We start from the raw sequence: 144,179 nt of genomic DNA on the forward strand, positions 1-144,179 counted from the left end.
TCACATTTAAGGCTGATGTTACAAATGTGTTTATTTAATTATGAAGAGCTATTGTACGTCTTTCTCTGTATATTGGATGTTTCGTATCCCACTAAGGCCTATTCTGCTTTAATAGTTGATCATGTAAGATATTAACTGATCAAATGTAGATTTAAAATGACACAAAATATTTTAACGATTAGATCTGATAATTATCTGATCGGGGACTGGCAATAATGTAAATGCTAGTTGTTTTGAGAGATGCATATGAATAAAGTAGTGTGGCATAGTTGTCAAAGAGCTGATTTAAAAACTATTTAATTATAAATTCATTATGTAAATCATAATACATATTGGGTTTTTAAAGGCCATTTAACCCATATGACTCTGTTTGTATCTATTTAAAGCATTAAACAGTTCTGCTAAATCCCTGTCAATGTTTGTGTAAATTATTTATAATATACAATGTGATGGTTTTTCATACTAAACCACTAGGTGGCAGACTTTTTTAATATTTCAATTCTTTTCTTTCAGTTTTTTTCTGTCTGAAACAGTTAGAAGTTTGCTACCTTCACATTTTATACTCCACAGTCAAAAGTTTTAATTGATTATAGCTTTTTTTAGGAATATGTTTGGAGACCCTATTTGATTTGGATTCTTTACGTCTTAATCCCTATATTTCAAATTCAACCAGCATGGTTATTGTAATGGGTAAGTCTTTCCTTTTAAACCTCCACCCCAGTAAATTAAGTTTTGTATTTAAGTATGTAAAGTTGCTACATAATGCTACAATAGCTGTCCTTGCAAGTTTATTCAGTTATTTTGACCCTGCAAGTTTACTTATTTTATTGTTATATTCTTTTAATATTATGAATGAATGTTTAAAATGACTGACAACACTTTTGCAAAGTAAAGAACAAGGAGGTGCGTTAGGAACTTGTTAACAACAGCACTTCAAAATTTACATTTGAGGTAGGACTGTGTAATTTTGTTGCTGAACAAAACAGGAAAGTCTCCAAGCAATGTTAACCACAGACCTTATTTCACTCACAAATGGGAAACTTATTTGAAAACCTTGTTGATGACTCAAAAGATCATTCTCTCAGTCAGGTTGTATGACTCAAAATCAAACAGCTCTGTAATAAACGTTTATAGAAATGAATTAGAAGCTCACTTTCTTATAATGGTTGCTTTCATCTGTCAACAAAGGGATTTTGCTTCTTACCACAACTGTCTGCCATTTGATATGACTGCAGCTCCTTAAAAAATGGAGTGGTCTTACAAGACATGTTTATCCTTTTGAGACATCCCTCTTCTGTGGAATGCACTGGGGTCATGACAGGATTTTATCTGCGACAGTCAGCAACCGGACTGATTTAGGAAAGAAATAAGTATCTTCTTTTAAGGAAATAACAATGTTCAGAAACTTTCAAAACATTAATTATAATATTCGTCTTGAATTGTTGTTGACTTACAGTATTTTAAAAATATACTAATTACCATCACAAACATTATAATCTTGGAAACAGGAAAATTGTTTGTGCAAAACAAGCTTGTATACAGACATAAATATATTGTATAAATACAGTGAGGTATAATAAAAAACACTTATATTTTGTCAAATAATCGAGTAATGTAAAAAGCAAACTTCAGTTCAGTTACATTTATGCATACAGGATGCATTGGAAGATATTTTTGAAATGCACAACAGACTTCAATAAGCAGAAGTTCATGCCATTTTCCACCTTTGAAAATGTTGCATTATTGGGGCATTAATTTCCTTTTCTGTGAAGTTTATGATGACTGGAATGCTCACATCAGAGTTTAGCAAACAGTTCACCCTGAAGAGAAAACAACCTTTCCTTTGGTGTTTTATTTTTTCAAGATAAGTCTAAGTTTAAGGCAGCGTTGATCTATCCAAATCTAAACTTTGGCCAGTATTTGACAACCTGTCGATTCCTCTTTCCAGCGTTGATGGTGCTTTTTGGTATCGAAGGCTTTGATGGTTGTGGGGGTGGTTGTTTTTCCTTTTCCTTGTCCGCTATTGTAAACCCGTGCTCAGATTTCTCATACAGGTTCATCCTGGGCAGAAAATGTGTGGACACGTGCTGTGACTTCACTCTAGGACTGGACCCCATTTTTGCTTTTCCTCGCTTGTTTAGTGCCACAAACCACTCTCTACCAGTTCGGTGGTTCTTGTGGATCACTGAGGCGTATGTGTTGTAGCTGTTCTCCTGAAACCGCTCCCTGAACTTGCAGTCATCTGTGAAGCTCTCCTGGGGGAATCAGAAATGGAAAAGAGGATTGAATTGATAGACAATCAGATCAGTTGATCAATGTTTGTTAATCATGGGTGAATTTGCCTTCTGACAAATCATCATAGATGCCTTGATCTTTGTGTCAGATAATGTACAGCTAGGCAGTATTGACCTTTCCTGTGTTTTTTTTTACTGTAGCTTTCTATTTACATAATAACTTTTAGAGATTACATCAACAGTTAACATATAAGTTTCACCTCCATTAAAAAGGTTCACCTCCAGTCACCTTAATCCAGTGCTTCTCAATTATTTTCTGTCACGCCCCCCCTAGGAAGAAGTAAACATTTTTGCGCCCCCCCCCAACTCTCCGCCGCGACTGTAAATAGTATAATTTGTCTATAAAATGACACATCTGCAAAGCATTGTATCCTTATTAACATTAAAGAAAACACAAAAAAAGAAATATCAATCAACTTACAACAAAGAATAACTTTATTAACATTGTTTTTTAGTCTGTAACAGAAAAGACTTAAAATGCATCAATTTGCCCGAAATAAAAAAAAATCAAACCTTATTTACAGTATATTTTTTGACCATTTGATACTGAAAAATTAAATTAAATATAATCAATAAATAATAATAAAAAACTCAAGCGGATTATCAGCGTGTTTGGGGTGTAATGTCTTTAAGTGACGGTGCAAAAAAATCACTTCCTGAAAAAGTATTTTCCCCGGGGTCTCGCGCCCCCCCCCGGTGTCGCTTCGAGCCCCCCCCGGGGGTCCCGCCCCACTATTTGAGAAGCACTGCCTTAATCCATATACATCTGAATTAGTTTTTAGGGCCTAAAAAACTGCATGTGAACTATGGTTGCATAACAGTTCTATGTAAATTTAACAAGGTGGCTGAAGCCTTTACTGTATATTGTAAATTATACAACAGTTCTTTCTGGTTCTCGAATCTGATTGGCTAAGAGTTATACGATATTGTACTGATAACGGCACAGTCGGGCTGCACGATTTGGGTAATTTTTCACATTGCGGTTATTGATGCTAATATTGCGATGTGCGATTATACTAAATGGTATCATGAGTCAACTTGAGGGGTTTTAAGGAAAATCCACACACAGTTTAGCTAAAATGTGTATTTGTAAAACTAGAAATGTTTTCATATTGCCACGTGATGTAGCAACTGCTCAGTGTCAGTAATCCTAAATCCAAAATACCGCCATACAACAGTTTTTTTTAACTACCAGATCACTGTCAACCTCCTCTGCATCCATCTTCGCTCTGGTATAAGTGATGACGCACACCACACACGTGCATGCCACACGTGCACTGCCTTTTTTGTTCGTTTTCCTTTCTTTTTTTAAACAGCAAGGAAAATTATCAAACTGTTATCAGAAAGTTTGTGTTAACAAGTCCACACATTTATTTATTTAATATAATTGCAACATTTTGCTGTCATATAATCGCACAGGCTGACATCGCGATTGCGATTCCGATGCGATTAATTGTGCAGCACTACGGCACAGTAACCGCTTCACCTTTCGTATCATTCCGCCACCTAGTGAATGGAGGTCCTAAACAGGCTCCTCTCTGAATGGAAAAACACAGACGCCCTGTTTTTAAACACTCTCCGTGTGTCTCATTAGTTCACTAGCTCATAAATCAGTCTGTGAATCCCCAATCGGAAGTTATTATTCCGTCAAAGATCAGCGCTCTTGGATGTTACATTAAACTTAATGGGATTAATGTCTTGTCACATCGTGTGGACAATTAACACTTGGAAAGAGGAATGTAACTTAAACACTCATTTTTTTCTGGAGCTATATCTCTTATCAGAACGCGAAAACACAGAGCACAGTAGCTTTTAAATGTGGACATTGATCATTTATTTAATCGCGACGTGACTATTAAAACATGTTATGAGATATCGCCACTGGTATATTTATAAGCAGCATGCAAAAAATCTCTCTGACACTTATAAAAAACATTATAGAAGTATAGTTTTATTAACTTTTACCTCGCGCCAAAACAATAACAACACAAAAGACACTAAATATGAATAAGAAAACAAGTAATAGTTTGATCATGACACCAAATACTGCTGATTTGATCTAATTTTTGATCATCAGGCCAACATGAGAGCCAGGGAATCCCTGTCAGAGATGTAGCCCAGAGAGGGCGGTGGTCAGCGGGGCGAGTGAACACTGACGTCCGCTAATGCTTTGGTTCTCATACGTACCGAATCTCACTAAGCAAACGTTCAAACAGGCGCTATCTTTACTAATCGACTGTAGATTTAAATATAATACATATATATTCTCGACTGAACTAATCTTAAAACTACACTTTGTGACCAAGAAATTGTAATATTTAAAAACGGCGAATCCGTCCATTGAGTTAATATGAGATTCAAAGCAGCCGAAAGTGTTACCTGTCATTCTGGCCGCTCTCAAATCCGTGGCAGAAGAAGTAGTTCTCAAACAAAGAGGCTTTTAAAAATACTCCGTTGTTGTTTTCTAGTTTTCGTTTTTCAAACGTGTGCCGTCGAACTGTTGTATAAAAGCACTATCGCTCTCGGAGTCGTGTGATATAGCTCTATATCATCACAACTTTGATTGCCTCCGGCACTCGGCCTCGTGCCTCTGCCCTTATCACAGCCGTGATGATATAGAGCTATATCACACTCCTACTCGAGCGATATTGCTTAATCATTTCGTGTTGTTGATCGGAGGTGACGGGTCTTCAATGCGCAAATATGAAAGCTCAGAAACATACCAGTATCTTTACAATGGGTAAGTCAGTCGAGTGTTTCTACATGGAATTTACCAAGACTTCGTGTTTTTAACTTTTCAGGGGTTGGTTTAAAACATCACAACTACATGTCCCCCTGGTGTGAGTTTTTTTAAACAGCAATTTTTAATGGACTTGTTTATGGCGACTTGATGAGCTTCTTGCGGTCCGACACAGTCAGCAGATATCTTTCTCATTTAACACCTTGTAAGTTATTTAAACAAACCATAATAAACATATTAAACTACTACATGTATTGAGTATTGTTTTCAGTTTATGAAAATATTATTACATTTCTTCTTACACAGGTGGAGACATGAGTTTATGAAATTATTTGCTTACTTTTTACAGTTTTTGCTTTTTCATCACAAAATCACAACATCACAAAAGTACCCACAAACACATTAAGAACTATTATAAACATCAACTAAGCAGATTTTGTCATATATATTCTGTACTGTAATTGCATTTTTGTAATAATATATAGTAGCAGAATAAATAAATCAGCTAAATCAGCATATTTTAATCAGCATAATATTAGTTGTTTTTGAACAATTATTGTATTTATTGTTTACTGGCCGTTTCTATGAAAGGTTTTACTGGATGGATTTGTAAATACAGATCATGAGTGCATGTGCGCCACATACACATTCAGTTCTTCTGCATGGATTATGGTTAAAACAAATGTTTTGTAGAGATTTACTGCATTTGTATTAGCTATTATGGCAACCCCCAACTGCACAAATTATGTCTGTCTTCCTGGATTTCATAATAAATATTTAACAGCCAGTCAAAATGGCACACTTGTGTCCTTCGCAATAGATTACTATTAGCTTTAGTGGCTCACCGAAAGTCATAAACAAGAAAGCTCAAAGATGGCGGCGTCCACATTTACGTCAAAAACAGTTGGATAAAGACAATAATGGCTCATTTTAAGGTAATAAAAGCAATACAGTTCATTATGTAAAGTCTTTATACACCACTGATAATAGTTATGTATATTATATTGCATTTTTGTCAAGACATCCAAGTCCCACATTGCACATTTAAATCAAAGTTTAAGACACAGAATTACTATAACATTCCATTTCTAAGAAACATGGTCCTTACAACAATTATATGTGAGCATCATTCATATAATATTTCCGTTTCAAACTTAAACTATCGGGCACCCGCTGTACAATTAGAATGCCACATTAGCAGCTGCTGGAGAGGGAACACTTTGTGGCTTCATTGAGTTACCGTGTAGCCCTCATAAAAAGAGCGAATGAATAGTAGCACGTAGATTACAGACACCGAGACACACAAAGAAGGAAGCATTGAAGGGGTTACAGAATAATTGCAAGTCTTACTTTTATCTCCCACCTCAAAGTCATCAAAAACCATCTATATAAATCAAAGACTGTAATGACTGACAGAAGCAGAGCTTGCTTTTGTGGGGGCTGAAAACTCATTACATTATAAAATAACTTTATCCGTCCAGTCCACAGGAAGGAAAGCAGTACAAATGCTTGTGTGTTTGCCATCTTACCATGCAAACACTTCCACTTGAAAGGTGTTTCACAAACGTAGCCAAATCCATTTGATCCTTCTGGTAAATGTTATCATACATCTGACCAAAGCTCAAGCAGTTAACAGTCACGTTAATTTGATCGCATTAAAATTTGTCTGCAGGCATGAGGCACACCTGAATAAGGCTACTTTAATTGTCTATTTATTGTTGCAGATTTTTGCATAAAGCAAATAATTCTGACATGGGCTATGATTTCTAATACATAATTTCTAATACTGTGCTTGCAATAAACAGGCTGTTTGATGTTCCAATGGACACTATCTATCATTACTCTCTGTAGGTTACAATAATACAAAGACTATAACACAAGCTCTACAACCTGTGACCTCTCATTCTAAAAATACATTTGGTGGGAAAATATCATCAACGTAAAGCGGCCAGTCCCAATTAAGAGGTCTTGCATAATTCCCAAACACTGAAATAATAAAAACTGTTCTGGTTTGCTGAAGAGTGCAGCAAAGCAGAAAATGGTGCCATAACAGTATTTTCTAAACATGCCACTCACAATTTGATCCACCATAACTTCACAGGGACACGCTGCCCTATGTTTCCCTAAAAACATCTGAATGTTTGTTTAAGTTGGATGTGTGGGTTTTGGTTTCTGGAAGTGGCCCTGATGCCCTCAGTTTTATGGCAGTCAGATGATTTTAAGATGATTTTTGGTTGTTTTAATCTATGAGATGAATAGATGAAAGAGGGCACCCCATATGTCTGCCATATTGTAATGAAGTTGCACAGCTGCCTTTGTCTGCTCTCTGATAGATTTCTTATTATCCACAAGGTTAAAAATATACCTACATCGTCTCATTAAATCACCACAAGTGTTTTTGCAACATATAATTTAAATAATTCAGTAAATACATGTTGCATTTGATCTCATTTATAAGTTAACTGTTGCAGAATTAACAATTGTTTCCTTTACCTTTAAAATGCACAATTTACCATATATCAAATGAAGCAAATGTCTCTATTTCTTTAGCAATCCACATTTTACGATGCAAGACAAATATGCTTCTTATTCTCTTTGGGTTTCTCACCCTCTCCTCACTGTTTTCTCAATACATTCGGTGACTCCTTAAGCTTTGAAAAGATTATACTAGTAATGGCTAGCTGGGTATGTCATGCAACATAACGTGCATCTGTCTTTCTTGCCATTATCGCAACAATAAATTAAACGCAATAAAAACATCTAAATATTAAATATGACAGACAGTGCAACAAAATCAGACACTAAGTCATCTGATACTCCTTTGTTAGGCCGACTTGTCTATGATGGACTTAGCTGACAGACCTATTAAATAATCCTGTGCAACTGTAGCTGGTCCAAGGAAATGAAACCCAATTTAGCTCTGATGGAGCCACTGCAGCTGCTTTAAAGGGGCCATGGCATGAAAATCAGACTTTTTCCATGTTTAAGTGCTATGATTGGGTCCCCAGTGCTTCTATTAACCTAGAAAATGTGAAAAACATCAACACAATAACTTAGTTTTGGTAAACCATTCTCTACAAGCACATGAAAAAATAGGTTGTTGACATTTTTCTCTCCTTGTGATGTCATAAGGAGCTCTTATTAGAATAATACCACCCCTTAATCTGCACTATCCAAATCACAGCACTGCCATTTAGTGCAGAGAAAAAGAGAGAGAGAGAGAAAATAATTAAATTTCAATAGCAAAAAACCACCATCACTGTGATCAGTGTTTGCACTTCATCCGCTTATTTGCATTATAAAGGACACACCCAAAAGGGCACATTTTTGCTCACACCTGCAAAGTGGCGATTTTAACATGCTAAAAAAATTATCTATATGGTATTTTGAGCTAAAACTTCACATATATGTGCTCTGGGGACACCAAAGATTTATTTGACATCTTAAAAAGGTCTTGTGCCATGGCCCCTTTAATTACATATGATGTCTGCAGCAGTTTGGAGCTTTTTCTTTGTTATCCATCCATTAAGATTTTCTAGAATGTTACTTTTAACGTGCAGTAGAGTCTACAAAATGTTCTTTTGAAATAATGGAGTGCGAACGTGTTTTTTTGGCAAACTTAACTGAAGTAAGTGAGTGATTAGGTATGACTAGTAGAAATAATGTACCCTTGTCATTCTATATTAAAACTTTTACTCTGTGTGCATAAACATTAATGACATCAGTGTAAAGTATGGACAATGCTTAAAGGACAAGTTTGGTATTTTAAACTTAAAGCCATGTTTTCAGATTGTTTATGATGAAATAGAACGGTTTTGACTTAAATTTGGACATATGATGCTGGCCCGAGAATTTTCGGGTGTTTGTTGTTTCTCCCACCTCTATAATGGCTCTATAGGTGCACTGGAACAATCCTTCCTAAAATGCATTAAACTTTCGTTTACAAAGTGGTCAGGGGTATTCACTGATATGCTCACACAAACATCGCTGCAAAAGATGCTTTCATACAGGTGTTTTAGCATTCGTTGTAAACTTGTGGACCTATTTTTCCAAACACCTCACACCTGTACATTCTTCCGCTGAGAGCTTAATTAATAGACACTCCAGCCCAGTTGGTGGCAATATTCCACCTTTGCCAATTGCAAGAATACAAACAATGTTCCCGGCGTAATACCGTACCTCACAGCACATCTAATCCAAGTCAATGGAGTTGGACAAAAACTACGATAAAACTTGTTGGAAAGCATCTTTTGCAGCGATTTTTGTGTGAGCATATCAGTGAACACCCCCTGAACACTCGGTGAGTTTCACGTCTTTGTAAACGAAAGTTCAATGCACTCCGAAGGATTGCTCCAGTGCACCCACTCGGCCACTGCAGAGGTGGGAGGCGAAACAACAAACACCCAAAAACCCTCGGGCCAGCATCATACGCCGAAACCTCAGTCAAAACCGTTCTAATTCATTATAAACGATCTGAAAACAGGGCTTTAAGTGTAAAATACCGAACTTGTCCTTTAAAGGTGGATGTGAATTTTGTGTATCACTAAACAGAACTGCAAAAATTATAATTGTTTATATAACCCCTCAATCTTCCATTGTTCAGATAAACCGATTGCCCTGCACCAAACATAACATTGGTTTATTCAATGTTGGTGTCAGAATGCTCACACAAACAATATTTTACAGGGCTGCAGAGCTAAGGTGTTTATTTGAAAGAATCTACAAATGGCATAATTAATGCAGTTTTAAACGTAGGTTTGGGAGGAGCCTAAACATTCAGGACTGTCAATCATCAGTAAGAGCGTATATAATGGCGCTTTTCCATTGCATAGTACCCCAAGGTTTGGGGCGATCGGCTTACTCTTGGGGGCTTTTCCATTGGGTACAGTACGTAGTACCAATACATTTTTTTTCACCTCACCTCACCCCACCTCAGTTGGGGTTAAAAAGCGAGCTGAGCTGATACTAAGACATGATGTGAAAACACTGTAGATCACTGATTGGTCTGAGAGAATCGTGACGAATGTCATGCTAAACGCAAGATTAGCTTTACCTTTGTGCTTGCGCAAACATGTTGTCATCTGTGCTTTGTTGTAAGTTCCCAAACTCCTTTTTAGCAGTGAAAAACATCCACAGGCTGAGAATCAGGAACACCATATCAGTGTTTTCCAGATCTGCGGTTTGTGGCAGCAAATTTATGGGATTTTTGCAATGTAAATGAGGCTCAGCAGAGCGCGTCACGGGTGTTTGTACAGAAACTGTCATGTGAGACAGAGGTAGTGATAAACGCAATGTGCAAACATCTATTTGTGGTGGCCAATTTTGATTTTGTGGCGGACTCAATGGACTGAGAAATAATATGGGAACATATAGCATTTTAACGACACTCTCACTTGTATAATGTCACAGCAGTAGGCAGCGCAAATATAATGACACACCTATAATCCCTCCCACCCTGAAGTGTTAAACTTGATTGAAAAGCTAACCAAGCCAAAGTGAAATGAGCTGACCTGACCTGACCTGCGGGGTACTATGCAATGGAAAAGCGCTATAAGGCAGCCTCCATGCCTCTGCGCCCAGCTGCAATTCTTTCGGCATCCCTCCTTCTCCCTGTCTCCATCTTCACTGCTCTCTTTCGTCCTCTGTGCAGTTCTGTTTTGCGGGGAGGTTAAACTTGGGGCTCGAGCCCCCTGGCCTCAGGTTCGCTTTCTCTGAAGGTTCAGAGCTCCCTTCGAGAACAGCAAGCCAAGTTTGTTTACCATTAATTATTGTGACTGAATGGGCAGGCAAACTAGTGAAAAGTACGTTAGGTTTAACACTGAAATCTATAAGCATGTTCAACGGTATAACTGTTCAGTGGGTTTTGGGTTTTCTATTAATAAGCGAACAGTGTCTTCTAGACCAATTCTATATTTTGTTAAATTATCAGGACAGGCAGTCCTATATCATTACTTGCAAAACTTCTATGAGAGTGTAAACAATTGTCATTCACAATTCCACAGTTTGTGTAAACAAACAAATAAAATTAACTAAAACAACTACAACTATAACTTTTAGCGGCATCCAGTGGTGAGACTGTGACTTGCAACTAATCAGTCCACAGCTCATCCTTCTCTTTCCAAGCACATAGAGTACAGTAGCGCCACAGGACAAACATGTAATTGTCTGAGATAATAACTTTGTGGCAAAATGCGCTCTATAGAATTCTATAGAAATGGCGACTTCCATGTAAGGGAACCCGCGGCCTATGACTGATTCTAAGGTAATAAAAGCAATAAAGTTCATTTTGGTAGCCTCTTATGGAACGGCTGAAATTCCACAAGGGGGCGTATTTGTTCCTCAGACATTGCACAATAAACGTAATTCGGTCAGAAACGGCAAGATTGTGAGATGAACAAATCGTTTTGGATTAAAAGGCTTGGATATTCCATTTCCTTGGACTTTTGGGGATTTATGAACAATTTGTTTTGGACAATTTCACCGAAGCGGATAAAGGGAAGATTTTGAAGGTAAGTAAATGTCCTAAATCGGTAACTAACAACTGGATTACAGTTTTATGATTTGTGTGTGCACTTAATGGAATCCCTTAAGTCTAAGCTTTACAACGATGTGCCGCATGACCGTATATTTTGAAGATTTAATGCTTCAAAGTTACAATGACGTAATGCAGCCTCACGTGCAAGAGTGGGGGTGTACCGTGTACACCACAGTGTTCCTTATCAGGTTAAAGAGCACCTATTTCATTGCTAAAAAACAATGTTATTTTGTGTATTTGGTATAATACAATGTGTTCGCGTGATTTATGGTTAAAAAAAGCACATTATTTTCCATATACCGTACATTTTTGTAACTCCAGATTTCACTCTCTTCCTGAAACGCACAGATTTGAAAAGCTCTGTGATTGGCCAGCTCCTGATTGGCCAGCTAATCTGTACGTTGTGATTGGCCTGAATACCTCTGACGTAAGCTGGAAACATGACACTCCTTACCATGTTTGAAAGACTCGGTTGCTAACAGGTGTCAACTTACAGACCGTAAGTCTGAAGCGGGAGGAATAATGTCGGTCTTGTCAACATCACCAATTCCAGGAAGTAAACTGTTGCCTACAATCCGTGTGTTTGTTGTAGTCCATAAAAAACCTCGCGTGATCGTTAACTTTGGGGTATGTACCTTTTGCATATTGTTAACATGTTCTAATACACACTTACACACCAAAGAAAATGTAAAAACGTGAAACGGAAAATAGGTGCTCTTTAAGTAGTTTTAGACACCTCTGATAATATAGTTTATGTATATTATATTGCATTTCTGTCAAAATATTCTTCTAAAACTTATAAACCTATTATAAAGTGTAACCAAATTCCCATTCATGCTTTTAGGTTGACACTGCAAGATTCCTGCTATTTGCATGCGAGCTGCCCAATTTTGTTATCGATTCCCTTCTCTTTCTTGCAAGATTATCAACTTCCCCAGACTCGTTTTAATCTGCTCTTCCCATTAACACATGCTAATAAGCTTTGCCTTTTATCAGGCAGTCCAGACCTCTGCAAAGCCAGATTGCTCTGTATAACCGCAGCGTGGTTCACTGCTGTGTGCTGTTCTTCTTTGTAGTGAGAATTTGCAGAAGGGTTTAAAACCTCAGTTAGCCAAGATCACCTTCAAAAGTGTGAATGTGGAGTTTAGCCACATTTGAGTTGGTTAGTAGGTGTGGTTACTGGCTTTTGTAGAGTTTTACTTTATGTTGAAATAGTGCTGGATCAGACTTACGGTTGCGTGAAGCTTCCCCCTCTTGTTCATGGCTAAAAATCGATCGCTGAAAACTCCTCTTATTCCTATGACCCCTTGAGACACGGCAAACAGCTCCAGCACACCTACAGATACAAAATGAGTTAAGGCTGATGACCTTATGTTGAAAAAGTCAAAGGTTTTTTTACAGTTTTGAATTATTCATCTTTTTGTTTAGACAGAATAGTGCTGGGCAAAGATTAATCGCGATTAATCGCATACATAATAAAAGTGATTTTTTTTGCATAAGATATGAGTGTGTGCTGTGTGCAATTATTATGTCTGTATAAATACACACACATTCATGTATGGATTTAAGAAAAATTTACATGTGGATATATATTTATTTATTTGATATATTCTATATGATATATAAATAATAAAAAATATATATAAATTCAAAATATATATATAAATTAAACATTTCAGTAATGAATATATGTATGTGTGTGTGGTTAAATATACAAAATAATTACACACAGTAAACACACATATATTATGCAAAAAAAATCACTTTTATTTTGTATGCGATTAATCGCGATTAATCCTTGCCCAGCACTAAATTAAACAATTGTACATAGAGCTGCACGATTATGAAATTTGGCTGACGGTTAATTGTCTAAGAAATTGTGACGGTTATTACGATTAATTGCCTGTTTTAGGGCTTTGACTTTTAATTCTCATACATTTTTTTGTTTGTTCATACATTTTCACACATTGTTGTGATTATTTAAATTAAATCTTTTGCAAGGTTTATCTGGCAGGAAATATTATAACACATATTTAAAAGTAAACTGATACGGTCTTGTACAGGCACTGCAGCTCCCCCTTGTGTTTTTAGAGAGATGTGCAATCATTGCGGTGATCGGAAATCATCGTCAAACAACTGCGATGAGACGATTATTTAATCATTGTGACAGCCCTAATTGTACATAACAAAACATAAAGCACAAATAAGTAAAACTATTATTAAAACCTAAACATACATACATTTAGTCCACATTTCCTCTTGTTAATCTTGCAGGTTTTAGGTATTCTTCATTTACAGTAAGTGCATAGATCTGACTTTATAGATCCCACAAATGGGCTCTTCACTGCTTCTTCACTTCAATTTATTTGTTTGTACAGTATCGTAAATGAAACCGGTACATTTTTTAAAGTTGCTTCACAAGAGTTAACTTTGCTCTGTACAAGTGTTGTCTGCTAATATACACTCTGACATGGAGGTAACACTTCTTTGTCAGTGTTTATATAGCAAATTGGATTGGTTAGTATACGAGATAACTCAGTTTTTTAAATGTTTGTTTTTATCGTGTTTTATTGTGCTACTTAGCTGTATTTTTTAAGGCTTAAATCTAAACAAACCAAATGCAGTTTGACTGATATTAATTGAAATGCAAAATTAAAAAATGTAAAAAAAACTGAGTTATCTTGTTTTGGAACTTTTCATATTCTTAGAGATATTTTTCATGTGAATGTTTGTTACAAATTCTATCTGGCATACAGACTTAACACCCACTTCCCAATTTGCAACTCATATGAATCCTTTATACTTTAATCTAAGTTTCAGCATAATCAGTTTTACAGTAGATCCTTTAAATAGAACTATAGTACTACGGAATGTACACTGAGCGATTCAACCATTAGCAGAAATCTAGTGCATGGCATGTTAATGATGGCACTCACTCCAGCTTCCAAACCACTAGCATTCTGATCTTAGCCGTTGCACCTGTTCATCCATACCTGTAAATAAACAAATAGCGCCAAACAATAGACCTCAACCACTTAAACCTCTCTTGATGTATTATGTTTCTCATGTAAGCAAACAAAAGTTATTTAAACATATTGTTTGATCCTTTAAATAATTGAAGGTAACTTTATAAAAACAGCCAAATGTTGTAAATATTAGCACAATGTCATTCACATTAGGTATTAATAGTGATATCTAAAATTATAATTTATATAGGTCTGCTCCAGCCATTAAACTCTACAATTGTGTTAGCAGCGCAAAGGGTATTAGTTCGATTTCCACACAATATGATAAAATGCATAACTTCAATGCACTGTAAGTCGCTTTGGATCAAAGCACCTGCCAAATGCATGTAAATATAAGCATATTGGTCATGCATGCAGAGAAAATGGCATAAATCAGTCACTGAGTTACTAAACGCACAACATATCCAGATGTTAATAAAGATTTGTAAATGATAACTCACTTAATCGATTGGGTTCGTGACTCCCGTTAACTCTCCCATCGGAGTGAATCTGAAGATGGAAGCCTATCCCAACTCTACAATACAGTCTCCCAGTCCTGCGCCCTGACACGCGCCCTTCTCCGACAAGTTGGTGCTCCACAGAAACGTGTTGAGATCCCGTGAGCACTGCAGAGCAAAGCAACACACAGAAGAGCAGAAGCAGGAGAGGGACGCTCATTCTTTCCCAAAACCTGCGCGCGCGCGCTAGGCCACTCTCAGCATTTTGCTCCTCTTCCAGCGCTCTGTGAGGTAACTCGCGGTTACACCATCGGTGGACATTACCCTCGGCTGCAGGAGCTGGAGCAGATCTGCTGCTGGCATAGAGATATTTATAACACAAATGATCTCACTGCCTGACGCGTGCCTGAGTTCTGAAGTACGCGCGCTCTCTCATCCTGAATTTATATCGGACGTAACATTCAACGCGACCTGTGATCTATATAGAGATACATTTTCACATCGCGCGCCTTTGAGCACGAGTGCGCTTTAATACAGTGATATGCCTATATGTAGACTGGTTCTGCATACGAGGGGAGGTGTATATAGGATGGGGTGAGTGGGCAAATTACTTAGGACTAAATAGAAAAAGATTGTCCTCTTTGTTCAAGATTGCTTTCTGGACCTCAAGTTCCGACGATTTAGTTGTAGTAATTTTTTTGCTTTTCCTCGCAACTTTCATGACACCTGTAACGAGGAGAGTCAGATACATTATGTCTAAATTCATAGGTTTTTTAACAATATCTTTGCATTTTAAAGTCCTTATTTTGTACTCAATACTTAAGTGTTGTTTTACTTAGCAATGCCAAGAGGTTTAATTTGTGCACATGTAAATGACAACAACGAATAAATATCACTGTAGGCTGATGGTGCATTTCATTAGGGCACGTAATAGCCTCTCAATTTGTATTGGCCCTCTAATAAACAATTGTGTTGTCAATGGCAGTTGTTTAAGCCCGCTGTGTTACCCGCTGAGCTCTGAATGAGTGAAAAGCTACAGATATTTTTTATGTAAAGCAAGGAACTGGAGCAATTTTACTGTTCCTATTAAAATGCCTAAAACATTTCTATCTGCAGAGAATACTGTGGTTGGTGTTTGTACACTGAAAAAAATTATTCATTCAATTTACAATTTTTTTTAAGGTAAGTGGTTGCAATCAATTTATTTAAGCTACATTTAAAGTAAAAAATAAATAAATGTAGCTTAAATAAATTGATTGCAACCACTTACCTTAAAAAATTTAGTAAATTGAATTAATCATTTTTTTCAGTGTAAGCATAATTCAGCAATAATAATGTTCATAATTATAATAATAATAATTATCTTGTTGACTTGTTACAGTCATTTATGCACACAAGCGGTATATGATCCTTAAAAAAACACAATAAGACAATCCTCTAGAGCTGCCTCTATGAAGTTCAAAAATGCTAATTTTTCGTACCCAGCTAAAATAATTTTTCATTGTGTCACACCACCCACAATTTGATATGTTTCCAAAGTGTCCCCATGTTAAATGCAAACACAAACTTGTTGAGAGACTTTTGCCTTTGCCGTTACAAGCAAATATTTTGTTAGAGAACTTTATCCACTTTATATGTTTTGTCCGGCTTGATCTGAAAATAATCAGACATTGTCTGCAGCATACAGTACATTATTTTAAACATGAGTTATTAAATGCTACCTGTTTTACATTTTTTTAAATCCCATTTGTAAGTATTACTCCATAATATGATATTATGACTTCACCTATGTTTGATTTTAAAACTGTCTTTTACTACTAATTGCTATAGGGATTATTAATTAATTATTAAATAATTAGTTTTAGAATATAAATTATATATGTAATATATCATTTATTATGCCAAATTGTCTGGCAATGCCATAGGTGTACGCCTGCATGTCTCTTCTTGTGCCTTTACAAAAAGAAATACTTTGCAGTCTGAATTTGATGTGTTCTTTTAAAGTGGTTTTAAGGTATACACTTCCAGAAAAAAACTTTTATGTCACTTGGGTGGTCCCCTTAAAAGTTATTTTTTGGAACTTTATGGGTATGCAACACATTGAAATGTTGTATCTTTTGGGGTCGTACAAAACTGAACTTCATAAATGTACGTGTGTTCCCTCGGTGTCAAACTCATGATTGCTATAGTGCCATGAACCAGTAGAACTAAGAGAACGAGATGAGATGAGATTTTTTTACTTTTCAAAAAATCCTCAATGATAAAATATATGAATAGGAAGCTGAAATCACATAATTTTTAAAATGTTTTAACTAATGTAATTATTTTGGTAATTGATAATGAAGAAATTTTATATTTTTTGGTAATAAAATCCAAGTGAACACTGCCTGCTGGGCTATGTAATAAAAAACAGCATTATCTATTCTATTATAACAAATGCCTGCAGAGGGCGCTAGCGGACTCACAGTTGTTATCTTTACTTTCATTTTAGATTGAGAGAACACACTTACTTTTAGCCAAACAACGTATAAATTCATTTAAATCTTTAATATTTCTCCAGTTCTTCACAGTATAAATGATACAGCTACTGTCATTCTTGAGCAAGAACATGCAGACATTAAAGGTCCCGTTCTTTCTGTGTTTTTGAAGCTTTGATTGTGTTTACAGTGTGCAATATAACATGTGTTCATGTTTCATGTGTAAAAAACGCGATACTTATCTGTATAGCGCTGTTTTCACTCTCCTGAAATGGGCTGATGTTTTCCTTGTTTTATGAAGTCCCTCCTTCAGAAATACGTATCGAGTTCTGATTGTGTAGTTTGCAGATTTTTTTTTTTAAGTTTAGTTTTGCGTGCTCACGTGAAACTTTCAGTAAAAACTATTGCGTGCGCGCGTAAAAGCGAAAGTTTCACGTGCGCACGCGAAAGTTTCATGTGTGCACGCCAAACTAAACTTTATTTAATTTTTGCTCCATGTCCCCTTAGGGCAGTGCTTCTCAATTATTTTCTGTCAGGCCCCCCCTAGGAAGAAGTGAACATTTTGCGCCCCCCCAACTCTCTGCCGTGACTGTAAATAGTATAATTTGTCTATAAAATTGCACATCTGCAAAACATTGTATCTTTATTAACATTAAAGAAAACACAAAAAAAAAAAAATCAATCAACTTACAACAAAGAATAACTTTATTAACATTGTTTTTTAGTCTGTAACAGAAAAGACTTAAAAATGCATCAATTTGCCTGAAATAAAAAAATCAATCCTTATTTAAAGTATAATATTTTTTGACCATTTGATACTGAAAAATTAAATTAAATATAATCAATAAATAATAATAAAAAACTCAAGCGGCTTATCAACGTGATTGGGGTGTAATGTCTCTAAGTGACGGTGCAAAAAAAATCACTTCCTGAAAAAGTATTTTCCCCGGGGTCTCGCGCGCCCCCCCGGTGTCGCTTCGAGCCCCCCCTGGGGGTCCCGCCCCACTATTTGAGAAGCACTGCCTTAGATTTACAAGACATTTCAACTTACTATTATTTATCTTGACTAGAGATGAGTTGTTATAAAATATAGTTGAAATATGTCAACTTCGTTTTATAAGTTGTATCAACTCATCTCTTGTAAAGATAAATAATAGTACGGTGAAATGACTTCTGAGTAATTCTGAGTTGATTATACAAAAAAATTAGAAAAGATTTTTTTACAGTGTAGGAACATACAGGGCAGGGGCATAGCAAGCATTTTAAAAATGAGAGGACAGATGATGTCTCAGGTGAAGGTATAATCAAATTTAAATAATTACTTTGCAAGACTTGGGACATCTGCATTCTAAATTCTATTACTTTTAACCCAATGCTGGGTAAATATTGGACAAAACCTATGCTGGGTTGTTTCAACGCAATGCTGGGTTGTTTCAACTCATGGTTGGGTTAACAACAACCCCGCATAGGTTTATTTTTTTAACCCAACATTTGTTCTGTCTAATATTTACCCAGAATTGGGTTAAACATAACCCAGCAGAATTTAAAGTGTGGACATCTATACTTTGTTTTTTAGTCATTTCTTAGCGAGTTCCATTGTCTTTTGTCACGTCATGTCATTCGCGTCCAGTGTAGATGCTGTGTAAGGTCAAATCATAACATAGAAATTCGAACGTGACATAGCACATACTTAGTGTGTGTTTGAAAGAAGGACGTAATTGCTTTTTCTGGGGTGCATTTAACAGGTCCCCAAAAGGGCAAAGAGGAATCCAGAATGAAAGAAATTGCGAGAGCAACATGAGATTTGAAGCTCATAGCAAACTCATTTCCATCCCTTTTACTTAAGGTTTAATGTCCAGATAACAACTGCCAGTGCCAAAACAAATGATTTTTCCCTCAGAAAGCAAGAGCTGCATGAAACTACAAAGTTGTTAAAAGCCAGGATCGTTGATGAATCAATCAGGGTCATCAGTGTTTATGCATCTGGGTATTACCTCACAGTTATACTGGAGCTTCCAACACAAATGAATTGCCTTTACAATTTGGGAGGTAAACAGATCTGTACTGTTTACATTGAAGTGATCAATCCATGTTGTGCAGCAAGTGAAACAAAGAAGAAACTACTTCACAGACCTCCCTGTCTGGATCATTTATCTAGTGATTAAGACTGTAATGTTTTCAGGACACATTCCTTTAAAATTAAAATGTCTGGAGGCTTACTTCACAAAAGTAACTTAAGATGCTGTAAGAACTTGAGGTGTCTGGTAAAAATCTAAACATATGACAGTGTTCCCAGGGGTGTAGCAGTCATGGGGGAAGAGGGGGGATTCTGTCCCCTGCACTTTTTTGACACAGCGCCAACATTTCTACCTGTGTTCTCTGGTTTGTTAGTTAGATTTGAGTGAACCAACATTTAGCCAATAACAAGTGAGTGTTAATCATTACTTATGTACGTTTTCAGGTAGTGCCACAAAAACAACAGTGTCTGGATAGTGTTAAAGGGATAGTTCCCCAAAAATGAAAATTATGTCATCATTTATTTCTTATTGGAGTGGAGATGAGTGGTACCCAGTGGGGTCTTCTGCTGTTCTGCCTCAAAGTTGTCCGTGTTGTGGCTTCACAAATGCTTTGCTGCATACCTCGGTTGTAATGAGTGGTTATTTCAGTCAAAATTGCTCTTCTATCAGCTTGATTCTCCTCTGACCTCTAGCATCAACAAGGCATTTTGGCCCAGGACTGCTGCATACTGAAAGTTTTTTCCTTTTTACACCATTCTTTGTAAACCCTAGAAATGGTTGTGCGTGAAAATCACAGTAACTGAGCAGATTGTGAAATACTCAGACCGGCCCATCTGGCACCAACAACCATGCCACGCTCAAAATTGCTTTTCTTTCCCATTCTGACATTCAGTTTGGAGCTCAGGAGATTGTCTTGACCAGGACCACACCCCTAAATGCATTGAAGCAACTGCCATGTGATTGGTTGATTAGATAATTGCATTAATGAGAAATTGAACAGGTTTTCCCAATAATCCTTTAGGTGAGTGTATGCTGTGTGTTTACCATAATTTCTTAATTATCTTCTTTTGTGTTCATCAGAAAAAATAAATTCATACAGGTTTAAAACAACACGAGGATCAGTAAATGATGACATCATTTCCATTTTTTGGGTGAACTATCCCTATAAGACTATCTGACTTACAGCTGCTCAATTATTTTATCGATTTTGGTTGAACTGTCTCTTTCTTAAGAGGTGATGCTTCTTAAGCTATTTGTATATAAAAGTATTGAATGTATTAAAAGTAAAATATTATATAAATTGCATGATTTGTTGTATAGTAGGGAGTACATGGGTGATTCTCACGAAAACTTGGTTTTAAAAATGTCAAGCATGAAAATGTAAAAATTGCTTAAATTTACTTTTTTTCCCACCAGACATTGAAAAACAAAGTCTGGAGTAAAGGGGAACATTAATTTAAAAACTTTTACTTATCATTTAACACTTTTTGTAACATAATTTAAAAAATTAGTCCTAAAAAATCTAATTACCGCAACAGTCAGAAAACATCAACACTGACATATTTTCAAAATGACATGACAAACCTGAAAGAACATAATTTGGAGATTCTGCACATGCATTTAAAATCAAAGTATTATGCTTCTATTAATTAAATTAACATTTAATAAGCATCTGTTGCGGTAATGATAATCAAAATGTCGTGTAAGCATTCTGAAAAGACAATTTTTCAAATTAACTGTAAAAAAATTATCTTACCTGGTAGCCATCTTGAAGTAACTGGTCCATGTGCTTGGTCACTCAAAATCAAACTTTATTAAAATTCTGTATGTGTGCTTAAACTGTTCTCAAAAAGTGTTGATGAGGATGAGAACATCAGGCATGGACACATCATTTTCCTAATTTTTCTTCATTATTATTATACATGAATATTCAGTAAATATTTTTTCTGTCATCTAAAGTAGTCTAGCAAAACATCCATTTATTTTTTTTCTTAATATTTTTGTGTTAATTTGATTAAATTACAACATAACGCATGTTCAAACACAGCCGGACACATTGCGGTAATGAGAATTTCAGCAGAAAATTAGATAAAATTTACAATTAAAAAATTCTTATGTTGAAATCACACATTGTGCAAGGTAGAACACAGTATTGTGTTAATTCTGATGTTTTTTAATGTTACTATATTACACATTTTAAAGCTAAAATCATTAGTGCCGTGGTGTTTCAATGGTTTCGTGAGAATCACCCACATAGGGGGAGCAGTAAAGACAATCAGCTGTTAAAGAACCGGGTAAATGTACCCCCTTGGCCAAATATTAACATTGATGTATAGGTCCGCTTTAAAACAACTTTTTTTTAATTCCAGTTTTTTCCCAGGATTTCTTAAACACAAGCACTTTGCAGACCACTCTGGGAATCACTTATATTTATTTTTGAAACGCAGTATGGCAAGAGGATTTTAATTTGCTTGAGGGGTGTATGTGCTATGACCCCAGAAACGCTTCTTAACATTAGTCCTTGCAAACGTGCCCACAGTCATCCAAACATTCCACCACAGCAAGGCAGAACAGGAAAGTAGTTTTTTGAGCTTTTTTTAAGGCAGAGATACATTTTTAAGCTGTGCTCAAGGGTCAAAGATTCTCACCCTGTTCCCTTCTCCCATTTCTAAAAGCTGGAGCAAAGTGGCCACGCATTTTAAACAAGCCCTCAGTTCAAACAGGCATTTAATCTGTGCATCGATCTAAACATTTGCTTTGGACAAAGTAGTTCACCATTCATGTGTGAGAAAGTCAGTGTGTTTTTGCAAACTGTCTGAGGCCATTTGGTGAGGAACAAAGAAGCACCTGTTCGCTTGTTACAGACAGAGCTGTCTGTCAATGAGCACTGCAACCAATGACAAGACACTGCCAATGGAGAGAGATCGGTACCTACTGACAGATTTGGCATGGGTATAAACAAACAAGGGGATCTACTTTCTCCTCATTAGATAGTTCGAGGTTACCAATGAACACTTGAAAGGTGTCAATAAGTGCAGTCTCAGAAAAAAGTACAAAAGCTTTCACCGGGGTGGTACCCTTTTAAAAAGTCCACTGTTGTACTGAAAGAATGTCTGTATATAAGGTACATGTACCTAAATATACACATTAGGAGGTTTTTTAAAGGGTACTGCTCCAGTGTATCATTACATGATGTGTTATCTGTTGGTGCAGCACTTCACTGGAGGATTAACTGGATCATCCAATGGGCTTTTCTAAGCTATTAAAGCTCTTCATGGGGCCTCTTTCGTATTTCTTGTACATATAGTTATGTAGAGTGGGCAATTGTGAAACTGTTGTAATTTGATGTCTGTTATAGTTTGATTTTTGTATTATGTCAATAAATGTAATGAAATTGTGTCATCTAAATCGTCAGAATATCTTCATTTGATCAGTTTGATTTGATATAACTTACAAAAATAAAATCATCAATCAAGCTTACAGAGAAGGTTATAATGCATGTATCAAAGTACTATGGGACCAAAAAAGATGCAACAAGATTAAGGGGCGTTTTCCCAGACAGGGTTTAGATATATGTTAAGGTTTGTCAGTACAAGGTGTTTTAAAAATAAGGCACTCAAACACACATCTTAGTCTGGGACTAGGATAAACCCTGTCCGGGAAACCGCCCCATTGAGTTTAATATAACCCTACTTAAGAGTGTTTCAGGTTTTTGTTAGTCTATGTTTAATATATTTGTGACCCTTTGTGACTGAGGTGCCCTTGAGCACGGCATGTTTTTCAAGATCCGATTGCTCCCCAGGCGCTGGAGTGTTAGCTGCCCACTGCTCCGTGTGTGTCTGTGTGTGTTCATGAATTGTAGTGCATGTGTTTACTACTCACTGGGATAGGTTAAAAACAGAGGTCACATTTCGAGTTTTGTAGTACTTGACAATCATGTCACTTTCACTTACAGTCTCATAATATAATATAGTTATGAGATTAGGAGCATCAAAGTTTGATTTCAATAATTGATTTTGCTTTAATTTCAGTCTTTGACATGGCGTTACTCAATATTAAAGATATCAGATAAAACATATCAACAAGTAAAATAAAATAAGTAAAACAAAAATGTTTTGAATAGACTATATCAAAAAGTAACCCTCCAGATTGTTTTTTCTGTTGTGGTAGCCCTTGCCCACAAAAAGGTTGGAAACCCGTGGCAAAGAGCATTGCCAACTTATTAATACGTCCCCCCACTTTTAATTTATTACGTTATTTTCACAAAATGTTTTTTGCATTTTGAAGGATGATTTTATAGTATGTAAAAGTAGATCACAAAAATGTTCAGCTTTTACAGGCAGGGTGCACTTATGTATACGATATTCAGGGCTGGAAATGGGGAGAACACGGGGGGACGGAGTCTGGGGGGTGAATTTCAAGGGGGAATGTAGTTTAAGAATAAAAACAATAATGGAATTGAAAAGGAATTATAATTAAAAAACCTAATGTCATTTAAATTACTCCCCATGATGATTTTTTAAATTGCAACTATTTTTTTTATAATACATCATCAAGTTTGTCTCTATGACGTTTATATCTGTTTCATTTTAGATTTTTCCTCTTATTTCACTAAATATAAAAATTTTCACCCTTTTCCTCAAATTTTCACAGTATTTGACTTAATTTTTTAAAACATATAATAGGAAACATAAAAATTGTAATGTCTTGTTATTTTAAACCCGTCTAAGAAGTCATCTAACATCCCCCCTCCCAGTTAGAGTCCCCTAGTGAGTTTCTGCCATTTCCAGCCCTGACTGACTATACATTTTGTGTACTTTGCTTTAGGGTATAAAATCCCCAGATATGTTTCTGCTAATAAATCTGGACATACAATATTTGTTTAAATGGTTTCATATGTTTATTTACCAGACTGATCTCATGGAAAGTCGTGTTATAGTCACCCAAAATTTGATTAATTTATTTGTGTCCATGGCACGAAATTATGCTTTTTTCGTGCCTTGAGCACGAATGTCTTTTTCGTCTCACTCGCACAAATTTCTATAAATAGTTTTTCGTGTCCGTTGCACGACTTTCTTTTTCGTGTCATTTTATAAATTGTTTTCTCATTGTTTTTGTCCTATTTTCTTACCATTGTCGATTGGGGTTGGAGTTAAAATCACTTTCTGTTACATTTTGAGACATCCTAACCCAAATCCCAACTCCAGGCGAGGTTTTAAAAGCGGAAGAAAAACATGTAAAAACCAATACATAAAAGTAGATTCTAACCCATTCCCCAAATCTAACCCCAACCCAAAGCGACAATGATTTAAATTAGGAAAGAAAGATAAAACAATACATAAAATGACACGAAAAGAAAGTTGTGCCACGGACACGAAAAACTCTTTATAGAAATTCATACGAGTGACACAAAAAAGACATTCGTGCTTAAGGCATGAGAGAAGCTGAATTTCATGCCATGGAAACAAATAAATTAATCAATTTTTTTGTGACTATAACACGACTTTACGTGAGATCATGTTGCAATTTACCTATTAAAGGTGCAGTGTGTAAGTGGTGAGGTGCTGATGAATGGCTCAGTCCACTGCTAACCCCTCGTTTTTTTAATCACATAGAGAAGCTACGGCAGCCGCCACTGGACAAACATGTCATCTGAGACAACTTAGTAAAAAAAGTGTGTCCATTAAGGGTTTATGTAGAAACATGGCGGCACAAAATAGTCACTTTCATGTAAGGGGACCCTCGATATATGTAGATAAAAACGTCTCATTCTAAGGTAATAAACACATATTAAGGTCTTTATACACCACTGATAATATAGTTTTGTATATTATTTTGCATTTCTGTCAAGAGATCCTTCTAAAAATTACACACTGCACCTTTAAATAGCTTTATTTACATTTTTGATAAAGCTTGGATGGGGATGTGATGATGGCATAACATTTTTCTACATAAATGAATTTGAATAGCACAATAAATGTATTTATAACTATTTTTTAAAAGGTGTCTGCTGCAAATCTGTGTCACTGTTACCACCCAGCCTGGTCTGACAAGAATTCGTACATATTCGTACTCAAGTTGGCTAATTTGGTGATGGTGAAGATTTAGTTAATTTTAAAAATGATTACCAGTTATTATTATTCTGCATTGTTATTAGAGGGAATGATACAATTTTTCAACTTTTTTCTAAAACTATGCAACTGAAACATTTACCCCCCCATCGTTAAGATGGTCTCTCCTTGACCGCCTTCTGAAAAACTTTCTGAAACAACATTCCTGTTCCAATACATTATCCCCATCCACATCTGCTTCTCTCTGCGATCTATACATCTTCGTTTGTATGCCAGGCTTTTTGCTTCACCCTCCATTCCTCCAGGTCAGAGTTGAGGCTACGGAAATTGCTTGGCTCTCTGATGTAGGCCCATATCCCTCACTGTGGAACAGAGAAATGCATCTTTTGAAGTGTTCTCATCCTCCCCCCGATTTCTGGACTTTATTCCTATCTAGTAAAACCAACAAACAGTCACCATTCCCCTCCACACCAATCAGGGGGGAGTTTCCTGTACACTTCCCCTGGCATAAATCCACCTTTAGCCCTACCTGACTGCTTTGGCTCAGAGGCGATGCAGTAATCAGAGCCGGACATTCGAAATGCCTGTGCAGCGTTGAAAGATTAGTTAGGTGTAGTTTTACAGTGGATTTCCGAAGGTCTATATTTTACCTTCAGGGCAAAATGCTTAAAGTGGCTTGTGTCTGCAAATAAATGAAAGATGCATCCATATGCGCCGTGAAAAATGAAACATCGGTGTCAGTCCTGAAAAAATATGTTGTCGCTTTTAGTAAAGCTTGTTGTTTTTAATCACATGCATGTCATGGCCCTGCATGACCCAACTGTGATAATGTGAAGGTGCTGTTGCCTATATTAACAGTCATGCACGTGGTGCAGTTGCATTATTTATGTTTGATTGCGGTTTAGCCTGTAGCATTGGTAAAGTGAATGACAGCTGTGTCTGACATTGTTAGTGACTGAGCTACTGACACCTGCGTGCTCAGGTAACTATAATTGTGGAGTGTGAATCAGAGGTTTGCTTGTTTAAATGCTTTCTAAAGTGAGTATGGTTTCATATACATGAAATATGTTAACCAGAAACTAATTTTTATGACAAAATGCATTACTTAAAACAAACATGAGAAAATATAAAAAATTAAAACACATTCTGTACTCGAATGTTTTCTAAGTTATACAAACCAAGGACACAGAGCTCTGATATCCCGAGATAGCTCAAATCTATTAATTTTAAGCGGTTTCTCTTTGGTTGAAGATTTAGTGTTTGATATATGAAGGGCAGAACTTTGAAGAGGAGTGACAGGTGCAGTCTAAATACTTGCCTGCTCTGAGATCTGTCTATTACTCACAGCAATGCACAGAATCTGCAACGCAGATCCATACAAGACAGGTACAAACAGTTGAGGAATATAGAGAGCATTGTAAGTGCAAAAGCATGCATATAAAGCGGATATGTTCGTCTTTGAAGTGAACACTAAGTGTAAATTTGTACATGTCAGCGCAGAGGAAGATTGAATGTGTAATGCTTTAAAATAACTCGAGCAAGCTGTTGTTTGGTGCTTCTTGTTTAAATATTACTTATATATGTACAAACCTAATGCACAGAAACAAAACAAAATAAAGAGAGGCTGTTTTTGGTTTTTGGTTTTAAAAAAATTAAAATGTAATTACAAATAAAAATCAGCAGTTATAAATCATGCATTTGGCTTTCTCATTCTTCTCAGATCTCGTATATCACTGCATCCTTAATGTGAATAATCTATAAATACAGTTACTGATCTATGTGTCTCACGCAGACCTATTTTGATTCAAGGGCCCCACTGACAAGATGTTACAGAACAACAGAAAGATGAAGGGAAGAGACAGATGCAGGAAAGAGAGGTTCACCATGGGACGCAATCACGCATAAAGTATGAGAAGCGGGCCAGCTAGGTTAGCCAAGGGTGACCGCATTGGCCATGTGTGAGAAGGGTATAAACTAAGCCTGACCTGGGGTGCTGAGTGATACAGTGACAAATGAAACTGGAGCTTATGAAGGCACAGATCGCTTCAACCACAAACATGAGTCAGGCAATAAATATCTTTACTAAGTATAAGTGACTATCATCATCGCCCAGTCCATTACCTCATGTTTTGGATACAATTATTTCATTGTATGCTTAGGAAAGGTAACATTTCAAATGTAATGTGTTTACACTGCATGCTTTCAGATTAAATGATATGATAACCTACTAGTGTGTGTTTATTTTGTAAATATTTTAGCCCTCTCCATTTTTGATGAATTTCTTTTTCTTTTATTTCTTTTTGTCTTTCTCGTTTTTTTAAGTACCCATTAATGTTAATAAACTGCCGGATTAAAGTTTGGTCGCTTTAATCCCTCTATCGACCGTTAGGTGGTGCACTAAGGCCCTGCTATTGCGGGAAAGCACAATCCACTATTAAAAATCCCGATTGGGTTGACATTTTTATTATAAAAGCTTGGTGTCACTGTTGAGCTATTTTTGTCCTGCTTCCACACAGCTTTTTGGTTTCAAGAGACATTGTAAGTTCTGATAATAATTTATAGTTGGTAAAACATATGATTGAAATGTAAAAACAAAGCATAATGTGTTGTTTCATTGTCTACTGTTGTTGTTAAACAGCCACCGCAAATCACGGCTGACTGTGACGTTTAAATTCAAAGCGCTTAAGGTTTTAATTCTTATGTTTTATTGTTGTAGGCTACATGTGACCCTATAAATAGGCTATGTAATAAATGTCGAAATCCGGGTTATATCATTTTAATTAAGAGAAGGCGTTTGTGGTTTTTGTCTGAGACAGTAAACCTTTGTAACATTACAGCAGCTAGGCGGTTTAGTATTTTTTTCCGTATTTATCTTTTCAAGGCTAATAATAAAAAGATGGACTCAAATAACATTTGATTTCCTGAAGCATTTCGTTTACTGGATGTTTATAACAAAGCGTAGGCTTAAAACAAACACACCAAAAAGTATCCAATCGTATTGTGACACTAAAAATAAAGAGTGCGCATCTTGGGGTGAATTTAATCTTTAGGCATGCCGTTTTTAAATTAAACACGTTTCTTGGCATTTCGCTATTTTACATTAATCGAGAATATATTAGTGGAAATGTCGTTTGTTTTTAATTAATTATTATTAGCTATAATCATAATTTTATTATGATGATTATTTCCTTACAAAAATCTAATATATATTACGATAAATATTTTAAGTATTAAACCAGACAGAAACGCGAAAGATTTTAGTGATCGACCAAGGTTACAAGGTCAATGAATTTTGAATTTAATATTTTAGGATACCGTCGCTTAAACACGTTTTATATGATGTCTAATACAATTGCCAATTAAAATGAACTGTTTGCATGTCAAAGGCAATTTCTTTGTGAATTAAAATTGCGTGTGTGAGACGTAGGAACTGAATCAATGAGACGCAAAATGATAAAAGATTACTTGTTTACATTATGATCTGCAATGAAAACCACCCACAAATCTAAATATATAGCGTCTTTGCTTTCTTTTTAAAGGTCATATGACTCGTAATCTCCGCTATTTGCTTTATTATTTCAAATTAATTTATATTCAGACAGAGTTAAGCACACAGTCAGATGAAAATAAAGCTATTTTATTGTCAAAGCATTCAACATGATTAGATAAACTATCAAATAGTAAATTTCAGCAAAAGGAAGAAACACTGATCTATTCTTCACAGACACAAAATATTACACTTTGTATTCAAACAAAACAAGTATTTACATGGTTTCAAATAGAATGCATTTTAAACCAGTAGCTATAATTTACATGCACTCTTAAATACACATCATATTCCCAGTTTTCAATATCCTCATATGCATATAGAGATAACGTCATTGAATAACTCTCAAAGAAATGAATCTGCATCTTGATTTATGTACATTATACATTAATATGTACAGAGTTCAAAGTACACTTACATTAATATTGTCCCTTTTTCAAATAATAAGTGCTTCATATAATAAATAGATTTTAGGTTTTTACAATAAGTCAAAATGTATCTTCATACACAAAAACATGACATTTGAAGAAATCAAACAACAACGTCTTTTTAAATCGAGAACAAATTACTCTTCCAGATTAACCGTATTCCCTTTTGATACAAAATTGGAAATTCTCCTTCACCAAGATAAAAAGAAAGTAGGAAAAACTGAAAAAAAATTAATCCTTAAAAACTTAGTTGTGAGAGGTCATGTGCCGGGAAAGGTGGTGCCGCTCCCGGAAAGATTCATTACAGATTGGACACTTTAACTTTTCTTCTCTCCTTCTTTTAACCAGCGGTTCCATTGAATATTCCTTTTTGTGGTGCGAGCGCATATGGTAGACTAGGTCAGAGGTCATGCGGAAGGAGGCATTGCACTTGGCACACCAGTTCTGGGCAGGTAGACAAAGAGAAGTGAACGAAGGGGGCAGTAGCGTAAGAGCAGAGGGCATCTGCAGCTGGATGGGGCCTGAGGCCTTGGGCCAGAAAGCTGTGGCATAAAGGAAAGGGTTCTGTTTTGCCATCCCACCCGGCACAGGGCAGTTGCTGCCTAGTTCTGAGCCCTGGAGCTTTGCGGCGAGGTGGTCCGCCTGGTAAAGTCTACTGGAAGAGACAGTGTCACCCACTGCAGGATGGCAGTCTACTGCCGGCAGAAGCTTGGGTGCCATGACAAGAGGTGATAGCTGTGAGAAGGTGCGAGACGGCTGGCTAAAGGCACTCTTTCTCACCGATCCACCATCGCCCTGCTGGGGCACCGAAGTGAAAGCACTGCCAATTGATGAGGTCTCCATTCTGGACTGCGGGGGCTGAGTCTCGCTGAGAACCTGTCTGATGTTTAGGTGCTTTTCAGTCGGGTTGCTGCTGGGCCGACCAACCTCCTTGTTCTCAGAGTTGCTGGAGTTTTTGCCACTGTGCTTTAAGCTCTGAGGTGACTTTTTGACCTCTGTAAACGCGCTTCTCTTGGTTTCTGTTGTCTCCGTAACAGAAGGAGAGTAAGCCCGCCTGCTCTCTTCCAGACCGTACACACCACGGTACTGCTGTGCCGAGTTGGCCAACTCCTCTTTGGACTTGAGAGGCCGGGATAATCCACAATTCCTGCTGTCCTCCATGTCAGAGAACTTGCGCTTTCCAGAGTTCTCGCTCAGGATTTCAGCCTCTTTGTCGCTTGGTGGACTGGTTCTATTATTCTCTAAATCCCTGGCAAGATTATGGAAGTCTGTGGATGGTTTTCCGTCCTGCGGATTGGAAAAGCCATCAGATCGGCCCAGCTTGGGACTGGACCTGGCAGGAGGTAGACTAGCCTGGTCACTTGTATCTCTGGCCTCCTCTTCTGGGCTTCCCATGCTTTGTAGCCTCTTAGTGCAGCGGAACCTTAGATGAGCCAGAAAGGGAAACTCAAACTGAAAACGCTGGCTACAGTCTGGACACAAAAAGGGTGAAGTTCCTGCAACAGAGAATAAAGAAAAAGAAAAATATCAAGAAAGGTGTCAACAAACTGAAACATAATAATGATTATGTGATGAAAATTTGATGGTGACATTTAAAAAATGTCTTAAATCTAGTCTAATTTAATTAACACATCTGTCAGACACAACTAATTTAATTACATTATTTTACAATTTATTTTATTTTAATTTAATAATTATGCAACTAACATTGTTATGCAACCACTCTTTTTGAAATGGCACAAATGTTTACCTTTATTTTTGACATGGTTTCTCCCTGTACTTAGGAGCAGCAGCTCGATAAGATCCTTGCCGTACCACACCAGGAGCTCTTCATCTTTCTCTATTCTCCTCAGTGACCTGTAGAAAAGCTGGCCGTTCTTCACATAGGCCTCTAAATTCTGTTCATCTCTGTCTCTCGCAGACTGCACCAATCTCAGCCACATAAGTCCTTCTGAGGAACTGTTGGCAGCAGAAGTGTCCACCTGTACCCAAAACCAGTAAATCGGTCAGAAAGTCAACTCCGGTCTCCTTCTAACATTCAGCTGGAACATTACAGTCCAAACACCTGTGAGCAATTCATTACTGTATACAATAAAATATTGCCATTAAATTGCCAAGAAGAAAATCTGTCTAGTTCTGCATTTTAACGGGCTTTCAGCTACAGAAAACATACACACAAACAAATTGATCATACCCGGAATATGTAAGGCGCCGTTCGCTTGTCTGTGGACTTCAGTGCAATAAATGCGATGCTGTCATACAGTGAAGTGTGACTCAGAACACATGGGCCAAAAATGGCATTTTCTGGAATGTCGCAGGTTGTGTAGACGCTGGTAAAAATATCCGTTAAACACTGCTGCATTGCCTTTGCGTCGCCATCCCAGGCCAGTCTCTGGGAACTGCATTCCTCCATCATTTGCTGCAAAACAATACGAGCAAATTAATATTGGTGAATAGAGACGGCATCTTCTGTAACATGAATTGTCAACAAAAACTAAATTTGAAGATGAATAAAAATAGTCTACTACAATTAAATAACAAAACTAAACTAAACTAATCATAGACTAAGCCTCGCTACAATATTTATAATCAATTATAGTTCATATAATATTGAAATGTAACATGCTGTAATACAGTGCTATTTAGATTATATTTTAAATTATACAATAAAATGTCCGGTTTCAGTAATTCCGTAAAAAAATATTTTTTTATAAAGAAATAAGAGGTATGTAAGAAATCTATAAAATATAAATATTTATCATACCGATTAACAAGCTTAATACACATTCGTATTTTTATATTTTTGTCCTCTTAGCAATTTTGAAAAGATTTTAAATATTTTGACCTGGATGAAAATCTTTTTAGAGGAGTTTTCAGTCTATTTATAATTGTACACCATAACGAATTGATTTTTAAAGCACTGTCAGAGTCACTGATTTCATGTTAGCTAACCTTTAGCTTCATTATACAAGAAGGAACGTATGTCTAGTCATTAGCATAATCCAGCACTTTCCTTCTGAGACTTTAATTAAGGCAGCACGCGGAGTTAATTATTTTTCTTCTCCAAACCCCTAATGCACATTTACAAATGAAGCGAATCTTCCTTATTTTGTTACGCGTCAATTGCAGTTTACTTGTGCAACTTGTTAAACACAACATAGGATTTTAGCAGTGTGCCACAAATGTGTGAAAATTGAAAATTTCTGATTTGCCAACTATTAGATAACTTTCAAGCAGTGTTTGTCTGTTTTTATAAGAAGTTTTATTGTCACTTTAACAGTGGTCGCGTGCTGTTAGTGTTTCCAATGAATTCTCATCTTTTACGATTAAATCATGAAATTACAACATGTTTTCAATACAACGACAGAAATAGGGGTAGATGTTGTACGCATATTTGTAAATCTTGAGGATGAATACTATAAGAATTATTATGTTGTACTTCTATTTTTTTAAATCGCTCTCTTTTTTTTACACATTTTCAGCTGACTGATGCTACGTGGGTCAACAACGTAGGTCACCTGTTTCCTTCCCATTTATGTCAAACATATTTTTTAAAGTTTAAGAAAAATATAACAAATGCCTAACAACAAACATAACACAACCTAACCCATAAACATGCAAAAAAACAGGGAAAAGTAAGCGCAGCGTTTAAGCGTAAAATTGATTTGTGAAGAAGATGCTGGTTTATACGACCCGTCTGTCTCCCGTTCGTATTGTCGGAACACAAATGCTAAAGTTCCTTTCATCCACAAAAAAGCCTTAGTGTGAATTTTGCCCTTCTTTTCACGATCCTGTCCTTTTGTAATTGTGAGGTCGCACTCTTACTCCACAGAATCACACAAAGGATCCAATGAATATGCATTTCAGCTAAATACTATAATAGAGCCACGAATATATGCGCATTTCTAAAATAGAGGAGACGAAGTCATTGACCTCCCGTTTCAGGCTGAAATTTATTGCTCTTTGTTACCAACGGGTTTGCTGTCACTTCAACTTTATGGCAGTGTAATAACGTTTGAACCAGTTTCCCCGATTCAATGACCAAACGTAGGCTATAGCATAGTAAGTCAGTGCGCTCCCTTCTCCATCTGCCAGGATTTTAACAGAGCTCAAAGGATGCTGCTTGGGCGCAGCATAGTCCCGCGAATTAATAGCCTCCGGTTGTTTATATTGCAAAATTGACCTTACTCACCATGGTGCTAAGGTAAAATAATCCACAAGGCTTCGAAATTGCTGTCAATATATCTTCAAGTCCGTGATCAGTGCCTTGCGTGGTGTCCGTGCAGTCAGTACATTTCCCCGTCTTTTGAAAGTGACAGTGTTGCCGACCGTCTTACGATTCGCGAGCGTGGAGAGGCGTGCAGATGGGGCCGATACACTGACTGAGTGGCACCCAGATACACACTTTTTGTTTGCTGCACATAATCTGCCCAATGAGGCGTGACACGCTTCGTCTCCTCCCTTTAACTCTTCGGTCGCCGACAGTTAGTGGATGCGATGTGCTTACAGAGTGCATTGTCAGAAACATTGTAAAATGGACTGCATTACTAAAAGATTCGCAGATTGCAATAATATTTAGTTAACATATTTTTCTATTTTTGACGATGTGTTTTTATGATTATTTATGCATTTTTATAATTAACATTTAGTTGCACAATAATAATAATAATAATAATAATAATAATAATAATAATAGTTATCATTATTATTATTATACTATTATTATTATTGTTATTATTATTATTATTATTATTGGCCATTTGTTGTGTTCTTTGAAGGTGTGTTCAATTGTTCCTTTTTGTTTTTTTACACGTGGCCTGTTGATTTCATGAACATTCCTATAGTAAAAAGCCAACAAAAGTTTCTTTAACCCGCGTGTTACTCTACTTTATATTAAATGTCTTTGTCAAAGGCTTCCAATAAATCAACGACTATGAAGATTTGAAAATAAAGGCAACATGTCACTTCTTTCAACGTGATTTGGTTCTAAATTGTGATTTTTTATGATTATCCTCATTACTTTTCACAGTTCTCGTTTGTCTAACGACAATTAGCAATTTCCTCTATTGACACTTATGTGCATCTGGGGCGCTCTTATGGTTTTCGGCTGCCTGAGAGACGGCTCGTGAGCTCTACAGGCTTGAAGCTTGCACACCTGCTGTGCCGCGTGCTCAACCTGACCTCAACACGACTGGATCATGATGTCTGTATTAACATCTGAGTGAGTAGCCTACAAACAAGTGCACACAGTTGATTTTAGCTTTACTTTACATGGCGGTATACTGAGAAATGTTAAATGTTGATGAGATCCGCAAAACTTATACATTTCTCTGGAAACGGAATTCAACGGCATGACCGTGATCTTGAGAATGAATACACTTAATCGTCATTGTTGTTTATAGACATTTTGCTTGATTTAGCTCATTCTTGTCTTTCTTTTGCTTTATTAACTACACTTATAGTTAGCTTTAAAGCAAAAATGTTAAATGCTCTCAAATTTTTTTTACTGCTGTGGATAAAAGCGTCTGCTAAATGAATAAATATAATTAAAATGTAAATGCAATGTACTCTCATCAGAATCGTATCCACTTTTATCTAAAAAAACTATTCTGCCCGATGATCTTAATCCAGAATTTTCAGAAGAATTCGCTAAATAAACAAAACATTAAAAAAGATTTTGGAAAAGATTGAGTTTCATTGATCAGATTTATTAATAAAACATCTTAACAAGTAAGCCAGTCTTGTGGCAATGAATTAATGACATGCACTGTAGAATAAAGAAAAAATCTTTAAATAAATTTGTGTCTTATAGTTATATGAGCACAAGTGGGCGACTGTGCTTGCCAGCAGGCTACAGAGGTAAAATCATGACATCATTTCAGTAATATCAGCATACACTCTTTAAAAAAGGCTTCAAGGTGCTTTGTCAGGGTGAATATTTTCATAAAGAACCGTTAACATCCGCAAGAATCTTCTTGATGCAAAATGTTTTTTTTCACAGTTCTATACAATAAAAGTAAGAAAAGATATGTCTAAGAAACTTTGACTGAGAAGTTGGGAGCCAAAAATGGTTCTTCTATGGTATTTCCATATAGAACCCTGTTTATACCTTCAATATTGTTTTTTAAGAGTGTGCTTTGTTTTTTTACAAAATAATTTATTTCATTTTTTGATAATCAATAGGCTAACAAAGTTTTACCAAATAATATATCTAAAATAATTAAGTGCACATGGACACTAATACGCAGCTGGAGGTGATGTATTTTAGACCTCACAGTTATGAGTAAGACTTTAAATCATGTCAATACAATACATTTTTTCCTTTCATTGAAAAGGCATCTGAGAGGTTCCAGGTCATTATTTTTACATCAACAAGTATTATCTTTCAAGTAGTAAATGTAACAGTTCATAACACACAATTTACAGTTGAATGATTTTTTCATATGATTTTGTCATTTACTAAAATTAATAAATTAAACATGGTTACACTATTATTTTCTAATCTAAAGATCTTCATGGTGGATTACAAACTAGTAACTCTGTTTTGCAGTTTATCAAGTGGAACTAACTCGGGTTGATATGGTAAATTCTTTATGCTTGGCACAAAATGCAGTTTTGTCTCAATATATTTATTTTTGCCTCAGCACATTTATTCATAATCACAGTCTCTGTTGTAAATAGTTTAACAAAGGTTCTTTCAAACATATAAAATACTACATATAATTTACATTTCAAATTATATGACTTTTCCCACCCTGTCCTAGAGTTAATGCATAATTGTTTTTATTTAAGGCCTTTGACATATAAAGATTTACACACTCTTAACCATAAATCTCTTTTTGCCCAGAACACTTGCCCAGTCAAGCATGATGAAGACGATTTTCCTATACAGTGTTCTGAAAGCTTGCTCAATCAGTAGCCATCTGCTTAGCTCATGAATTGCAGGTTCATGGTGGCTGGCAGAGGCTCCGCTGTGGACAGAATCAATCTCCCCTAATCCTTTATTGTCTTAAGTCACATAGCCAGAACTACATTAAGGGAAAATCTGCTTTCTCCATGTGTAAGGATTTTTTTCTATGGGATACACCGACTAATTGTTATACTTCAATGTAAGTTGCCAGTGCAACATAACTAAGATGTTTTTTTATGCAAAAACTCCCAGAAGCCCCAGTTAATATAGTAAAATTCTATATTTTGTATTTAAGGACATTTATTTAAATTTGGATGTTAAGAAAAAAATCCTGTCTTTAAGAAGAAAAATGAAGGATTGTGTCTACCATCTTAAGCGATTTAAACCAACTCTATAATGGACAATTAGACATGCTGTGTGCTGACTTAGAATGATACGATTTATTCCGAGCAAAGAAAAGAAGAAACATCAAACAGATGTCCCGTTAGTCAGGGCACAATTAAAATTACTAGTGTGTTGCACTGATTTTCTTATATAGGAATAAGGATGACAATGTATTGCATGCTGCCATTATACTGTAGCAATGGGGATCAGCCCTGGGTGGGTGTAGGAGCAAGACTCATATTAATCAATGTTTTGATTAATGTTTACATCTGTGGCATTGTCATATTGGAAGGAGGACACAGATTTATATAATATAAAACCCCAAAGTTCATTACCAACTGTTTCTTCAGGATTGAGGAAATAATACTTCAAACTTTATCCAGTTACTGTAAGTTATTTCGTAAAGATACTTGTTTTACTGCTGATATAAGCATTGCAGTGATCATACTGACGACTTAACATGGTCTTTCCAATGGAGGGCAGAAGAGGAAAAGAAAGGAGTCTAAGCCTTGTAAGAAAGAGCAGTCCTAAGTGAGTGTTTAGAGCAGATGAAAATGGACTTTGTACTCTATTTCTCTGGAATGTACACACACACATACTGTGAGGATGATACTAAAGATGCACCAAAATTAATTTTTTTCTGCCCATTATGCAGACTAGTATGTGCCGATATACCAACGTTTGGTGCATTAACTTCATAAATAAATTCTGAAGATAAATTTTTCTGAATGTTAATATTCATATAATGACCATTAATACTGAACATTAAACAGGTTGACATTAAAGTAGTGATGTTTTTTTTTTTTTTTTACATTTTGCAGAGCTCAAATTCATGTAAGTGGTTGCAATCAATTTATTTAAGCTACATTTAAACAAAAAGTTTTTTGTTTTGTTTAAATGTAGCTTAAATAAATCGATTGCGAACACTTACCTTAAAAAAATTGAGTAAATTGAATGAATCATTTTTTCAGTGCATTTTCTTGTTCTCTTTTGATTGAAAATATATTTTGACTATGACTACACTGTAAAAAATATTTGCTGCTTTATATCTTGTAATATTAACATACTATTATTTATTTTGACTAGAGATGAGTTGTTTAACTTATAAAATATAGATGTAAAAAGTAAACTTCATTTTATATGTTGTAGCAACTCATATGTTGTCAAAATAAACAATAATAAGTTGACATGACTTGTAAATCTGAATTGATTCAACAAAAAATTTAAGGCAGCAAAGATTTTTTTACAGTGTATCAGCTGTATTGTGAAAATTTGCTTTTATCTATTGCTATGAATTATTGGCCACTATATCTGTGCATCTCTAGAAGATATAAATAAATAAATATATACTTTGCTGCCTTATATTTTTTTTGTTGAATCAACTCGGATTTACAAGTCATTTCAACTTACTATTATTTATCTTGACTAGAGATGAGTTGTTATAACTACAAGTAAGTTGTTATAACTTATAAAATTAAGTTGTCTTTTCTCAACTATATTATATAAGTTATATAAGTGTCAACTCATCTCTGTTGACATGACTTGTAAATCTGAGTTGATTTAACAAAAAAATTTAAGGCAGCAAAGTATTTTTACAGTGTATATATGTATATATATAAGACCATATATAAAACCAAAACACTGTACATAGAAAGAAACCCTACTTTGAAGGGGACTGAGGCATCATTTATCCTATATGTACAATGTTTCTTGTATATTTTACATTAGTAAGTATATCTATTTTTATATTACTGTACAATACATGGCTGGAGTCTTTACAGACAACCCTCAATGCTTTTGCAGTATACTTACAAACAAGAAGTAAAGGCTCACTGGTAAAATGACGATTTCCTTTATGTACTCTCTAAGCTGCACTTGCATTAAATGGTCTTTTAAAGGGGTACAAAATGGTAAAAAGAATAATTAATAATGAACCACTTTTATATTGCATCCAGTGATTGTACGAATGGAGGAAACCGCCAAAAATATTCTGTTATGGCATATGGCACTTCAGCTGCCATATGTGCCAGTTTTCACTAAAATTGGCACCACAGCTCATGATGGTCAGTTATGACTGCCAAAAACACAGCGAGGGCTGTGCAGAGAGAGCGAGAAGAAGAGGGGGGGAAAGCTTCATTGCCTCAGACAAGTGCACTGATGTCCTTCTGCAACTCCCACAGCACAATCAAGAGCGAGTTAGTAAATGCTGGAGAGAAAATTTGGGCAAGAGGAAAAACTGATACTGGGGACTCATGTTTCACTCCCCCACTCCAATCCCTACACATCTTCAATGGATAGAGTCTCTGTGTTCATTCAACATTGCTGCGAAGTGGAGGAGACATTTAATGCGTCTTCAAAGGGGACAAATATTGCTTTGCCCTCTAGAGCGTGACATCATCGGAGTCTCTCTGATCTCTTTTTATCCAAAATGTAAACATTTTTAAGCTTAGCCTTTGAAAAGCTCTTAGTGCAGAAATGTCTGGGATTGTTTAAAAACAATTTGTTTTGTCTCTAAATGTGACTTAGGGTGACATTATCAGAATCATGACTCCTGTTCAAGGCTTCCTCTTTCCACTCCAAAAATCTGGAAATTTGTACTTGTTCGTAGTGCAGGTGAGTCCAGTACTGGCTCTGACTGCCGCACAGTCACCCAGGCCTCACATCCTCAAGCTGCCAGACTAGCTCAGGGTTCATGGCTGAGATGAGATACCATGGCAAGTTTTAATGTCCAGGTTTTGGCCAGCCCAAGGGCATATGCTCAGTGCCCCACGTCTGGCAGTGAAGAACTAGAACTGGCCCCAACAGTCCTTCAGGTACTCTTATATATTTAGGTCTCTTATGTGCCACCTTTTCCAGGGACATGATATTAAAGTGTCTAGGGATGTGTAAAGTACAAAACTACATATTCTCATAATCAATTAGTCACTAGTATTACCTGTTTTGAATTAAGCATTGGATATTTTTTGAGTAGACTCATCAGCCTAATCAGACTGGTCAGGTGAAAATGGCATTGGTCGCTGCAACGCTGTCTTACGAGAATTCGTACATATTTTACGAGTTGGCTAATTCGTTTTAATTCATACATTTGTAAATTTTGGTACGATTTGCCTTGACCCCTGTGACGTTGGAGTTAGGTTTAGGGGTTGGGATTGTTGTTGTTTTTTTTTCATGATATCCGTTCGATTTTGCACAATTAACTCTGTATGAATTGATACAATTTAGCCAACTCGAAAAATATGTACGATTTCACGTGAGATCAGGCTGGTCAAACATTATAAAGACAGAGTGGGACCAGTAATTGGGAATTGCGACAAAAATAATAGTAATAATTAAGTAAAGAAATAATAATACATTTAAGCAATATCGCTCGAGTAGAAGTGTGATATAGCTCTATATCATCACGGCTGTGATTAGGCCAGAGGCACGAGGCCATAGGCTGAGTGCCGGAGGCAATCACAGCCGTGATGATATAGAGCTATATCACACGACTCTGAGAGCGATATTGCTTTTATACAACAGTTCGACGGCACACGTTTGAAAAACGAAAACTAGAAAACAACAACGGAGTTATTTTAAAAGCCTCTTTGTTTGAGAACTACTTCTTCCGCCACGGATTTGAGGGCGGCCAGAATGAGAGGTAACACTTTCGGCTGCTTTGAATCTCACAATAACTCAATGGACGGATAGGCGTTTCTTTATATTAACGTTTCTTGGTCACAAAGTGTAGTTTTAAGATTAGTTCAGTCGAGAATATATATGTATTATATTTAAATCTGCAGTCGATTAGTAAAGATAGCGCCTGTTTGAACGTTTGCTTAGTGAGATTCAGTACGTATGAGAACCAAAGCATGAGCGGACATCAGTGTTCACTCGCCCCGCTGACCACCGCCCTCTCTGGGCTACATCTCTGACAGGGATTCCCTGGCTTTCATGCTGGCCTGATGGTCAAAAATTAGATCAAATCAGCAGTATTTGGTGTCATGATGAAACTATTACTTGTTTTCTTATTCATATTTAGTGTCTTTTGTGTTGTTATTGTTTTGGCGCAAGGTAAAAGTTAATAAAACTATACTTCTATAATGTTACTATTGGTTTACCATTTCATCTTAACGCGATACAAGCACTCGGTTATTATTAGACTTCGTTCTTGTCAGTACTTTATAAAACGGTTTTTTATAAGTGTCAGAGAGATGTTTTTGCATGCTGCTTATAAATATACCAGTGGCGATATCTCATAACATGTTTTAATAGTCACGTGGCGATTAAATAAATGATCAATGTCAACATTTAAAAGCTGCGGTGCTTACCTGCAGTTCCACGGTGTTTTCGCGTTCTGATAAGAGATATAGCTCCAGAAAAAAATGAGTGTTTATATTCCTCTTTCCAAGTGTTAATCGTCCACACGATGTGACAAGACATTACTCCCATTAACTTTAACATAACCTCCAAGAGCGCTGATCTTTGACGGAATAATAACTTCCGATTGGGGATTCACAGACTGAGTTTTGAGCTAGTAAACTAATGAGACACACGGAGAGTGATTCAAAACAGGGCGGTTGTGTGTGGGTGCAGTTTTTCCATTCAGAGATGAGCCTGTTTAGAGGACCTCCATTCACTAGGTGGCGGAATGATACGAAAGGTGAAGCGGTTACAGTGCCGTTATCAGTAGAATATTGCACGCCTCTTAGCCAATCAGATTCGAGAACCAGAAAGAACTGTTGTGTATATATATATATATATATATATATATATATATATATATATATATATATATATATATATATATATATATATATATATATTTTTTTACAGTACAAATAAAAAAGTAGAAAATTAGAGGTTCACAGTAGACTGTAGAAAATATAAAAATGTTTATTACTTAAAATGTTAAGATTCACTTGACAGCAATAACAGATTATGACACAAAGGTCAACAATTTTGCATGATATGCCTTGTACGATGAACTAATTCCTAAATGTTTTTAGGTGTAAGACTATTCACCAGAAACCAGTAATGTTTTTGATGAATGCATTTTATGAAAATTATTATAAGCAATTGAAAATGTAGCAAAAATCTGAAAATTGAAAAATCTCAAATTCAGTGTATACTTTTTGGAGGACAGTCTCCAGCAAACAGTGTTACAGATGACACAATGGTCACTGACTTGATGTTTTATTTAAATGTGTTTGGCTCTGATAGGCGATGTTGTAAGTGGAGAAAGAGGGTCAAAACTTATAATGTGAGAAAAATGTGTGAGATACACCAGATAAAACTTAGATAGCAAGAGAAAACTTACATTTACTCATCGACTAAAAATGTAAATATTTGTGTAATCAAATTAATAAATGAATGTTTCCCCTTTTTGTTAGCATATTGTGATCTGAATTTGACTTTCCTATATTTCTGAGAGCTACCCAAGGGCTCAATGCAGCTGTTGTTCTCCATAAATTGAACTCTGCAATGACAACAGAAGCACACTCGAGGGTACTGACATTTGATGCTGTTGTTTCAGTTTATTTTTTTGTAGAGCGTGTTTGATGTTGCAGTAGAGAGGGGTGATATGGTAAGTTGATGGCAAATGCCTTGAGGAGAAGCTGTCAGCACAGCCGTTACCTCTGAAACCTCGGTGGCCTGAGCCGACCGTGGCAGACTGAATCAAAGACAGCCGGCCAACCCGCAGAACAGTGGGACTCAGTGGGGCGGACCCCAGTTCAGCTGTGTTTTTGAGGGAGTTTTACCAAACATAGGCAATGTTCTGATTCCCAGCATGGGGAGTAGGTAGTAGCTAGCGCCGAGGATAAAAGTTCACGAAAGTTTAAACTGGCAAAATAACAATGAGCAGAGGATGTGTGAGCAGGATGTGGATACCACATCGATTCCCAAGGCTCAGTTGCTAATAGATTTAGATGGCAAATGCTTTTGATTCATTGTAAAGGAATGCATTGCATAAAATTAGTCACACCTACAATGTGTTTGAAATTGTTGAAAAGAAGGCCAGATAGATAGATCAAACAATAAATCCAATAAAACACAAAAGAAAACATTTCTAAAGCCAAAAATATGTAATTAAAGTGCTTTGTTTCTCATACAAATACTTTAGCTTTGACTTCTCTGACTCGACCCACCCTTTGAGTTATTGTTTTTGGAGAGAGCCTGTGTAACAAAAAGTAACAAACCTCACTGAGCCCAGAGTACGACATGCGAAAACCAGCCAGAATCATTGGCAGATCCGTCCACCCATCTTCTTATTTACCCATGAATTTGGCCTCGGGGAAAAAGGCTGCCTCAATCAGAGATCCTACTTACAATGAGACACAGGCCTACCAAATCCCTTGCACCGACTGCAGTTCTACTGAGGCATGACGTCCATTCCACCATTCATGGGAAAAGAGTGTGGCACTTCATATTAGGTTAATTTGGGTTCAGACTGTGGCTGTACAGCTCAATGTCCAGCTAAATATTGCACAGATTGGCCAGAGCTTACTGGTATCGTAAGTGTTCACATTTAATCTTGTTTAGGTGCTCTCGAACACACATCCAAATAGTCTATTACCGTCAAAGTCATTTAATGGGCAATTAGTGACAATAGAAAGGAGACACTTGCTCTAAGTAGGCAGTTAAGCATGGAGGTTTTCAGGTATTCAGGACAACAGTCCTTAATAGCTCAGTAGTAGTTCCTCAAAGAAGAATTTCTTTCATAAATGGTTTCGGCTGCAACAACATAAATGATTGGCTTTCTTGGCTCAAACGTAGACTTCTGCATAAAAACAATAACACCAGAGTCCTTATTTTTAAATAACAAGCCAAATAAATAACCATTACATATACCATAGTTCAAATCACAGCTAATGCATATCAACTATTACACTGAGCTAATGTTGCTGTGTAAAATCAATGTATACAATGTTAGCTACAGATCCCCTTAAGTAGCGCAAATACTCTTTGAGGGGGGGGGGGGGGGTGAAAATGTTATATTCACCTTCAAATTAATATAACTCTGACATTTTTTGGTCTAGAAGCCTAATTGTTTTAAAGAAAACACTTTGGGGGTTTTCATAAAAAAATAAAAAAGCAGGTGAAAATATTAAATTAATAAATTGTTATAGCAATTTACATTTATTTTAATAATTCCTTAACATATTCATTTTATAAATAAAATTATAAAAATGTAAATATTTTACAAAAGTAATGATACAAACACGAGGCCATTAGTCTCAAGTAGTTCTGATCCAAATTTCAAGGTAAAATCACAAAAAATGAGGTTTGTGTCACACTTTTAGTGGTTTTACCAACAATGACCACTAGGGGTCAACGGTTTGCTGAATACTCTTGTCACAAATTAATAAATTACTGTCACTGCATTATTATTACTGCAAAAAGGTTCTGAAATATGAAAACTACATTTTTAGAGCTTTCCAACAATAAATTTCTGTTTCGGTCTTTGTGGTGAAAAATGTTCTTCGAATTATAGACCATTAAATTTCATCGGACCCTGTTACAAGTCTGGGCCCAAAGTTAACTTCCGGTCTGTGCTTGTTTATCGGTCTGGTTACACAAAAAATGTTGGGTTATTTGTTTTACCCAACAAATTGGTTAAACATTGTGGGTTCTTCTGTTGGGTTATTCCTAGCGTGTATTGGGTTATTTCTATAACAACCCAGCCAGTTGGGTTAAAATATATCTCACATCACGTCCCACTGCTAACAGAAAAGAGGTGCATTAATATTAAAATATAGTTTTTTTGCTACAAAGTGTCTTTAAGCTGTAACACACAGTAATATCCAAATTTTTCACAAATATGTGTACAAAAACGCTGTTGTTTATTTTTGTCCATAAAACATGTTCTATTGATTACCAATGCCAAATTGCAGTATAAGGGGACGTGCACACCAACGCTTTTACTCCCGCAGAAGGCGCATGTTTTTTTCCAAGCTGAAAAATGGCGCTCAGCGTTTTTTCTGCGCTCTGCGCTGAGTGTCAAGAGTTGAAAGAGATTCAACTTTGAGTGAAAAGCTCCGCTCGTCAATGTCAGTTCTCACATGGCCATCCAATCACAACGGAGGAGAGGCGGGACATTACCACAGCAACCAACCGGCTCACAGCTCAAGTATCACAGCTACCAAAGCGCTCGGCTGAAAAACAGTTGGCATTTGCTGTTGTCCAGGTGTTTCAGCCGCGTTTAAAAGTTTTGGTGTGTTCAGCCCCTAAAGGTAGAAAAACATTTCAATTTATTTAAATACCAAATAGCACCAACAGCATGATCCCTTACAAAAAGGAATCAATTTCTTTGTAGTAGTATTGTTTCATGGCGTATTGATTGCCATATTGCTGGTTTCTGTAGCAAACCATGTTTTTTTTAAGTGCAGTAAAACCGTTTTTAACTTTTGTAGGGATTATAAATGTATTTGTAAGTTTTGTAAGTCGGTGCTATACAGTAGTAACCCACCATTGGGTTTTATTGGGTCATTTTTAACCAAACTGTTTTTAGTGTGTAGCGACTAAACTGACCTCTGGAAAATATACCTTGTGGAAAGTAAAAATATTTTGTTTTCCAAAAGACGACGGGAGACAGTAAGCATGGACCACCACTGTGCGGATTTGGCAGGCAGGCAAGAATTGAAAGGGTTTTTTTTTGTTTAGACTGACAAATAATTTTTTTTTTAGGATTTTTTGTAGTGTAGTTTGCAAATGTTCATGTTTCGTATATTTTAAAAATATTTGTTAAGATTTTGCTACTGTGGGATCAGGCCTACACTTTTAATTTTGTACGATTTTGGATATTTGTCATTAATTGCTTATCAAAAGTATATTTTGGTAAAAAGCAATGTCATTTTAATAGTACTGTATTTGTTGTTCCCTTTACCTATTTGTTTCGTTTGACCCTTTACATCCTGGACGTCCTCTAGGATGGATATAACTTTACAAATATTTACTAATATGCTTCAAAACAACTTTCTCACACAAATGAACTGGTATCACAAATAATCCTTTTTTTTTTTGCAATAACAGTCAAAAATGAAAAGCCATTTTAGCTTCAATGTGATTTAACATTTATGTTTTTGGCAGATGCCTCTTTACAAAAGCCATTTACACAAAGTGCACACATTGTTTGATGCTTATCAGTTACGAACGCTGTATTGCATCGCAGTGTTTTTCCTTCCTCGGCTACGCTTCTACATGTACTCCTGGCAAAGCTATAATTGTTTGTGTTTTGGTGCGTTTCTGGTGTAATCATGGCGCTCAATAAAAGGTTGTTTGCGCATACAAACATATCCAGTATCTCATTGGCATATCTAAAAAGGAAAAACAAAAAGGTATGCATGTCCATCTGTCTGGAAACAGGGTGACTGTCCAGACTCCAGATAGAAGGATGCTAAAACAGTGAACGCTGCAGCTGCTTCTGCTTCTCACTTGTTTTGGACATTTGTGTTATGCTTGGCTGAAATGACTGATATAATCATCTGAGATGTGCACTGACATGGCAGACAGCACTCTCCGATGAATGAGAGAACGAGAAAGCATCACATCAAGTCGTAATGGCATTTGATGTGTTGCTCACGCAGGTTAGGAATCAAAGAAATCCCACCCTAATGTGCTAAATTAAAGACATTATTAACTGAGTATTTATTTGTTTGTTAACTTATTATACTTTATCTTTTGCCATAATAAAGAAATAAATCCTCCTCCTCCTGGGAGAGTGAAACACCCGACCCAAAATGTACCTTTTCAACCATTTCATAAAGTTGGATGTGGCTTTCAGAAACTCTCCCATGACTTGCCTCTAATAGAAAGTGACACTGCTGTTTTTCTGTTGTAATCTCTGCACTTCCGAGAAGGATGAGGTGGAAAAAATAACAAATGCAGAGCGTGATTGTGCAGGCGGTGGTGGAGACGCCAGGCCATTGAAAATGGCAGCTGTCAAGACAAGCTGACAGAGTTAGGAACTCGCGCAGGCTCTTGCTGTCTGAAGTCTTTGTCACATTGAAGTAGAAACCTCAAGGAGTTCACAGGAGATCCACGGTGGCAAGCTTGTCATATTTATTAAGGAAATATTCCCCAAACATGTGAACTCATGTGTGACCACCTAGATAATTGTTTTTTTTTCAGTGTTTTATTCAGTGTTCAGAATATTTCAGTATTTAAGGTGTTGAAGTAATTGAGGCATTTGTAGTCATTTATATTAATTAATTTATATTAATTTTAGCTAAACATAGTGGACACTGCATCCAGTTGGCATTAGTTGGCATGATACTTTAGCTAATAGTATATTACAAAAAGACTTACAAATAAATAACACAGCTGATTGCAAAGATGTGGCAGACCTGTACATTCCAGAATGAGAAAAGCACCTCGGGCAAATGTAACTAGAGCATGTATAGTGAATACAGTTAAATGGCTGTTTGTTTTCTATTACATCAGCTAGTCAGTCATGAACTTGTTTCTTGCGAGTGTGTTTTCCCCTGAGGGATTTTTCTGTGTTTTGCAGCCATTAAATAGTGAGCGAGATTTTTCACAGTCATGTTGTGAGTGGTACAGGAAAAAATTCAACAAATAATTTTTTTTGTGTGTGTGATTGTATCTGTATTATTGATTATATTTGTATTATTGAAACATGGCATTATTGATAGTGCATTAGGGATAATGTAGGCAGCAGGATGTTATCACAGAAATAAGTCCAGACAGTGTTGAAGGGGCTTATTTCGCAATAAACTTATCGAATTGGCTTCCTGTACATTATCCCGCTTATTACACAGTTATTTACCTCATATGTAAGGTAAAGGAAAATTAGCCTACATATTGATTTAAGATATTTGATTTGCTCATCTGAATGCAAACCTTTCGGTTTTAAGATAAGAAAAGACATTCAAATGTCATAAAAACATTATTTTGTTTAATTACTTGTAAATATAATGTCATATATGTTATTAAAAGACATATTTATATTTAATTTGTGTTTAATATTAAAGAGCAACTATGATCCGATTCACAACTTAAAGGACAAGTTCGGTATTTTACACTTAAAGCCCTGTTTTCAGATTGTTTATGATGAAATAGAACAGTTTTGACTGAAAATTGGACATATGATGCTGTCCCGAGAATTTTCGGGTGTTTGTTTATATCTGCCCCCACCTCTATAATGGCTGTATAGGTGCACTGGAACAATCCTTCCTAAAATGCATTAAACTTTCGTTTACAAAGACGTGAAACTCACCGAGTGGTCAGGGGTGTTCACTGATATGCTCACACAAAAATCGCTGCAAAAGACGCAATTCCAACAGGTTTTATCTTAGTTTTTGTCCAACTCCATTGACTTAGATGTGCTGTGAGGTACGGTATTACTCCAGCGCCGGGAACGGAAATGGAGTTGTTTGTATTATTGCAATTGGCAAAGGTGGATTATCGCCACCAACTGGGCTGGAGTGTCTTTTGCAAAAAGCATCTTTTGCAGCGATTTTTGTGTGAGCATATCAGTGAACACCCCTGACCACTCGGTGAGTTTCACATCTTTGTAAACAAAAGTTTAATGCATTTTAGGAAGGATTGTTCCAGTGCACCTATGCAGTCATTGTAGAGGTGGGAGGTGATACAACAGAAACCGAAAATTCTCAGGCCAGCATCATGTCCAAATTTCAGTCAAACCTGTTCTATTTCATCATAAACAATCTGAAAACAGGGCTTTAAGTGTCAAATACCGAACTTGTCCTTTAAAGTGTGTATTAGTACATGTTAACGATATGCAAAAGCCACATACCCCAAATAAAAGGATGATGCAAGTAATCGTTTCCAACGTAAATCTCTTTTCTTGGACTACAACAAACACACAGATTGTAGGCAACAGTTTACTTTCTGGGCCTGGTGACGTGGACAAGACCGACATTATTAAAAGTTCTCCCGCTTTGCAGCCTGTAAGTCAGCAATGCATTGTGAGCAAATATTTTAAACATAGTAAGGAGTGTCACATTTCCAGCTGACGTCAGAGGTATTCAGGCCAATCACAACATACAGATTAGCTGGCCAATCAGGTACACAGAGCTTTTCAGATCGATGAGTTTTGTACAAAATCAATGCTAGTGAGGAAGGCAGGATATCTGGAGCTACAAAAATGTACGGTATGTGGAAAAGAATGTGTTTTTTAACCATAAACCATGCAAACATATTGTATTATACCAAATACACAAAATAACGTTGTTTTTAGCAATAAAATAGGTGCACTTTAAATTGTACCTGTCAATGATTTGCAGCCTCTGGGTTATCGTGTTTAAATAGTTTCAGGTGGTTGTTATCTTGGAACAATGTTCCAACGGGCCAATCAGAATAAAGTAGTTTAGAGTGCCGTTTAATAATGCAAATTAAGTGCTACAGTATGCTATTTTATTTTAAAGCATATCCAGTTATTAACCACTGCGTCAAAGAAATGAATTAATAAATACCTTAATGTGTATGAGTCTCAGGCATGTCGTTTTAATCCATTTGTTTATTCGCGAGGGCCAAAAGACATTTGGTAAGATAGAAAAGTTAAGACAGCTAGAGTAGAATGCTGACATTTATCTACAACGCTCTGGACAGGAAGTTGAGCAAACAATCAAAAGAAGCAGGTGTCATTTGATGGACAAAGCTGCCAGCACAGGCTGCTTGTCAAGAGAGTAAACAAAAAGAGAGATGGAGAGAGAGATGAAATGACATATTCAAATTGTGCTGAGAGGAAGATTTTAATTTGCCCGTTCTCTGACTACTTACAACTGCTGTTCGTTGGGCAGATAGGTGACAGATCTGGTGGTTGTATAGTTGATAGTCAAATATTTTTTTATAGGAATAGAAATAAACACGGGGGTGATTCCCAGACAGTTTGTGTACCAACACTGTAAAAATTGCTGTAGTTATGCAGCTGTTTGCCAGTAACTTACTGTAGATTTAAATGTATATTATTTACTGGTAAAAGTTTGTTTAAAGTTAAATAAATATTGAATATTGACAGGTCTTTATCTTTACAGATTAAAACTAAATAACAGCCTCATGCAAAGCATTCTGGGAACCAGAAATCCTCATCAACCTTTATTTACTTCAGATTTTGGTTCCCAGAATGCTTTGCATGAGGCTGTTATTTTATAGTTTTATTCTGTAAAGATAAAGACTTGTTAATGTTTAATTTTCATTGAACTTTGAACAAACTGTTCTGTAAATACTGTAATCTGCCAGTAAATAACATACATTTAAGATACTGCAAACAGCTGCCAGTAATACAATAATTTCTACTGAATTTTTTTAACAGTGTAGCTAAATTTTGTTTCTCATATAGACTATGTAGCTATAAATCAACGGCATTGCTCCATTTGTTGTCAAATTGTGTAAATGACGCTTAAGCAAAACATGTTCATATATATATAGACGGTTTCAGCAGTAACAACATAAACAAGCGGCTTTCGTGTTCAACACGTAACTTCCAGTAAACTCCGCTAAAAATAAATAACAACGAAGTACTTTAAACATAGTTTATTTATATAACAAGCAAAATAAACAACGCATAGATTACCTAGGAAACCAAAACATTTGCTATTTTCGATGAGGTATTTGTTCAAGAGTTCAGTTTAGCAACAAGTCAGACCATAAAAGGCAGGGTATCTGATTTTATCCAGAAACATTTTTAGTTATTCTGGTTAAAAGTCTCCTCACATCCTGATAGCAATCACTATGTTAAGTTGTTTAAATGTATTTGTAGAAATTGATGTCATCTGTGAAAGGCGTAGGACCAAAAAATGAATCATCAACCTTTTTCTGTTTTTTGCTTCAGATTTTGTTTCCCAGAATCCTTTGCTTGATGCAGTTATTTTAGTTTTTCTCTGTAAAGACAAAGACTTGTTAATGAACAAAATGTTGCCAGTAAATAACATAAATTTAAATCTACGGTAAGTTACCGGCAACCAGCTGCAAGTAACACTGTAATTTCTACAGAATTTTTTTACAGTGAGTTACTACATCTACACAACTGAAAGTATGCTTTAACTAATTCTGATGTAAACCAGTTGTTTATGTTGGTTATTTTGGTAATGTTATTCACTTTGTACTGCAAAGTTTTCTCACTGGTGAATGAGACATGAGATGTGACCGTCTGATCTGTGCGTGTTCATGTGTTTTGAAAGAGGCGTGACATTGGATGGCGATTTGAATGGAGGGTGGGATCGTGATTTCCTTGCTGGTCGGCTAACGTTAGCATTTTTTAAAATTAGATACCCTACCTTTAAAAAACTGAAACCGGAAGTAAAGTTCGGACCAGACGTGTATCGCTTCACCGCACGTATGTCTGTTAAAACCATTTGAGGAAACCGATTATCTTAAACCTTTTAAGTTTTAAAACACATATATTTGAGTACTGTGTGTGAACTTAAATATAAGTTCATATGTGCCTTTGACTCAATTTAACTAATTTATTGTATTTCCTAATCTGTATTTACTGTAAAGTATACATTATACATTTTTGTTAACATTATCCTATAATATTTTTGTTAAGTACAGATTTGACCTGCAGTATCAGTAACTTCACAGACAGGTTTTTATGTCAGCCCTCACTGTTAGGAAATGAGAAAGGTATTTCATTAACCCTTAAGACTTCTTTGCACCATAATAATTCATTCTGTGTAACTGGAACCTGTTGTACACAAATGTGGACAATTACACTGCTTAATTTTCAAAGAAAAATATTTGGTTATTATATTTATTGCTTCTTCCAAACACCAAAATAGCTGGAAAATCTGAAAAAGACAAACTAAAGCTCTTAGGAGCACTGTAAAAAAACTGTAGAAATTACAATGTTATTGCAGCTGGGTTGCCGGTAATTTACCGTTGATTTAAATGTATGTTATGTACTGGCAAGTGTTTGTTCAAAGTTATATACATTTTAAATAATAACAAGTTCTTATGTTTACAGAATAAAACTATACAATAACAGCCTCATGCAAAGCATTCTGGGAACCAGAAATCATCATCAACCTTTTTCAGTTTTTTGCTTCAGATTTTGTTTCCCAGAATGTTTTGCTTGATGCTGTTTTTTTTTTTTAGTTTTACTGTGTAAAGACAAAGACTTGTAAATGTTTAATGTTCATTTAACTTTGAACAAAATGTTGCCAATAATTAACATAAGTTTAAATCTACGGTAAGTTACCGTCAACCCAGCTGCAATTTCTATGGATTTTTTCACAGTGAGGTTACAGTAAAGGCAGAGTAAGACAATTTTTTTCTTTGAATACTGTATAGATGTTTTTATTTAATGTAAAAATGTATTTTGTAAAAATTGTCTCTGTAGGAATAATAATTATAATACGGTAACACATTACGATAATGTTGTATTTGTTTACAGCAAATGCATATTAAATGGGATTGAATATAATAGTAACCTATTCCTGGTTTGTTTATATTGGTATATAAGGGCTTTTTGATAAGGCTGTTTGTCCAAATAAGACAAAAACAAACAAAACCATTGGATTAAGTCAACTCCGTGAAGACTAAATCCATTTTAAACATTTAAACAGGTTAGAAATGTTTAGAATATTTACCTAAATTATAATTTATGAGAGAAATTTTCCTGAAGGAGAGCTCCTTCACCATCTTTTACCTGCTCTGATTGAGTCTTTTAGCAGGTCAGTCCTCCTGAACCCAGCCCTGTCTGGTTTGATTTTCCCCTTTTCAGTCCTACTCAGGCACGTCCATGGACGCCTGCTCCACGCACGAGAAAGGACGAGCAGGCACTCTGCAGAACCCTCTCATTAATATGACAGGCCCAGCCATGGCAACAATTAATTCCATTCAGCCACAATTCATCCTTCTTTTCAGGATGCACAGAAAAGATGAGAGGAGACGTGTGGGCCAGACTCAGCTGAGTTTGAGTCCTGGGCTGTGAAAGATTATATGAGGTACTGATGGCATGATCGGCGTGGATCGAGGTCTGGTTTGTAAAACAAATTTAGATACAAAGAAAATATTGTAGAGATTTTTAAGTGAGCCAAACCTTGAGCCAGAGTGGCAGAAAACAAAAACATGAGATTAAATAGTGTCTGCTAAAATTGATCTCTGAATTTAGAACTTTCAAACTGCCCCCAAAGGTAGCAACCTTTTGATGCAATGGACATAAAACATGGAACCAACAGGCTTGCATAGATGAAAAGACTGTGAAAAAAAAAGAAGTTTCTTTTCAATTCATGAGCAGGAAATTTGTTTGCTTTTGGAAGACCTTTTAATATTTGCAACTTTTAGTTTTTTACATTTATAATTTACAATGTAAGTACAAATAACTGTTAGTTACTTTTAACTCTTGTGATTTGTATGTTCCGTTTTACTGTTGTCTTGTCACAGTTACTGTAGCGCTATCGTGGACTTCTGTAAAAATGTGTACAGACAGTAACAGTTAATAATTTCCTTTGAATTCCCAAACACAATTTTCACAATAACTAGCTAGATTTACTGGTATATTATCTACTAGTTTACATTTTGGCACTGACGCAAGACTTTTTTTAAAAACCATAAGGACATCCAAGAATTGCATACACTTTTTGCGGTCTTATCATTGCCCAATGTGTTGCTTAATGATTTAAGACGAAAAAGTATTGAGTCAAATGCATACACTGATTTGTCATTTGGTTTTTAGTTTGCTTCTGCATTAACTTCCATGTTTATATTATATATCAAACAGTATAACAAACATGCCCCAATCGCCTTTCACATAAAGAAGGGGTTTGATGCAAGAATTTACTTACAGTACCTATTTTTTTCTTGATGGTTGTTTACTACTTCACAGTGAATGCAAATGCTAGCTACTGAAAATTATGGTTACACCTTTGTATTTTGTTATGGACTCCCCTGATAATGAGTTTCAACACCTCAATGCATTTCACAATTAGTTGGATTGTTTTCCCTGTCATTTCCAATTATTCTTACCACTAAAATGTCCATGACAAACTACTGGAATAGAACTTCGAAGATTCCAAGGAAATTTTCAATACATCACCATAATCAAGCATGTAAAACACAAAAAGTGTTTACAATACCACAGCACTTCAGATCCATCATCTGGATATATAACAATTATCAATATAATCTATGCTTATTATGATGATTCAACTTTGTTTCATCGTGGTGTTGATAAAAAAATCATGATAGCCTAGTTTATGGTGGTTACAGCGACTCAAAGCTTGACAAATTATGCATTGTTTTGGATGTGACTCCATCTTAAAATCACTTTCATTTTCAAAAGTTTTAATCAAAAGAAATACAACAATTATTCTTTCATTGATATTGCTAATTATGGCAATTAACAATGTGAATGAAACTAAATTAAACAAAACGTTTTTGTGCAGCGAAAAGACAAGCAATGGTGAAGCAATTCGGTGCCCTGTGCCCGCCCATGAAAGGTGCATTATTTGTATTGTTTTGTTCATTGGGACGTAATGCTATAAGGCTTCACTAATGTAACATATATTTTAATGAAAATAATAAAATTGAGACATAATCTCCCAAATATGTTTGAAATATTGGGTGAGTGAGGTGTGAAACCAATATGCCAGGGGTTTTCAAAGTCCGGGAACTTGATCCGGACCCGCGTCCACTTTATATTGCAAGTGAATTAATTTCTATGTGATTGATTAAATGTGTGCATTTGCTACTTTAAAAATGCATATTAAACTTGTAAACCATTTGTTTAATTTTTTTTCTTTTTAGATTTAAAGGATTAGTCCATTTTCTTAAAAGAAAAATCCAGAGAATTTACTCACCACCATGTCATCCAAAATGTTGATGTCTTTCTTTGTTCAGTCGAGAAGAAATTATGTTTTTTGAGGAAAACATTGCAGGATTTTTCTCATTTTAATGCACTTCAATAGAGCCCAACATTTAATACTTAACTTAACAGGTTTTTTCAACGGAGTTTCAAAGAACTATAAACGATCCCAAACGTGGCATAATAAGGGTCTTATCTAGCAAAATTATTGTCATTTTTGACAAGAAAAATAAAAAATATGCACTTAAACCACAACTTCTCATCTAGGTCCGATCCTGTGACACGCCAGCGTGACCTAACGTAAATGCATAGTGACGTAGAGAGGTCACATGTTACATATATGAAACGCACATTTGCGGACCATTTTAAACAGTAAACTGACACAAAGACATTAATTAGTATCATTTCGCATACAACAACATTGGAACGGTCCTCTTTCTCAACACTTGTAAACACTGAGGCGTAGTTTCGCATTAGTACTCTGTGACCCTTTTGACGTCATGACGTATTGAGTGGGGTCACGCTGGCGCATTACGACTGGACCTAGACGAGCAGTTGTGGTTTAAAAGTGCATATTTTTTATTTTTCTTGTCAAAAATGACAATCGTTTCACTAGATAAGACCCTTATGCCTTGTTTGGGATCGCTAATAGTCCTTTGAAACTCTGTTGAAAAAAATTGTTAAGTGTTTAGTTAAGTATTAAGTGTTGGGCTCTATTAAAGTCCATTAAAATGAGAAAAATCCTGCAATGTTTAAAAAAAACAAAACAAAAAACAAAAAAAACACAATTTCTTCTCGACTGAACAAAGAAAGACATCAATTTTTTGGATGACATGGTGGTGAGTAAATTATCTGGATTTTTTTTTTAAGAAAATGGACTAATCCTTTAAGAGTATTCCTGTTTAGAAAATAAAACGAGTTATTTAAAAATTTCCTGTGACGCTGTAGCCATTATTATGCACAGCTACTTCATGTATTTTTGATCAGTCCTTATCAATCTGAATTCACTGTTGGTTTGAGTCGTTTAAAACATGCATTTAAAAAAGCAACACTCGTCAAACATAATCATTATACATATTCTTCATTATCATGAAAATACCTGAAAAGGTTTGAAGAACAGCAATATAATAAATATGTTCTTACCCATTTCCTGGAGCTGCATGTCATAGCACCTCTAAGGTCAGCCGATACCAACCACACCATGGTTTATGCATCTGATGGAAAATAAACTGTGCCATTTCTCTAATTAGGTTGGCATGTATTTTGCACCTGGTTACTTTTGGCATACATCTTGTGTTTCATGTTTACATTTTTTTTTTACCTTAAATGCCAAATACACTTGTTATGAATTTACTTTAATAGAAAATACTTTTTCCACAAACTATTTGTGTTGATTTTATATCTAAACAAATGATTTACATAAAGTTATTACCATGCTTGACAATTTTTGTTATAACCAGTTTATCCGGACCTTTGAAAATGATGAAAATTCAGATTTGGACCGTTGAATGTAAACTTAACATGTAAAGTAACAGAAAAAATAAGACATTGCACTCTCAGAATAAAGGTACAAAAAGGTACAAAAGTTGTCACTTGGGTGGTACCGTTTTCAAAAGTACTTTTGTACCTGAAAGGTGACCTACATAAATTGTAGCCTACATATTAGGACCTTTTAAAGGGTGTCGTCCAAGTGACCCCTTTGTACCATTTTTTCTGTAAGTGTGGCTACTAAATGATTGATAACAGTTTTGCAGTTATATCAACACAAGGAATTAATTAATGCTTTTTCACATAAGGTTCTCTGCATTAAAGTAAATTCAAAGCAAAGGCACACATGTGTTGGGAAGCAAATAACTTGGCAGTTTTCAAATGAATCTGGCTTCTAGTCTGTCATAGACAGAAAGTGCTTTCTGTTAAGAAATCATCATCCACATTCAAAGGCCCTTTACAGTGAGAACTGTATTTTTGTTTAGACAATTAACATGGACATGTTTAAGAAACTACATTTAACCAGCCCAGATTCTTTATTTTTCTTGGTTTCTTATATTGTCTTAATTTTATACAGTTGGATAATACAAAGAAGTATACTTCTTTCTTATCACAGCATGACTTCTAGTATTGCCCAATACCTATTGTCTTCTGTAAATGTATTGCCGTAAGGGCTTATTGCATGCACACAAATTTCCCATAAACATGACTCAAGGCTATGTTGTCACATGTATGAGTTTACAAAGGCTTGGCTGTATACATTTTGTCAACACAAGCACAAAGATTATGTTTTATAAGAATATTTCTAGTTACTAGCCTATACAATAAATTAATTCTCTTTCGTCAAACATACTGTACTGTTTGCTATTAACCCTTGTATTGTGTTTTTTGTGACGATTTTGATGGAGCGGGTCAAATTGACCTGCATTGGATTCAATGTTATTCCTTAAATCACATTATGAAAAATAAGGAGTTAGGTATGAACTGGACCATTTAAGTATCAGTATTTATCACACATTACAAACACTTAAAATTAAAAAGTATGATTTAAAAAATGCATTTAACTACAATCTTTAACATGTTTGTTTTAACAAATGTTGCACAAAAACTGTTGCAACATTTAACATTTTAAATGTATACCTTATTAAAATACCTATGTTTAAAACATCCTAAATTAACAATTTTGGATTGCTGTGAAATTAAATGAAGCTTTTGTTTTCCTAAACAGACTCATCTTTTGTTCTTGAGGCTCATTGTACAAATTCAAGAAATCACTGTTCACATGATGTGCACACATCAAACATGTGTTTTCTGACTTCTTGCATTTTACACAAATGATGCTTATTTTGGTGTCATGTTTTGTGTGGCACACCTGGCATCACCTGTAATCACCTCTGGATTTTCTGTGGGTCTGAATTCATCTGCTTTACATAGTATTTTATATACATTGAAAATAGAAATTTCACATTTACTTTTCTGTGTCTGAGAAGGTCTTTATCAGTACTGAAAATAGTGAGGAAAAGCTCCCTCTTCCCTCTTCAGGGTAGTAAAACATCAACATATACACAATAAATGTATTTAATTTGTGTCTATTGCCTTGGATTAAACAAATATGGGTCAAATTGACCCGCGAACATCAAAATCGTAAAAAGATTAATTATTTTTGCTAAAAAAAAAAAACACTTTAAAAAACACATCGGTGTATCCTAACTTTGCATGCATGGCCCTAAATGAGAAAAAGTGACAAAATGTCTGGAAGAAAACTTAATAGTTCATAATACATTGTAAATAGAAATGATAGCTCACTTTTGCCATCTGTGTCTGTAAAAGTCTTTTTCTCATGAGGAGAAACATTTTTACCCCCATTTCAGGATAGTACGACACCAATAAAGCGACACACTAGAATATATATATATATATATATATATATATATATATATATATATATATATATATATATATATATATATATATTTAATTTAGGTCTATACAGTTGCTTTGGAACAAAACAAAATGCGGGTCAAATTGACCCGCGAACCTCAAAATCGTTACAAAATTATTTTGGTATACTTCAAAACATATCAGCATCTCCAAAATTTGCATGCATGTTCATGGCCATAAATGAGAAAAAGTCACAAAATTTCAAGAAAAAAATCACAGGTTAACTGGTTTATCCGAGAGCTTGAAAATCAAACGGGTCAAACTGACTCGGAACATAATATGAGGGTTAACTTAAGATGCAGCTGCTGTGTGTGTAGTCGGGCCAAACATCATACACAGCTGGGCGGTTAGCGCATGCGTATTTACATTTACAATTGTCTGTGAATACCAGAAGAAGAGGAGAACTTTTAAAACAAGTTGTTCTCTTTATCCTCTTACTCATTCGCAAAAGTTGCATCCGGTGTAGTTGTGATGTAAAAACGGAAAGGTGAAGTAATCTGATATGTGACGTTGCATATGCTTCACAGGAAGAAGTTGGACTTTTCTGCAAGGCTATAAGACCATGTTGTGCAAAGCCGGGGAACACAATCTTCGTTTTTTCAACTTCGCACTGGTTTTATTTCAGATCTTTTAAGGAGATATCACTAAAGTCAGCTGAAGGCCCACTCGTGTGATTTCTGTCCGTAATGACAATGAAAACGCTTTTCGCAAACAAACACTGGAGCGTGGCTATAACCGCGACGCTTTTCTTGTGTTTTATTTCATCCTTTAGAGCAGAACATCCATCTTGCCATGGAGCTTACGACCTTTACTTTGTTTTGGACCGGTATGTACTCTCCAAACACCTAGTATTTTGCTTTGTTCTGTTGTTTGCTAGTTATGAAAACAAAATAATTATACAATTTATCCTGTAATAGTAACGTGATAGCCTTCAAACCATGTTAGTCGCTGTTTTGCAACTTTGTAACTACTCGTGTCAGCTATTTTTTAGTTTGACCTGATTTTACATCCCACACAGCAAAACATTTAAGTTAGGTAAAATAAAGTCTTCAGTAAGTTTTTGTGTGCATCTTGTCGCAAATCCAAGTTATTTCAACTGAAAAAGTGCAATACAAAATCTTGACGGACTTGCAGTGCATTTATGGTATAATTTACATTCGTAATCAATGTTGCCTGGGAGTCGAACCCACAACCTACGTGTTGCTAACTTAATCAATTTCCAACTCAGCTTAGGTTTCAATCAAAATGTGTCCACATAGTTTTTGTAAAGTAACTTATATGAGGATTTATATGTTATAGGCTATTAACTGTTTTATAATTCCTTGTTTAGTTGAATTTTTATATACCATTACACACTTTGGGAAATGTTTTGTATTATGTGTTGTCCACCATCCTGTTAAAGAAGATTGCAGGATGATGACACAGATATGATCTCTTTAGCATGATGACATGGTCTGTTGATCTGGCCTCAAGCGGCTATGGCCGGAAATGAAACTTTTCTGCACAACAGACTGTTTTGCTTAAATGTGGTTTGGTCTTCTTTGATGCTGACCAAAACCCTCTGACCTTGCTTTGAGATGAAGACTATGCATAAAAATGATTTTTGTAATTACCTATCGCTGTCGCTTGTGTTTTATGTTCTCAGCACATGTACTGGACTATAATTATTAGTTTAATTACCTTGTAGCTATTAGATCAAGGGCACATTTTACACACTTTTCTCATTAAAGACACAGCATTGCATTGAGGTTAATGTCACAGGTTTTAGAAGTCCCTTTCAACATTAGTCCAACTGTTTCATGTCATTTATTTTGTGAAATGTACACCTTACTGTATAATGGAAGCATAATCCCAATGATTGGGTATCATCTCAGTCTGTACATTAACAATAGGACTATGAAAATGTTAGATTTAGATAACATTTTCATTTGATGTTGATTTGTGTGGTGTTCCAACCCTACCCCAAGGCATTTCGTGGTATAGTCACGAAGAATTTGATTTATTTATTTGTGTTCATGGACATGATTTTCCTCTTTTTATAATTGTCGCTTGGAGGTAGATTTGGGGTTTGGGGTAGGTTGTCATTTTATGTATTGGTTCCTAAAAAAAATTATCCCAATTTTTAAACTATTTTTGCTTGGGGTTTGGGTTGGGATGTCTGAAATGTAACAGAAAATCATTATAATGGTAAAAAATAGAAATCTGCTTCAAAGCTTCAAATCGGTTTAATCCCCGCACAAAGCTTTTCAGAAATAGAAGTTTGTTGGCAGAATCTGCTAAATGCCAAATTGATTTTCAGCAAAGTCCTCTAAGTACACGGAAGATAAATTGGAACGATGGTGCATGAAACGACTCTGTTTCAGATTTAAACTTGTGTCCCTTGTGAGCAGTGTTGGGGAAAGTTACTTTTAAAATGAATGCATTAAGTTACTTCCCAAAAAAGTAACTAATTACATTACTTAGATACTTTTCATGGAAAGTAATACTTTTAAGTTACTTTTACGTTACTCTTTCTTACTTGGCTGAGGCTTGATCTCTTTCAGGCCTTGCAGGTGTTTTTATGAAGTTCAGCAGCATTCAGAAATTGCATATTTCCATCACAAAAATGTCAAGCTTTGGCCTGCCATCTCTTTTTTGACTCAAACTGGCGCGCGTGCGCATGGAGTGTGTAATTTTACATCACTACGCAGGGTTTCCCGCTGAAAATTTGTTAGTTAAGGTGGTAGGGTTGGGTGAGTGGGTGGGCAGAGGGCGTGGCAATCAAAGGGGCGGGGCATATGTGTCATGATGAAAATTAAAATATTTTAATAAAATAAATAGATAATATATTTATTTTTAAAACACTTAAATAAAACTTAATTTTCAAGAAACTATGACAAAAAGTGAACACATACTTTTACCTCTAATGGGAATAACTGCGTGATGAAGTGAAACTAAACGGTTAATAAACACCAACTAAAGCAGATGTTGTAGAACGTCTGGCGAACAATGATAGATAGCGCAAAAATTGAAAAAACAGATTATTTCCCACTGTTAATTACATTATCTTAACGGAGTGTAACTACCGTAGCATGTACATAATGCACATAAATAAAGTGAGCAAGAGCGCTCAACAATTATATCTTACAGATACGTGAAACCCTAGCAGGTTGCTCAAACAACAAAATCACCAGCTAACTTACTTTTTGCAAGAACTAGACTAATACAATAACAGGCTTAAATAAACCCAAAACATAAGTCCACTTACAGTTCTAATGGACACGCGTTTTATCAACTGGCTATCCTCCAGACATGACGGACCACGTCTTATCTCACTTCGACCGTGTGGTGCACATGCACGCTCGCCGTGTGAAACGCGTTTGCGCTATTCTCCGAGATGTTTTATCAACTGGCTAATTACCTTCCAGACAGTGACAGTCCGGATCACGTCTTTCACATTTCGGCCATGTGACGCGTGTCCCCGCTCGCGGTGTGATGCGCGTACGCGCTATTCTCCGAGATGCATTTGACGGCCTTTTGTGCAGTGAATTATTATTATTTTTTGAATGACCTAGTTAATTTTGAAGGTTTTAGCCAAAAAAAGCTTGCATATACTTAGAGGGTTTTGCAGCAAAAGACGGTCAAAAATGTTAAATACCACTGAAATGACTAAAGTGACATTTGTAAAAAAAAAAGGCATTTTAGATACTGACTAATAACATTTTCATTGTCATTTAAGAGAAATACTGAACTTAAACATTTGAGCTTGATAAAAAACCAATTTACTGTACAATAAAACATGCATGTCAAAGGGTTTTTGCATCTGAACTCCTCAATTCTTTATCTGCAATTTATGCTTTTCAGATTTTTGTGTCAACACTAGCCAAACTACTGTATATCAGACATCCACAACTTTGTTGTTGAAAACCAAACTGGTCATAATTTGTATGACTCACATTGTTATATCATACAACAGGGGTCTGCGCTGAGCCCTTTTTAGACTAGACTCCGTTATGTCTCAGTGTTATAGTATCACTGAAAGTTAGCTGATTCAACAGGTTTGTTGCCACAGTGTAATGAACAGCACATTTTTAAAAATAACCACGTGGCAATTTCTAATTCAGTTATTCAACTGATGGATTTGTATAATTGCATCAGGCTGTTTCTTTCCTTGTATGCTCTTATGTTCAGTGCTGATTTCCATCATTCATTTTGTTGCAGATCTGGAAGTGTTGCAAATGACTGGGGTCAGATCTTTGACTTTGTCAAAAATCTTACAGACAGATTTGTGAGGTAAATACTTTTGTATTCATTTTTTATTTCAATTAATGCTACCAAGCTTATAACTTGTGTGCAACTAATTTATGTGCAAGTAATAGATCTGAACCACTAACATGTTTGCTTTTGGCCAATAATACTGTAATAGTTTGCATATACCTGTACATTTTCAAATCATATAGGTATATCCCTCCAAACATCCATAAAAGCTACACATCCGGTTCTGAAATGGACCTGCATTAAGGGTGGGGTTATACACATCATGGCATTAAACAAAAAGCATAAAAAACAACAGCAATAAAAAATATCGGCAGATGAATGTGAACTTATGTAACGTTGACTCAATGTATGTGCCAGTACAGACGGTAGCGACCTAGCCAGAAGAAAGCAGTCTGCTTGAGAAAATAGCAAAGGGAGCAGGTGGGAGTGGGTGGCAAAGAGGCTCAGTCTTCTGGGCTGTGAGAATGGCCATTTGCACTGCAACCATCCAACGACACACTTATCCCTCACACATGAAAGGAGAAGACGCAGCCAACGTACTTTAAGTCATGAGTGCAGGAAGACCAGTGCAGTCTGCCATAGAATGTGATGTTCTTCTGTTGTGCCATGTGGTCTGCACTGGCACTTTTAAGGGTCCTTTTTAAGCACTGAATGGACCAGCTTTATGAATAGATCATGTTGATGATTTCTTTTTAAAAATGCCCAAGTTGTTTTATGTGGTGTTTTTATGTCTGCGAAGAACACGTATACAACATGTTGTGACATAATTCGTCCATTTTTTGTTTAAAGTATCATTCAGTCTCAATCGTTCAGCTTGTTCTTCCTTTGCTTTTGGCTGCTTGAACATATTTGGAAGTTCTCCCTGACTATCTCAAGTGGGGGATGGTTGTAGATTGGATGTCATACTGTGTGAGAAAAAGCAGCACCTCTCCTTATGCTCAAAGTCCTGAGACCTGACTTTAAATGTGTAGAGAAACCCAACATGTTCCTTTGTCGTATTAGCTTCCAGGACAGAAGGTTGTGAAAAAGACCAACTGCTTCATTGAAATGTACTTGTCATAATCAGCAAAATAGCTGTCAGATTATGTGTCAGTTATCTCTTAGAAAAAATGCTATATGAATATCATTACAAGATACAAATCCCTAATTGTTCGGGCAAGCATGCTAAAATGAACAAAGAAACACACTGGTATTACAGTAATGTTTTCATTTCACATTTGATGGCACCTTTGTGTTTTCAGAAAAGTTATTGTTTGTCCTACCTTTATTAGGAAAGATAGGAGGCATAAGGGACAGGTATAAATATACTCTTAAACAGGATGTGTGCATGAGTCACACACGACGACCGATTTCCTGTCTGAATATCAATTAATCACTTCCTTGGTCCAAACAGAGGGGGATTTTTGCCAGTCACAAGCTTTTATTAGCTAGTCACATCACGTTGAGTATCTTACTCATAAACAGACTCTGATGGTTGAGAAATTGGCATCTTGGAAGTCGTCACAGGATTTCTCTGAATGCACTTTGATTAGATAATTTCCTCTTATTATTGTATGTAGTTTTATTAATATCTAGCTACTGAGAATTAAAAACACTGCTAGTAATTGACTTAAAGGAATAGTACATTTTCTTAAAGGAAAAATCCACATAACTTACTCACCACCATGTCATCCAAAATGTCGATGTCTTTCTTTGTTCAGTCGAGAAGAAATTATGTTTTTTGAGGAATACATTGCAGGATTTTTCTCATTTCAATGGACTTTAATGGACACCAACACTTAACATTTAACTCAACACGTAACAATTTTTTTTAACAGAGTTTCAAAGGACTATAAACGATCCCAAACGAGGCATAAGGGTCTTATCTAGCGAAACGATTGTCATTTTTGACATGAAAAATAAAAAATATGCACTTTTAAACCACAACTATTCGTCTAGGTCCGATCCAGCGCGACCTAACGTAAATGCGTAGTGACGTAGGGAGGTCATGTGTTACATGTATAAAATGCACATTTGCGGACCATTGTAAACAATAAACTGACACAAAGACATTAATTAGTATCAGTTGACATACAACAACGTCGGAACGGTCCTCTTTCAACACACTTGTAAACACTGGGGCGGAGTTTTGCGTGCATCCTCTGTGACCTCTTGACGTCATGACGTACTGCGTGAGGTCACGCTGACGCGTTCAGGACCGGAGGAATATAAGAAGTTGTAGTTTAAAAGTGCACATTTTTTATTTTTCTTGTCAAAAATGACAATTGTTTTGCTAGATAAGACCCTTATGCCTCTTTTGGGATTGTTTATAGTCCTTTGATACTCTGTTGAAAAAAACTGTTACGTGTTGAGTTAAGTGTTAAGTGTTGGTGTCCATTAAAGTCCATTATGCAACTCCTGCAATGCTCGCTCCAACTAGGCTACGAAAAGCATAAACAAAGGTCACACACTGTCGCAGTGGTGGTGACGTGATGGGTCAAATGTCATGTGTTGCGCGTGTAATGGTAATTTAGACATACAAATATTGCACACATTTTTATTTGCGCTACTACACGCCCGCACCGAGTTAATTATCTGCCCGTATCCCCGCCGTGAATTTTGGGAATGTCACAATCCACCCGTTTTAGACTCCTTTATGCGGGTATCCGCGGGTGCTTCCCCCACACAACAGGATTTCTAAACATGTTGAATATTTACGATTTGCGTTCGGAGCGGCCCCTACGTGCCTCCGAGCATAATTCAGATGCTCATATCGCACCGCGCACCACAGGAAAAATCTGTTAAGATAATCGGTGCAACCACAAAGACGACTGGGACTCTCCCTAAGAATGCCGTTAAGGGGGGAAATCAGCCCAAATTCAGCCCGATTATCTTGTGTACCAGGCTTTAGTGAGCACTTGTCTTTTGCCGAAATTATCCATCCACCTCACAGGTGGCATATCAAGATGCTGTATTCCATAGGTGTGCCTTAGGCTGGCCACAATAAAAGGCCTCGCTGTAGTGTTAAGAAAACTGGACCGTAACTATTTGACGTCATATATAAAACATAAAATATATTTTTTTCAAAATTAATTAAACCAAATAGTTACATCTGACATGTTTTATCTCACATTCTTATAGCCGATCTGTAAAGCATTATTCAATCACTACAAAACATCTCAGTAACATGATGCATGAAATGATTTTCTTGATTTATCACTAATTTCTACATTTTCCTATTTTTGAATTTCAGTCCAAATATGAGAGTGTCCTTCATAGTGTTTTCAGGAAAAGCAGAGCTCATATTACCCCTCACTGGAGACAGGTACAGATTCAAGTTTGCATGAAGTGTTTGTAGTCCCGTAGTGTAAAAACTATTAATAAACCATAGGGCGGTTTCCCAGACAGGGCTTATCGTAGTCCTAGACTAAAATGCTTGTTTAAGCAGCCTTATTTAAAAATATATAATATCTTACACTGGCATATTTTACCATATATCAGTGCCATTGTTTTGTCTCAATGCACACCAGTATTGTTTTTTTAAGGCATGTTTGTAAAAACTACTTAAATGTCCTAAAATAGTCCTGGATTCATTTAAACCCTGGCCGGGAAACTGCCCCCATATGTTTATATTTAACCTGAAGATGCATGTATATATGATGTAAACTTATACATGTGACTTGTGAAAAGTCTTATCTTTTTCCTTTACACAATCATTGCATATGTGTAACATTTAGTAGACTCTGTTTTCTATTGATTAATTTTGTTTTCTTTTCATCATCAGGAGCGAAATTGGAGATGGCCTGAGAAGGTTAAGTGAGGTCAAGCCAGCGGGTGAAACCTACATGCATTATGGAATGGATATGGCAACTAATGCCATTTTACTTTACATTAAGAGTGAAATGTAGTGTAATTCAGGAATAAATAATAAAAACTAAATTAAAAGGCTAGTCAATGCTTTATCAAGTTGGTTCGACTCATGTGGCGTGTTGGAACATGTAACACTTTAAACGCATTTCCTGTGCCTTTGTCTCATGCTTAAGTAAACAAAATTAAACTAGGTTAACTGTTTCAGTTGTTTATTCCTTTCGTGGCTAAGATAAGACATAATCACATGTTTATCTCTCTACATAGAGACTAAAATCTGGACTAAAAATGAGTCTTTTTGAGAACACAATTGATTTAAATTTCTTCTCAAACTGCTTTTTTAACACACATTTTCTCTTGCCAGGCAACTAAGCAAATAAAGGAACAGGCTAAAAAATCTTCTAGTATCATTGTGGCCTTGACTGATGGAAAGCTTACACCATATATCTATGAACTTACTTGCAAAGCGGTAAGATGGTATCTAATAATTAAATGAGTAGTTTCCTAAAAAAAATGGCGAATTATTTACTTACCATCATATTGTTTCAAACTTTGCTTTTAAACAAATAAGGAGATTTTAGGCAGAATGTTATAGGGACTGACAGGCTCAGTCACTATTCAATTTCACTGAGTTTCTTTCAACATGCTTTAAATGTTTTCTTTTACTGAAGAAAGTCATAGAGGTTTTGAAACGAGTAATTAAGTTGAGTAAATGAGAATTTAATTTTGTTGAACTAGGCTCTTAAAGGAATAGTCAATTTTCTTAAAAGAAAAACAAAGATAATTTACTCACCACCATGTCATCCAAAATGTTGATGTCTTTCTTTGTTCAGTCAAGAAGAAATTATGTTTTTTGAGGAAAACATTGCAGGATTTTTCTAATTTTAATGGACTCACACTTGTAAACACTGGGGCGGAGTTTCGCGTTTGTCCTCTGTGACCTGTTGACGTCATGACGTATTGCGTGAGGTCACGCTGACCAGAGGAATATGAGAAGTTGTAGTTTAAAAGTGCATATTTGTTATTTTTCTTGTCAAAAATGACAATCGTTTCGCTAGATAAGACCCTTATGCCTGGTTTGGGATCGCTTAGAGTCCTTTGATACTTCGTTGAAAAAAAACTGTTATGTGTTGAGTTAAGTGTTAAGTGTTGGTGTCCATTAAAGTCCATTAAAATGAGAAAAATCCTGCAATGTTTTCCTCAAAAAAACATAATTTCTTCTGGACTGAACTAAGAAAGACATCAACATTTTGAATGACATGGTGGTGAGTAAATTATCTGGATTTTTCTTTTAAGAAAATTGACTAATCCTTTAAGGCTTCCTTTGGGTGGCTGTGGCACAAAGAGTTATGCAATAATGACATTGTGTTGTGATACAGGCCGATGAAGCAAGGACATTTGGGGCTCGTGTGTACTGTGTTGGTGTTTTGGACTTTGATGAAACACAGGTAACTTTAACAGACTCCTAGTTGTGTGCAATTTCAAGATAAACTTACATACAGTATTTGATTTTGCTTACACACTGCATACATTGTATACAAAATGCTTGTAAGATTAATGTACAATACATATTACCGTTTGCAAGTGGAGCACCACATGAAAAGCTCTATAAAGTTTCTCTGTTGCACTAAGTGCAGGGGTGTTGCTGAGTTGACTCTAATTATAGGAGTGCTGCTCTCTTCCTGTCTCTCTGGCGATGAGAAACCAAGTTAAAGAAAGAAAAAGGAAATCTCAGCAACTTTTTTTACTTGCTATCTGCTCTGTTATTATTATATCTCTCTCTATTTGCCTGCCAACAGCTTGCCGATGTGGCTGATAGCAAAGAGCAAGTGTTCCCAGTCAAAGGAGGCTTTGAAGCTCTTAAAGACATCGTGAACTCGGTAGGTTCTGTCTGTCATGTCTCCCCATCCCGCAAAGGTGATGCATGTCTATGTATTTCAGTTAACCGGGGTACACTTATTACATGCACAGCCTGCATGGATCATCCAGGGATTAATGCTTGGCTCAGGGGCAAAATAATGGTAGAAATTGTGCAGGGTTTAAACCTAGTGTTTTGGTGAGATGCCCTGATTTTAAATACCACACCACCTCAAGTAAACAAACTTTTAATGATATGGAAGATGGTCTAGCCTAACAATAAAAAAAACTGGGTTATTTTCAAGACAGCGTTGGGTCAAAAAGAAACAATCCCAACCTTCTGGATTGTCTTCTAACCTAGGCTGGGATGTTTTAACCAATTGTTGTCAGGATCCTGCCATAGACTCTTGTTTTATATTTATGTTTTATACATTAGTTCTTTCTGGTTGTCGAATCTAATTGGCTAAGAGTTATGCGATATTCTACTGATAACGGCACAGTAACCGCTTCACCTTTCGTATCATTCGGCCACCTTCTTGTAATTTTAGTATTAGTGAATGGAGGTCCTTTGAACAGGCTCGTCTCTGAATGGAAAAAGTGCACGCACACACGGATACACACAGACGTGCTGTTTTTAAACACTCTCCGTGTGTCTCATTAGTTCACTAGCTCGTGAATCAGTCTGTAATCCCAATCGGAAGTGATTATCCCGTCAAAGATCAACGCTCTTGGATGTAACTATAAACTTAAGTGGAGTAATGTCACATTGTGTGGACGATTAACACTTGGAAATAGGAATGAAAACAATGATTTTCTTTGAAGCAATCTCTCTCCTCAGAACTCGAAAACACAGTGGAACTGCGGGTAAGAACTGCAGCTTTTAAATTTGGACAGTTGATAATTTATTTTATTGTGACGTGACTATTAAACACGTTATGAGATATCGCCACTGATATATTTATAAACAGCACGCAAAAACATCTCTCTGACACTTATAAAAATATAGTACTGACAAGAAAAAAGTCTAATAATAAGCAAGTGCTCGTATCGCGTTAAGAATAAATGGGAAAGCAATAGTAACGTTGTATAAATATATAGTTTTTTAACGTTTACCTTGCACAAAAACAATAACAACACAAAAGACAATAAATATGAACAAGAACCCAAGTAATAATATCATGATTTTGTCTCACTTTTGACCATCAAACAAAGAGAGGGTCAATATCAGAGCGAGGGAATCCCTGTCAGAGATATAGCCCAGGTAGGGCGGTGGTCAGCGGGGCAAGTGAACACTGACGTCCGCTCATGGCTCTTGTTCTCTCACGTACCAAATCTTTCAAAGCAAACATTCAAACAGGCGCTATCTTTACTAATCGACTGGAGATTTGAATATTATACATATATATTCTCGACTTTACTAATCTTAAAACTACACTTTGTGACCAAGAAATTGTAACATTTAAAAACGGCGACTCCGTCCATTGAGTTATTATAAGATTCAAAGCAGCCGAAAGTGTTACTTGTCATTCTGGCCTTCAAATCCGTGGCGGAAGAAAGTAGTCCCCAAACAAAGATGCTTTTAAAATAACTCTGTTGTGGTTTTCTAGTTTTCGTTTTTCAAACGTGTGCCGTCAAACTGTTGTATAAAAGCAATATCGCTCTCGGAGTCGTGTGATATAGCCAATGGCCTTATGCCTTTGGCGTTATCACAGCCGTGATGATATAGAGCTATATCACACTCCTACTCGAGCGATATTGCTTAATTATCATGATTGCAGGGTTCTGACAGCCTCATGTTTTATGTGGAGGCACATGGTCTTGTATATTGGGTCATGTGCCTCTGGTGTCTCGTCTCTAGTCCCCGCCCCCTTGTTCTCCTGTTAATTATTAATTATTAGTTAATTCCCCTTACCTGTGTTGCCCTTGTTATCTTGTTTAGTTTTTCTCTATTTAATCTCCTCTTGTTTCTTGTCTTGTGCTGGGTCATTGTGTACTGATGTGCAGTAATGTGTGGTCTTGGTGTTTTATTCAGTTTAATGTTATATCAATAGTCTTGTCAAATAGTGTTATGTCAGTGTTTATGCAATATCATGTTTAATGTTGTTTTGCCCCCCTATGTGTAAATAAAGTGTTCTATATTCACTCCCCCTACATCGTCTGTGCTTGGGTTCTCTCGTCCTCTGTGTTCCTGACAGATTGACTCAGCCATAACTAAACTTTCCAACAATGCCGCCGAAGCCAACGCGTCCAGCGCGGCCGGAGCCGCCGAAGCCAACGTGTCCAGCGCGGCCGAAGCTGCCGAAGCCAACGCGTCCAGCGCGGCCGGAGCCGATGCCAGAGCCGCTGAAGCCAGCGCGGCCGATGCAAGAACCGCCGATGCAAGAGCCGCACAAGCCAGCGCTGCCGGATCCGCACAAGCCAGCGCTGCCGGATCCGCACAAGCCAGCGCTGCCGGATCCGCACAAGCCAGCGCTGCCGGAGCCGCCCAAGCCTGCACATGCAGAGATTCCGGAGCTGCCCAAGCCAGCTCGTCCAGCGAGACCGGAGTCTTTAAGCCATAGTTTTCATGTATTATCCAGTTTAATGTTATATCAAAGTCTTGTCAAATAGTGTTATGTCAGTGTTTTTGCAATATCATGTTTAATGTTGTTTTGCCCCCACGTGGGCTTTTGTTTTCTGTGTTCTATGTGTAAATAAAGTGTTCTATGATCACTTCCCTGACATCATCTGCAATTGGGTTCTCTCGTCCTCTGTGTTCCTGACAATTGTTGGATCAAATATAACTATTTCAGCCTGGGTTCGTCCCCTATTTGACCCAATGCTGGATTGAAAATAACTCATGTTTTAAAGGAAATAAATCAAATTCAGTCTAATGCTAATATGTTATTTAAACATCCTGTATGGAGTTGCCAAAGCTGCTTCCTCATGTGCACACTGGTAATTTATTTGTGATGTTTTCCATTTTCTTCCTAATGTTTCCCTTTTCATATGTTTTAGTGCAGTTTTGCTCCTACATATATAGGTTATTTAGCGATATGTAGCTTTAACATTGTAAACATGGTCCAAACAACAGTTTTTGGTCACGAGTAAACCGACAGCAACAGCTGAGGGCCTTGTTGTTATGTACGGGTGTGTTTAACTTGACCACAGCCATCAAGTTCTGGAATATTTTTTAAGGTTTGTCACACGAGACAAATGAGACACATTTATGCAATTTATTTTTTTGTCCAAAGAGGAGATAAAAATTAAAAGCATCATCTCATATTGAGTAAGTGTTTGGCCAAGTGGTGTTTTAGGGCCAGTAAAACACAGGCATTCTCCAGTGATTAGTAATCTTGGAGGCTGGGTTAGTTGGCCTTGTGTTGCTCTCTGCTCAGTTTTTCTGGATTTAAGATCATCTGTGCAGCTTTGCAGTCTAAAGTATACTTGAGATTTTGCAAAGGGCAAAATTATTGATTTAGCTTAACTTTTTAAAAGTACAATAATGTTTTGGTAGACAGGAAGAGAATGTTAAAACTTATGACAGTGTATTTCTGTATGGGAGGGCACCACAAAAAAGCTGTTCTTCAGAAGTACAGGAAGATGTGTGAGTCAAATCATAATACCAAGAAAACCAAGATTTTGTGGTCAGATTAATTTATTCAGATTTGGCTTTTAAACCACATTTAAAATGGGTATTTGTGGTGCACACTGTCACACAGCCAACAACTCGATATCTTTCAATGAGATCATCGCACCATCATGCTGAGGAAGTTCCGAATATGCAAAACACAAGAAAACATAACAACTAGACTGCATTTATAGCTTGGAAGGCAGTTTATCCTCCAGCAAGAATTGGAAATTGATCCAAACATTAGGCAGGGAAAAACAGGCCAGTGTCAGATTCATGATCTCAGTTAAGTGTGTGTGTTTGTATGCGCACTACAGTTTAAACATAGCTTGTTAAAAAAAACAGGTATCAACATTGCAGTGGTTATTTTGTAAAAATCTGATTACAAAAATCTAATTTAAAGGTCACATTCTTCCTGATCCCATTTTTCAAACTTTAGTTTGTGTGTAAAGTTGCTGTTAGAGCATAAATAATACCCGCAAAATGATAAAGCTCAAAGTTCACTGCCAGGCAATATATTTTCTTTAACAGAATTCACCTTTCAAAGTCACAGCGAATGGCCAGTTTGGAGTACAGCCCTCTACTTCCTTATTGAATTACGTCAATAAAACAGTTTTTGACTAAACTCCGCCCACATGAATACATCAATCGCCAGCTTTGGCTTAAAGGAATAGTCTACTCATTTTCAATATTAAAATATGTTATTACCTTAACTAAGAATTGTTGATACATCCCTCTATCATCTGTGTGCGTGCACGTAAGCGCTGGTGCGCGCTGCGACGCTTCGATAGCATTTAGCTTAGCCCAATTCATTCAATGGTACCATTTAGAGATAAAGTTAGAAGTGACCAAACACATCAACGTTTTTCCTATTTAAGACGAGTAGTTATACGAGCAAGTTTGGTGGTACAAAATAAAACGTAGCGCTTTTCTAAGCGGATTTAAAAGAGGAACTATATTGTATGGCGTAATAGCACTTATGGGAGTACTTCGACTCGGCGCAGTAACACCCTCCCTCTCCCATTATGAGAGGGAGAAGGGGAGCGGACTTTTCAGGCGAGTCGAAGTGCTCCCAGGGGTGCTATTGCGCCATAAAATATAGTTCCTCTTACGAGGCATATTTTAACCTTTATTTAACCAGGAGAATCCCATTGAGATTAAGAGCCTCTTTTGCAAGGGTGACCTGGCCAAGACACATTTTTTTAATAAAAATTCAAACACATACACTCTAAAAAAACAAACGGTGCTATATAGCACCAAAACTGTTGCTTTGGATCGTAACCATAGAAGAACCATTTTTAGTGCCATATAGCGGTGAAGCACCTGTGTAGCACCTGTGTAGAACCATATAGGGGCCATATAGCATCACATATGGTTCTACAAAGCACTATATGGTTCTACACAGGTGCTTCACTGGTGCTTCACCAGTGCTATATGGCACTAAAAATGGTTCTTCTATTATTACGAGCAAAGAACCACTTTTGGTGCTATATAGCACCGTTTGTTTTTAGAGTGTAGGTACAAAGAAATATGCACACACACACACACACACACACACAAAAATAAAACCAATGCATCATAAAATCAATTTAGATGTTTACAGTTTAAAAACATTTACATATTAGTCTTTCATTTTTATTTAAAAGCATTTAGCAAGATTAAAACAGTAAGTTTCAAGTCCTTTTGCAACATATTCCATGATGAAGGTGCAGAATACTGAAATAAATATTAACGAATAAATTAATAAATAAATTAATACATTTATTAATACATTTTAAGAAAGTGGACTAATCCTTAAAAAAATTATTGTAATTCAGTAGACTAGAAAATTGGTTAAAGCTCTGAATATGCTTAGCACTGCATTTTATAACGGTGCTATATAGCACCAAAACTGTTGCTTTGGATCGTAACCATAGAAGAACCATTTTTGGTGCCATGTAGCACCGGTGAAGCACCAGTGAAGCACCTGTGTAGAACCATATAGGGGCCATGTAGCACCACTATAGCACCACATATGGTTCTGCGGGGCACTATGTGGTTCTACACAGGTGCTTCACCGGTGCTGTGTGGCACTGGAGTGGTTCTTCTGTGGTTGCGAGCAAAGAACCACTTTTGACGCTATATAGCACCATTTGTTTTTAGAGTGTAGTTTACCATCTATAATCATGATCCTAATCTGCTAATTCTTTTTCACAATATAATTACTAAATATTCCAAAAATGTTGTACATCTCCTTTTTCCTATGACTACTTAAATAAGTTGAAACGTTTTGCAATGAACCCTTTTTTATTTTTCCGCCTCATAGTTCATTATAGAGCTGAATACCCTATCGTCAGTATCTTTTATCTTTTATGTCCGGGCGTCTCCTCGTTAATGACAGCAGAGTTGATCAGGTGTCATATTCAATCAGCTTGCTTTATATGCTTCCTCCACTTCAGTCTAAAGCCTCATCTCCACTGCAGGTGATTCCGAGGACCATATCTTTCTGTTAATATTGCCTTTTTGCCCGTTGTGTACAGAGATTTGCATAGTTTGTCCTCTGTTGATTTATGTGGATGATGGGAGAGGCGACGATGGCCCCTCGCAGGCCTGTTTATATGATAATGTCAGCCTGCGCTCTCTAATCGAGCCGAAGAGAGAAAACGGCACCGCATAATTTCCCCATAACGTCTGACACGGGTCTATCCCACAATGCACCGCACCGCATGCCATGCTCCCCTCATTGAGGTTGATTTGGCATAGCAAACATCGCAGCGTGAATGCAAAAGACCAGGGCACTGAAAAACAGACAGTGATAGCTGATACAATGATTCAGCGGTGACATGTAATGATTCGAATACATTTTTTATCATGCAGATCCTCAAGCAATCATGCACGGAGATACTAACAGTGGAGCCGTCCAGTGTCTGCGCGAACGGTAAGCATTTTTTAAGAGGTTTCACAGCTATAAGAGGTGAATGAAGTAGTGTTTGTCTGTGTGTGTGTGTGTGTGTGTGTGTGTGTGTGTGGATGTGCTCGTTGATTTGGGTGAACGCCCAGAAGTGCTTCTCATTATGTCCTCATCTGGTTTACATACCACAGAGTCCTTTAACATTGTTGTGAGGGGGAACGGGTTCAGGCTGGGGAAACAAGTCCTCTGCAGTATTAAAATGGATGGTGTTACTTACAGTAAGTGTTACAGTATAAATACAATACAACATGCAAACTTCACCTTTACTTCACATGCATCACACAGGAAGTGGCTTGCAACATGCAAGATGTCCGCAAGATGTTTTTGTGGCTTAACGGTTGAATTACTTTGGTTGAATACGTTTTATTTGGGTTACAAAAGACATAATGTATTTAACTAAACAAAGAGTTCCTATTTGTGTTTCATTTTCTTCACAGTGGACAATTCACACTCACTTTTGTCTCCTACCAGAATAGGGCAGCATTATCACCTCATAGGAAAGATTCACATATGCGATGCACATGTTTCCTAACCCATTTTGTAACTAGACAGGAAGTACATAATAGTTGAATTCCATGTGCAGAGCGAATCATTTTCAAACGGGATTTGACAATATGGCACACGTCAGCAGTTCCAATGAGCCTTTGGTTTAAACTATAACATAATGTCTGATGTTACACAACTAATTTCCCAGGGTAGCATAACTCATAAGTTACATTTTTTTTCCTTTTGCAGGCGAAAAGTCATACGAAGGGAATGATGACTATGCCCAATGTCGTGCTCCTGTGCTTTATTCATTGGGACAGTGAGTATCCCGTGTGCATGTGTGTGCGTGTTTTGGGCAGCAAGTGTCATTTACTAATAAATGCTTAGATATAGTCTGAAGTGGTCAAGGTCATTGGAATGCACAGAAGAACATCAAAATCAATTAAACGTATCTCCGAACAGACTGTTACGGCCTTCAGATCACGCAGACTTTCGCTACAACATTACGACCCATTCAATTATCACGTCATATACTGGCATTTGTTGTCATGTCACAGCATTATGTTATTGAATTGAGTGAGAGACACGGCACCTTGTAGGTCTGGGATTAGCTGTGAGCAGCTTGTGTGAAATTATGGTCCAGATTTACTCAGGATGTTTGAACCTCCATACGTGGTCGCCATTCAAAAGGCTTGCTTAATTAACTCTTGGCTGGCAACTGTGACCCATTAAGTAGTTTGCTGCTATGAACGGCTAGTAAACACATCTGGTGGAGGGCTTTAAAAGGATGTGCGACAGATGCACCGATTCTCTTTTCCACGCTCCTATTTAAATAATTCACCATGCATTGACAGTAGGCACCAAATAACACCTGCAACATGTCTGAGTGCTAGAAATTTCTCTCCTTCCTCTTTTTCTCTTTCTGTCTGTCTCTCTATATTTATCACTCTCTGTCCCTTCCGATCCATCTGTCCAGTTTTTTTTTGGGAAATCTCCCCATTTTTGAATGTCCGATTGTATTGTTTGTACATGTGTCCAAATCTATACTTGTAATAATATTTGTATGTGTCAAATTGTTTATATTTCAAATGCCCTGTATTATAATATCGTATGTTTCTATCCAGGCGTGCAAATTTATAGATATCACAATAAGATTATAAAATGAGTTGGAACGGTCCATTGGGAAATATCAGAGTTTGTCTTTTTGGATACGAAGCGTCCTCCTGGTGACGTAGCGCCGAATATCAGGGTTTCATCTGCAATGACAGCTGTTGGTTCGGCAGACCAGGATCTAGGGCATCTGTCAGCCTGCCCATTAGCGCCGGCCGGCCCTGTCCCTCTGAGTCTTTGGCTGGAGGGGGTGAGGAACTTTTGTCTGGCAGCAGCGTGTCCTCACCTGCGCTTTCACAACAACGGCGGAGTGAGAAAAATAACTGAGGGACAGACCTGACACCTGCCTGCTGCGCGAATGGTGGAACGCGCATCATCAATAATCAATCTGATCTGTCAGCCCGCCATTTTAGTTCCATCTGCGCTGAGGGTGGGACACGAGCCCAGAACATGGCAGTGCTGCCTCCTCTAGAGCTCCTCTTTTCATTATGCCAGATGATGAGAGGATGGTGTACAATGGTGTTAAATAGCGTTAAAGGGCACCTATTGTTCGATTCACAATTTTTTATTTTATTTCTTGTGTGAGTGTGTATTAGTACAGGTTAACGATATGCAAAAGGTACAAACACAAAAGTAAACAATGACGGGAGTTATCGTCTCTTAACGTAAATCTCTTTTCTTGGATGGATTGTAGGCAACAGTTTACTTCCTGTTATACCACGGGTCTGTTGAATGCTGCATTCTGATTGGCTGAGAAATGTTCTATGGGTGTATTATTTTTCTGTAAACCGCACACCTAACTTATCAAATGTCTTAAAAATAGGCACCAGAGCAATGCTTGTGCTAACCGAGGTATAAGCGGAATAATAGACTCCGGTCATATGAATTATTTGAAACTCCGCTTCGCGTCGTGCCGCATTACCACCTTGGTGTGCATTATTTTCTTATAATTCAATGCCCCGTCGTCAATTATTCCTTACGTATTGATGATGTACAGAAGACCGACATTATCATAATTCCTCCCGCTTATGCTGCGTTTACACCAGCCGCGGTAGAGGTGGCAAAAACATGCTATTCACGCGTAGTTGGGCTACGCGTGAATAGCGTGCCGCAGGATGCCTAATCGCGTCTTTGCATTGACTTAGCATGTAAATCACCCATGCTTGCCGCCTCTACCGCGGCTGGTGTAAACGCAGCATCAGGCCTGTAAGTTAATTTGTTTTAGCATTGCATTGTGACCGAATCTTGTAAATATGGTGAGTAGCATCAAATTTTTGGCTGACGTCAGAGGTATTTAGGCCAATCACAACGTACAGATTAGAGTTTTGTACAAAATCCATGCAAGAAGGAAATCCAGAGCTACAAAAATGTACGGTATGTGCAAAATAATGTGGTTTTTGAACCATAAACCACGTGAACACATTGTATTATACCAAATACACAAAATAACACTGTTTTTTAGTATTGAAATAGGTGCCCTTTAAGGAGATTATGTGATGTCATTGCTTAGTAGTTAATTTAACAGATTCCCCTTAACCTTCTTGAGGAATCTTCCTAGTAGGATGTCGTATATGTTGAAAGTTTGTTCAGGCCAGCATTGCCATTTGTATTGCATCCCATCAAAGGTGATGCATTTGTTGGGCCTTCAATAATTCAGGATGTGCGATTTTATTTGTAAGGGGAGTTGAAAAGCCTTGAGTGGCATCCATGTTGTCCCATTCAGCTTTGTCGATTTAGGTTTTCGTCTCTGTGTGCTTTGTGACCTCGCAGGCCTTTCTCAGTTTCATGTGGTGTTACAGTGAAACTTCTGTTGTAGCAAGAGCACTTTTGTGCTTGTGTGTGTGAGTCATTCAGGCCAACTTCTGTCAAATTTTCTTCTGCTCTGCATTTCTGGACGAAAGAAAACAATTAGACGGTTGATGCAGGCAGTCGGTTTCGGGAACAGTTTTCTGTGTTGTGCGTGGGATTCACCTGCTTTGAATATACATGTTATAATTGGGTGTCTCTTGGGAATGCCTTTGCCAAGTTTTGTCCTTTCATGTGAAACATTTTGGCACGCATTACAGTTTTACTGTACCTTTGAAAAAAATAAACAGATCAGCTATTATAGCGAAGTACAAGCATTTTGCTGATTTCGAAAAGGCATTCAGCCTTGTACAAATGCTGTTTGAATGTAATTAGTGAAGAGTGAAGTGTTTATGGTGCGCATTATAACATGTGTTCATGTTTCGTGTGAAAAAATCCAGTATTTTTCACACACTTTACTTATCTTTATACCGTTGTTTTCACTGTCTTTAAAACGGGCTGATGTCTTTCTTGTTCTATGAAGTCCCTCCTTTAGAAGTACATAATGATTTCTAATTGAGTAGCTTGTTTAGTGTGTTGTGACATGACAGGACCTTAGCTTAGCCAGAGCCGTTTGAGCATAGCTGGCGATTGACGTGTTCCTCTCTGGGAAGTAGAGGGCTGCAGTCCCAACCGGCCGTTCTCTGTAGTCTTTGAAAAGCAAATTCTTTAAAAAAATATATATTGCTTGGCATTGAACTTTTAGCTTTATAATTTTGCAGCCATTATTTATGCACCAACAAAGGTTTGAAAAATGGGATCACGAAAAACGTCCGCTTTAAATTGTCCTAAAAATATTTACTGCTTTGCAGAATTTGAGTGTCCAGTGAATTTCAGAGTAATATTACTTTTCTTCATCAAACATACATATATCCAGCTTGATTAACAACCTGATTCTTATTTGCATGTATTGAGTATGTCAGCTAAATTAGCTTCTCCTCTCATCCATTCAGCACACAGATCTAGTTAAAATGCCAAAAATCCTTTTACAAGCTCCCTACAGCCTCTGGACCAGATTTTATAGAGACTACAATTCATGCTTATATCATTTCTGGAGTCCTCGAGTCCTTGAGAACGTCTATCCCAAAACCCAAACCCTAGCGAAACCTTTCTTGTCATAGCTAATTCCTCTTACTGTACGTTTCTCCCCTGTATAATCTTTGGTTCTGCAGACAGTGGCCTGTCTTTTTTTTATATGCTCTCATTTTGGGAGGGATCTCAGGCGTTCAGTCAGTCGATTTCCTGCTTGAGGATTCTCATTAGCCCCATGGTAATTGTCTCCTGCATAATAGACATATGGAAATTACAATGCCGTTCATCATTAGTGCCTTAATTGCAAGCCACCTTCAACTCCCTCCTTAGTAAATAAGTGAAAATCTTTTCTCAAATTTTGTACCCTGGATGAAACTTGAATAAATGCTTATGCTTTCATTGGGCTTCCCTATTGTAAAGGAGGTTTACCATCAGTTACTTTTTTATTTTTCTGTTTTATCTATATTTGTTATTATGTAGTATATGTTTTCATTGGAAAATCCTTTGTTTTTAGTTTTTGGTTTCATCTTCCTTTTTCACAAGTACTTCACTATTCAAATCACTTCATACTGGTGACACACTGCTTTACGGGCATTGCATAATAACCAGAATTTCCTTTTAATTTGCTTCTTTACACACACGCACACACGCACGCACGCACACACACACACACACACGCACACACACACGCGCGCATACACATACACACACACACACACACATTCTGGTTTCCATGTTTTGAGGCGACATTCTATAGACAATGCATTTTATACCATACAAACTGTATATTCTATTCTATTCCCTTCCCCTAACCCCAACCATCACAGAAAACTTTCTGCTACTTCACATTTTCAAGAAACATCATGTTTTGCGTATGTTTAGGTCCAGTGCTTAATTATTGTAAAATGTTAAAACGTGCCGATGTTTCTATTCCTACAGACAAATGGTGGTTTCGATCAGTTTGAACGATGGTGCATCACATTTGCCCAGCTTTTTCACCATCACTGCCTCCTCATGTTTTCTCTTTCTCTTTATTTTTTGCGTCATTAGTCAGACGGTACTGTGCTGGTCATTGTGTTCCTGGTTTTACTCGTGCTGCTGGCTTTGGCTCTGATGTGGTGGTTCTGGCCCCTCTGCTGCACTATTGTAAGTGTTTTCTAACCGCCACCTTACAGTGATCGATTTTGTATTTTTTTGCTAACATGTTTTATTTTGAAATTGAAGTGGGATTGAGGTTTACTTAAAGCACTTATTGTACGATTTACGCTTTTACATTTCCTTTGGTGTATATGTGTGTATTAGTACATGTAAACCCAAAAGGAACATACCAATCATATCCAACGTAAATCTCTTTTCTTGGACTAAAACAAACACACGGATTGTAGGCAAAAGTTTACTTCCTAGGAATTGTTATGTAGACAAGACCGACATTATTATAATTTTTCCCGCTTTGGACTCAACCTCCTGTATAAGTTAACTTCTGTCAGCATTGCATTGTGAGTGAATCTTTCAAACGTGGTAAGGAGCGTCACATTTCCGGCTGACGTCAGAGGTATTCAGGCCAATCACAACGTACAGATTAGCTGGCCAATCAGGGACACAGCGCTTTTCAAATCGATGAATTTTGTACCAAATCAGTCCATTTCAGGAAGAGAGTGAAATCTGGAGCTACAAAAATATACTGTATGTGGAATATAATGTGTTTTTTTCTAACAATAAACCACGCAAACACATATTATACCAAATACACAAAATAACGTTGTTTTTTAGCAATAAAATGGGTGCACTTTAAACATATTCATCTCTTATACAGGGTTTCCACGGGTCCTTGAAATCCTTGAAGTTTTTGAAAATATACATACATAAACACAGGTCATTGAAAGTGCTTGAATCTATTATATGCAAGAAGTTTTCTGGAAAAAATCCGTATTATTCCCTGTGTAGTGTAGGATAATATCATAAAAATTATAGACTTTTTAAGCACAAGTGCTAAATTGTTCGTTTTAAATGCTTATATCTTATGTATGCCAATGATGATTCACACCAAAATGCTTTCTTTGCATAGTTGTGTTTGACAAATAAAAACGTCTCGGGTTACGTATGTAACTGTTGTTCCCTGAGAAGGGAACGAGGCGCAGCATTTCCCTTGCCATACTTCCTGCGTTCTTGTAACGCCATCTTTGGCAATATTTCAGATAGCGATATACTCCCTGGCTCCCGCGTCACCCTGTCTTTGTTGTTAAGTCTCCCCATTGGTTGAATTTGATATACATATTCAGACGCACTTACCCCTGGAGGCGTCCCCAAAGTGTCACCGCAGTGACGCAGCGCGAGTTCCCTCAAAAGGGAACTTTAACAATGTATCTTAAAAGGTAACACGATGTAACCTTGCTCTCACTTAAAATGTATACCCACATTTAGTCCTTGAATTTGAGGGTATTGTATCTGGAAAGTCCTTGAAAGGTCCTTGAATTTGAAGTAACTAAGGTGTGGGAACGCTGTTATAATTCAAAACCTTATTTCTTTCTTTCCCCTGGTTTCACAGACAAGGCTTAAGGCTAGTCCTAGACTAAAACACATGTTTGAGATGCCTCAAATAAAAAGAAATTGCCATGACATATGCCAGTGCCATTGATTTGTCTCAAGATATCAGTAATGTTTTTTTTTTTTAAGTTCTGGCTTTAGCTAAGCCTTGTTTGTGAAACCAGGCCTTCGTTTATTACGATATAGATTTTTGTGGTTACGATCATTTACAGGAATAATCTTATAAAAATATGTGTTCTTTAAAAAGCACATAACAGAGAAGCTACTTAGGAAGCGTTTTTTTGTGATTTGTTTCTTTCATTTCTCCTTTTTCCATATGTTGGCAAGCAGTCAGTTTTCATTTCATATTTTTGTACGTTACACATCCAACTCCATTATCTACATTATAACATATCACAAAGCAAAGTGAACAGTTCAATCTCCTACATTTTAAATAATAATTGAAATATAAAGCAGCAACACTTCTCCAGCTTTAATGAGCATGCACATACAGATGGTGCACAAAATATCTAGAATTGAAACGCCCGGCGAGCGTCGCTATGGCAATCGGCATCAGAGCACAACCGAATGATATGCACCACCTCTCTTTGAGAACCTGGTGGGAGCCATTCCAGGATGAGATGGAAGCATATTTTGGAAAACCAACAAAGGCATTAAAATGTAAACCCCCCGCAGCATGTCTGGACTCGGCCCTGTTTGTCTTGGTGGAGGAGCTGCTGTTCCTCTCCATCAGGGACCCCGGCACAAGAGAAGGGCCATGTGTGCTTTGTTAATATTTAAACTCAGCCTTGCCAGTTTTTAGCAATCAGAGAAATACTGGAGCACCAGCAACCCCCCAACTCACGCACACTTCTGCGGATATGTCATTTTGGACAAATACACATCAAATGAAATGCGGATGTTCTGTTTTAGTCGTGACGGGAAAACGACGGGTCAAATGAGGTTTAATGTAGAAATGGTCAGCCAAAGGAAATGCTTATACATGACGCTTTAAAAGTTTAGTCTTTGCATACAAGCATCAGTTAATTTTTGTTCTAATGCCAGACATTCTCAGATCATTAATTTGCCGTTTTAATACCAACGGGTTAATTTTATGATAATGGCAGTGCACCATTTTAATTTGCAAATATGCTACCTGCTACTTGTTCATGATCGTGTTAAGCCTGAGAAACAGCTTGACACAACAGTGTGTTCAGAGGGGTGAAATGGACAGATTATAAACTCCAATTGGACAATTATCCCCAAAGCCATATGGGGCATTGCACCACTGGACTGTGATTGGTCGATTCCACAGCTGTGCCGCTGGTTCTTAGGCTCTCGTCCGAGTGTCAGATGGCTAAGTATACGGGCATTTTGGATTTAATTATCTGCACTTCATCGTCCGAACCGCGTTTAAAGGGTTGTCTCGCGCCGCAGCTGTCTGTCAGGTAGTTTAAGAACCTAACAGCCTAGCGTGTCATTTGTGTAATGCCTTATTTATCCCACAATATGTCTGGCAAATATAAATCTGCTTTTTAATTACTCAATAAAAAAGCTAATCCTTTAGCACAAGGTTCTGTCCAAAGTTATGTTAATCATTGCACACCGGGACCCCACGGATGGATATGACTGGATTTGCAGACAGTTAGTTATGAGTCAAAGAGCAATTAATTAACTCTAATTGATCATTTTCCATCATTATAATGGTAACAGTGGTGAAATGGTGTCGGTGTGCTTTAATGTGAATGAAACAGCTGTTCGACCCATGATATGTGATAATTAAAAGGCATTTTTTTTCCTGAAAACTAATTTAGTAAATGCGTAACCTGCAATGGCAGCGTATCCATCCTTCATATTTAATGAGACAAGGCTTACTTTCATTTTGCATTGATTCTGCAGCTGAAGGGGTTGCATGGTTGACAGGTTAAATCCAAGGCGTTTTATCTAGATTGTTATATGTGCTATTGTGTAAATTAAAGGGCTTTAAGTATGCTGGGCTTTTCCAATTCAAAACCACTGCTATACTTGGAGTTTCCCCTTTTATCCTTTTTTATTTATTTATTTTTAGGCCGTTTTATGATCGTTTTCATTCACAGTGTGAACAATAGAGAGAGGTCAAGGATAAGAAAGGGAAACAAGATTAGTTAATTTTCAACAAGTATCGACCACATGAGCTCCATAGCTCAACTTTGAACCTCTGCTAGGCCCCAGCAATAATGAGCAAAAACACAACCATAGGAAAAGAAAAATCACATTTGAGATATTTTTATATATGACCTAATATCTAATTTGTTTCTCCTTATAAAGATGACCCAACTTCACATAAGCACATTAAAGGAAAATACCACCGCTTTTTAATATTTTACTATATTCTTACCTCAACTTCGACAAATTAATACATCCCTTTTTTTGTCAATGGGTGCACTTAATCTTTGTACAGGGTGTCATGAATGTGTTAGCATTTAGCCTAGCCCCATTCATTCCTTAGGATCCAAACAGGGACGAATTGAGAAGTCACCAGACATTTCCATGTTTTCCCTATTTAAAGACTGTTACATGAGTAAGTATGGTGGCACAAAATAAAACGTGGCGATTTTTAAGCAGATAAAAACTATAGACCCCTTCACAGTTCACGTCACAGGCGGTTCCCACTGCGCATGTCGGGGTCAGAAAAGTCATTACAGCAGGTTGAGTTGCGTATTATTCGGTATCATCAAAACTGCCTACTCGCGTTGTAGGCTTTGAAAATCGCACCAGGTCTGTCGTTAAGTTTTTCGGGATTCCTGCAGAATCTCACAAACAAAAAATACAACATCTGCGGCTGCAAGCAATTAATTTTTTTAACAGAAGTCCCCTTTCAAAGCCTACAGCGAACAGCCGGTTTGGACTACAGCCCCCTACTTCCCGATTGAATGACGTCAATAAAATAGTTTTTGACTAAACTCCGCCCACAGGAATATGTCAGTCACCAGCTTTGGCTCAAACGGCTCTGCTAAGCTAAGCTAAGCTGCTGTCAAATCACAACACACTATACAACAGCTATATACAGATAAGTAAATTGTGTGAAAATGTGAAACATGAACACATGTTATATTGTGCACTGGAAACACAATCAAAGCTTCAAAAACACAAAAAGAACGGTTCTTTCATAAAAGCAATACAATAGCATCAATCAAAAATTTTTCTATTGCACATATGTGAAAACTTCTTCAGAACAACTTTCTCCAAACCAACTTCGACTTTCAGAGATGAAGCGTAAACTCGACCCTACACAGAGCGTGATCAAGTTCTTAGACTTTTGGGCTGAATCGGGCTACTTTTAATCTGTGTTTTTCTTTGTGGGTTAAAGATTGAACGATTTTACCCATTAGTTGTTTTGGTTCGCATTATATAGAATGCACATGTAAACAAGCACTTTTAGGGTATACATAAACTTTTTTGTAATGTGCAATCAGATTGAATTCAGTAGGATTGACAACAATTACTCAAATTTTCTAATTTTTTTATGTGTGTCCTGTAGAGTTTCACAAGAGATCACAAGAATGTTGCATGAGTTGGCAAGGCACCAAAGTCTTAACATTACAACATTATCAGAGATTTCGACATACTGATATTCAAACCTCAAACTCATAGACCATATTGCACAACAGCTCTGTTTACAATTGTCTTATTATTGTAAAAAAAAAAATCCAAATGGACTTTACGAGAAACATGAGACAAGTTCATACATCAATTAAACATAACTGAGAACACATATTTCCTCAGGGTATTTCTCACTGTTGTCCGGGGCAAAAGGATTTGTTTTCCAAATTGGTCAAGTCTTTCGACAAGGTATTTTCTGACCCATCACTGATATAATAGCAGAGCTACAGGCTGCCAAGGACAGTAATGAAGACATTATCACTGAAGAAAATCACCTGCTGATTTTAGCTTCATGTTTCTCAGAGCAGATATACTGTTCAGTGATAGGAAGTGCTGCAGGAAGGCATCTCATCCTGTTAACTTGCCTCTCCTTTGCACTAGGGATCAGCCTGGAGTGAAGCCCAAGTTTCCCTTCTGCATTTCATTGAGACTAATTAATTCCTCAGGACTTTATGACTGTGGGATTGCTGGGGAGCATTGAACCTCATCCAATTAATTAAGAGATAAACGGACCACCACGCTCACCCCAAAGGCTCCCCTGTCAACAAGTAGATTTTTGGGCTTCCTTTATTTTGCACCAGGGGCCTACAGTGTTAGTTTACAATCAGATCTCTGTAATCAATTGTGGCGGAGCAGGGTTCCAGTTGTTCAATTGTTAATCGGGTCTTTAGAGTACTCGGGAAGACTGATAACAGCAATCTTCTCACATACTAAATGTAATTTCCATTATTGCTAATAGCACCTCTTTACTTCATTGTCAATATTTCCATGAGTTAATTTAAATGTACTTTCCTCCTCTCAGGTTATTAAAGACCCTCCTCCTAAAAGACCTCCTCCACCACCACCTGTAAGATCAACTTTTTTCTCATATTCATATTTAGTCTTCAATTCTCGACATCTTACATTGATCCATTTTCTGTTGATATTTATTATTGCGGCAGGTGCCAGAGCCCAGTCCAACACCTAAGAAGAAGTGGCCGACCGTGGATGCGTCTTACTATGGTGGGCGAGGTGCTGGTGGAATCAAACGAATGGAGGTAAAATATGCATTATATTTTAATGACGCGCAGTGCCCTTGAGACTGTAAAGGTTTATCATAAGCATTTACTATTGGTCTACATCACTCTTTTGGGAATGTTTATGACCTGCCTCATTTTAAATGCTTTGCAGTTTTTACAATTGTGGGTAACATGGTTTTAATTTATAACATTTCTAACATAATTCTAGGTTATTCAGATGTATTGCAATCATTGACTAATTTGCACTGATTTTGATGCACAATTTGAGAATATAATTTTTTTTTGTAATTTGCTTATTACCTCGACCCAGATAGTTGTTATGCTTGTGATGTCGTTCCCAGCAGACCTCAATGTTTTCTATTAGAAATCTCCTTAAATGTAGCACAGCTACTGACTGATGGTTTTGACGTGACAGGACCCTGCCAGTTCAGCTTTTACAATGTCCCGCTGTCTTAAGTCTTGTTGATGGTGAAGGATTGAGGAAGGCTATGATGAGATAAATTCATCTTGCTGACTTCCATTCTGTCATCTCACTGTGTTCAGATGAAATGTGCACTGTGTACAGTATATTAAAAAGGAAGTGGTTTTGAAAGGATTAGTTGCTTAGCTTCCATTTTCTCAGGCCTTCAAAAATTGAAGGATCACTGAAGATCTTTCAAAAATCTTGGGAAATCTATTCCCACGAGTCTCCAAGGCAGTGAGAAAGGAATCAGAGACTGAATCACAGCATCTTTCTTTCATATCTCAAGAGCTTTTATTCATTCAGACAGCCTATCTCCATTTCTTAAGTTGTCTGTGTACCTGGGGAGGAGGTGTATCCAAGATCAACTTGCTTGCTTTCTCTTTGCTTAAACATATGCTGACATGTGGGAAACATGGGATGCTAGGAATGATTTATTAATTGAGAGCTGTGATGTTCAGGGACATGGTTGAAAAGCTGTTCTGGTTTGTTGCGTCTTAACTTACAGCTTGAGGACTGCAGGTTTAATTAAGTCTTCTTTAATATTCTCATACTGAAAGGTTTACAATCATAAAATATTTGATAAACAGCATTATGCCTGGGATGATGAAAGAGACAAAGCATCTACAAAGTAAAGTTACTTTTCATCATGGTTACTTAGCAGTGCCGGTCCTAGATGCTTGGGGCCCTTGGCAAACCTTTGGATAGCTCTGTTTTGAAGCCATGGTGGGCATATGTTATGCACACTGTTAGCACATCACTCTCCTGCATCATGCACGGTGGGCGTTTCTCAATCTGAAACGGCATCGTATATGCACGCTGCATACGTCATCAAACTTGGTTGATTTAAGTTAACTGAGCATTTCATTAGCAAGTCATAAGCATATTATAACTATTTACCATTAGCTAAGAATAATAGTCAACTTTATAATTGTTAATATTCTGAAATACATCTTTATGATGTATGCAGCCTACAAATGCTACCTCTGAAGGCTGCAGCCTTCGGATTTTCAGAGTACATATCAGTGATTAAAGAAATCATTAAGCATTTTTACAAACCCGCATAAATCCGCATGTTTGCAAAATATTAAGATTATAGTCATGTTGTTTGAAATAAAGATGCCAATTAAACCTTTGTAATTTATATAGTACAAAAATGCGGACCAGGAAGTGGGTCGGGTACAATATATACTTTTTTGCGACCCAAGTTGCGTACGGGTTAGTCGGGTGCGGGGTGTTTATACATTGACCCGTGCATTACTGATATGCATTTCTAGGAGTTTCCCTTTCAGATGCAAAATTTAAGGCAGGAGAGTATTTAAATGAATTGTTAATGTTTGCGCGTGTGATGTTACTGATATTTGTGCCATTATTTAACATTTGTTAATTACATTACATTGTATGACATTTAATTTGTTCTATTAGTTGCGATAGGTTTATATACTTGAGCATATTTAATGCAAATGACATTCATACATTTTAAGGTGTGGCTTGAACATTCACATTTTTGAGACCACTCTATATGGCACTGTACATCTATATTCAAAAGTTGCTGTATGTTTTTCTGAAAGGTCAAGGTCCAGATTTGTTTAAGCCCTTAAGTTCAAAACCACTAAATGTTCACATTTCTGTATAGGTCCGTTGGGGAGAGAAAGGGTCCACAGAGGAGGGGGCAAGGCTAGAGTTGGCTAAGAATGCAGTGGTGTCTGTACCAGAAGAGGCAGAAGAGCCTATGATCAAAAAGCCAAAATCACCCCCACCCACATATCAACAGTCTGAATCCAAATGGTATACTCCAATCAGGGTGAGTCACTTCCCGTTACCCTTGAAACCGGTGTTGAGAAAAGATACCATCTCTTATTTGTCTTGAGTTTCAATCTAAACCTGTAAGCACCAGTTTATGTATCTGCCTTCAAGAGAAACCGAGCTGAGCTGTCTCAATATTTCTCACTTCCACGTAGGGCCGACTTGATGCACTGTGGGCACTTCTGCGGCGGCAATATGACCGAGTTTCACTCATGAGACCCACAAATGAGGACAAGGTATGCCACTGACGCTTCACCTCAATGTTAAATACAACCAACTGTGGTAATATGATTCAACAGGTGATATACAATCTGTGGTAATATAGTCAAGACGTCATATACTACCAAACTGGAGCTTTCCAGTGCAAAAAATTTGGCATTTTGAGTCATCACTGTATGTTGTAACAGTTTAGGAGTTATTTTTTTTATGTGTTTCTCTGTGTGTACATGCAGTTGTTTCATCACTTACACCAAACCGGTAGCTGCAAAGATTTAAGACAGGATGCAACTCTCATGAGTTTGTTTGCAAAGCATCCTGTTTTGTAACAGTACGCATTGATGTGCATGTACAAACAAGTTCGGATGATTGCGCAGACACAGAGTTGTGGCTTTGGTTTTCATTATAGTTTGGAAAGGTTAAAATGGGGTGAAAACAGTATTTTATTAGACAAACTGATCATCTGCTTTTGAGATTAATTTTGTTGTGGCCTAAAGTAACCAAACTTTAGAAAATGAGCAAAGTCTATATTTGTTTTCAAAGTAGGACATAGTTAGAAGCAATTGTTTTGGTTCGTTTCATCTTGAAGAAGTCCTCGCTGCATCTGTGCCAGCGCAGCATCCCAGTCACGCGTGAGCTACTGGTTCTGTTTTACTTTCTTCAAAGAAACTGTTAAAACCTTTGTAACTGAATTCGTCTGAGAGGAGGGTCTGGAAGCCTCTGAGCGGGTCCCTGGCACACATCAGTCAGACCACAACTCGATTGTGCAGACTTTCAAGCCCTTGATCAAGTGCACTGGGTGCAGGCATGAGCTATCAAAGCCTGAGGAGTCCCTCGTCAGAGCCAAGGTGGGCTGCGTACGCTCGGCTTGAGAGAGGGGGGCTTTGATGCCCGACAGGAACCCTCCGGGGTCATGAATTTTTCAGCGCCGGATCTGTGGGGTTACGAGGACTCATACAGGTGTAAGGAAGCAGGTTGTCGCAGACATCTGTTCAGCTTGGAGACCCCCCGGTCCCTCCCTCCCAGCCGACCCGCACCCCGCCCACAGCCAGACTGCTGGATTGTCAGCAGATGTAGTTTTTTCAAGACAGCCTGAACACTTTCTGCTCTCCCATTTACCGCCTGAGGGGCTCCAACACCAAAGGTAGATCGGAGGGTGGACACAGCTGCACTGCCGAACTTGCCTGGGGCACAAATAAAGAGATCTAATGTGGTTTGACTGTGTTGTTAGGGAGACCGGGGAACCAGAGAGGCACTTCAGAGCCAGCTTAGTGCTGCAACATCTGCCGTCAAGTTTCCGGAAAAATCGGCAGGGGACAGCAGGTAGAAAAGGTGGCAGCGCGTCAAGGGCTGGCCTATTACTGGCGGGGGCTCTTTTGAATGCCTGCCCGTCCCTCCCTATCTCTCTCGTCCCTGCCTCTAACTAACAGTCTCAGCAGGGCTCTGTGTTATTTTATGAAGCAGCAGTCTGCAAAGCACACTAATAAACACCTTTTATAAATGATACATTAACATACATTAACCCCAGAAATCCACCACACAAAGGCAAAGTCAAGACAAGGCCCATTAAAAAGCTATCGTTTTTCCCATCGGATCTTAAGTCGGATCTCTGCGTAGTTTATTGCTTTTCCACGTTGAAGACTTCTGGGGGAGGTTTGGGGTAATGATGATAACTGATGGTGATTATGGATATGCTGGTTTGACCGTAATAGTTTTCAGGATGTTGTTCGGCAGGATTTCTTGTTTTGAGGAAATCAATCCTCATTTTCCTCTTTCCCACACGGACCGAGACATTATTGTCAGATGTTTATAGCCAAGGAAACCTGTGACACATGCTCGGTGCGCATGCAGTCTCTGCAGATGAGAGTCTGTAGCACAAATAGCCCCTCACCCCCGGAAAGCATTCTGCCCCATTGTTCAAGACGTATAATGTCACTTTAGCGTATAGCCTGTGCATACATTAAACCCCATTAAAATCAGCCTCTGTATAACATGTACCTTATTAGCCCATGCAGACTGCTTGCTTCCTTAGGGCAGTGCTGTAATGAGGTGGTGTGTATTTTTAAATGGTGTAAATTCCGGCCTCAGACAAAGAAAACATGTCAGCTCGTGGTCTCGAGGCCTTATGCTCACGGTGGAGCGAAAAAAATAAAAATGTACCGTCGTGGCCCAGTGTGACAGCATCTTAATTTAACAGTCATCGGTCACATAAACAGAGCAGTGGGAGCATTTTAATTAAGAGACCGCAAGCGGGTGGCTCGGCGGGCCGGTTCTCTAAGAACGCGGGAGAGGAAGAGAGGGAGCCATCGCTGGCATGGACGAACAGCGACGGGTGGATGACAGAGAAGAGAGTAAGAGATTAAGGGACTATGCTGGCGGGCCGGCTCCCTCAGGTCGTAGGCACACATGGCCGGGCTTAGCCGCAATAGTGTTCAAGAGCCCAGTCTCATGACTGGATTAGGGTGGAGAGCACCAGACCCCGAACTGTTTGTATTTTATCCTGGGAGCCAAGAGAGCTAGTAATGTCCTAATGAACTAGCAAGGCCAGTATGAAGTGAGCCTGGCTGCTTTAGTGAGGGACAACTGCCTAATGAGCCACACTGAGATCTGCTGAACAGCTTAGCCATACAAATACCATCAGAACTCTGGTTTGCTTGGCAGCAAGCTAAAGCAGCACAATTTAGATTAGTGACATTAGATTTACTTTTATTCTCATGTTCTGTATTTAGAGCTGGGAGGTTTGATTTGTATATGAGGAGTACAGTTAAGAGTGCGTCTGACATGTTTTCTTCTAAATTATCATTTCTTTTATGTTTAGGTTCAGTAATGGCAATGAAAAGGTTTCATTTCACAAATGTCACTCTAGTCATTTTAGTGGTATTTAACAAATTTGTCTTTCCCTGCAAAACCCTTAACCCCCTAAGACCTGGATTTCCACATATGTGGACATCACATTTTTTTGTTGTTTTCCCCATAATACTTAATTTAAAAAAAAATTGGTTATTATATTTATTGGTTCTTCCTTACCCCAAAAAGCTGAAAGAAATAAGAAAAAAAGACAAACCAAAGCTCGGGTCTAAGGAGGTTAAAGCGCATACAAGCTTTTTTGGCAAAATCATGTGCTTCTAAAAAATAAACCACTTCTTTGGACATAGTAAGCAGTTGCACAATCACTAAAGATGCAACTAGAAACATTGCAAATGATGAAAGTCAGAATGTAAAAATTAAGAAACTGAACTACACATGCTTAGATCCATGTGACTGCCACATCAGGTTGTATTCAGGTCCAAGTACTCAGTTTATGTGATCCTCGGTCATTTCATGCACTGTCATTCATCCAATTTGTCTTCTGTGCACTTAGGGCACACTCCCACTATCCAAACCAAACCACACTCGAGCCCGTTTGACCCCCAAAGCCTGGTTTGTTTGACTAGTGTGATCGCTCTGTTCCGCGCCCGGGCGCAGATTGGTTAATCGCGCCACGGCCGGGTTGCAGAGGTGGGCCAGAGCGCGGTTCACTTAGGCTCAGGCGTGGAAGGCTGTGGTGTGAACGCAATCGCGCTTGAGCACGATTCAAAAGGTGAAGACGTCAGTTGTGCGCCCACTCACCTTCATCTGCCTCCGTAAAAACCTTTTGATGCGAGCAGCGGGGTTACGTGAATGTCCGAGCTGCACACGTGACAGATCAACTAAGCAATATGATGACATGTGAGAGGGCTGTCTGTAATCGCGCACTAAACGACTCCGAATAAAAAACACAGACTTCTCATTACGGTGAGTTCCAGTGTTAAGAGAGAGCTTTACTTCCTGCTTTTTTCAAAACAATCGCATCTTAATGATGAAAGCGCGCCCGGACTCGGATCGATAAAAAGTACAGTGTGAGTGCGTGCACCTGGGGGAGTGGGGAGGAGTGACAATCGCGCTGGGGCATGGTTTGGTTTGGATAATGTGAGTGCCCCCTTAGAGGACTTTGCTGAAAAAAGTATATATTTTTGGCGTTTAGCGGATTCTGCCAACAAAGCGGATTTGAAGCGAAGGCATTTGATGAATGTATAATACTTGCGTTCGGTTTATATCTAGGGATCGACAGGTTATTGATCTGGCCGATTATCGACGTCTTAAGTATTTTGCCGAACATCGACATCGCCTCTTTAAAAGCCGATTTGCCGATAAAGTAATGTAATTTTGAAATGCGCTATTTTGGCTCTGATGCAGCCAAGACTCTGATGCAATGATAAATTCATCAGAAAATAATTAATCTATTTAATTCAATACATTTTTAAATAGTTTTTATGTATATATAGTTTATGGGTGCATCCTGCTCTTTTTGTTATTATAAATATAATGATTGTTTTTATTATTTCTTAGAGTCAGAATTAAAAATGTTTCTAAGCATTGAAAGTCAAACCCTGTTTCTTAATTTTGACATTAATTAAAATTTTTACACCAGACATATCGGTTCAAAAATTTGGTTATCGGTCTACTTGATCTGTAATAATCGGTATTGACATCGGCCCTGAAAAACAGTCGACCTCTATTTATATCATTATCTTATTTTTGATGGCAGTGGTGTTAAGCAGCTTTTGGTCATCATACTTTATTGTCTGATAGAAAAGTGACAACTAATATATATATATAATTTATACAGTACTGTGGTTAATCTGCACAGCAGTTTTACACATCTGACGGCTAGCAAAATACTCTGTTTACATTACATTACATTCATGCATTTGGCATGTGTTTTTGCAAAACTGCAAATCCTGTTATCATTTCCTCACCCTAAACCTGTATGAGTTTCTTTATTCTGTTGAACACACAAGAATATATTTTAATAAATGATGGTGAGCACACAGTTGATGGTACTCATTGACTTTTAATAGTATTTGTTTATCCCACTATGGAAGTCAGTGGGTACATCACCTGTGTGCTTACCATCATTTTTTAAAAAATATCTTCTTTTGTGTTTAACAGAATAAATAAACTAATACAGGTTAGAGCAACATGAGGGTGAGAAATAATGACAGAATTTTCATTTTTAATAAACTTTTTCTTTAAGGTACAGTTTTTTTTACAGTATGTTTCCCTGGGAATTGAACCTGTGGTCTTTATGTTGCTGACACAGTGCAACAAATCACAAATGCATTTTTGTCATGTCCTTAATGTTGCTTTTACTCTAAGGCAAAATATCGAAATAAATAGAAAATAATCAAATGAGAAATTAAAAAAATATATTCAAATTAGATTGCTATGCCGATTTTGTATAATCAGTGCATTGATTAAACAGGAAAATAAATTCTACACTCAAATCTTAAGACAAATAGCTCCTAATAGTATTTAATGACTATCAGTTGATCTCATCTCTGATTGTGTTATCACAGAATGTTATTTGATGAGACGAATGCAACCATAATTTTTGTAAACAAATACAAACAAGCACTGGTGTCTGTGCAAAAATCTGGCAAATGTTATTAAGTTAAAACATACCACAGATCAGAGGCCACAAGATTTCTAATTAATGGGCTAATTGGAATTAAATCAGAGCATCGCGAATAATAAGACCGAGAACAGCACTCATTTATGGATGCATGAAGCTGACCGTCTAACCAAACATTAACATATTTATAGAAGTATGATGCTTTCTCCATCTGCTCTAAATCTTCACATCTCTATCATTTGTTTTATTGACTCCCTAATTTTTCTTGCTATTAGGGCATTGATGATTTTTGGTGTGCAGTGAGTTTTGTTGTGACAGTCGGTGTGCATGGGGAACAAGGCTTGTGTCTTTTTTTCTGGTCCTCATTAGTGCTATCAGCACACCGGCCTGTTACCCCTAACAAGCATTAAGTAGAAAGCTGACAGTTTATTTAAACCGCGCCGGCCGCAGAGGACAACTGACAGCTTTAACAATGAATGGCTTGCCGATTTCATGAAATGGCCCCTTGCACTTTGAACCAGACCTGGCTCTGTTTTTTTTTTTTTTTTTTTTTGGTATGTGAACTGCAAAAAGTAGGGCAGATGTCCATGTGGCTGGTTGTAAATTCAAGGATGTCTGCCTTGTTAATCTGTGAGCCTCTTCAAACAGCCAGACCTCCTGGTAACAGGATTAGGTTGGGGACCCCAGTGAGCTGGTTTGGAGGGTGGTACTGGGAACTAAAGTGAGGGGGTGCCAAAGTGCGTGACGGAGCTGTCGGGTTGGGGCAGGGAACTATCATGTCTACAAATGTGAATAGATCGCATTTTTCTTATTTGATGCGGTTCCAGCCATTGTCTCCAGAACATTAAACGCTATTAAATTGCTATTAGCAGCATTTTATAATCCTTAGCAGCAAAGGTTTATGATAGATGTCCATTTGAGTACAGTAAAATATGTTAATCAGCAGATTTATTTTTTTCATGGCTTTTGTCTTCTTTTTTGCATGTCATCATCTTTATGCTGTCAATCCCGTGTATGAGCTTTCCAGCATGGCTTTATTGGATTTAAAGTGAAATGGCACTTTGTACTCTGGATTGAGTGCTTGATCCGAGTTTAACAAAACGCAATCCATTAACAATCGTGTTTTCTCCATCTTCTACATTTGCATTCTAATGTTTTACCATATTGAGGTTAAGCGTTTTATGTTAGTGATGTATGTGATAGAGGCATGTGCTCAGAAATCCCCTTTCCTTCTGTATCTGAACGACGCATTGTGCTGATTAGCTCGGGTGGGCTGGTACCTGCCCCCTTTAGCAGCCTGTTTTACACGGGCGCACGCTTCTGTGTACTTCCCCTTAACCTCCTGATTCAATCGGAGTTGATGTCCTGCTGCGTTAGTGTGTGTGTGTGTGCGCGTCTGCGTGTGTGTTTTTCCTTTGGCCGACTGGGTCCAAATGTGGTCTCGTCAACGCGCGGGCCATTTCTTCATCGTCTATTAAAATCAAAGCCCCTTTGCAATGAGAGCTGGAATCTTGGCTTTAATTAAACAGCATTACTGTTAGTGTCAGACATTCCCTGGGCTGCTTTGTCGCATTGATTTTTCTCCTTAAGTGTGACAGACCTATGGAAATCATACAGGGAATCGGTAATGTATTGTAATTCACTCCTTCTCTCGTCCGATCAATTTGAATATTTAAAGTGATGAGTACAGTGCACTACTATTTGAAAAACAATTTACGTAGATATAGTGCTTTGTTTTTCTTAAAAATATTTAAATATGCACATTTCATAACAACATTCAAATTAAAATATAAAAATGAATTGCATAATTGAGAATAATAGCATTCAAATCTACAAAATGTACATCATACAATTTTTACATTTTTAAAAATGTACATTTTCAAATATTGCTTTTAAAACTTATTATACTGTAGCTTCAGTAAATCCACTAAATTAGAATAAAAAAGCCTATTTTCACTATTTCAAAACATTTGAACTTTTACACCTTCAGAAAATAACTGTAGTGAATGTTAATTGCTTCATAAACAATGGATCATTTCAGTTTGTAGCGGCACATTTTCGTCTTTTTTTAAAACTAGGCACAAGACAGAGTGATTATGCTAATTAGTTTTAATATGCAAATTTGAGAGGCCTCTTTATTTTAAACCGGCGTCCCAAGCAAAATTAAATGCATTTTTAATCTTTATTAGACACTAATTATTGTGCTAAAATAAAGAATAACCTTAACAGTGTTACAAAAGCAGGACTTTAAAAGCATGGCACACCCCAAAACACACAAGCATTTGGTTGGATGATGTAAAACAGCACCACATATTCTCCCCCTAGAACTTAGTATCGCATGGTATTATAGATAAGACTCCCAGTCCCTCAATGTGGGCACAAAGTCACTTTGTTGCAGATCTGATGTATTGTAGCATGTAATTTTGAGCAGATGTATTTTTTAAGATGGCAAGCTTGGCATCCCTATATCACTTTGTATTTGGAGTGTCTTTAACTTTTCATCACCAGAGCCTGAATTGGCCATGAATAAATTACAACTTGTGGTTCATAATTGATTGGAAGAAAGGACACAGATGTGACAATTATCGTGCAGCTGTTAAAAAAATGGTTTATTCATTTATGTATTTGTTCCGTTCTGTCAGTCAAACAGTCTCTCGAAGGGGAAAAGCTAGTGCCTTTAGAAAAGTAAACTAAATATAAGTCCAAACTTTTGCTTACTGATATCCTGGTTTATCAAAACTGAAGGCATGTGTATCACAATCTATATGGCATCATAATGGATCATTATAGTCAAACATAGTAAGGTTAATGATGTTGTCATCATTAATGAGGTCATTACAGTATGTCCCATATATATCATCATATCAAGTAGGACCAAAAGACTTTCGTCAGCAAGAGAATAAAATCTGTGAAAAATGGCATTGTTTATCTTCTTTTGTTTTGAGCACAATCATCTGGATATGTATCTGTGGGTCTCAAAACAAATGCATTTAAGTAGTTCTGAATCCTGATTTTTGTGTGCACAGATGCAAAACTGCTCTCGTAGTCTTAATAGTTTTAACCCATCAGATGGCCCAAACCCCTTCAAAGTGGCAGCCGCTAAAATATCCCAAGAACTTATGAGTATTTCACCCATCCGTTCTCTCTTCTGGTCCAAAGCAAACATTTTACACAGTAGAGATTCGGCATTGGCAAGATTGCTACTTATTACATCCACAAACATACACATAATTATTTACCAAAATATGTTGTAAAACCAGTAAAACCAAGAAGGAATTGATATTAGTCTTAAATTGTGCCACTAATTAATTCATGAAACCTGGTCAGCAGATTTTTGAAGGTTATTTTTTATAGTGAAGGATGTGATTAAGGATGAAATCACTGATGGCGTGTGATGATCTCATTTGCTGGTCAAATGTGTGTGTGTACTACTAAGGACAGGAACTCAGGACACAGGTGGACAAGAGACTGTGTGTGTGTGTGTGTGCGCGCGCGCGTGTGTGCGTGTGTGTGCTTGGGCTCCACCGGTTACACTGATTAGAAGCAGAAGGTCTTGCATGTTTTCTGGTTTTGGGCCCAGTGGAATCATGGGGAAGAATTTGTTGAGATCATGGCTTTGTTCACTTTAGTCTGTGTGTTTGTTATAATTTTATCACATATACAAACAATTTGCAGTAAGGGTGTTTGAGGACAGAGAAATTTTCCTTTGACTTTGTTAAAACGTCCTGATCCGTTTGCAAGAAAAACAAGACAGATCACAATTTTGTATCACTTATTTAATATCAGGTTTCTACGGAGCCACTAAGGGGGCATGGTGCAAAAATTAATTAAAAAAAGTTTAGTTTCGCATGCTCGCGTGAAACTTTCGCGTGAACACGTGAAACTATCACATAAAAACGTGAAACTATCGCGTAAACACGTGAAACTATCGCGTAAACACGTGAAACTATCGCGTAAACACGTGAAACTATCGCGTAAACACGTAAAACTATCGCGTAAACACGTGAAACTATCGCGTAAACACGTGAAACTATCGCATGAACACGTGAAACTATCGCGCAAACACGTGAAACTATCGCGTAAACACGTGAAACTATTGCGCGCGGATGTGAAACTATTGCGTGTGCACTCGAAAGTTTCACGTGAGCATGCCATAGTTTCACGTGAGCACGCGATAGTTTCACGTGAGGACACAAAACTAAACTTTAAAAAAAAAAACGCTGCACATGAAAGTTTTGCGTGAGCACGCAGAAGTTTTACGTGAGCACATGAAACTAAACTTGAGAGATTTTTTTGCTCCAGTGTCACCTCAGGGGCTCGGTAGGTTTCACCTTGATGGCTGTTATGATTTGTTATGAATATACACACATATCTCAATCGGAAGGCTGCAGCCTCCGGAGGTCGCATATGCAAGCTTTTTGGCTTGTCTTAAGGCAAAAAATATAGTTTGAAATAAACCTGCTGGGAAAATTATGACAAGTATACCATGTAACACTCACTTTAAAAGAGCTTTGAAAACAAATCTTAGCAATTTCACATGAACATTTCTATTTCTACTGCAAACTTTATTAGGAGGTGCATAATATGCATGATTTGTCATAAAAGGCTAGCAGTTTGGATAATACAATATATTGTAATAAAACATATTTGTTATATAAAACAAAAAATTCCATGTTATTAAAATTAATTGCGTTCATAATAACACATTGTTAATTTAATTATTGCCATTCGTATTTAAAAAAAAATAATAACAGCAATAAGAGCTATAATAATAAACTATTAAATTTGACCATTACTTGTAGTCTCTGACCTGTACAACAATTATAATTTCCAAAAAGACAGCACGTTAAATTAGGGGGTTGTTTTTCATTAGCCAGTATACAAGCTGCATCCAGGGCTGGGCTAACCGGTTTTAACGGGCACCCTGACGGTGGCCCGGTTAGTGCTGTGGCAGCGGTGTGGGTCAGCCCACCTGGGAGGGAGACAGCTGTCTCGTCGCTATCCAGCGCATGTCAGGCCTAATGACTCGCAGCTGACACCTTAACCCAGCCACGTTGCAAAATAGCGTATTAAAATAATTACTCCCTGTCAGCCTCCATTTAATAGTCAAACCCACCACCCAATCCCACCTCAAACACTTTAAATTGTGCTGGCTTATTTTTAAACCAATACTGGGGCAGAACACACGTTGGGTTGATAAATAAACCTGTGCTGGGTTGTTTCAATGCAAAGGTTTATTTATTTTCAAATACTGTCAAAACTGAAGATTTCAGGCTTAACTTCCTTAACTTTCATCCTCATGTCTTTATGCCTTTGTAAATAGTATTTATAGTAAACTGCATTTAAGCAAAATGACAGAGGAAACAGATCAAGGGGCTGCGTTCCCCGAAACCTTCTTAGGTCTAGGTCGTTCTTAAGTTGTAACTTAAGCTGTACCTTATCGTTAATACGTGTTCCCCCAAACGTTCAATCAATCATAATATATATTTTTTTATATGTTATTTTTGAGGTAGACAGGCAGGCTCCAGAAATGCGTCCATTAAGCTTTATCCGCATTGTAAACACGCTGCTTGCACATACAGTGTCCAAGCACAATAAACGTGTGAACTAATGAACAACAACAGTTTGTTTTTATATATTTTAAGTGTAATGCACAGATAAGCCAGGTGACTTGCACGACCCACCTTATTCCCCTGTGCAACGCACTTATTGAACCCCTAATATAAATGATCCTTTCAAGTAAAGGGATAGCGGATGCATTGGAGCAGTTTATGAATGAAACGTTTGGAAATGAAGTGGCGGTTTTGCACGGGTTTGATATAAAATAAAATATACAAGGTTGAATTTAGTTGTTTGCAATTTGAAATATGTTTACAAGATATTCCTAATAAATTTAACTTGAACTAATTCTGAAATGTTTCTTTAATAAAGAACACCGCTATCTCATAAAGCAGCAAAACCTATTACATAAAGTGAATAATTGATTGTCGAGCAATTGATATCAGCCTATTCAGCCCCATCGCCATGGACAGCACCTGGTAACGTTGTACGTAAGAAAGTATACCTTAAGAATCCCGCTAACGTACAGTTCGGGAAAAACGCCTAGAAAAGGTATGCCTGTAGTTAAGGTTTAACTAAAGAGTCTTCGTAGCGCGCTAAGAGACAACGTTATTGGGAAACGCAGCCCAAGGCTATTGGGCTGAGCAAACATGTGCTATACGTACAGATAGAAATGTGCAGTCACAGTAAGGCCAGCCTGAACAGGCAGCTCATTATCATGACATCTGCATAGCTGAATACAGACACTCCTCCTTCTGATACAATGGGAACAGAGCCACGCTAAAGCCTTGTCCTTATAGATCGCTCAGACCTTATCTTTCTGCATCTCACTTTTGCTGTTATTTACTTAAATATTTAACCAGTCACGCTCTGAGGTTACTTTGGGGATTTCCACCTGGATTTGGCCTACCCACATTTAGAAGCTTCCCATACCCACATGCAGAGGTGTACATACAAAAGTTTGGTATCATTTTACAGGAAACCCTTCGAAATTACATAAAACACTTTTGAAAGTGCTAAACATGGTTGTGTGTGTTAACAGTCCTCTAATAAACACAAAAATAAAAAGGCACTTATCTGTCTGTATTTAAACAAGTTAGCGTCGCACACCTGAAGTCAATGGATAGGTGCGTAGGATAAGACGACAAAAAGTCTCGTAACATACACAAAAAGCAATTCCCGCACACTATCTGCTTGCTGAAAAAATTAATGATAGTTGCGTTGCAACGTAATCGAATGTAAATGTAGCTAGTTTTTAAGTAAATGAATGGAACCCTATGAGAGGTCTGCCAGATAGGGAGATGTGTAAGGTGTGATGTAGTGACCGTTGTGTGGTCTCCATAGGAGTCTGGGGTAGATGCTAGGAGAAAGGTCAGTGGTTGTCTCATGTGGAGTGAATGGCTGAATACTGTAGGTTTATTTTCAGTTTACATAGAGATTGCTAGCTGTAATGATTGTGTTGTACCAGGATGGCAACTGTTTCAGTTGTCTTTGTATGAAGATCTTTCATTGTTGAAACGTTCAGATTTTAGTCCGTTTCATACATTTATTCAAAAATTGTAATGGTGTTTATTCGAAGTATGATGGTCTTTTATAGTACTGGTGTTATTTGTTTTGTATGTGTGTTTTTTCTCCCCCTGACCAGTCTGTTGTCTGACCCGCTTAGGTCACATTAACCCAGTTCTCACAGTTGTAGTGTGGAAAAAAAACACAAACTCACATATACAGTGCTCCTTAGTAATGTAGCGTAGCCTGAAGCTGCTACATGCTGTTAGAATTTCCACTGTTGCTGTGCAATGATCAAGTTATTTACTGCTTGCATTACCATGCGGCTTGATAAGCATATTTTTCTCAGTAGACATAACAAGATGGTTTATCACCAGGGTTACTACTGAATATAGCTGGATGTGCAGCCAGTACGTATTTACACTCGTGTGCTTTATAGCGCCACATAAATAAATCTTTTCTCTACGGTAATTTAAAGCTGCAATTTTCGCATTAAATAATGAGGAGAACTTGCTCATAAAAACATCACGAGGTCATCAATTATAATAAAAGAGAATATGTGCCGACTCAACTGTTTCAAAACTTTTTTTGGAAAGTATATAAACATTTCACTGTGAATTGAAACGTTTTTATCTTTGTTTTTCTTATTTATATATTTATGCATTTGGCAGACGCTGTTATCAAAGCGACTTACAGTGCATTACAAGCTATACATTTTTTATCAGTATTTGTGTTCCCTGGGTTCGAACCCATTACCTTTTGCGCTGCAAACGCAATGCTATACCACTGAGCTATACAGTGGTATATGTCATCTTATTTTGATGATGATTAGCAGAAATTACATCAACAAATAACACACGTTGCATTTAGGAGCTTACCCGTCTATCACAGTTTACAGCATCTTAAAGGTGTAATGTTGGTTTTTAGCGGCATTTAGTGGTGAGATTGCGAATTGCAATTAACCTCAATTTCGAAACGCAAAGAGAAGCTACAGTAGCTGCCACAGGACAAACATATCATCGTCTGAGACAACGTAGGAAGGAAATACGCTACTGTATAAACATGACGCCGACTTCCATGTAAGAAGACGCGAGGTGTATGTAGATAAGAATGCTACGTACAAACCAAACGCGAGGCATCGCGTTACTCGCTCTAGATTACATTTTGATGAGTAAAAGATGCGTTTAAGGGGAATAGCGCGTGTTTTTGCTGCAAATGCGCCGCCCATATCGCGTCATTCACATCGCCCCACGCGAGGACGTGTCTGATCGCATCGTTGCATTGACTTTGTATATAATCTGCTCACGCAAATCATTGACCTCGCGTCTGGTTTAAACCCACAGGAAGCTACTAAACACAATTCAGTTCATTATGTAAGGTCTTTATACACCACTGCTAATATAGCTAAGTATATTAAATTGCATTTTTGATAAGATATCCTTCTAAAAGTCCGACATTGCACCTTCAAATAGTTTTTCAAATAGCTGCATACTTTTCTTTACATTATAGTTCCTTTAATAGGTCGCCCATCGAGCCCTTTGTGGGCTGGGTGCCAGAAACAATTCCGCACACATTAGCCTCATCACTAGCTTTAATGTGCGCCACCCCATGGGATGGTACAGTAGGCGCCCTAGCACGTGTGTGTGGTCACATCCAAATGGCAGGAATCTCACACGGGCACATCGCTTCTCTATCCTGACAGCTCCTTCCAATTACTGCATCTCCTGTCGCATGCCGCCCATCTCTTCCCCGGCCCAGATCTCACGTGACCTTGCCCACCATCACATGGGTGGAAGCAAAAGAGGGAAAAGAAGTACAAAGGGAAAGACACAAGCACACAATTAAATATTAACTCTAAGGAGTTACTTGTGTTTATGTGGCTTAAGTTAGTGCGCTTTTTCTTGGATTGTGAGAGTGTACCCAAGCTTATGTTTGCAGCTGAATGTCTAGGGGGCTGACTGCAGGCCAGCTGAAGCTGCAGAGACAGGCCAACAAATGAAAAAGTACAGATGAGCCCGATGGCTCTGTTTGGATGCTCATTTGCAATGTCGTGAGATTTTTCTCTGAGGAGTTTATGAGGGGAATGGTCATGTACAAGCCGAGGATTGAGGAAACGTGAATTTTCTGTGGATTGAGGGGCTTGTGTGACTACAAACATGTTACAGCTCTGATCTTCTTCTTCTGTCTGTCACACAAAACACTGCTGTGTTTTACAATGTGATTTAATTTGACAAATTTTAGAGGTTGGAAGAGATTTACATATTCCTAATTTAATGTAATGTTATATTTTATTTGTTTTAGAATAATTTGAATTCAATTGATGGAACAGCCAATGTTTATTGCACAGCGGTACAATGATAAGCAATAAGCACCTTATCTTTGTTCCAGTACTGCTTTTTAACATCCAATGAGCTTTTTATGCCACATAAGCCTATTAAATGTGAAGACTTTACAATTGCATGTAAGGTTTGTTTTGACATTTACATTATTTGTTATAGATTATTATGTATTTGTCAGACACTATTATCCCATGTGAATTAAAGTGCATTCAAGCTATACATTTTTTGTCACTATACACTGTAAAAAGTGAAAAATTACTTTTTTACTTAAATTTTCTTACTTAAAGTGAAAAAGGTACATTTTAGGTGTTACCAATTTAATTAATTAAAATAAATTCACCTTTAATTCTCATTTTAAGTGAAAAAAGTTGACCAATTTTTTTTTTTAATGTTACCAAACGAAGTAATTTGTTTTATTAGATCCAACATTCATTGTTTACAGTGTATGTATGTGTGTTCCCTAGCATTAAAACCATAAAGTTTGCACTGCTAACACAATGCTTTACCAAGTGAGCTGTACAGTACAGTAATAAATCTTTTTTTTTTTTGTTTTGGGTGGGATAAAAGTACTGTTGAAAATTAAGAAGAGACATACAGTTTTATTTGTTTAATTAATTGTTTAAATTTATGAATCCCACTATATGTCAAGACTAATGTATTTTAATTGGTCAGCACCCAACCCCATCCCCTAAAGTATATTAATCCTAAAGTGAGCATCACAGTACGTACAGAAGCAGGAACATGAAAAATGTATTTAACGTTACCTGCTACACAAATGCTAGGTTAAAGTAGATACCCGCTGTATCAAGTTTTGGTTAAGAACAATTAACCTCCCATCTGATGCACTGGCATCCTGCCAAACAGATTTCTCTCCCCCTTTTGATGATTTTATCACTTTAAATTCTTTATGAAACGCTGCAGTGGTAACCTTGCTAAAGCTGAGCAGGGCCTGGCTTTAACTGCTGCTATTTGGAATAGCTCTCCTCGGTGGCTCGTTCTCGTTCCCTCTGTTGGATTCTGCTTGTCCATTAGTGCCATCTGTGCCCGCCTGTGCCGTCTGTGAGCGACTGCGCTCCGCCAAAATGACTGGCATTTTCTCTCAAACAACCAGGGGACGGTGCCCAGAGCTGTTAGCTGGCAATGATGTGCACTTATTCTGACAAACCTGGGCAAAGAAAGATAGAATAGGGAGCTGAAACATCTGCACATGTAGTGCAGCTTTGCTTAAGCTACTTTTATGAAAGGACTTTTGTGGTGACCGTGCTGCTAAGCTTAGCTTTGTAATGTAAACGTGTTTTCGTCTAACACATTGGTTCCCTATAGTGCAAAAATAATTTGTAACACTTTATTTTCGATAGTTTTACTAATTATACATTTGCAACTACTTATCAACTGCCAATCTTTTGAGTACCATTGGTTTCATCAGTCGCACCCGCGTTGCCCAAGTAAACTCCTGATCTGTGCTTGTTTATTAGTCTGGCTAGCAACTAAACTGACCTCTGAAACAAATACCTTGTGGAAAATGATTGTTGTTTATATAAGTAACATGCAGTTTGTTGTAATAAATAGTACTTGCTAGTCTTGCATTAGTCTGCTTCTCAATGCTGCCCCTACAGGTGAAACAGCAGGACTGTAAGCAGTAGTTCAGCACAAAATGAAAAATGTCTCATAGTTTACTCACCTGCATGCCATTCCAGATGTATATGACTTCTTTTCTTTAGTTAAACACAAACAAATGTTATATAATAAAATGCTGTCATGTTATCTTCTTAAATAAGACTCATAACCCCAATTAGTTAATAAATGTCTTTTGAAGCAAAGCGATACAACTAATATTTTGAGCTTAGAAAAACTGAAATCAAAATAAAATGCATGCCAGCGCTAAATTCAAACATGACGGCATGTCAGCAAATTTTGTTTTGCTTTAGAAGACTTTTTTATTATTACTTAAATTATGGCTTTTATGTGCTTTTTGGTGTTTCATCATGTTAGGATTAATACAAATTTATTATATCATCTGTCTATTTGTTTCAAAGACCATCCAGCATTGTGAAGTGTTTTTCATATCTGTTTTTATATCTGTTTATTATTTGAGCTGGCACATTCAACTTCTTTCAGATGTCAGAAATTAATCAAGCGTAACATTTAACCATTTAAGCTTATTTATCTATTAAGAGTAAATAGGAAGTGAAGAGTTTGGTTCCAAAACGCGATAAACGCCATTTTTGAAAAAAAAAACAGAGTTACTGCCAAAATCAGTATTATATCAGGTCAGTGTTTAAAAGTAAATTCTTAATTTTACGCAAAATCCAATATCCGCAGTGTTATTCTGTCATATTTTCTCCCTTTTTTCCCAAAACGCGACAAACGCCACTCCTCCTCTTCTATAGAATGCAATAAATCCGCTCCACAAAGTACATTGCACCATTCCACGCATTCTACTTTGTACTTCATGATCAACAAACAAAGAAAAACAAAATATTACTTTAATTGCATTGATAAACCTGTGATGGTTTTCTGTAAAGTGAAATGTAAGCCATCAACATCTAATAATTTCCGCGAGAGGCACTCGGGAGCTCGTGTGCTTGTTCTCCCGACAGCATCAAGTTGCTGTCATGCTAACACATTGACCCCATGGGATCTTATGAAAAACTTTCCATTATTTTACTCAAAGTCAACCAAACTCGAGCAGGACCAAAACATTTTACAGCTGATCGCTGTGAAAAATGTTAAGCGACGACGTCAAGTATAACCGCATCAATGACAGTGATGTTAATATGACAAAGTTGACAAAAAACTTGTCATGGATTTAATGAATTTTGTTGAAAAAATAATTTGTTCTTATAATACATTTTGAAAATCAAGTTATGGATTTGAATTTTTTATGTTTTTATAACCTAAAGATGCTATGTGAAAGTTTGTAACAGAAAATAGTGGTTTTCATCTTGTGACTTTTTTGGTATAGAAAACACGTTTTTACCGAAATTATTTAAAATGGATTTATTGCGTTTTGGAACCAAACTCTTCAAGTGTAATGATTGTAATTGGGCATCTGAATAAAAATTCATGGATAACAAATGTATTTTAGCATTAGAAATACTGACTAAAGATCTAATTCTGTACCATTTATTATTGTATTAACCATTAAAAAAAAAATATTGGACAGAACACTGGGTTAAAAATTACATGCTGTGTTGTTTTAACCCAACGACTGGGTTATTAAAGAGAAAATTCTGTTATCATTTACTCACTCTCATGTTGGTACAAACTCAAAGGAAGATATTTTGAGGAGTGTTTGTAATCAAACCAATCAGAGGGCCCACTGACTTACATATTAATTTTTCCTACTATGGAAGTCGATGGGGCCTGGTTGTGTTACAAATATTCCTTAAAATATCTTTCTTTGTGTTTATCAGAACAAAGAAGTTTATACAGGTTTGTAACAACATGAGAGTGAGTAAATTATAACAGAATTTTCTTTTTTGGGTGAACTATCCCTTTAAAATTCATATCCCAGCATTGGGTAATTTTTAACCCAACTGTGTGTTCAGTACAATATGGGTAGAAAATAACCCAGACATTTTTAGAGTCTACCCTCTAAAAATGCTGGGTTCTTTTTAACCCAATGTTGGGTCAAAACGGGACGAGTCCAGCAGCTAGTTTGAAATTAACCCAACATTTTTATATGACCCAACAATAGTTTAAAACAACCCAGCATTTTTAAAGTGCATGATTACATTGGGTGGCGCCGGTCTTGTTAAGCACTGTATGTAAATAAAATTATGGATATAAAATATGTCTCACACATCATTCACAGTGTTTCAACAATTAGAAACAAGTAGACTGATGACTTCATAACATTTACATTTAGACAGTTACATCCAAAGTGACTTATAAAAAGTGAGTGAAAACAATAGAGCAACTTAATATGGGAATGTCAGTGTAACTATAAAACTCCAATGCTGCTTGTTAATGTTACTTTAAAACAGAAACAGACGACCTTTCTCTGAAACAATGAATATTGTGTTCATTATGGGGGCTAGATCATTTTTAATTTAGATAACAACTTGACAAACAGTCTACTGTATAGTAAAATTACTCTTTACCTTTACATTCATTCATTTAGCAGACACTTTTATACAGAGCAACTTAGAGTGAATAAGAAAAAAAATTATTAAAATGTATAATATGAATCTATTTCTGTAATGAAAGAGCAGCTGCATTGTGTTGTATTATACAAGTTTAACAATTTACAGCACTGTACTGTATATGTACAATGCAGAATGTGCTGTGCTTGAGGAAATGAACTTGTAAATATAAAAATTGATCTGCTAGTCCAGCTTTGCCTCTAATGTTATCACAAAAATGCGAGGTGGTAATGACCAATTTGTAAACATCATGACACCCACTGCCAGAGTAAGATTTTTTACGGGTGTCTAGAGATTAAAAACCATCATTCTCCTTCTGTCTCCCGGGTCAATCCGGCAGTCATCAGGCCTTGATTGCCGATCATATGCCAGTTTATTTACCCAGAAGACTTGATTTGAGCCAGTAGGACTTGCTGTATAAATATTGTGTCAGCAGGAGGGGAATTTTATACCCATGTAAATTACAGTGACGATGCGCCTCAGAGAGACATTGTGGTTCATTGTGACTGTGGACTTAAATTACAGGGATCACCCACACGCTGTCAAAATCAACTCGCGCTTTCAAAGCAAGCTGAGGCCAGACCATTATTAGATCCTCCAGAGACTTTAAGATCCATGCTTTTACGTTTTTCCCAAATTTAATGCTTATCAAACGATGGGTTTTGAATCCCCTATATGACAGAGCTACAGTACTGAAACCATAAAATCAAGAGCCTTTTCTTTAAGCTTTTAATGTATGCACTGTTCTGGAGCCTATATCACTTTTTAACGACTGGAAAATTTATCCAAGTTGTCAGCAGGCGTTAGATTTTAGGCTCTCTTGGCTTGGTTCTGAATCTCCACCAGACCAGATGGCGGTGCTATGTGGGCCGTATGTGGACCATGGGTGTGGAGATAGTGGGGGCCAGCTCTAGTGCAGGATTGCTCACATTCTGGCAATTTCCCTGGGCCTGTTTGCAGCTGCACTTCCTGTCCTATTTTGAACTTTTAATATGTTCAGTATGTGAAAATGGCTTTAAAAGAGAGACCTTATTCTGTAGAGTGTCACAATCGTTTTTACAGGCACTGTGTAGACAATAAGCTTGCAATGAAATAATCCCTTTTGCAATTACAGTAAATATTAATGCAGTTACTTTATAGTGCAATCTGCTCAATTAAAACTTTACAAGTACCATTTAGATAATACAAGACAATACGTATCCGAGCTTGGATGTGGACATAATTCGGGAGAATTATGAAAGACTTTTTATTGCTCGGGATAGTCCCGAGAAGGACTTGGGCTGATATCCAAGTTCTCGTTTCCACCCTTTAGTTCAATTCCAAGATCTCACTCCTGTAAAGAACTGAAAGTGCAAGACGGCTCCTCTGGGGGTTCTTGGGTTGGGGGAATCAAGCTGTTCCAGATAGTGGCTAGCAAAAGATTAGATGCAAACACGCGTGCAGATTCCTCTTTTGGACAGGTGCCCAAGCTAAATCAGAGGAGCAGACATGGTTCTGGGAAGTGTGGTGGCCGTCGGACTGGTGTAGTATATTGAGATCGCTCCAAAGAGTTGATGTGGAGGGGTGACGATTTCCCCCAACAGGCTGTCTCTGTTTGACTGATCTGTATAGGTGTAGCATATGCACTGGGTTACTGAGGTGAAGCTCTTGATGAACGGAGCTAGTGTGCTCTCTTAAAGATGGCGTAAGAATTCTCTCGCTTTAAGTGTTTTTTTTGCCAGGTTTTAATTAACTGTATGTGGTGTAATTATTTATGGGTTTTTATAAATCTGTTTGATTTTACATTAGATATCAAATTTTACATCAAGTGGTGACCCAACAAATCAAAATTAAATTCAGTAATATAAATATGTAAAATAGGTGTAAAATACAGCATAAAAATGTCATTTAGCATTGCACTAAATAAAAAATGCAACAGGAGTGTTACATAGGCCGCATCTACATTGCACGTTTGAAGTGACTCCATTCCAATTTTTTGGTACCGATCAGATCCACGAATGTGGAAAAGCGCATAGATTCATATATTTTTAGAACGGTTTCAGGCCTCATTCGTATGTGAAAAATAAATCGGATATGTATTGGATGCATGCACTTGTGTCCGCAATGTAAGCAGAATGATCAGATATTCCCATCTCGTGTCGTACGTCATTGATAAAGCGAATGATGTCAACTCGGGTGGACACCACCCATGAACACATGACTCTTTTTAGCAACGTGTTTCCGCTAAGTGGAGTAATGCTAAAGTTTTGTTACAGAAATAAAGTGCTATATTCTCATTTGAGGTGTCACATTTCTCCAAATCCTCGATTTGATTACATTTTCGATTCTAAGGTCACGATTCGATTCGATTCTTGATTTTTACACTTTTTTAAAGCACAAAAAAATGCTATACCATTTTTAGACTAGACTTTTATGAATTATAATATCTGACCTTGAACCCGGAGATGCCCTGCCATGTTAGTCGCACATACCTGATAAAACAAAACTTTTATGAGCAGTCCTGTCAGTACTTTGCACCTTAAAAACATGCTTTTATTACCGTCAGACGAGATTGTGAGACTATACCCCAATAAGTCATGTTTAAATGCTGTTTTCATAACTCTTAAGCAACCGAAATAAGTTGTTGTGAAACTTAAACAGATCTCAGTCCAGAAAAACGACCGGTCCTGTCACAGACGCAGCTCTGCTGTGCACACATGTGTGCTCTGATCTGAGTTCAGCTGAAAGCGGGAGGCGCTTTTTTGTTTCCCATGTAAAGAGCAGCTTGCGTGGTGTCTCCTGCATCTGCCATGCTATCTTTTGACTGTCTCTAGCTAGCGAAGTTGGAGCAGGTTGACTCGCAGCACAAAACACATGTTTTTTTTTTTTTTCGCTTGGCAAGCCAACCGGACGTGACATGGGGGCATGGCAGCATTGACGATTCCATTTTTTTTAGGTTGTGACTTAATTTCGATCGATTTCGATTTAAAAGCGAAATCATGACACCCTTAGCTTATAAAAAACAAAAATGCGCACACGTCATCCCAACAATATATATCGCTCAGCTCTTCAAAACGGGTTTTTTAAATGCACACTTACATTCACAATGAGAAATGTATGCAAACTGGACTAAAAGGATCTTATCAAATATCGACTCTGAAGCTTAGATCATTCACCAGCATTGTTGGGGTTAACGCATTACACGTAACGTACATTACGTAATAATATTACTTTTCTGAAGTAACAAGTAAAGTAACGCATTACTTTTTAAATGTACACATTAAGGGGCCAATCACACCAAAAGCGTTGATGGCAGTTGCAGGTGCCTTTTTTGAATGATATTCTATGGGCAGGGAGCGTTTGCGGTGCGCTGTTTATGCGCGCCGAGCGCCTTGCTGTTTTTACCGCCGGCCGCAGCACGCGCCTTTGAAGGAGCGCTGAGAGCGGAGAAGCGCCCGACGTCATTCGCGTCTTTCAATTGTCCAATCGAATGAGGCGAGCTTTACGTTGTGGTGAGGGAAGATTACAGTTGCTTTGAAGAACCGGACTCCACTCGCTCACTCTCTCCTGCGTGTTTGTGCACCTCTCACCCTTAAACAAGGTCAGAGCAAGCGCCCTTTTTTTAAAGTTTCTGCTAATATGACAGTTAACAGCAAAAAAACGCTCACGCTTTAATATTTGATTGACAAGATAGATGACTCTACGGTTGGTTAGCAATATAAAAAGCTGCATCGCACTGCTCTTTTTTTAAAAAGGCAGTGCATCGCATCTTGCGTTTCCAAGCGTTTAAAGCGCATTTGGTGTGATTAGCCCCTAATATTTAAGTTACTTTTTTAGTTTTATTAATTTGATTTTAAAAAACTATGTACTGAATTAAATTAAACGTTGTCACATTATGCACTATGCGTACACGCTTGTGTGAGGACAATTTGAATCAGAAACTGAGATGGCAGGCCAGAGCTCAACATTTTTGTGATGAAATATGCAATTTCTGAATGCAGAACTTTCAGTCATAAAAAACACCTGCAAGGCTTTAAAGAGATCAAGCCTCAGCCAAGAAAAAGTAATGCAAAAGTAACTAAAAACTAACGTAAGCATTACTTTCCATCAAAAGTAACTAAGTAACGCAATTACTTACTTTTTTGGGAGTAACTTAATATTGTAATGCATTACTTTTCAAAGTAACTTTCCCCAACACTGTTCACCAGCATACTAAAACCACGCATTGCATGCTCCTTTATAGTCTTATCATAAACAAAAATGCACACGAGTGGTTTCTGGAGAAAGAAATAATGGATAATAAACAAACTTCAGATGCTGCAGAGATAAAAAAGACTACCAAGTGCAGGACTTCAAGTCACGTGTCTTTCCGTGATATTTACGGTATCTGTGTGAACGAAAACACAGATTCCGTCAAATCATTAGCAGTGTGAAGGAACCAAAAATCGAATGATCCCGGACTAATCCCGGGCGCATTTCCTGTGTATTTTCCGTAATGTCTGTGTGAAAAGGGCTTATGTGACCTACTTAATTTAAAGAACATTCTGTAAAAATGTACAATAATAGTAAACTCATTACAACTTTAGACAACAAAATGTACGTATGGGTAAATCCAAAATAATCAAAATGTTACATTTTAGCATATTCAAAGCCTACAATTTGCCTACACTGTAAAAAATTTGCTGTAATTATGCAGCTGGTTGCCAGTAACTTACTGTAGAAGATAAAGACTGAAAATGTTTCATGTTCATTTAACCTTGAATAAACTGTTGCCAATAAATAACATAAATGTAAAATCTACAGTAAGTTACTGGCAGCTAGTTGCCAGTAATACCCAGTAATACTGTAATTTCTACAGAAATGTTTTACAGTGTACTCTTGGCAATTTATTAACAGTCATATTCATATTTATCAACAGTCTTGAGGGAGTTCCCATTTATTCTTGGCTTATTGTTTAATGTTCTTAATTATTGTATTCAGGTCATCCACTTAAAAACCAATTTTATTTTGCATTGAAGGAAATTATTATATACAGAAATGAATTATTACTGTATAGCACCACCATTTTATCGTTTAAACCATTCAGACAAATGCCTTTAGATAAAAAAGTGTTTAAAATCATAAAAAACTACAGTCAAGGGACCTTAAACTTTTGAACGGTATTGTAAGTCTGACCATGAGTCTTTGTTTGAGCGTATTGATCAGCACCTGGTCGACAGCTATGACAGACTCTTCCGAGCCCTTGTGGAGAAGACAGACAGCTTTTCAGAGTTCCTACTTCAAAGCCGGTAAAATCCAGTAAACTTAGCCACACTATCAGCCGCGGCCAAAACAGCATCTGATGCGCCTTATTTGTTGACGGAGTGAGATCTATCGCAGAGGGTGCGCCTCGCTTGGCTTACAATGCAGGGACAATGTAAAGCCCCTTATTCGTGGATATCGTATGAAATCCCTGGGTTTCTTCCAATAAGTTATGCCAATTGTGACTTGAAAGTAGGGCGAAGGGAAGTGATTCACTCTGGTTGTAAACCTAAGGTGTTTTAATTAATTCTGACACGCTAGTTAACGAACTTACATCTTTGAGAAATATATTCATTATCAGTTATGATAGAACAGTAATGAATTGTGTGTGTATGTCTGTGCGCATGAGTTGTGTGTATGATGGTAATACGCGAGGCGAGAGCTCCCTCTTGGTGCCAGTGCACCCAGTTTCCCCAGTACGCAGTAGCTTGCTGGAGAGCTAATACATTAAAGAGCAGTTGAAGAGTCTTTAATATAATAACACCATACTGTAAGTCAACATTTTGTGGATTTACTCATTTTTTGGAAACCACATACCTTTTAAAGTTAATCTTTGTGTTAAAAAAAGAGATTCAGGGTAACAGTTATATGTTTTTGTTTATTCTAAAGGAAAAGTTTTGGTTTACTGCTCTTCGGTTTTGCAAAAAATACTCAAATATTTTGCAAAAAAATATGTGCATAATGATAATAATAATTGTGAATTTTCTTGCATTGTTTTTCTTTTTCTTTTTAAGTATTATTATATTTAAGTGGATAATAATTAATCTACATTCTTTTCACTTTTTCTTCTAGGGAAAATGTATAAATTTCAACAGGATACGGCATCAATAGATGACAGCCTCCAGTTCCTGATTTCCAAACAACCCGACGGGACCGCAGAAAAATTTCTTCTAGAGCACATAGCTTGTTTTGACCACTTTCCTTCTTCAGATGCCTAGTATTGGGTTAACAAAACATATATAGACATAAAGTGAGCTTTCTCTAGCTACTGAATTGAGTCATAAAAATGGTCAGATTTTACAATGGATCTTGTAAATGCACAGCAAAAAAGCGTTTTTTATACTGACCATATTGTGCCTTATTGTGGAAAAAATTACTAATCTTATGGACACAGGCGGAGGCTATTTAAAAAAACAGCAGAATAAGATTGGGCTCTTTGCCGTTGGCTGGGAAGTAGAACTAATCCCAGTAGTCTCACAGAGAGCAGAAGTACTTCGCCTCTTGGCAATGTCTCTTCACAAAAATCTCTCCAAGCCCACTATCGTCGGATGCCTAGCGGGGCTTCTTTGACTGGAGATCTTGTCATTTTAACGCCGAGAAGTGCACACGCGTGACAAATTGTAGACAGTACGCCCTAAGGTACTGGAAGCAGTACGGTTTTGCCCTTTAGTTCATGAAGACACCTTTAAAATCAATGCAGAATAGAGAAATTAATAGAGCGTTATTGCACCGCAAGACACCCTTTGTGACCAAAGAGCTCCGGCAAGGTTTTGAGGGACACATTTCCCTCTGGTGGCTAATGCCTCCTCCCCATATATTTGGCAGTCTGTTCTGTGCTCACTAATGCATAGACCTTCACAATTCATAACCATGCCCATCAGTTAAAGATTTTAGGACATAAAAACACCTCTCTTAGGACCAAATCTCCAGAATTGTACTTTTGGCACAGTAATAACAAACTTGGATTGAAGTAGTAGGTGCAGCTTGTGAAGTTTTCTGTCAGGGTTATAAAAAAGTCTGCCATTTAATGACACACACTTGCATCAATAGAAATTAAAGAAAGTACTTCATCTGTAATAACATAATGGCCTCGTCCCAAGTGCTCGAAAGATTAAACGGAAAGGGTCGACGGACGGATAAGTATTGTTCATTTCCAGAAATTATGCTCATTGCGCTCCCCCCTCCAAAGCGAGCAAATATATATCTATTTATTTTAGATTTCTTCAACGCGCTGTCACGACGACGATCGCGAGTGATGTCAGCGCGAGTGGAAACACTGTGGGGGGAGGAGGGCGGCAGCTGAAGAAAAAGGCTCGAACGATCCAGTCACTTTCGATACGCTACTTCAGATGCGAAATGGATATTCGAGTCGAAATCTGACAAAGCGTGCCGGCTTTGACGGAAAGCGGTATAGACAATGACCAGTGGCTGGGTCAGTGGGATGTCTCGGTGCAAGCAGGGAAGCTTATCAAATGACACTAAAAATAAGTTCAACAACCATCAAGTTTGAGGGGGGAACAGAATCCGGGGTGGAGTGGCTTACATTTGGTGGGTGTGCAAGAACCATTGGGGACGCAAAAAGCCATGGTTAAATTATTTCTTTGTTGCTCTCGATATAATTGTGTAGACATTAATTATGGCCCTTGACACCCCCCCCACCTTATCCCAAACATTTTTAAAATACATTTATGGAAAAAGTCAAACATTTCAGTCATTGTTTAAGTGGCACTTTCACATCTTGGATAGCTAGGTGAGGGTAATTTCCCACATTATTTTGTAGATATTTTTTATTTTTGAGATCACAGGACATCCGTTAAGTATTACATCTATATATATTATTTTCTACACAGCTTAATATCATTAGCAGCTCTTCCTGTGGCTGTTTACTCACCTCATCCTTACCAGAATCTCTGCTTTGCCTTCTCATTTTTTTTTACTTTGTATTTTTTGTTTAATTTCCTTTTTTATTTTTTTAAGTGCATTTTACTTTTATATTTAAATGTTGCTTATGATTGTGGTAAAGATAATGTTTTTCTGTGTTGTTTTATGTTTTGGGTCGATAATGTGTGGATAGGAACTGATCTTAAAATCGTTTTGTTTAGCATTGGTTTTATTCTTTATTATATTAAAATCAGAGTACCATCTATAAACAATAATATTAGTAATTTATGTAAAAACATATTATTGAGTGCGCCTGTTTAAGCTTTAAAACTGGGAACATCATTTAAAAATAAAAAACAGGATTCATTTAGTTTTTAAACAATTGAATGTTGACAACTGTGCACTATTTTTGTACATTAAATAGTACTTAAACAATGTAGTAATAATAATAATTTCTTAATATAATAATAATATGTTTAATTTCTATAGTGCCTTTCCCATGCTCAAGGACGCTTTACAAAAATAATAATGATATTACAAATGAAAACAGTCTTCTTGCAGACATTAACTTGGTTTTAAGTTAGAAACACTATTAGTACAGCCCTAATGATTGCTGTTTGGTCAGTGAATGTAATTTTAATAACTTATTTTTATACAAATACTGATTGACTATTATTTCCTGATAAGTGACATTTTTTATATTATATAATATAATATAATAATGTCATGTTTATTTCTAAAAATGTCAATGATGCACAGGTTATAAAGTTATTTTAAGTTTGTAGTTTACGTATTGTCTTGTATTGAATCCTGGTTAATTTCTCCCAAATGCACATAAATTTAAAATAATAAATATATTATTATCCAACTGAGAAAACATTATGATAAACTAGCATCCAAATGCCACCAATAATTCTTTGATATTTTTGATATTCAGTTCCACTGTATGCAGTTAGACACATGAAGCTCAGAAGCACATATAGATGAATGCAGGGAAGTTATCATAATCATATACCATAATCATTTCTGAGCATAGTCACCTGGTTTTATCCATGTTTTGCACTTTTTCTTAATGCTAAATTCCTTAAATATGCTGAAAAGATATACTTAAAAAGCATTTTACCACTTATCATCACTGCGTGAAGGATATCGAATGAATATTTTGTTCATGTTTTCTTATGCAGTTTCCTCTTTTAGTCATTATTAAAGTTTCAGCTTGTTTTGTATCATTTGTACTTTGCAAATTATTTGTATTAAATAAATGGCAAATTTTTTACATGAATCTGTGTCCTTTGTGAGCACCTGAACATCAAGAACATCAAGCTTTGTCACACTTAAACAGGTTACTCACTGCAGATTTCTTGCTGCAAAGCCTATCAACATTGCAGTGATATTAAATTAAGGACATATTTTTATCGATTATTTTATTATATATCCGTTTTTTTTTTTGTTAGTGGAACCTGTTTTAAGTACATATCTGTTTAGCTCAAATGTATGATTTAATCTTTTCAATTTTTTAAGATACATGCTAGCTAAATCCATCCATCCAGCCCCTCAAGGTTCTTGTTATTCATACAGCACGTATAAAGGTATTTAACCATCATTAAACCCAAAGGAATTCCCACCTAACCCAACTCTCCGGCTGTGCCTCGTACGATGTGTAAATGAAAGCTTCGGACAATTCAGTGTTCTGCTCATAATTTTCCCTTGAAATGAGGCATAAGAGAAGTTTCACATACCTGGTTTTGGCTCTTAAACTACTTTTATGTCATACTTGTGCTTTTAACAGAACATTAGGTCAAGAAAAGGAAATTTTCCACCAAAGCAAAGAAAACACTTTGGATTGAGTGGCATGGATCATTATTACAAATTCTTATAGGTGTGTTATGAGGTGTAAATGTTGAATTATAGCATCTTTTAAAGTTTGATGTAGTGGAACTTCATAATTTTAGAAATAAATGGGTGATGTCACGTTTTCTTTTTCTTTTTTACTTTTCAACATCTTTCCTACAGTTTCCCTCAAAATTTTATTGCCAGTTTTTCTGCTTTCCGTTTAACTCTTATTTTATGCATTCCCTCAATACATGACCTCTAAAGTTTTATTCAAAATAAATGTTACGTAAATACAGAAATAAGTTTACATTGTTCTGAGAAAAACCGAACTTACCAAAAACTTGTGCAGCTGTTTGGTATTTAAGCCTTTCTTAAAAGTTTACACTTTTCCCAGCTGTCGAATTGTTAGTAATCCTAACCTTTTAAAGAGGGTCTGCTAGAGTTTCTTTTAAGACCATCTTGTAAGAATTGAAACTTGTATTTCAAAGCACATAAAACCTAATCTCCACCTCATCCTGTAAAGTGTTTTGTTGCAGTGAGCAACATGTGGAAACTGCAGGTGGAGGATTAATTAGTTATTTTTTGTTATTTAATGTTTCTTGAACCATTACCTTCTGTTTTAGTAGGAGTTTTACCATGTTATCTTTAATACGATGTTGTTTAGCATTGCTAAAAAGCAACTGAACCTACTGGACCGTAAGGCATTAGCTGACCACTGACCACCTCAGTGCTGGAAGTGTTAGGGGATGTGCGATTCGTTCCGTCTGTTAATGATAAAAACCAACATACGACTGTCAGATTAGTTATGGCTCAAAAACATTGCTTTTCCACATAAGCTAAATGACAAATCTCCCAGCCAATCGTAAATGAGCAGCTAAAGTTACCACTAATGAGGGTGGGACTAGCAACAGCTATGTAGGAGAAGTCACCTTGCCACAGGTCAGAAAAGTTCAGTTAATGGGCATGGAAAGCAACACTGGCTGGAGGTGATTTTCTGCTGTTGTTTTTTCCAGGCTTGTGTCATCTAAAGCCCAGAACAGCTTTTAGAGTTTTCGAGCAGATGTTTTTTGCACTATACTTTAGGATGAACTGAAAAATGTGATGTAAAATTTGTGGACAGTCTTGCTGACCCAACTGCATTTGAAACTTCCTTGTTCTGTCACAATGTTCTAATAATAATAATAAAACTGATTCAGCAGTAACATTGTAAAAATAACACAGTGAAATCTACAGCAATTTGCTGGCAGCATTTGCAAACATACTGTAGATTTAATCACAATCAAAATTCTATATTTTAATTTATATTACAGTAATAATTACAGTAATGTAATTCCAATTTGAGTAATAGAATGCTGTATTTTTTAACACAGTAAATAGCGAAAACAGCGTCACATTCATTTCAGACAGAAATCTTTTAGTTTATTGCGAAATTGGTACAAATTATGAACAGTATCAATTTGTGGCGAGAAATTCATGTAGTATTTTAATTTGAATAAAAAATGATAGATCCTTTATAGGGGGTCCCTCAATGCTTATAGGAGGTCCGGGACCACCCCATCCCCTCCTCAACTCGAACACTAACTATACTTTTCTGAGATGGACACATTTTCAGATTCATTTTACAATCTTAATCCTTTACAATTAAATGGCCCCAGATATAAAAAATATCTTTGTAATTATATGCAAAAACTTCACATCTTTCTCGCTCTAATGCTGCATTTACACCAGCCACGGTAGAGGCGTCAAGAGCGAGCGATTTCAATGTTAAGTCAATATGAAGTCGCGTTGACGCGCGTCTGGAGGTCTCACGGGGTGAATGAGGCGTTTAGTGCGCTGCGGTTTGAGCACGAATGGTGCGAATAGAGCGTTGCCGTGGCAAAAGCGCTAGTTAAAAATTCGAACTTTGGCGGGAAAATCTGCCGCATTAACCAATCAGGAGCTTGCTTTAGTAGTGACGTGATTACAGGATGCGAGCGGAGTCGCAGAAGCCCCTCCCATGTCGCGAATTTGTGCGTGAATGTCTCGATGACTAGAATTTCCCATGTGTCTTACATGCGCGAATGGAGTAAACTCAAAATGTTCAAGCGGCAAACTAGACGCAGTAGACGCGAAACGCGGCTGGTGTGAACCCATTGTAACGATTGACCCTAAAAGTTAAAGGCTAATGGTGTATTCACACCAGCAGCGGTAGAGCCAGCAAAAACGTGCTATTCGCGTGTAGTTGGACGCTTGAACATTTGAGTTAACTCGCTTCATTCGCATGAAATTCTAGTCATTCGAGACATTCACACGGAAATTTGTGTCATGGGAGGGGCTTCTGCGACTCCACTGAGACTCTGCTCACTCCCTGTAATCACGTCACTACTACAGCAAGGTCCTGATTGGTTAACACAGCGCGGAAATCAGCGGAAGTTCAGATTTTTTAACTCGCATGTTTTCCACAGCAACGCTCAATTCGCTTTGCATTTCTGAATAAGCATTTCTGTATGCGACGGTAAGAACAAAGATAGGCCAAGTTGAGGAGTGATTTAACTCAAACTGCAACAAAAGTCACTGTCCATTTACCTGCATCACTGCTGGTCTTCTCAAATTTTGCACAACAAGCTGCTGCTTCTTCTTCGTTTGTTGGTTTACTGGCTAAGCTGTTTCATCTTTGGCTACTGTGGGATGCTGCCTAGCAGTCTGCATGTGTAATTGCACGTTGAGGCTATGCTGTAGGACAATAATGAGCCCTTAACTTCACGAATAAAAACTAATATAACAAAAAATAATGAATATAACATAAAATAATGAGCAACTATACCTTTCTGAGGTAAAATTGGACAAAATATGTGTTTCACGCCGATTAATCCAGCTGAGAAAAAATTCCCCCTATAAATGACTGAATTATGATTCACAGGATAAATATATTTACTTGCAACCTGCAACTTTATAAATGTTCTACAGTAATAATTTGTTTATTTTACAGTTATAATGCTGTGAAAACTACAGAATTGTGTTACAGTGAAAGCAGACAGCGACACATGTAGGACAGTGCTCTAACCGTCCTTATGAGAGCTATTGGAGAGGAATGCAGACCAGTTTGCTCCATCTTAGATTGGGCTTATGAAGCCAACACCGCCCATAATCCAGGCTGCCCACCAGAGAGATGCACAGAGAGAAGGCGCTTTACTACCTCAGCTGCTCCAAGTTCTCCGAGCACAAACACACCCCACCCACACAGCCAGCGGCACCTCTCCCCGTCGCTGGCATCATTTAACATTACGATATTTTCCCTGTGTTTTTTGACGGATGATGAGGCCTCATTGCTATGCAAGTGCCAGATGAATCATAAACCTATACCATATGCCATCGCAATTTGCTGATGGGACCAAGCTGTTTTGTTGGATATAAAAATCCGGGGATTATAAATGCTTGATCCTCAGTGAATGGTAGAGACACAAGGTGGGGTGAACACAAGCCATCTTACTAAATGAATTGGGTCAGTGAACAGGAAGAAAAAAAGGAAAACATTCACTGGTATCAGCGTGCAACTTTTACTTTGGGTAATCCCAAAAACAGTAGAATATTATGGAGAGTGGCATTGTGGGTGAAAAACAAAAGGAAGCAAATAGCGACAACATGTTTATAACCTTCAGTCAATGTCAAAGCTTTGCAAACTAAATCAAAAGATAATCTGTATTATGGTTCTATTTTCATTAATTAGGTTTCACTTTCAGATGAACTCAGGATTACTATGTATGCCTGCTCACGTATTTGCACCCTATATTCAAAATATTTAACATTTTTGTCCTACCAAAGCAGATAATTCATATGCATTTGAAAGCCTACAGATCAAGAATTCATTGTTTCTGTTATAAACAAAGATTTGTAACAAGTTATGTATCTATATTTACTATCTTCTCTTGTTTACTCAGTTTGTTCAGTTAAATAATGCTGCTTCCCCAGAGATGAATAAAAAATTCAGCCGTCAGATAAAGCTCTGTCTTACTATGCATGTGGGAGGAACTACAGCGGCATTTCATTGTATCATTTTATGAGAATCTATAAATTTGCTCATGGGTCTTCAAAGACTTCCATCCACTTTTATCTGTCTTTCTTTTTTCTTTCCATTGATATATTCAATTTATGTATTTATTTATGAAATGCAGAACAGTTAGCAAAGCATGTTTTTATGAGTCTTCACATGCAATTCTCTGTATGGTAAGTAATGTGCTGAATATGCTTTTCAGATGATAATCATTTCATTTTATTTATTTATTGAGGACTTTTACACAACAGACTATTGACCAAATTGCTGTACAATAAGTAAAAACATACACTGTAAAAATTCTGTAGAAATTATAGTATTACTGGCAGCTGGTTGCCAGTAACTTACTGTAGATTTTACATTTATGTTATTTACTGGCTACAGTTTGTTTAAAGTTAAATGAACATGAAACATTTTCCGTCATCTTCTACAGTAAGTTACTGGGAACCAGCTGCAAAATTACAGCTATTATTTTACAGTGTAATAAAACAAAAACATAAAACACAACACTAAAACCAAAATAAAATCACAATAAAATAAACTCCACAATTTTAGTAAACAAAGAAATGTCTATACCCCATCAAATGCTATGCAAGTAATGTTTTTAAGCTTGTGTTTAAAAATACCTAATGTGGGAGCTGATCTGAGAGAAAATGATAATTCATTCAAAGTTTTGGAGCTATTGCTACAACCCACTTTGCCGTTTAGTAGGAATCATCAAAACCAGCTGGTTAGCTGACCTTAGAGATCGTTTTGGCTCGTATTTCTTAATCAGTTCTACCAAGTACAGTAGAGCCCTACTATGCAATGATTTATAAACAAAAACACAATCGGTAACCATTGTAAAGAACTCAGAACAGGAGTACAGTAATATGATCTCTCTTTCGAGGATCTGTCAAAAGCCTCGCTGCAGCATTTTGGACCAGTTGTAAGCAGTTTAGCAATTATTTATTTATGCCAACATGCAATAAGTTGCAGTAATCTAACCTTGTGAATACAAAAGCATGGATTACTTTTTCCAAATCACGCATGGACAGAAATGGTTTCACCTTGGCTATTAATCTCAAGTGATAAAAACAAGCCCTAACCACAGAATAAATGTGTTTCTCAAAATTTGAGATCACTATCAAAAAGAACTCGTAATTTCGCACTGCTGACTTACAAAAAGGGGCTAAACTGCCCAAATCAGACAAATTATGTGGGGCTTCAAACCACACAACTTCCGTTTTGTCAGATTTCTTAAATTTAAGGACATCCATATCTTAATTTCTTGTAGACAGGCTATCAAAGATTCTATTTGAATGTACAAAGAAAAAAATCGGGCCGAGAATGGACCCCTGTGGAACCCCACAAAATAAAGAAACAGGTTGTGAGTAATCTTGACCAACATTTACAGAAAAAGTTCTGTTTGAAAGCAAGGACTTAAACCATTTTAGCACTGTACCATGGATTCCCACCACCTTCTCAAGCCATGACATTAAAATCTCCTGGTCAATAGTATCTAATGCGGCGCTAAGGTCTAATAAAACAAGAACTGCTGATGACCCAGAGTCAAATCCAGTCAATAAATCACTTAAAACTCTGATCAAAGCCGACTCAGTGCTATAGTGAGGCCTAAAGCCTGACTGGGATTTTTTTGTAGCAAAAAAATATGTAACTGATTTAAAGCCATCTTCTTTAAAACCTTTGATAGAAAAGGTAACTTTAAGATTGGCCGATAATTTGATACAAAAGCAGGGTCTAAATGTTATCATGGGTGAGTAATAAATAATTACAAGTGTTAGGATGTTTGCTGACTATTCTTGCCATAGATGAATCAACAACAACAATAACAAACAGCAGTCACATAAAGGACTGACTGTCAGCATTTCAGGTTGGCCTATATTGTGAATTTTTTTAAGTTTAACAACTTAAATTAATTAAGTAATTTCAACTTTTTTCAACTGACTACTTAGAAGATGCTATAAATTATGTCATGTATTAAACATTTTAGTGCAACAATAAATTTTTTTACAGTGTATTGATTAATAAGAATGTTTGAAAATCTACTCAATAATAATTTTTTTTGTATAATAGACATGCTTATATACAAGAATTATTATATGCATAATCTTACTGCTATATTGCATTATAGCCTGAATGTAACTATCTGCTAAAGGCTAAAAGATGCAAATCATGCCGAATGCAAATACAAAAACATCCATGCTTTTGCACAAATTCGTTTTTGAAGTACACTAAAATGATGTATTAACCTACAAAAGTGCTTTACTTACTATGATAAAATGTTGGTTAAATAAAAATGTGCTAATCCTCTGGCTAACGTCACCTTCCCCATAATCCTTAACAGCCAACAGCTGCAATGTGTTATGTGATTATTATGTTCACAAAAACAGAATTTAAAGCTCATGCACCCTCACAGCAAACTGTTTGTTTGTCTTTGTGGATTAGTCATACCCCAGGTGGTCAGTATTTATCCAAAATAGGTGAGATAAGCTTGAATATTTAAATGTGTTTGAATATATTTAAATTATTGAATTGCAACTTCTGTGGTCACATATTTAAAACTCAATCTTAATCCAAGACACTCTCAATCTTAAAATCTTTGTTAAAGCAATGTAATAAGAATGAAAGATTTAACTAATAGCCAAGAATAATGTAACCTGTTGTGTTACTTAGCCTATATCCTTCACTTCACTTAAATGGTTTTCTTAACTTTAACACTAAAAAGTTGTATTGGCCTACATAATTCATATCCCGAGAGGCAGAAGGCTGACCACCACCCTCCCATTTTTAATTGAGCAGGATTGAAGCAGACTTTATGTCTTACCTTTTATGAGCTGAGGATCCATTAAAGGCCAAACTGCTTTAATTCAATCATTTTCATTGTGGAAAATGACCACGATCAATGTGACAGGTTTCTTCATTAATCAATATTACACACTATAGGATCACAGGCTCAGATCCCGGGACACAAGTGGTCAAGTCATGAATTTTATTTTTATTAACCGGATCTCTACAAAAGTTCATTAGTAAAGCCTGCTATGCACTGATCTACGGCTTCTTCGGGGCTCGGTAAAATTAAAAGTTGGACTGATGTCTCTAGGCAACTTGGGGGTAATTTGTCATTGTGTAATTTTAAAGAATGACTTTTATTTTATACTGAACCTTTCTGTTTTGTTTATTAAAACACACCTGTCAACATTGCCATCTCATGGATTCTGTCTGTGATGATACATTTACTAAATCCTGTTTTGATTTACCGTTGGGTTCAGAAAATTCCCCACAATCAAACATCCAATCAAATAATCTCATTTAATCTGATTTAAGCTCATTCTTAAAGCCGATCCATATTCATTTAATTAAAACTTCTTCACTCGGCTGTAAACACAGAAAATGTATGGTACATCATTTGAACCCAATAATGAAACACATATACAAAAAATCTCTCATTTATCGAAGAGAACACTTAAATCATATGTATCATAAAACAAATATCAGCAGTGGCAGCCGGTGACGACTTTTATTCAAGGGCGCTCGATGTGAAGTTCGTCACAACATGTATGTAGCCCGTCATGTGTGGTTCCTTATTTCAAAATATGTGTTCTGCGCGTCGAGCGATCCTATGTGCATCACGTGTCTTGTCAAAATATGTGCCTGCTGCAGACGCGTCTAAAAGGTTTATGATAAAAGAGACGCACGCGTTTGCCAGATACTCGCATAATTTCATGCGTAATTACTGTTAAGAGAGTGTCTTGCGCGTATTTTGTGAACGTTGTTTTGACGCGTGTGCAGCAGGCACTTATTTTTTAAAAACACGTGATGCACATGGTCCACATGACGCAACAAACACATATTTTGAAAACGCAAGCAACACACATGACACTCCGAACACTTATTTTGAATTTGCGCCCCTCGGATGAGTTTTCATGAGCCGCCACTGAATATCAGATATGCAAAAATTAGATATAATATCCAGCTGTATAGGAAGGGCACAGTTTCTTAAAAACCTTTGGTTTTTAAACCGCTGTCTGTGCTAACGGGTTATATCCAGGATGTTTTGTTGTGGGGGTGAAGACAGCGAGGGGCTGGAAGTTGGGGGCAGAGATCACTGACAGTCACTCGCATCTCCAACCCGAGGGCACACCAGGTGAGAGATGGAGAGAAAGAGAGATTCACAGCTTTGGAGTTCTTTACAGGCAGACGAGAGGGCCCTGCAGGCACATCTCATTATATTTGAAGGTCATGCTTTTTTATATGTGGAAAACCTAGTGACATGCTAAAGTCTGTCTCTACCAATCTGCTGGACCCCATTTGATGGTCAGGTAACCAGCAGTCAGGACAAGGTGGAAGCAGCAGAAATTACAACAGTGTTATTTTTATTCGGTATCATTTTTATTCAGTCTCTTACATTAAAGTTGTATTTTTCATATATGAACACATGTTTAAAGTTGTCTTTTGTGTAGTTCTACTGGAGTCTGTATAATGTACATTTTTATACATTATAAGGTAAAAGTAGATTTAAATGTTTTTGGTTGTCTGTCAGGCTTTGTATTTTAATCTGTACAATAAAGTCATTTTCTAGAAATAATTTGTCTTGCCGTTTACAAAAACGATGGTTTGATTTTTTTTTTCGAAGTTTTTTATCATGTCAAATTTAGCTTTAATTTTAAATATTTAATTTGTAGTTTTATTTTACAGGTATATTTCTAAAAATATGTAAAATCTAATATGTTCCATTTATGTCCATTATGTTCCAATGTGTGGCTTTGAGGTACTAATATGCACTCTTTGGTACCAATATTCTGAAGTACTAATATGAACTGTAAGGTCCAAGGTATACTTTTTAAAAGGGTACCACCCCAGTGACAGCTATTTTGAACATTTTCTGACAGTGTATTAAGCTATCCTATACAAAAGTTAAATATCAAAACAAACTCTGAGAAACATTAAGTGGAGTACGAAATGTAAATGAAGAGTTTGGTTCCAAAACGCGAAAAACACCATTTTCTAAAAAATAGTTACTGCCAAAATCAGTATTATCAGGTCAGTATTTAAAATAGGGCTGGGCATAGATTAATCTAGATTATTCTCATACAAAATAAAAATTATTTTTTTGCATAACATATGAGTTTGTGCTGTGTGTAATTATTATGTATGTATATATAAATACACACGCATTCATGTATGTATTTAAGAAACATTACATATGTATATACATTTATTTATATTTTTATAAATTCTATACTATATATAAATAAAAACCGGTGTGTAAATGTATATATATATATATATATATATATATATATATATATGAAGAGTTTGGTTCCAAAAAGCAATGAAAAAAATGAGTTACTGCTAAAATCAGTATTATATCAGGTCAGTATTTAAAAGTAAATAATTTATTTTACGCAAAATCCAATATCCGCCGTGTTATTCTGCCATCTTTTCTCCCTTTTTTCCCAAAATGCAATAAACGCCACTCCTCCTTTTTTACAAAACGCAATAAATCCACTCCAGAAATTACAGCCCACCGTTCACGCAATGTAAACAAACAATGGCGGCCTGTTGAGTACACGGAATCCTCATTTTCCTCATCTACTTTGTACTTCGTGATCAACAAACAAACAAAAACAAAATAATACTTTAATGGCATTGCGGTTTTCTGTGACGGGAAAGAAACGTAAGCCATCAACATCTAATAATTTACGAGAGAGACACTCGGGAGCCGGTTGCTTCTTCTCCCGACAGCATCAAGCTTCTCTCATGCTAACACATTGACCCCAGGGGATCTTATGAAAAACTTTCCGTTATTTTACTCAAAGTCAACGAAAATTGAGCAGGACCAAAACATTTTACAGCTGATCGCTGTCAACAAGTTCAGTGATGACGTCTCAAGGATGACAGCAGCAATGACTATATGAGAAGTGTTTTGGTTAATGCCATTAGTTATTTTTTTTAATCCGTGTATACCACTAGTCAACTAAATGAATATGACATGGCAAAGATGAATGCACATTTATATATTAATTCAATAGATTTATAGCCTTTTTGGAAAAAAAACTGTCATGGATTTATTGCATTTTGTGGAAAAAATAATTTGTTTTTATAATAAATCTTTGAAAATCAAGTTTTTATGTTTTTATAACCTAAAGATGCTATGTAAACGTTTGTAACAGAAAATAGTGGTTTTCATCTTGTATAGAAAACACTGCGCATAGTATAAAAAAAATATTGTGTTTTGGAACCAAACTCTTCAAATATTGGCCCCAGTCTGCCTTACTTGATATGCATAACCATTTGCATCACTGTTTTTACAAGAATTAAAATTACAGATGTTAAGCATCGACTGTAAACAAGTAATGATGCAAACATGAACCATCTGTACCTCATAAAAATAAGAAACTGAAACGGGGAACAGTAGTATCTTTTCTCTTCAATGGCTGCTCCTCAGGGTCCAGGCATATAACCCAATTAGTTTATAATTGATGCGCTTTGAAAATTAATTAACTCCAAAACCAAAGGCTGGCTTATAATTACCTGTCTGCTTTACATACCGCATTTAGAACATGGCTGCTCTTATTGATTGTGACTGATGCGCTATGGTGTACTCCAGAAGCCCAATGATCACTATTGTCACCCATAAAATCATATGTCAGTATGTAGGTCACAGTATATCAAGGTAATTTGCATCTAGCTATAAGCTAATTTGTTTATACCAGGGTTTTGCAACTCGATCAGATCCCTTGTTCAGTAGTGAGTGCACCATTTTAAAAAGCTCTCTCAGTTGCAAAATCCTTCCGATGTTTTTTTCCATTAAAAATCCCACAATGCAACGCAAACATAAGAGAGCACTCTATCAATATAATGAACCATGCTATAACGTTTTGAATGACAAACCTTATATTTTATATATAACGTTTCAATAGATTTTTCAAAGTGTTTTAATCGTGCACTATACTTTAACAGGTATAAAATACAGTGGTATTTTCATCACAGTGGTTGCTTTTCATCACGTGCTGAAGTTTTCACATTGCACGAAAATAAGTAATCAGTGTCCCAATCTGTAGTAAGCCCATGTCATTTACCAGTGCCCAAACCCACTGTATTCATGAGCCAAACCCGGGGTGGGGAACATCGGTCCTGAAGAGCCGCAGTCCTGCAAAGTTTAGCACCAGCTCTAATCAAACACCTGAACGGGCTAATCGGGGTCTAAAAAGTTACTTAAAAGCTACAGACATGTGGGGCAGTTTCTCGGACAGTCCTAGACTAAAAAATTTTAAGAGCTGTCCAAACTGAAAACAACTTGCACTGACATATCCTTAAATATATCGATGCCATTTGTTTTGTCTCAAAATGCACACACGAAATGTTTTTAGTAAGGCGTGTTTGTTCAAACTAGTTATATTTCCTAATTAAACTAAGGCCTAGTCCTGGTTTAAGATAATCCCTGTCCGGGAAACTGCCCGGTGAGGTTTAATCAGGGTTAAAGCTAAACTTTATTGGCTGAATGGTTCCATAAAGAACCTTTAACATCTGAGATAAGAATCTTTCTGTTTAAAAAAGAAAAAAATCATGCTGTACTTAACAAGGTTGTACCTTAGTTTTTACATTCTATTCACTCTAAAAAGTCCCAGAAATCGTCATTAACCTTTTTCTGTTTTTTTTTGTTCCCAGAATGCTTTGCATGAGGCTTTTATTTTAGTTTTATTCTGTATAGATAAAGAGTTGTTAATGTTTAATGTTCATTAACCAAACTTTCGAATGGCTCTCACGGCACAATGATGTTAAAAGCAAGAGGGCCTTCCTATTTTTATTTTTTATATTATACAATCTGTTGTCTATCTGTTGTAATATTATGTTCTGTGAATCTAAAATTATTTCAAAATAAAGCTCTATATTATATGGCATTTAATATACAGATTTTAACATTTAACAGATTAAAAATAAAATAAATACACTGAAAAAAATGATTTATTCGATTTACTCAATCTTTTAAGGTAATTGGTTTCAATAAATTTATTTAAGCTACATTTAAAGTTTTTCTTATTTTTTGTTTTTGTTTAAATGTAGCTTAAATAAATTGATTGCGACCACTTACCTTAAAAAATTTGAGTAAATCGAATGAATCATTTTTTTCAGTGTACAATATACTATGTACTATATAAATGAAGAGTTTCGTTGCAACGAGATAAATCCGTTTTTAACATTTTTGTCAAAACATGTTTATTATTATGTTATCATGTTATTATTTTGTTTTATGGTACTACTTAGCTGTATTTTTTAAGTTATGAAGGTTTAAATTAAAAACAAACCAACTGCAGTTGAATTGATATTAATTGGAATGCACAACCAAAAAACAAGATTTCTGAAAAAAATTTTTGCAACGAAACTCTTCAAATATACTTTTGCATTTTTATATTTCTAGATGTGTTTTATTTTAGATTTTGAAAATGTTTTCATTGCAAAATGACAATTCAGCACACTTTTAACACTGTTGAAGTGAAGAGAGAATAATGGACTGTTTGACATTGCAAGACAGGATACTAAATATTACTCTTTGAGAACGGCCATATGGGGGATATAACAGGAGATACGAAATGTTCTCTGAAATCCAATGACCGTCTGGCTTAGCAGAAAATGCGAGAAAAACATTAATTTATGCATGGTGAAACTGCAGAGTCCATTGTACAGCATGAGCTACGTTTTTTAGTATGTTAAGAAAAGACTAAGCTGACATAGACTTGACTTTCAGTTTATAAACTGGATATAAAGATAACAAAACATTTGTTTGTTTGCCAGTATTTTAGGAGCTTATGCAAGAAATGTATTTGTTTGCACATATAAGAACTGTTCTTGCCAGCAACAGGTAACAAGTGTGAGCATTATATCAGAATATTGTAAACATTTTCCTGGATAACATTGACCCTCATTTAGTCTTTTTAGTCATATTTAGAATTGCACAACACTGAACAAATATTTATCCAAACAAACATGTTTCTGTATTTCTCATCACAACATCTGAATGACAGCCATACATGCTTCTCTCTGTGACCTGGCAACGGCCATGGCACAGTGTGTGTGTGACGGGTTGTGTGTCAGTGCCATCTTACAGATGTCTTTGTCAAAGACTCGCCGTGGTGACTCTACAGGCTGAGATGGCTACTCTCTTCAGCCCTGATAGATAGCATGAGACACGCAGGGTGTTTGAAATAGTTCAGCATCTGTTTTCCTTACGCAGCTGCATGCATTAAAATACAGTTGACGACTACTGCTAGATCTATAAAGCCCCACATCCCTGTGTGTGTGTGTGTGTGCATGTGTGTGTGTGTCTGCATCAGCATATGCAATGTTTGTTATGCATACTGTTAAGAAACCTAACCAAGTCTCAGAATATGTCTCAGAATTTAATAGTTTATTCCATGGCGGACATTTCTCTTTTTATAGCATTACAACAACACAGGAGATTGAATATAAATTTTTTACATGTAAATATTGAAATATTATGGTTCCAATAACTTTAATAAGCTTGAACATGTGCAAAAAGAAGGCTGCTGTAGCTCAACATGATGTTGCAAGCAACACCAAAGTCATCGGTTTGCTGAAAAACATATACTGGAACGATCTCAGATCCTTATAGTGCATGTAATGGTGGCTACTGCGTACTTTTACCAAGCCCTGTCGCACCACAGCTGTGTTTGTTGCGCGGCCCTTCAGCCGGAAGGCATATTTCACTTTACACAAACACTAAAGCTGACCAGTCCATGCGAAGAAGCCTATGTCAGCAGTCCACATCTTTTCAGGGCCTATATTTATTCCTTCTTTGGAGGACAACATTCACACTCACTCTGTCTCCCAGACCAGATCCAAGAGGACAGACGGACTACTCGACTGTCTCCCACAGATAAAGGGAGAGAAGTGTCCTCTCAGCCAGTGTCATAGGGAGACACTCAGTGTATGTGACAGGGCCAGTCCAGAGTGGAAGAGCCCCGCTGTAATATTAACTCTCATTTGGAGCAGCTGTGGCTGAGAGCATGAAACATTGAACAAAACAGCTGCCATGGATCTACTGCCGTCCTGCCAGCTCACACTGTCTGTTAGCACAGAGCAAAAACACATGTACACAAACAGATGCACACGCGCACACAGACACACACACTGACCTTTTCTGATTCAGCTGTGAACTTGGTCCGATGTCACGGTCTAGCATACTGAAATAGTTTTAAATGATGCCCGCTATTTTCTACAGAAAGGTTAGAAAAGGAACGCCTTTTTATTTGATGAGCTGACTAACGATGATAGTGAATTTAATAAACATGACTTATTCTTTATCTCCCAAACAATTGCTGAATATACAGTAAAAAAGGTGATAGAAAGGTTTCAGTAACACTTTAGTATGGGGAACACATTAACTTTGAATTTTGCCTCGATAAACTCCTAATTTAACACTTACTGTAGTGCAGTAGTTGTTGTGACAGTGCAGTGTATACCACTATACCAGGATCCACTAACATATTTTTAAATGTACATATGAGGAAAACACATTTTTTTCTCTTATAATTGAGTAGTTTTTATTTTCCTTGTTTTTATTTTATAAATGTACATTTAAGTAAATAATGTAAGTTTAATTGCAGTATCAAAATAACTTATGCACTCTAAAACCAAACTGTGCTAAATAGCACTAAAAGTGCTATATCACCCCCGTATGGTTCTTTATAGGAGCTATATAGCACTGAAAATGGTTCCCCTATGATTACGAGCTTTTAGTGCTATTTAGCACCAATTTTTTATATCAAAATCACTGTAGCCAAGCGACTTTTACTTGTGCACTCTCAGAAAAAAAGGACATAAAAGGTGCATACTGGTTCCTCAAATGGTACATATTAGGTCCTTTTCAAAAGGTACTGTCCCAGTGACAACTTTTGTACCTTTTCTCTGAGAGTGCACAAGTGGGTCCCGACCACTGATCTATATAAATGACTGGATTGCGCGTAGAACGCTTAACGTAACAGCGTGAGGTGAAGCCAGCGCAGAGTTCGAGCCGCCATCTTGGTATACCCAACCGGCAGAGGCGTCATTGACTTCCATTCATAATCATGATCTAATTTCACTCGCTTTACAGCGTATCAGTCACACAAGGTTAATTTTTAGGATATATGTATGTAAATTAACTGTTAATTCTGGTGTTATTTGCAATGTTTATTTTTTAATCGGGCAGGATAATGGATTTATAAAAAACCGTTAAGGTGAGTGTGTCTGCTGCGTTCTGTTAATGACACGGGTATAAATAAAGTTTTTTTTGACATTTAGCTACACGGTCAGCGTTATTTCTCTAAATAAGTTAACTTGTAAGTTTAGATAACATAAAACCAGCAATTTATTGCATGCACATACGGTACAAAGCATGATTATTTATTTAGATTTCAGAATGAGCACGTTTGTCATTAATACTAAATATGCTGTCTGCTGATCTGATACTGTAATGAAGATAAATGTATAAAAACTGATTAAAAACTAAAATGTACAACTTTCAGTAAATAACTATGTACATGCTTAGGACGTTTATGTTGTAATAATGTACAGGGTAACTTCAGATTTAAAAACGAAGACTAGTAAAGTGATGTTTTATCATTAAAATCTGATAACGTCCATTGATTTGATAGAATGTTTGGGTATACCAATATGGCGACGCGGTGGCTTCACAATTGTGAAGTCATGCACAATCCAGTCATTTATATAGATCAGTGGTCCCGACCCACAGTTGAAAACCCCTGGATTAAGGGATGTAGAATATGGTCATGCAAAATATAGCATTCATATGTACTTCATAAAGACTACCCTACTGAAAAATCCAGCTAAGACCAGCATAAGCTGGTGAGCTGGTTTTAGCTGGTCCCCAGCTTGGTTTCAGCTGGTTTTGCTGGTGTAGGAAGCTGGTTTTGCTGGTGTAGCAAGCTGGTCTAGGTGTGTTTTGGTCACATTTTAAGCTGGTCTAGCTGGACTTTTGCTGGTCATGCTGGAATACCAGCTGGCCCACCAGCATGACCAGCTTTGTCAGGCTGGGAGGACCAGCATAAACCACCTTAAACCAGCTAAAACCAACTAAAACCAGCTACCAGCTTATGCTGGTTTTAGCTGGATTTTTCAGTAGGGTAATAAATAATCCTAGTAATAGGCAAGCTACAATAATAGCCAACCTGTGTAAAAGTGAGAATAGGTCCCCATACATAAGTGTTACCTTTGACAGCGCTGCCATAAGAAAGACTCTAATGTCATTCTTTACAATTAGATCCTGTGAGGATCAGAGGACAGATGAACTCAATCGCAGACGAAGTCAGGGAAAACACTTTATTAACTAACATAAAACAAAAACCCATGAGGGGTACACGATATGAAACACCGTAAACAGACAGATAACACTTGACTTGACACGATAACTTGGTTAAATAACCACATGAACACAGAACAATACAAAATGAACCTGCACAGAACTAAGGACACAATGACTTTAAATAAGGAATTCTAAACAAGATAACGAGGGAGAACAGGTGATGGAAGAAAACCAATGATTACTAATAAGCAGGAGAACGAGGGGGCGGGGACAAGAGACAAGACACTGCAGGCACATGACCCAATAATCAAGGCCATGAACCTCCACATAAAGCATGGGACTGCCAGAACCCTGCCATCATAACTAGATATAAATACAAAACAAGTCTCCTATGCAGGATCCTGACAGATCCAACCAATCAACACTCAACAGTTAGCGTACACTCTCAGAAATTAAATTACAAAAGTTGTCACTGGGACAGTACCTTTAAAATAGGTCCTAATATGTACCATTTTGGTACAAGTACCTGTATGTTTGAGGTACCAATATTCACATTTTAGGTACAAAATTGAACTTTTTGGAAAGGTACGATCACAGTGAAAACTTTGTACCTTCTGGTATCTTTATTCTGAGAGTGTATATATTATCTGTATTTACTCTGTTTCACAGTACTGTCGCCAACGTCCACCTCCATCTTCCTCACCACCACAGGTGTGTCCCTGTCTATAAAACATACTGTACTTGTGGGTGTAGACTGCACCCCTGCCTTCATGCAGGAACAGCTAAAATCTGCAACCCTCCAAATATGAAATAGGGACAGGGCCTACGCCAGAGAACTTTATTTTTTACATTTGCTGTTTATTACGTTGTTCCCAGGCAAGGTGACTTTCAGGAAAAAAACATTTTTGGTTTCCCAAACAACCTCTTAGTTAAAGATTCTTAAAAGAACCATTTCTTTACTAACTTTTAATCGACTGTAGAACCCTTATACACTAGAAAGATGTGCATGTAAAAGTCTCCTTATTGAACCATACATTGTAACAACTGTTAGGAACTTTTATTTTTAAAAGTGTACTGTATTAACCAAGTTTAGCAGTGAAAAACATCCACATGCTGAGAATCAAGAACACAATTCCATCTATATGCTCCATTGCTCTCGTGTTGAGCATTTGTTTGTATCGCATTTATGATGATGTCATGGCAGTAGGCGGTGCATCCACCCACTCTGAAGCGGCACTAAACTGCAATGGAAAAGCAAACCGAGCCAAAGTAAAGCAAGCTGAGCCACATGGTACCGCCATCATTTACGCTCATGTTATTCAAATTATATTACTTAGGCATGATGTACTATGAGTACAATAAACATTTTATTTTCTTCCAAATTTCTCACAAATGATTAACACTCCCACTTCCCTGGGATCAAGCCAGCAACTATTACATTAGCACCCTTTGCAAAATGATCTATAGAAAAATGATCTATATTCAGATCACGTCTAAAAGGTCATATTGAACAAAGTCTCAACTGATGAAGAAATTGCCAGGACCTCATGACATTTTCTGAGTTGGGCCGTTGTTTTTGTTGGCAACATTGAAAACACTAATTCATTAAGTGGTTAAACTTTAAAGCTAATACTTAGGATAATTTGAAGTGTAATTGTTTTTACTCTGATACTCTACTGTTGTCTTGATCATGTTCTGTGTTTCCCTAGTCATATACCTTTTTTTTGAAGTCATGTATTGTCGTTCGTGTTTGTACCGTCTATATACAGAATAGCCCTTGTAATTATCCTCACCTGCGACCAATCATCATCACTATAGGTGTTTCTCAGGCTATGTTTACACGTGGGCGACTATTTTCATAAACGGACATTTCAACCTCTCCGGTTTCAAAAATAATATCGTGCACACGTGACGCGGACTGGTTCTTTGTATTGGAGGAAGGAGTTGTTGCAGTAGGTGTTTGATGACGTCAAAGTACCGCGACAGCGATTCAAAATTAGACCTCTACGTGTGATTTTTCTTAACTCGCTCTCACGGTACGTTGACATCATCCGTCTGTCGGTTATTGCAGCGCTGCATGAAGTTGAACACGCGTAAAATTGCTGACCTCCGAGCACTCGTCTCTGCTCCTCGACATAATGGAGCAGCTGTATTTGCAAATACAAACACACAAAATGCACGAACATAAATGTGATCTTGGAAGCGTTCAGAGTAGCAGTCACATGTAAACATAGGTCGCACTTTTGACGCAGGTGCGAGCTCTGGCGCATACTCTGTGATGTTGCCTGCTTAAACATATGTTTGTCTCAGTTTACATGCAACCATGCAACCGAAGATTTTCAAGATCTCCACTCTGGCCGGAATTTTTAGAAACAATCGGTTTCAGAGGCGAGTTCTCAGTTTGTGTGCGAGGGGCACAAACAAAGGTAAATCTCTCAGTTTTTAAAAATAACCATGTACGTGTAAACAGGGCCTCAATGTCAAAGAAGGATCCTCGGAAGCCAGAATTTCGAGGATGCTACATCATCGACATCCGTCGAAGGACTGTTCCAATGTCAAGGATTCTCGGAATTTCAACCAAGGACTGAATCCTTCATTCGAAAAATATCCCATATACAGGGAAGGATGCATATGTGTATCCTTTGCGCTCTTTGCGCTCTCAAATTGTCCACAATCCTATGCGCGCAGCGCCGAAAGCACACCTTTTTACTGACGTAATGAGACAATGACGTGCACTTGCTAACATGTTCCATTTATGTGTTCTCTGAATGCTAAAAAGGAACCTCGTCTAGCCTCTGAAGGAAGTGACTTGGAAAGACCAGTCCTGCCAAGGAAGTATTCTTGACATTGAGAAACACTTTATGTCTATTTATACTCTGTCTATTCTCTCCATTGTTGTCCTTTATTGTCTTATGTTACCAGTGTGTAAGTATCATGTACAATCGTCTTTAATGTTAATAAATCTGTTATTTTATATCTCCTTGTCATTCTTGTGTATATTTGCAGTGTCTATTGTGAGTGTTTTTTGTTTTCTGTTTACAGTCTTCAGGTTTAGTTTTAGTTTACCCCAACACACTGTCATGGAGCTCCCTGTCATACATCTAATGTGCCTGGAGCAGGGAGATTGCTCCCTCAAGGAAGACCTGTTAGACTTTCTAATGTTGGTTCCATTCACCACCTTCCCGGATATCTGCCTCTGCACTTTCCTGCTCGCTGGACTTAACACCACCACACAAGAGCAGTGGTCCTCGAAGGAGATTCACCGCATTCATGGGGTGGGAACTGGTCTCCTTCCAATCTCCGGTCACCGTTGAGGACAATGCCAGCCCCACTACCAAACCAGCCATCACCCCACCGCACAGAGCCTGAGACCACTGTAGATGAAGAGCCTGTAGCGACATTAGAGCCAGAGTGTACCATGACTGTGCCCAACATCGCCCCAGAGCCCGAGCCTCATGGAGTGTCTGACCAGGTGCGTGAGCTGGCTACATCGTGCGTCAACGTGGGAGTCCTGGTGGATTTTGAAGGCTTTAAGGGATGTCCCGCCTTTGAAGGCTTTAAGGGATGTCCCACCCACACTCCCGCCACTGAGGGTGAGCTATGGCTGAATTCTGGACAATTATTTGACTTCCCCTCCTTCCCCCCCCCCCTGCCCAGCTGTCCTTTGTCCCTGCTGGTCCCACCCAGCCTCCCACTCCTTCCTCCACTATCATCATCAGCCAGCATATCGCCAAAAGACAACTGGCATTTGTTTACACACCAGCTCATTCGCAGGGTACTGGCAACCTAGGGTCGGCCCATCTTCCCCCAAGCTCCGTCAGGTTCCCTCGTCCCTCTGGCTCTGTCTTGGTTGGGTCATTGTCCTGCCTCCACCTCTGGATTCCACTCCTCCGATTATACCTCGTCGATACATCCCACCGGCTCTGTCGGGCTCCTTCCTCCAGCTCCGCCTCAGTCCTCGATCACTTTGGCTCCACCGCTGCCTTTCAGATTCCTGCCTCCTCTTCAGTCGCCAGAGCCATCGAGACATCACTCGTCCCCAGGGTGGAGAGCACCAAAACTCTACCTTGGCTTCTCCCTCTGGCAACTTCATGCTGGGGCTTCATCCTGGCTGGTCTCTGGACCTCTATCAGGCTCTTCCTGCTCCAGGCCCCTCCCTGGTTCCTCTCTCTGTCATCACCCCCCTGGTTTTGTTGACTGTTTCCTCATCGTCTGTTGTCTGCCCGCCCCCCACTACTTCGATGTAGTTTTAAAAAATCCCAGGATGTCCTTTGAAAAAGAGTAGTCCTGGCCAAACTTGCCCATTGGCCTACTAATCATCCCTCATACTAATTGGCTATATCACTCTATCTCCTCTCCACTAATAAGCTGGTGTGTGGTGTGTGCCGTGTGGTGTGTGGTGGGCGTTCTGGCACAATATGGCTGCAGTCGCATCATCCAGGTGGATGCTGCACATTGGTGGTGGTGGAGGAGATTGCCCCATTCATATGTAAAGCGCTTTGAGTACTAAGAAAAGTGCTATATAAATTTATTATTATTATCACCACAAATCGCTTTCCTATTTTACATGTCTGCTACAGTAGGATAAACAAGATGTATTTTAAAAGACCTTGGGGTGTAATATGGTTTCTACAAGACATGTTCATTTATTTAAGACAAGGGAACATCCTCTCCCTGAAGAGGTTTCTCTTGATTTTAAGTGACATGTCTAAAGTAGACCCAGCACTTCACAGAAAATAAAACTCTCTAACCTCTCTCGTGAAGGCGGGGCAGCCGCTGTCTATGATGTATCCGGGTGCTGCTACAATGTAAAGTGTCAGTGACAGATTCAAAGGCAAATGGGCCTGAATAATTGATTGGGTGGGAGATAGCCATAGCGGTAGCGCAGCGGCTCACTAATGACGGTGAGTGCATCAATTTTACAAGAACAATTAGCAACAGGAGTAATTACACTTATCACCGTTTTATCAAAATCACCTCTCCTACACACCTCCTCCCCTACACCCGTCATGCAAAGGAGTTTAATCAGGGGAGTCAGGCTTAAAATGGATATAGAGGGTTTCATCAGAATGGAATTCAATGAAGGGGATCGCTTGCAAATTATGCTTAAAATACAAAGCTTTTATTTTCATGGCTAGATTTATTAACGCCTTTAGAACACCTGAGTCTTTGCACATTAAATATCATGAACAATGAATGAACAATTACCCCAATCAATCTTTGGCCTTATTATAAATATATAATATATTGCAGTTTCGATTTAAAGATAATAGATAATACACAAAGAATTTCAAATAAATACACTTCAGACTAGACACCCATGATAACAACGGTCATCTTGTAGTTTTAATTTTGCACTAGATGTTGCAAGTTTATCCCATAAATAACAACTTCATCAGCAGAAGGGTCAATCAAGTGACATCATGGATCTGTTAAAAAGTTTTGACAATAGTGTTTATGAGCCCTTGTGATGCTAAAAGAGAAAATCAAGACCTCTTTCGCAGTCAGATTGAACACCGGAAAGTGGTCAAAGGCAGCAATTTGCATCTATCATGTGCAATTTGAAACCAGTCCATCACATCTGGTGTTTGCCCAGCCAATGGCCACAGCTAAAAGACTCCAGAAATGAACTATTAGCTCACTCCTCTTCCGCTCACCCGAAAGACTGGATATTTAAACGATTCAGAAATATTGCCATAAACAAAGAATTGAACTAGGCACCTCCTAAATTGTGCTAATTTGTGTACACTGACTGTGGTATACCAGTGGAGACACTTGTTAAGTGAAGGTTAAAGCATAGAGAGCGTGAGCTATAAGGCTTTTCAACTGATGTCTATTAGTTGTAGATTTTGTGCTGTCACATTTCTAATATATAATCCAAAATTATGGGCGTAGGACTGGTTTATGTAAACAAGTCTTTTCATTGTTTTATTTTGGAAAAATTTACAGTATGTTGAACACTGTATATCTACACCAGCGCGACCTAACATAAATGCGTAGTGACGTAGGGAGGTCACGTGTTACATTTATAAAACGCAAATTTGCAGACCATTTTAAACAATAAACTGACACAAAGACATTAATTAGTATCAGTTGACATACAACAACGTAGGAACGGTCCTCTTTCAACACACTTGTAAACACTGGGGCGGAGTTTCGCGTTCGTCTTCTGTGACCTCTTGACGTCATGACGTATTGCGTGGGGTCACGCTGGCGCATCACGACCGGATCTAGACGAGAAGTTGTGCTTTAAAATTGTATATTTGTTATTTTTCTTGTCAAAAATGACAATCGTTTTGCTAGATAAGACCCTTATGCCTCGTTTGGGATTGTTTATAGTCCTTTGAAACTCCGTTGAAAAAACTGTTACGTGTTGAGTTAAGTGTTAATTGTTGGTGTCTATTAAAGTCCATTAAAATGAGAAAAGTCCTGCAATGTTTTCTTCAAAAAACATAATTTCTTCTTGACTGAACAAAGAAAGACATCAACATTTTGGATGACATGGTGGTGAGTAAATTATCTGGATTTTTCTTTTAAGAAAATGGAATATTCCTTTAAAGCTGTTTAACGTGTTTAAGCTCTGACATCAGCCGGAAATATGTGACGCTTCTTACCATGTTTGAAAGATTCGGTCACAATGCAATGAGACAGGAGTTAATTTACATGCTCAGTCCGAAGCGGGAAGAAATTATGATAATTTCTGCCTGGCAAGTAAACTGTTGCCTACAATCCGTGTGTTTGTTGTAGCCCAAGAAAAGATATTTACTTTGGAGACGTTAACTCGCATCATCGTTTACTTTGGGGTTTGTACCTTTTGCATATCATTAACATGTACTTATACCAGACTGATCTCATGGAAAGTCGTGTTATAGTCACAAAAAATGTGATTAATTAAATAAATTCAGCTTTTTTTGTGCCTTTAGCACAAATGTCTTTTTCATGTCATTCGCACAAATTTCTATAAATAGTTTTTCATGTCAGTTGCACGACTTTCTTTTTCGTGTTATTTTCTATATGTTTTTTCTGTAAAGTGTAACTGTGCCCTTTTTGTCCTAAACATTGAAGCTTTTTGAATACATACATATTTTACTAGTTTGCTAATTTGTATGAAGTGAATACAATAATGTATACCGTAAAAACACAATAATGAACCCCCACCCCTAACCCCAAGGTAACGGAGCGAAAGCAAATCATACAAAAACATACAAGTGACTTGTGACAACTAAATATGAATTAGTCAACTTGTAAATCATATGTAGATGACCATTATAAGAAGGGTTTACATGTATACATAGTCCACTAGGTAAAACTATATGATAAATATGATAAAGACAGTAACACCACAACTTGTTAATATGAATATAGAAGAAGAATCAAACGTTGTCCAAATGTTGCTTGACAGTCATTCAAATACTGAAATTGGTTTGTATTTTAAATTCACTATACAAATATATACATTATGTACTTTTTAATTTAATTGACTTATCCCGCTGCTGCTAAACCTGTTGAAGATGAGCATTTGTTCTTAAGACTTTAATAATAAATCACTTAAATAAGCGTCTTAGCAGCTGGGTTTGAATATCAAGTGTGAGACAGTATTTATCATCATTTCTTTAAAGGCACATGGCCTGGGTTTGGTTCTCAGCTGGACAGTCCTGATGCAATTCTCTGCAAGTTATCTGTAAAATCAATAGTTGCTATATCAATGGTAATGTCCTGATATTATTTAAAAACAAGCTTGGGAAAAAAAATATATAATCATATAAACATTTGGCTAAAAACCATGCAATTGTTTTTGTGAATCTGCCAATTTTATTCCATACAAATGATGTTAAATTCCCAATGTTCTCTATGTATTATTAATCTTAGTAACTTTCAATAAAACCTGCTGTTAATTAATTTAGACTAGTTTCCAGTTGAACCATTGTTCAAGAACTTGGGGTTGAGGAGAACATATCATTCAGCAAGTGCTATTCTTTCTTACTTATTTTTCAACTTCTTGTCATGTTCGCCACCAGGATCTTCCTCTACAACAATTAGCATGATGTTTCACAGAGCAATGACTTGTTCCTCCTCGTTTCATCTCAGCCCAGCATTTCTAGGCCACATCTTTAACCCCATTGTCATAGGCTGACACCGTTACATTTAGCTTCCCTGACATGTCCAGTTAGCAACAAGCAGGGAGTTTACCTGACACAGGGTGGCATTGCTAATCACTCCCCACTTCAGCCCGTCCTCCGTTCCTCCATGCCCATTATCGTTTCTCTCATCCCCACACATCTTATTTGAGAGAATTAGGAAGGAATCAATCATTTGTCACGTCTATGTGTTGTTGCATGCCTCTCCGCCCGGATTTCTGTCTTCAGGCTAGCAGGGAATGGGAAGGATCATTGAGCGTGTGGAAGAATCCAAAGTGACGCAGGTTGAAGCTCTGGTACTTACTCTGACATACAGACTACGTTTTTCCCTTGAGGCTTTTCTCTACCAGCCTTTTTTTCTCTAATGCATGGCAATATTTCTTGAGCAGACTCTGAGGAGTTCTGTTAAGGGCGTGTTATCAAGAAAGATTCAACTCTGATTGGACAATGCATGTAGGCGAATGTTTAAGACGCTTACTGTGGGTTACTTGGGCTGATAGGCTCATAATGATTATTGATTGAAAAGATTCATAAGTTGGGGTGCATTTGTCTGAGAAATCAAAAAAAAAATATTTTAATTTAGTTTATACTTTACAACCATGACTGTTATTGCATTATAGGGCAGCAAGCTACTTTTTTGTAACATTGAGATATTAAATCAGATAATCTGCTGCCTGTTTCATCTATAGGGCCCGTCATCAATATCAGTTTAACTGTGTGGTCTTGCAGATGTAGTGAATAATAATAATGACATTATCTTCATGTTAATATATAATATATTTATAACAGAATAATTGTATTTTATATAACATGATGTCTATACAGTGTAATGCTAAGGTGTAGTTCAGTGCAGTGCATTCTGGCTCTACAGTAAACATTTTTATTAATATGTGAGATCCATGGGAATCAAAACTGCAGTCTTTGTGCTTCTCTATGAATTGAGCTACAGGAACTACAGGGAATATTTAAAGTAAATAATCTGCAGATAATCTGTTTGAACATTATGCAACATATTTTACATTTCAATAAAGATTTCATTTTAATTAATCCCATATTTAAAATGAAATGTAATACTTTTTTATGGTGTGTTTAGATTAGTATTAAGTATAAATTAAATATTCACTTTCAAAATGTTGTAAAGCAAATTTAAATGATCCGAGAGCAAGGTGTTGCTTAACCTCTTATGTGCTCAGAACAGATTTTTAATGTCTTCTTAAAATGTAATTCCTTAATTGCTTTTAATTTTATTGATTTTAAACATATTCAGTATAAAAGTGTTGATTTACTCTATACTATGGGTGTATAAATAACCTACTATGGCCTGAACTAATACATGCTTCATGAATGTTGTATGTTTCAGTCAAAAGAAGTCTACAACTTTCCAGTGTCTCTGTCCCATGTACTTATGAAATGAATATGATTTTGTTATTACCATAATGACATTTTCATTCATCTGTATTCTTTAAAATCAGCTTAAAGAGGTTCACATTTATCCTCTTTAGGTGTTTGTTTTTCAGCTTATGTAGAGAATATGGTTGTATTATAATGCATGCTATCGCAAGACCTCTTATTACTACAAAAAGGAATCACAATAAATAACAGATTAAAACTGAGCGTCTGTGAATGTGGGTGTAATATCTCTTCCAGTCAGTAGATGGCTTCATAAACTACGGCAGTCTGAGGATAGAGATCAGTAAGGTCTGTGTGTTGATGCATGTGCAAAATACAGTTCCCTTTTTGTTGTATGTTTAACACTTTGACATGTTGTTAGAAAATATTTCGTGTAGACGCCTCAAAAGTCATTTTTAGGTAAAAGCTAATCCTGTCATGACCAATGTTCTCCCCTAGTAAAAACAATAATGTTTTTAAAAATATGGCTATTTTTCTCTTATTGTGTGTTCTCAACATCCACCACATCATTTGTTACATATGAAGTAGCCTATATTTCTTTTTTAAATTATCATCCTTATAATTTGCATTAACCCAAATGTGGGTTAAATTAAATGCTATATGCATACAGTATAAACTTTATACATACATACTGTTTATGCAAACAAATAATGCATCTCATTGTTACAGGTATTCATTTATTAATTTAGCGTTTGTCTTCCATCTGATTCCATTGTTTTCCTGTTATTTGTAGTTCACTGTCAGATGTGCTATAGTATAGTATAGTATAGTATAGTGTAGTATAGTGATATTTTGACAGCATTGCTTTACATTTTCTTTGCAAACACAGTGCTGAGGTTTTCCAGGAAGAATTC

The 144,179-nt window shown here is 37.1% G+C and overlaps 3 protein-coding genes across 3 annotated transcripts; 1 reads left to right on the plus strand and 2 right to left on the minus strand.

Moving 5' to 3' along the window:
• Positions 1–1,462: 1,462 nt before the first annotated feature.
• On the minus strand, positions 1,463–15,621 carry fgf5 (fibroblast growth factor 5). Its single transcript, XM_055199905.2, has 3 exons — positions 15,036–15,621; positions 12,802–12,905; positions 1,463–2,255 (listed from the first exon to the last, which is right to left on the minus strand). The coding sequence occupies exons 1-3, from the start codon at positions 15,250–15,252 to the stop codon at positions 1,893–1,895; spliced, it is 684 nt and encodes a 227-aa protein (XP_055055880.2). The 5' UTR covers positions 15,253–15,621; the 3' UTR covers positions 1,463–1,892.
• A 13,593-nt stretch (positions 15,622–29,214) lies between these two features.
• On the minus strand, positions 29,215–33,976 carry prdm8b (PR domain containing 8b). Its single transcript, XM_055199904.2, has 4 exons — positions 33,766–33,976; positions 31,768–31,992; positions 31,324–31,555; positions 29,215–31,069 (listed from the first exon to the last, which is right to left on the minus strand). Exons 1-4 carry the CDS (start codon positions 33,766–33,768, stop codon positions 29,820–29,822), a joined length of 1,710 nt encoding a protein of 569 aa, XP_055055879.1. The 5' UTR covers positions 33,769–33,976; the 3' UTR covers positions 29,215–29,819.
• A 24,453-nt stretch (positions 33,977–58,429) lies between these two features.
• antxr2a (ANTXR cell adhesion molecule 2a) lies at positions 58,430–116,868 on the plus strand. Its single transcript, XM_055199903.2, has 17 exons — positions 58,430–58,886; positions 62,261–62,332; positions 65,550–65,621; positions 66,081–66,162; positions 66,528–66,632; positions 67,543–67,611; positions 67,963–68,043; positions 74,487–74,547; positions 74,712–74,798; positions 75,316–75,385; positions 79,993–80,071; positions 80,104–80,199; positions 86,021–86,065; positions 86,160–86,255; positions 88,334–88,501; positions 88,659–88,739; positions 113,778–116,868. Exons 1-17 carry the CDS (start codon positions 58,747–58,749, stop codon positions 113,814–113,816), a joined length of 1,443 nt encoding a protein of 480 aa, XP_055055878.2. The 5' UTR covers positions 58,430–58,746; the 3' UTR covers positions 113,817–116,868.
• Positions 116,869–144,179: the final 27,311 nt, after the last annotated feature.

The sequence above is a fragment of the Misgurnus anguillicaudatus genome, chromosome 22, assembly GCF_027580225.2.
Source record: "Misgurnus anguillicaudatus chromosome 22, ASM2758022v2, whole genome shotgun sequence".
NCBI lineage: Eukaryota > Metazoa > Chordata > Actinopteri > Cypriniformes > Cobitidae > Misgurnus > Misgurnus anguillicaudatus.

Bases quoted from the DNA above. Each gene is read 5' to 3' on its own strand.
- fgf5 (XM_055199905.2), bottom strand. From the start codon at position 15,252: ATGAGCGTCCCTCTCCTGCTTCTGCTCTTCTGTGTGTTGCTTTGCTCT. The intron at 12,906-15,035 runs GTGAGTTATCAT...TTGTATCTGTAG, and splicing joins TCACGAACCCAATCGATTAA to GTGTGCTGGAGCTGTTTGCC. The intron at 2,256-12,801 runs GTAAGTCTGATC...TGATTCCCCCAG, and splicing joins GGGGGAAGCTTCACGCAACC to GAGAGCTTCACAGATGACTG.
- prdm8b (XM_055199904.2), bottom strand. The intron at 31,556-31,767 runs GTATGATCAATT...TTTTGGGTACAG, and splicing joins CGGCGCCTTACATATTCCGG to GTGGACACTTCTGCTGCCAA. The intron at 31,070-31,323 runs GTAAACATTTGT...TCTCTGTTGCAG, and splicing joins AAACCATGTCAAAAATAAAG to GAACTTCACCCTTTTTGTGT.
- antxr2a (XM_055199903.2), top strand. From the start codon at position 58,747: ATGACAATGAAAACGCTTTTCGCAAACAAACACTGGAGCGTGGCTATA. The intron at 66,633-67,542 runs GTAAGATGGTAT...GTTGTGATACAG, and splicing joins ATGAACTTACTTGCAAAGCG to GCCGATGAAGCAAGGACATT. The intron at 68,044-74,486 runs GTAGGTTCTGTC...TTTATCATGCAG, and splicing joins TTAAAGACATCGTGAACTCG to ATCCTCAAGCAATCATGCAC.